Genomic DNA, 109,863 nt, shown 5'->3' with positions numbered 1-109,863 from the left:
GCCATATTGACTTGTGTCGACCGAGGTGCAGAATTTGGATTTTTACAGAAGATATCATTTCCTAGAAGCTGCCTCAAATTCAACCTTGCATGCAACCTCCTCCTTCAACAATGTCACTGCAAATTCCAAATACCATTTGTTTAAGAGAAAAGCCATATGTTTTTGAAGAAGCGAGTTTGTTCCCTTATGTTTGTCCAAGGATGATTGGGCAGGAGAGTGCTTGCAAGAGGAACTGGGTTGAGAGGTGGTTTTGGAGCTTTTGATTGTCTGTTTAAAATGAAGCTTATGGTGGGTGAAAAATGAAGCAGCGAGAATACTGCTATGTCTGGGACACAACCTGCACCGAAGCTGAGCAGTCCGTTCAACCAGGGTCTTCTGGTGCTGATCTTACACCACTGAGGGCAGTGGGAACTTAGCCACTCAACAGAGTTTGAGCCAGGTCAGGCACTGCAGAAAGTTGTGCAGAAAGTTATGGTAGACACGAGAAGCTGGAGTTTAAGAACCAAGTAGCAACAACTAGATGATAACTTGGGACTCTAACTGTCGGTGCGTGTTGTGAAACTCAGCGTTTAAGAGGAAGTAATCTGCAGCAGGAGGAGGAAAAAAACAGAAGAACCTGAAACAAATCTGCTGGTGAAAAGCATGTGCATTGCCTCTTGTAAGCAGAGTTGGGGGTAACATCAGCCTACAGCAGGACATCCACACAGCAGGAGGTTTTCCAGGATGGTAAGTACATTTGCCATCATCTTGAGAGTGCTGGGGGGTGGTCATGGGGAGATGAATGCATGTAGTTCATCTGAGGAACTTCAGTCTCCTGGGAGGATTTTGTATGCCAAAAGGTCTCATCCTTGCGTTTGAAATCCAAAACCTGAAGCAGTTTGATGCTGATAGAGAAAACAATTACCAAAAGTTATTTTGGGGGCAGGGAGAAAGCAGCCTTAATGTCATAAACAACAGTCTCCCGTGTGTACTCAGCAGATTGTGGTATTAGCTTGTGTTCCAGCCTGTGAAGCCACGCTAAGTAGCGCTTGTATTTATTGCTCTGGGATGAACTTTAGTCATAGGAATTGGCAGCTAGTAAAGCCCGGAAAGCTTAGAGGGAGCCACAGTTAATTACTGACCAGCTACAATGTTATTCTTAAGAATTCTGGTTGAGTCTGTCATGTTTTCTTTCTTGAAAATTAAACTGAGTATTTTAGTGCAGTTCTCGTGACTTCTGCATAGCAGCTGAGAATCTAACCCATCGCCGGTCAAAGATATCAAGAACGACTTTCAACCAAATGGTCAATGATTCTATTGTGGCACAGATTAGATCTGTTCACTCTCATATTTGAAGAGAAATGCTGCCTTTTGAAGACATTTTGTAACCGTTACTGAAAAAGAGAACTGAAACAAGTTGTTTCTCATAAGTTCGCTCCTCTTGAAGCCATCACACAGCTCTAAATGCACCTACAGCTGCAGTTCCTTACCAAGACTGCTTGAGTCACCGAATATATGTTGGGGAGCACTTTAGCTTTGGGGTCCGGAGGGACAAGACGACACCTCTCATGCTCTGGTCCAGTGATGAGAACCACCCGGGGCAGCCGAGGGGCTGTTTGTTACGGGATAGCCCAGCTGGGTGGGACAGCTGCTGCCAAAGTGGCAAGCTGTGGAGTGTGACCTGCAACCTCACACGGCTCTCCTGGCCCAGGCTGAAGGACTGCTGCTGCTGGTTTTAAATTGTCTTTCTCCTCCTCCTTTGAAAATCCCTTTGCCTCAGTTTCTTACCAAACTCCTTAGCCTCTTTCCTCCTGCTCTCTCTTCCTTTTCTTCCCACTAAAGTTTCTGGGTTGGCATTTAACTACTTTCTCTCCAGCTGGTGGAATGACATGTGTTGCTGTCACACAGCTTTCTCTGCGTGGTGTGTTACATCTCCTCCCTCTGCTTGGGCTGTAAGCTCTTTGGGGTAAGACACTGCGTCTTTGTACTGCGCTTAAAACACGAACTGGGATTTGAGGGACATTGGGGACCTGACAGTCACCAGGGAATGGCCAACCGTCTTTCACTGCTGGCAGCACCGCGGTTTCTCCAAGACTGGGAGAACGGGTGCCTGCCAGCATTCATAACTATTTCTAGTTTAAAAGCTTGAGCCTGGATCTGGGGGCAGCAAAAGGAAGTGCCAGTGAAAAGCGTGAGTAAAACTGCCTTGGAAAGCAGGCACGGCTGCACTGACTGCAGCTGACAATAACAACAAGCAGACCCTGACACGGACATTACCTTTCATCTCTGCAGCCCTAGCGCGCTTTTAAACATGACTGTTCCTACCTTTTCTTCTCTCTCCACCTTTCTCAATCTCCCTGGTCTGCTCTTTTGCCTTGGGTCCTCTCTTTTTACATCCCTCTCCGCGTTCCCCAAATCACTGTTTCAGACCCACTTGTCTTCAGACTCCCTTGTCTCCCAAGACATCCTCCACCTCTTTGGTTCAGCCCCATTAGTTCTTGTGAGTTGGGTCCCACCAGAAGCCTTTGGGATTATGTCCATGCTGCGTCCAACTCCTGCCTGTTCCATGCAGTCACAGAAACTGTACAGAAAGGTGGAGTGGGCAGGAATCGGATGCAGCATGGACATCTGTGGCCATGCTGCCTTACTGGTGTGGGAGGGCAGACACCATGAGCCCATCCAGTTCAGGTGACAATAGCTGTGAACATATGGCAAGATGGATGGGACAAGCCTGGCAGGATCCTTCCTACCTAAAACTTGTTTGAGTGTGGCCACCCACAGACTAACTGCATATCTGATACCATTACAGCACGTTCATCCTCAAGGCTACAAACGCCCTCTGGCTCAGGGATAGGAAGTGGTAGTTTGGGGACTGGACAGGTGGTGATATCATCTGGTAGCACTTTTTGAAATCTACCATACCCCAGGATGTGCTTCTCTTTTCTGGGCATGAAAAATGACAGCTGACTTCTATGGGGTAAATTCACCTCTGCCAGCGCAGGGATGATTCATGAGCCATTGGGCATGTGTGAAGTTTTTGGTTTGACCTTTTGAGAAGGCAAAATAGGCAAGTGGCCAACTGCCCCTGCCCTACCATCTGCTTTGAGTTTGGGCATATTTTGGTATTTGCCCTTGTGGTTGCCTCTGCTGGTGATAACAAAAGAGTAGGAGCGATACTGTGTGAGGAGGAAAAGAAGTTAATTTATTTCCCAGGGTCATGGTTGCAACAGGGGAGAAGAGAAGTTTAGATTTCAGCCTGGTCCGTGTTCCCTTAACAGAGTCCCTTCTGGAAGAGAAACTAGCATGGAAGACAACTCATATGCATAGGAAGAGAGCAGGAGCCCAATAGAGTCATAGACAGGATGGCACTGATGCTATACACTGTCACCCACAGCTTCTGAGCTTAATTATGAGCTTGTTGGCAAATGTGTTAGCTTGCAACAGGACAAAAGTGGGTGTTGAAGGATGACTTGAAGAGGCAGGGATGCAGTTGCTTACACATTAATTACTGCAGTGATTTTTGTGTGTAGACAGCGCCAGGGAAAAACTGCAGGGACCCATCTCTTACTTTGGAGACTGTTAATGTCACTCAAGACCCATAATACAGTGAGGATGTTGCGCAGATCCGCACTTAAATATCAGAGCATTATATAAAACAATGGCAGTAACCTGCACTTTTAGTCTGTAACTGGCTTTATACAAATGTTGCCCTAAAGCTTTATTATTCCCCTTGCATACATTTCTGTTTTTCAGATTGTGAAAAAAGCATTAACAACATCCCTGATGTTGAATGAGTCCTCCAACATGAAATTAAGCATGAACAATCAAAAAGACGTCAAAACGGTAATTATTGGGTTACACTACATTTGCTTACAAGAGCTGAGATCGCACTGACATTTTTGAAAAGAAATAAAAGATTAAGAAGAATGATTTTATTGCCTGTTTTAGAAATCCATGAAGGCTTCGATCCTATTTGTTAACAAGTGAGTGACAAAACCCTCATTGATTTATCCGGTAGGCTGATCAAACCTTGCCAAGAGGTAATCCTGCAGCCCTGGCTCAGGACAGTAAACCTGGGTCATACAAACAGCCTCACTTCCACCATTAGCACAGCATTTATTTATTTGTCCGGCGTGCCTAAAGCACCTGGACATCACAGTGTACATCAGGGTGACAGCCAAGATGTGACTTAATAAAAATAGATGTCTTCCCTTAGAAATGTCTTACAAAACCTGTGTGATATTTAAGTCTTGCCATCGCGTTCACAGGACGAAGTGCAGAACTGTTAAAAATTGGTGGGTTTTTTTTTTTTGCTGTCAATGAGAGGGAGAACAAGCCAGAGGGAAAAAAAATTAAGTAGACAGTCAGTTAAAAAAATTTATTCTCATTCAAATCACCGCCTGAAATTGATAGCAGCACTGTAGATCTTGAGAAAAGGAGAGAAAATGAAAAGCAAGAAACTTCATCCACATAGAAACTGAAATAGATACTTTCAGAGGCAACTAGTTTTTGCGCAATTTTCACATATACTCTTTTGGGAGCTCACATTTATAGCTACAGCTTCATGACCACTCCCAGACTCAGTTCTTCTTCCCTGGAGGTTCAAAAACTCAACTCTGAAGTGCACGTTGTCAATCACAGGGTGGTGGATGGTCCCAGTTCCCAAGAATTGCCATCGGGAGCCAGACAGGGTAATTGTTGGGGGGAAATGGAGATGCACTGGTGGCTGTCGTTTCCTCCTTAATATAGGGCGACACATAGAGCCTGGTGCTGAATGTTGCAGGATGCGAGTGGCTGGACTCCAGATCTGGATGTGCCAAGTGGCCAGGCTATTTTTTTTTTTTTTTCATATACGTTCAGGAAAAAAAAGGAAGTAGAAAAAAAGGGAAATGAATCTAACTCACCACACTAGAATGACAAGGAAATAATATTCACTCGCCACGTGGATAAATGAGATTTGTGTAGTTTCACTTAAGTGAGTTTTAACTTAGAAGGCAAAACCAGAACATGCTCGGAAACCATAAAGTCTCCTTCTGCTTCTAATGTTTCCAGAGTTGTTTTTTCTCCCCTGACTTCATGAACTTCCTCTTTTTGACAGTGCTGGGCTTGATTCCACAGCTGAGCTTGTGTTATGGATTTCCTTGTCTTGATTTTGGTAGAAATTTTGTTGAACACTCATTTGTCTTGTGCTACAATAAAGCTAATAAATGTCAGACTAATCATAAGGTTGGGGAAAAAACAGGTTTTTGATATGTTGGCACAGGAAAAATTAAAATAGAACTAAAATCATGGTCCGCACGTAAACCAACCCCTATACAGCTCGTGGTCCTCACTTTCAGTGATGTATCTAAGAATACGGTCTGCCAGTACCTGAAAGCAGAACTACTATTCAATGATTATGATTTACTAACCTGCAACAGGTAGTCATCCATTAGCTTGACTTGGTGATCGCTTTAATCTTCTCTTCTTTGGATTCTGTTCTAGTTTCAAATCTTAGGGGCAATTTTGATACTTGGTCTTGTTGTCCTGATGGCTGTTTACTTCATGAAAGTGGACAGCATTGTTGATCCCAACGGAGAAGAAGCAGTTGTTAGCATTTATGAAGGGGTAGAAGAGGAAGAAGGGCTTTACGGAGATCTCCCAGGAACCACAATAATTGAGGAGGACGCCAATAGGTCAAATGATTCCTGCAGGTAAGCTATGCCCAACGGCACACAGAGAAATAGTCACCAGTTGGAGAAATAGTTACAATGCTGACAATATCAGCATGGCTTTTGTTCTCTCCTCATTGTATAGTAAGTGATAAAGTACTGCTAATTTGGAAAAAGTGGGGGTGTTGTTTAAGCATTGGGTCATTAGTAGTTGCTTGTTACAAGGGGTGGTAGGGGCAGTATTGCAGCTCCACTGCTGATCCTGTGCTTGTACATTTAGCACAGCTCTGTTGCTGCTCCACCACCTCCAGCCATCCTCCCTTTGTGCCAGCGGTGGGAGGCAGCAGAGTGACCAGTGGGCAAAGCAGCCTCTGCTGAGCGCACCTTCTTTCAGAAGCTGGAGGCAGCAGTGGGGGCTTGTCCTGGCAGAGGGTGGAGAGGGTACCAAAGTGACATCGAGCCCCAGGGGGTTACTTTTCTCCTCTTTAGGATGGTAAAATAAAAAGCTCAGAACAGCTACTGAGAATCCATTCTGCTGGATTTGGGAGGACAATGTACGATATATGCTTGGTTATAAAAACTGGGTATGGACAGTACTCCCAACTTCTTTGTCCATCTCAGCTTGTTTGCTTTTGACGCTGACGTCCAAATGGTCAACTGTACAACCTGAAAGGTGTATGGTTTCTTGCTTGGGTCACAGCCACTTGCTTCACGATACACAATTGCCATTGCAGCTTTGAACTTGTGGAAAATGTTCCTTATGACTTGGCATTTGAGATAAATAGCACTGCAGCCAAACCCTTGTACCAAGCCTGGATGAGACTCCTTGATATAGCCCAGGAAAAAATTCATGTGGCTTCTTACTATTGGTCTCTCACTGGGAAGGATATCAATGTCAATGATTCATCTTCCAAGCAGGTATGAGAAAATCTATGACAAGCACATCAATGGTTGTATGTCTCGTGTACATCTGGCAGGTGGCAGATTGCCTGTGTGATCTGTCTCCCAGACACATTGCTTGGCTCTTCCTACAAACCCAGAAAGGTTTTCCACGCTGGTCTGAAGCAGCACACCAACTTTCCTCCTCCAGTCAAGTTAGACTCCATCCGGGCTCTGTCCGTGTCTCTGAATATTTCTATGCTGTATTTTAAGAGCAACAAGAGGTCAGCCTCAAAACTACGCTCGCTTACCCTGCAGACGGTCACCCTCTGGTAGGGGCAGCCAGTGGCATGGCTGAGGAGCCTACAGGATCCCAGATACACAAGTGAACATGCCAGTTCCCCCTGGCTAGCTGGAAGAGTCAGGAAGCAAAGCCTGCTGGACTTTTGACTGCTTCAGTGGCTGCTTCTCCTGTGTACAGACACAGTGTCTGCATTCACCCATTTTGCAGGTGTCCCTGAACCATGCCGTTGGACAACAGCTTAGGACATTCATTCTCCTTTGCAGGGCTGTCCTCCTGGGCACCCTGTGCAGCCAGGCTTCCTGCGGGGCCTCTCTGGCTCCACCACCAAAACTAAATAACAGAGGCCATGGCACAGGCTCATCTTGCGACCGTCCACCACATTTAATTGCCTCTTGGCTCCCATTTAGCCTGTGGCAGCTGGCACCCCCCCCAGGCAATCCTGAACAGGATCTGGGGGACTGTTCTGAAAAGCAGAAGGGCCAAGACCACCTTATGTCAGGCAGGTAAGGAGTTCAGTCGGGTGGCAGGAACCATGCTGTTTGCTGATAGACCAGACCCTGGCCTGTTGATTACTGTGGGCCAAGCCTCTGCCTCCCTCCTGTCACACCTCCCTCATTGTCCCCATGGGCTCCCTGGGACTGCTCTCCTTGTCTTCCTCCCCTGGTGGTTCTGGTGTTGTGAGATGACTCATTTCCTTCACAGATGTAAGGCTGAGCCCTGTCTCTGTTAAAGGGACAGCTCAGTGTAGGACAGTCTGTTACTTTTATCCTCAGGAAGAAATGCCGCTGTATATCTGTTGAGCATCAGCATCCAGCATTCATTGGGGTGTTCAGCTCTGAAGTCTGGGACATTTGTGGTCACACTTTTAAGCCTTTAATAGCATTAAACAATAGAGAATAAACTTTGATTCATACAGTGCATCAAAATCTTTTTCCCCTTTTTCTCTACTTGAAACACTCCTGAAAGAGGTAAAATTTCTGACCATCCTTGTGTTGGGGTTCTTCAAAGGAAGCATCCGTTGGTAACACTGTGCTTGCATACATCTTACTAAATGTTCTATAACAAAATATCAAAAATAACAAACAATGTACCATGTAGGGTGAAGATATTCTGAAGAGGTTTGAGAGATTACTTGCAGAGAACATCTCTCTGTACGTTGCAGCGAGTGTGCCAACTTTGGCTACAAATTCAACTGACCTTGAGCTTTTAGAAGAAAAAGGTAACTATCTCTCTTCAGTGATGTCCTCAGAACTTCTGTATTGCAAAAAGGCATCTGAGAGAAACTGTTGTCCGAGGCCTGTTTCTGGCATGGCGCTTACACGGGTTCACAGGACAAGCGCTACGTATTCACCAGTTCATGATTTCTGTGTATGTTGTCATGCCCTTAAGGATTTTTCTGAAAGTTCACATTTTGTATATATATGCAAGTTATTGTATTCCCAGGAATGAGCGCTTGTGAATTTTGGTAGTTGTTATCAGTTGCCGGGATTAGACATCCAGACATGTTCTGGCTGTCAGGGGAGCCGTGTAGATTACCGTCGCCATGCTGTATCTGAACTCTTTTTCCCCTCCCCATCTTTCTTCAGGGGCTCATGTAAAAAAGATCGATTTTGAACATTTGGCAGGAGGAGTGTTGCATAGCAAATTCTGGATTGTAGATATGAAACACATATATATTGGTAGTGCAAATATGGACTGGAGATCTTTATCTCAGGTAAGCTCTGCTGCTGCATATTCAAAAATCTGAGGGGAAATTCACGTCCTAGAACATAACAGAAGAAAATCATAACGATGTAAAATATTGACTGAGTGGGAGAAACAGCAAAGAAAGCCCTGGAGGTGGGGGTGGCTCTTCCTGGGGTTGTGACATAGCTTGGTGTCTTTGCAGGTGAAGGAGTTTGGTGCTGTGATATACAACTGCAGCTGCTTGGCCAAAGACCTCTGGAAAACATTTAGTACTTACTGGGATCTTGGACATGCTAATGCTACCATCCCATTCCCTTGGCCTCTTAATTATTCTACCCACATTAACAAGCATCGGCCTCTGGAAATAAAATTTAATGGAACCCTGACAAAAGCCTATTTTTCTGTAAGTATAGTTTAAAAGTAACAAGATAGACTGTAAACTATGTTTAAACGTTGGCCAGAACAGTTTATTTAGCGGTCCTCAGTTACTTGTGCTCCAGTTGGGTAATTCAACAGGTTTTTCTGGAACAACTCAAGGAAAAATGGTTGACCCAGCTTGGGCTATCAGGTAGGATGGCAAGGATGGGGTACAGGTCTCCTTTAATCACCTGTGGGCTCAATAAATTAATAAGTACCTGACCCATCAGGACATGGAAGGCATGAGGAACGATAGTGGTCCACCTCAAATACTTCATGCTATTGTAGTGAACACTGAACAGATCTGAATATAAATGAATCACAGTCTGACAGAAAAAGGATGAAATCACTGATGTGTTTTCTTCTTTACAGGCTTCTCCTGCAGCATTTTGTCCAGAAGGTCGCACCCATGACCTCTTTGCTATAATCAGTATTATCAATGAGGCACAGAAATTTGTCTATGTTTCTGTAATGGAATATTTCCCTACCAGCCGCTTCGTTCATCCAGAAAGGTACAATTTTAAACCTGAGCAAACCAGCTGACTGCACTATTTAAAGGCAAAATGTACTATTCCCCTCCTGCTGCAATGAAAATATTCAGTGGAGAGAACTGAGGCTTTGCTTTGCATTCGTGACTGTCTTGCGGACTGTGTAAATACTGATGCCACAGGAAGGGTGGGATCCAATACCTCCCGTGTGCCTTTCTCGTGTTTTAGAGCAGCCTCCTGTGCCCTTCACACAGCAAGAAAACTGTGAAGTGCCAAACGAGGGACAGTCAGGTACAGCTGCCTTCAAAAGGCAACAGAGCAGCTTTATGAATAGAGAGAGGAATGGGAACAGCAGAAATATATCCGACATCAGACTTTTCAAAGAAAATACTGTTTTGCTCCCTGCTTCTGCTCCTGATTCTCTCTTTCTATTCTTTACTTCTGAAGACTCTTGACTTCCACCTTTGTTGCCTGTTTGACCTACTTGACCCATAGTTTAGAGGCCGATTCTTAACTGTCCTTGCTGACCTCTGCAATCGTAGCTGAAACAGCCTCTAAAAGAAACTTCCGGGCTTTTATTTTCCTTTTTTTATAATTCCATCTAGGGGCATCCAAGTTCCTGAAAAATGCTGGGTGCGTGCTGCAGCAGCTCTCAAAGAGAAGGTGGTAGTGGTGATCCGGAGGGATCAAATTGTGTGTGGTGGACCACTGCCATGGTCCCAGTGGGCTGCCCAAGGTCACAGCAAAATTATGCAGACTCTGAACAACTCAAATCTGAGTAACGCAGAAAGTTAGTCATGGGGCAACAACTAAGACTCCAAATCCTCTTAGATACGCTTGAATTAGGATGTTTACATGCAACCAAGTGCTCTGAGTATTATCTGCTTATAACATTTCTGAGTTTTCCAATCATCTAAATAATCTGACTGAGAAAGAAGTTCAAGCAAAATAATTGTGTACAACGTGGCTTGTAAAGAATAGGGTGAGCTCTAGATTGCCATTTAGCCACAATTCCACCATGCATCATGTCCTCTGGCATGACTCTAAATCCTCTGTTGTTCAGCTGGGCATGTGTGTGTTAGCAGGAAGGGTGTAGGATAATAGACAGACGAAGGTAGTTCCACTGTCCTTGAAACAGAATCTCAAAGACTAGCTTCTACTTGGAGGATATTTTTTGTAAATCAAACAGCTTAAAGAATTTTCGGTTTCTATGTTGTACGGTTGAATCTCTGGATTTCTCATCTCCTGCTTTTAGCTAAGAATAGGTTCACAGAAAGTCTCTTTTTCCCCTTAGGAATGAGTCTGTTAATACTCCTCATTCTTCATCTGAAGCCTTAATCCACCATTTGTGACACCTAGGGCCTGATCTGAAGCAAACAAGAGTTTGAAAGGCCTAGGGAAAGCGGTGCGGGGCCTCGGGCTATCTCCACAGCAACCAGCTGTAGTGTAATGAATTGAGGCTGATTAGTTCAGGTTAGGTTCCTCCAGCAGCTGAGGCAGAGGGAACAAAGCTGCTGTCTTAATGCCTGAGTGTTAATCAACTAGAAACCAATATATTTTAAAAAATGAAAGCTGTTCAAATATAGCATTTCTAAATAACATGTTTTCCCAAGTTTTTCAGGATCTTTGAGTCAGCCTGAGCCTGAAAGCACACGTCCGGTCTGTCGATCTCGATGGAATGATGTGCAAGGGAGGATTTGAGAATTCAGGCCTTTGTACATAAGACCAAAATGAATAAGTTAGGCAAATTAATTCATCATTGCTCATGGGACTGTGAATGAGTGCCGGACCTCTCTCTGTATCAGTCCTCCAATCTGTAATAAAGATGCTTGTCTTCCTCCGTGCAGCATTCGTTAGGATCTACGGAATGAAAATGCTCCATGGGTGTCTGGAGCTGGGATGTACATTGTCCATTTCTTAGTGTTGTGTAGTTGGGTGAAGGATTAGGGAAAATTTTTTCCCTTAAGCTACTGCCAACATAAATGTCAGGAAAACAGACAGCCCCGTGTTCACGAGAGCACAATTGCGTTTGTTACCTCGGGGGCACACGGCACACTAAAGAGGACAAAGACCGATGGGGAAGGATAGAGCCTGTCCACGCTGGCTGATGGCACAGGACCGCTGCGGACACTAGAAACAGTCTCCAGGATCCTAAAATGGCCACAGTCTGCAAAATAGCTCTTAGGTTTTCCTGTATGATCTGGCTTTACATTGGGGTTGCTATTGTTATTTTCAGTTTCCTAAGGAATTAAGCATGATGGCACCATGCTGTGTGCGTATCTCTGTACATGCACTATACTCGGTTTTAAACTTTTTGATCAATTGCAAGCAAATTTGGCAGAGCTCAGAGGTCTCAAAGCAAACCGGGAAAAGAACTGGCTGGGTAGAAGGCAGAAATACTATTTATACCTCCAGTGAAGGTACAAGCGCTCCTCTTACTAGGCATCAGAGATCCCATCTGTGCACACCATCACTTGTGTTCTCAGTTTACTGCCATAGCTTTCTACTGAACTGTTTCAAAAATGCTCCTCTTTGTACCCACTTACTTGTCTCTAGGTACTGGCCAGCCATTGACAATGCTCTCAGACGTGCAGCTTTCAACTACAGAGTACAAATCCGGCTTCTGGTCAGCTGCTGGACCCACTCTGACCCAGCCATGCTCTACTATCTGAGGTCCTTGCGTGCTCTCAACAACCCACATGCCCACATCAGTGTTGACGTGGTATGATACGAAACTTGATTTTGGAAAGACAGCTTGAGAATATGGGTCCCTCACTGATTTTTGAGTCTAAGCATGTGCAAGCATCAGGTTTTAGGGAAGCAGATTGTCCATCGTTGCAGTGACCATTTCAGGTCCTTGAGAAAATAAGGCCTACGAGACAACCTTTGAGGAAGCAGCAATTGGAAGCTACTAGTGACACCAAGGGACATGCCTGGCTGCAGCACTTGCAACTTTATCCAGGCAGTGGCTTTTGCTGAGCACCATGACACTAACAGTTTGTATGACAACTTACTGCTCTTCTCATAGACCTCTTCCTATATGGAGTATCTTAAATGGGTCTAATTGCTATCAGTTTTTTACAATTGAGAGCTCTGCTGACTGCCTGTACAAATGGACCCATTTTTGAACACTAAATACTACATACACACAGGCCATAGGCACGAGGCTGGAACGCATCGAGTCGGGTGGGGGTGGTGTGGGAGATCCCCACGTAACGCAGTTACCATGACAGAGAGGAGTCACAGAAGTAAGTAGGAATGGTTTTAATAAAAAAAGAAAAACCCTCAAAGGAACAGAAATGCAGGTTTTAGTAAGAGTTAACAGCAAAAGTTAGGCGTTATTGTTGCCTGCAGTACCCCTCGTGTCTGTGATCAGCCCATTCTAGCACAAAATAAGAGCAGCAATCAGTGGTAAATGCAGATCTATTAAACAGCTGCCTAAAACTGCATTTAATTGTCTGCCCTATAATGATAATAGCTGTGCCACTAATGGAACATTGTGAAGCAAACATTATCCTTATCTGATCTCAATTGCTTATCCAATTTTATGTATACTGGAAGTACTATTTGTTAGTTTTCTTGGATAAGAGTAAAATCTCTTTTATGGTACATTTAATAACAGCGTGTGGAATACTCTCTTCTGTTCTTTCTGTACCCTTCTGTTCTTTGAAAATATAGTAAATCTGCATTGTCCAATTATTCAGTCTGTCCCTCACCCTGGTATTTCTATTTATGTTTTTAATTTCTCTCCCTCCAGAAACTCTTCATTGTTCCAGTTCTGAATCACACAAATATTCCTCATGGGAGAGTGAATCACAACAAATATATGGTCACTGATAAAGTAGCCTATATTGGTATGTATTCCATTATTCCAAACGCTTCCAGTATCTTCAGATCTATAGGACTGAGACTGAGATAGGATGGGCTGCAATATCAAAAAAAGACCTCATTTTGCCACGTGAAGCAGATAAACGTATCAAAGTACACGGCTTTATCAGAATGTCTGCCCTGGGTAAGGAATTAGAGACTTGAAGGGGAGAAAATAATGTGGGTCAAGTTCAGTAGGAGATTCTTTCATATGATTGTGAATCATTAAGAACGGAGCATGACAAGTCTGAGTGCACAGCCTGTGACAAGCACAGTAGGAATTTCACAGACTGTGCTCTCAGAATGATGCAGTGATAGCTGATGCTCTAGCATATAACATTATCGGGCTTTAATAAAAAGAAATTGCTGGGAGGAATTAATTCCACGCACTGCTTGTCGAACAGAACTCTAGGAAAGGAAATGAGAAAGCAGTAATGCCAATTGCTGCTCAATTCCTGAAAGTCAGGATGGGGTTTATTTTTCACTCTTTTATTAGGATCCCTCAACAAAGGGAATGTGAAAGGGCTCTGTCATTTCAGTCAGCTCATCCTCCAAGCAATGCAAACCAGCAAATAGCCCGATCTTCCCATGGGCTGAGGACTTGCAGCTCCAATTGCCTTTAATAGAACTTGTTTCTTCCTGAGGTGTCTTTTGAAGACAGATATGCAGATAATTTGTTTTCATGCCTAAGCACCTTCTGGAACTGACAGGTTTTTCTGGCCACGGCGAACACCAGGAGACGTGCTAAGTGACAAAATGTGTATTTTGTCACAGTGTTTGATTTTCTGAGTTGTGGCAGCTTTGGAGAGAGCCCTAGACAATGTCTACAGCTGGATTCCCAGCTTTGCCTGGGTTATAAGTGGGCATTGCATGCTGAGCTCAGAACAGCCCCTGAGGATTTCTTGATCAAGGGTCCAGTCTCTCCTTTTGTTTTCCTTTAACAAGTAAAGAGAATTAAGTCCATTAAGGACTTTTTTTTTTTCTTTAAACACAGTAAAACGTATCAAACGCTGGCTTTTATCCCTCTTAATACCCAAATGTTGCACTCTATTCCCATATTTGTAATGAGTGGATTCATGCATCTCCTTACAGCACAGGCTGTAAGGAGTCAGACTGTCATAAAGCTTCGGGGTTGCAGTTAATAGTGATTTTCTGAAAGCTGAGGTCTGGAATGAGAAGGAGGTGACCTGGTTTTTGCTGCTCCATTGGTCCTAATGAGATTTGCAGTTGTACGGCAAATCAGCAAAGCCAGGCAATGTGGACTTAACAAGTACAGAGATCAAACAGAACACTGGGAAATGAATGTTTTCTAATCAGCTACTTTTCCATTGCACAGGGACTTCCAATTGGTCAGAAGATTACTTCATTAATACAGCTGGCGTGGGACTAATTATCAAACAGAATTGGACCAACCTGCAAGGAAGGCAACTGCCTATCCAGGAACAATTAAAAAACCTTTTTGAGCGAGACTGGAATTCCCAATACGCAGTGAATTTGGAAGATGTGCAGGGACAGAAAGATTGCAACTGGAGGGGCGGACTCTGAAGTGAATTGAAATATACATTTTAGATACAAACAAAAATATATTTGAATCTCGTTCCCCGTGCAAAACAAGGAGCTTTCTTCTTTCTGTCTTTTTCAGAGAAATCGCTTCCTCGTGGCATCTACACTTTTTGATGACATGAGAACGTCTCATAGTTGAGTCTATCTGCAAAACCATTAGTCAGTGTGTGATATTTCCGTTTTTGCGTAATTACCTCATCCCAGAGTGAATGAAATGTATACAGTGTCAGATGACAAGCTGCCTGATATTAAAGCAAACATGGAAAATACAACCAGATCTTAATACATTAGAGATGCAGATCATTATTGCTGTGCTGTTTTATCTTAGGAAGCGATGCGTTTCTTCCTTAATGTTCCATTAACGGGTTTTGCTTACATGTGTTTAAGCTTTTTTTAATAAACTCTTAGCCACTTTAAGTTTGAGCCATGTAAGTAATCACCTACAGCAGTCAAGGCAGATTTTTAAAACCATTTAGGAATTCGAGGTACAGGGGGACACCTGTATTTAAGTGTTGAGGCAGTTGCCAGAGTTAAATGCCTGGGATTTCCATCCTGGGGCCAGCCTCCAGCTCAGCTGCCCTGGACCTCTGCATGTCTGAGGGTGTTTGGACGTCTGTGCGTTGGCTTCATGCAGCAAACAGGATGGGGGGAGCGGGGCGAAGCTGCTGTGCGAGCGCTGGTGTGGCAGAGGCATCGTACCCGCACTGTGGGCAGTTCCTGGAGAGCCTCTTTGCTCCTTTAGGGCTGTTCTGGTGCTGGGCCTGACCAGCGTTGTCTCTCTGGGCTGCCTTTTCTTCTGTAATCACACAGGGACCGTAAACCTGAGCCATCTGGTGCCTTATGTCCTTATCTGCCACTCTGCAGCAGCTCTCCCCTGGGTGGCTCTCAGAAGGGACAGAAAAGGAAAGCAGGGCACGTGCTCCAGTCGTGGAGGGGTGTGAGTGACACGGGGCTGGGGCTCTGTGACCCTTGCCAGTGCCAAACACCTTTGCCTGACACTGGAAAAGGAGTCGCAAAGTAGACTTTTTTGCTTTGGGACTGATGTACAGCAGAGGTGAAAGAGCCCAAGGTAAAAGCCCAGAGCACGGCTCCACGGACGGGTCGGGCAAACCCCCTGTCCTGGCGCTCTGGCTCTGAGCTGTGAAAGCGCAGTAGACCTCTCCAGCTTCGAAAGGCGTGTGGCAGCTCGTGACTTCACTCCCGTCCTGGCAGGGCCTCATTCCGTTGCATTTTGGCTCTGAGGTCATCTCTCTTGCCACGGGCACAGCCCTGGGTAGCAGGAGTACAGGCTTCCCCATCATGGTGCAATCTCCCCATCCTCCAGAGGAAGCTTTTTCCTGCTTTTGAATCCCTGCCCTGGCCTGAGAATGACAAAGGGACTTGATGTGATCATCTGTGTGTGGATCAATTTATATCTTTGTGAATACACACAAGTCCCAACACAAATAAGGCCCCTTCCCCATGAGGTCTTTTGGAGGTGATCTGAACAAATTTTCCTATTTTTGGTTTCCAGGCTGCTCCTTAGCTGTCTCTTCCAGCTTCCAAGCTTCTTTGGATTGTTTTATCCATCATTACAAATCAATGCTTGTTGTTATTAAGGCAGATTTTTAAGACATGTAGTTACATTTACAGAATCATAGAATCCCAGAATCATGGAATCATAGAATGGTAGAATGGTTTGAGCTGGAAGGGACATTTAAAGGTCATCTAGTCCAACATCCCTGCAATGTGCAGGGACATCTTCAACTACATCAGGTTGCTCAGAGCTGCGTCCAACCTGATCTTGAATGTTTCCAGGGATGGGGCAGATAACACTGAACTTCTGTGAGCATTCATAGATGTGCCAACATATTGAGGAAGATGCAGGTGCTTTTAGCACTCTCCTCCCCTATTTCCTTTCTAGAGGCTGCTTAATATTTTAAGATTTCCATTCACTAATTAAAATTTCTGGCAAAGTAGAACCTCCCCAGCTTGTTTTCACTACCTCCATTTCATGGGTTTATTATTCTGTACCAACAAATACATCTGACCATGCACTGTATTAATACTTGCATGCAAGAATGACATAGGACAGTTTTTCTCAGTGCAATGAGCACATGTGAATGGTGGGTCAGTTTGAAAATCTTTTCGAAAAGTTCCATCTTTAGCTGACAAAACTATTTCCTAGAGAGGAGTGTGCTCCTCTAGATGGCACTCGAAGCTATGTTTTCACTGTTTTGGGGGGGCTAGATATTGCAGGAATAAGAAAACTTCTTTTTCTACTTGTGAGCTCAAATCTGACAGTGCTGCGTAAGTTGTTCAGTGGCACAGAGTTTCTGGGCAAGTTGGGAGCCTTCTCTTCTGGTAATGTAAGACTTGTGTGGGGTAAGGTTCAGCTTATAATGGAAAAACTGATGCTTATGAGAGTGCTCTTTTATTTTCTTCACTGGCATCACGTGTGTTGGTTTTCCTCCACATATGAAGGAGGCATTTACAATTAAGACAACGAACTGGATCTGAGAGGAACTTGAGTTTATTTCCCTGGTTTCTTGTGAGACTTTTTAGGCCCTTTCATTTGTTTGTTCTCTGTTACAAAGGTGTAATATGGTGTAGATCATAACCAGACTTTGGCTCTCTTAGTACTTTTCCATTTATGAAACAGGATTAATAATAGTCCTTACCCACCCACTTGTTTCTTGTCTCTTTCATTTAAATTGTGATTTTTTCAAGTTAAGGACTGTACCAAATGTAAGCTGGGGCTTCCAGTACTATTCATTAGCATCTATTTATTACCCTGAGATGGATTTTCTAGTTTGGCTGCAGTCAGTTCAGATTTTTCTCAGTATTGGTTTATTCATGTCTAGAAGAAGTTGCTGGTTTGGATCTTGAGCCTGGATACTGTCCTCTGATCAGCTCATGTACCTGTGTTACATGGACTACAACTTCAGTGAACCGTTCCTGCTTTACCCGAGAGGCTTTCACGCAGAGCTGCTGCGCTGGTCTCCCAGCAGTCTCACTTCTGAGAGCGCTTGGTTTGATGCAGTGCCTTGTGGCTACAGTGCTGCTGACAGCAGTGCAGATGACAGCAAGACAGAACCTAGCTGGCTCCATAGGTTTATGAGCTCTGACAGGACTGCTAAGTCACCTGACTTCACACATCAGACACCAGCTTGCTCCAAAAGCTTTAGTATTATCTGTTTTCAATTTTTTCCCCCATTACTCAGGATTTTCCTTTCCCAGTTTTTCCAGAGAAATCATATCTTTGTTGCTTTCATCCAGGTACTGAGGAAACTTGTCATCTACCATTCATGCTGTATCAATGTACACTTAATTTTTTGGCAGTCATAAATATCTGCATAATCCCTGGAGGATATCTCTTCTGTCATGGGCACTGACTTCTGGACCTCTGCTTTCTGCAGTTTCCTGAGGAGGGGATGTGGAGAGGGGGGATGCTGATCTCTTCTGCCCGGTGTCCAGTGATAGGATGTGTGGGAACTGTTCAAAGCTGTGTCAGGGGAGGTTCAGACTTGACATTAGGAAATATTTATTTACCAAGAGGGTGGCCAAACACTGAAACAGGCTGCCTAGAGAGGCGGTCAATGCCCCAAGCCTGTCAGTGTTAAGGGGCATTTGGACAATGCCCTTAATAACATGCTTTAACTTTTGGTCAGCCCTGAAGTGGTCAAGCAGTTGGACTCGATGATTATTGCAGGTCCCTTCCAACTGAACTATTCCATTCCATTCCATTCCATTCCATTCCATTGTTCTTCATAGCTATTATTAATTTGGCTGTCTTGCCTTTGGAATATATGAGAGGTCCTGCTTCAAATATAACAAAATAACTGAGCAATAGAGATGTATTCATGTCTTAACAATGCAAGATATTACTGAGGTTTTTATTAAAAATAAATGCCTTTCTTTTTAATGCATTTGTACCTTCTTTCACATGTCAAATCACAGTTGTAGGTTGGTTTGGCTGGAGACTGCCCGTAAATGTTTAGCTGTTACGTTTTCAGATGTTAAGAAATAAGTAGCAGTAATCAAGGAAACTTACCACAGTTAAAAGAACAAAGTGAGCACCTCAGCCTAAGTATGCAGGTGGGGTCAGAACCACGGGAGCCTGTTGACAAAATATCTGCGTTCTGCAGGTTTGTGTCTGTGCTCCTTGCGCCCTTTTGAGCCCTGTCCTTAGCTATTCCTGCGGTCGAACCCTGGGTAATACCTTGCTAGCCTTGTGGCTTTTTCACTAACCTTCACCTTTCCTAAGACTGACAGTAGCCTTTTTGGAGGAAGATTTGATTGCTGCTTCTTTTCGCTATTGCTCTTCCCTTAACTGTTTCATTCATCTTTTAAAAGCATCATAGTGATTATTGCTCTGCGGTCGTTGCTCTCTCAGAGCTCAGTTTTGATTGACTTGATTCTGTCACCTTTGCAGCAGACTCCTACGTTCTCAGCGCTGCCTAGGTGGATTCCTATTTGTGGGCCTCAGTAAATGGACAGTACCTGAGAAAGACTTTATGTGAAGGCTGGTTTGCAGGCAGATGTGAGCTGCTGTCAGAATGGGATGTCCTTTATTACATTACCTTTTTCTGGACTTCATTTTTCTGTCTTGATCGCAAAGTTTTCCTCAGTCCTGGTATATGCCATTGCTGTCTGATGTGGTAATTTGGGGTCTATTGAACAATGACTTTTATACTTAGGGAAACTTCAGGGAAATGCTGCGTGATCCAAATAAATGATATACGTCTAACGCTTATGCAAACAGTCTCTTCAGAGATCATTAGAGTTCTTTTCAGAATAACTGCCAGCAGTTCTCCTTAGAATATTTAAGCCCACCACAAAGATATAGAAATGAAGAACATCTCAAGCTACAGATGGTTAGACAACCAAGTACATTTCCTTTACAACCCAATTTTTAAATGTTTTGCTGTGTCTGCCTCCCCTGTACTAAGCAGAATATGGAGAAAGAAAATACAGGATGAGAAAACACCGATAACGAAGCTTATCTGCACATGGAATTCTATAAAACTCAGGCTTGAAATGAGTGAAATTTCTCAGATTAGTTCGTAACCATTACCGCCGTATTTAGAAACGGTGCTGTCATTAAGCAGCCACTTCAGAAGATAGTGTGGTATATTCAAACCTTTTGCAAAGTTAAGCTGGGATTTTCCGAATCAAAAAATGCTAACAGCATTATCTAACTCACACTACTCCAGTTATTATTCATATGGTGAGTTTATTGTGAATGAAGAATACAGACAATGTTTTAATGATACACATGAAGGCTGTCACATATGCACTCTGGTTTCCATTGTGCACTTGAGAGAAGCATTAATATAAACAAAGAAGTTAATAATTATATACATCTCCTTTCCCAGAAAATCTCCGAAGCAATCCCACCAGTGTGGCAGATCATTCTGTGCATTTAACTATCCAGTAAATATATACAATAAAATTTTTTTATCATATTTATTCTTTATCAGCATGTTTTATTGTGGTATCTTAAAAATGTGAATTAGTTATATGTTTTTTGGTCTTGAATTTATTCTGTGGGGCTTTTAAAAATTCTTTTAAGGCTAAATATGACCCACCAGAATAATAAAAAAATGAGAAGAGAGGAAGGGGTAAAGCGTTAGTCTCTCTACACTAGTATTTCGCTTTTATTTTGCGTTGTAAAATGTTTGTGGAATATACATATCACCTTAGCTGAAATAAAGAAAAATATTTTAATAAGAAAATAAGCAAAAGTAGGTCAGAAAGGTCCAAAATCTAAACAGGTAAGTGTAGTTCTCATAGTACTAGTTTATACTCCATTCTGGAAATAATCTAGAATCTAAACATAAATGGTGTGGTTTTGAGAAGCCTGTTTAACAAGTCTTTTTGTTATCATTGAGCCTTTCAATAATTTACTTTCATGGTTCAGGTATCTTTTCAGACTTTGCTAAAACTATGGTCTCCTCTGTACCTGTAGAAATTGTTGCCTTTGAGGCAGACTTGAAGAAATCAGTATTTTTATAAGTGTACAGTACAGCACATCCCTGTACTTGAAAATTTAAATGTGGTAAATTGTGTTCAACTATTTTTATAAATTTCAGCTTTGGGTTGTGTTTAATTTTCAGTGACTAGAAAATTAAGAAAATGTTTTTTCTGTACGTGTAGATTATTTTGTTTTCATTGAAGGTTGAGAAAAGACAATCTTCATTTGGTTGTATCTCCAGGAATATTAGATTGACTATCTTTTTCTTCCTCCAACAAGATTAGTTCAGTTCTTGCTGAAGATGTCACAATAGTTCGAGAAACTGGAACATTAGATGAGGCCTCATCAATTTCAACTTTTTCATCCTCTGTTGTTTCTTTAGGTGATAAGGTTTCTTGCGCATCAAAAAATACATCAGGTTTATCTGATGGGCTATCTTCATCTGAGATTCTTCCCTCTTTATGACCTGCCTCTTCTTTGTCAACTGTCTTAGCCTTTTTGGAAGGAGATGTGAAACCAAGCTTGGGAAATCTAAACCATCCAGTTTTTTCAGTTTGCTTAGAAGAATCGTTATCTGATGTGTCAGCAGGTTTCACATCTGGAACTGATTTTTTTTCTTCTGGTTTTGGACCTGCGCTTGTTTCATCGCCAGAAGATGAAAAACCAATAGTTGGAAGCCAAAATTTGAATCTTCCAGGAGACCTTTTATTATCAGTCTTTTCCTTTTCATTGGTTATATCTTTTTCTTCATCTCCTAGTGCTTCAGCTACATCCTCATCTTTAGAGAGAAGACCTGCAGTTATTCCCTCTGGTGCCTTATCAGGATGACTCTCTTCAGGTTTACTGGAAGGCTTTACTTCAACAGCAAATGTTTTTACCTTTGGCAAACTTACTTCTCCACTAGATTCTTCAGTCTCACTGTGTGGTTTTTCAGGTAGTTTAAGCTCAGCACTGCCAGTCCTCTGTGCTGCTACTTCAAAGCCTTCATCAGCACATTTAGGCTTGCTCACTGATACATCTGTTGGAGACGGCTGCTGGACTAGCGCTTCTAAGTTGCTATGTGATTCAGGCAACTTCACCTTGAGCAATGAGAATCCCAAAGTAGCAGTTTTGACTTCTGATGAGAGAATCTCTGATTCTTTCAGTATTTCAGTACTGTAAATCTCACACCTTTCAATAGCAACGTGTTCAGGTTCTACTTTCTCACTCACTTCTTGGCCCTCGACATACGACCAATGAAGGTCTTGCCCTGCATTTGAAAGGGAGGACTCTACGGTAGTAGTCATCTGAGCTGTTTTAATGTCAGGTTCAGTCAGTGTTAGAATTTTGCCTTTTGCTTTTTGAATACTACCCTCTAGAGCCTCTGGTGTTTTTTCAGGGAGAGCAGGACTTGCTTGCAGTTGCACTACTTCAATGTCAGTGCTAGATCCCTTTGGATCTGTTAGCACTTTTGACACTAAAACATCAGCTTCAGTTGGGAGAGCTTTGAAAGTGAATCTCGGTATTTTTAGTTTGGGAATTTTTATATTTACTTCTGGGCCACATTGTGATTTGTCCACTGTTTCCATTGTTATTCTGGTAGATGCTTCCATATGATCTAGAGCTGAACTTTCCAGGCCGATGTATGCTTCTGATTTTTGAAACTGTGTTTCTGCTGTGCCTAATTCAGCTTTAGATACTGAATCAGCTTCTGACTTTGGCAAATTGCTATAATCTTCAAAACTCTTCACTTCTGAATGCAACAATCCGAACTTTGGAATCTTAAACTTGTATGTTTTAATTTTACTTGTTTCTGCTCTATCTTCTACTTGCACTTCCACCCCTGCAGACTCATCCTTTTCAACACTTTTCACTTGAAATTTCATTTCAGGATCTACTCTAGCAATTTTAACATCCATTTTCACTCCTGTAACCTTTAGATCTTCCAGCTTAGCTGTAACATAAGTACCATCTTCTGATCCCTTTGTTGTAGGCCATTCACACGTAGGCATTTTTAATTGGCTTCCTTCACTGTCTTTTTCTACAATTTTCATCTCACCCTTTATCTCTCCTTTTTTAATTACTGCCTCTTGGTTTTGAATATCTAACTCTTCCTTTGGAAGACTAACGTCTATTTTCTTCTGTGTTGCATCCAGAGTAATTTCAGCTGATGATGGTTTGCATCCTAATTCTACAGTCTCTAACTTAGTGGAACTTTCTACCTTTGGGACTGCTATATCCTGTGATTTGACTGTGTGCCCTTGAACAGTCAGAGCACATGTAGGAAACTTATTTGTTAAACTGTTGTCTTTGTCAGTTTCTGAAGCACTTAGGTATGTTTTAGACAATTCTGCTGAATACACTGTGAATTCGGAAGTATGCATTTTTTGTCCTTCAGCACCGCGCTTAACTATATCTGCATAAGTTTCAGTTTTTGGAATATTCACTCTGCTATCTGTTCTTTCTGTGGATAATGTACTATCTCCTTCCACCTTTGGCAAGCTAACATCCGAGCTCTTCACAGAATCTCCTAATTTTGGAATCCCTTCTTTTCCAATAGTAATTTCAGCGACTGCGGGTGGTAATGGGAAGGTATTTTCAGAAATACTTGTTTCAGTTTGTACTCTGTCAGAGGGAATGCTTGCCTGAGTTTTTTCCATACTTTCAATACCAGCATCACCTTTTTTTTCCTTTAAGGATGTCCTGCCAAATGCAGGTATTCTGAATTTTGGCATTTTAAACCATCCCTGATGTTCTTCAGTCTGAACTTCTTCAGCTTTTATTTCATGTTCTTTTAATTTGATTTCTTTCTCTTCAAGGCTCTCAAGTGCTCCTGTCGTTGTTTTAGACACTGACTGGTGACTTATGTCTACCTTTGGAGCTTCGATGCCAGCTGTTAGAACCTGAGGTGTTTTCATCTTACAAGCATAAACACCTACTTCAGGATCTGACGTATCAGATGTAAGTTCTGATGCTGGAACTCCTGCAGCAATGTCAGCAATTTCTTTTGTCATTTTTAGCTGGGGTAACTCAGTTTCTGGTTTTGGAGAGCTGATCTCTGTCTCTGGGCCTTTCTCTTTTGTTAAGGAGATTCCAAACTTTGGCTTCTGGAATTTGGGCATTTTAATCTTCCCTTCAGGACCTTCTGACTTCATCTTTCTTCCATCCCCAATGGACAACCTTTCTGTTACTATTTCAGGGCTCCTCAGTTCAGTTGAAGCTTCTCCTTTGGGGAACTTAATACCTGGTTTTTGAACAGTATCCTCATCGGTAGAACTTGATTTTAGAACAACCTGTTGAAAACTCCCCTCTAAGGGAGGCAGAGCAGCATCAATCTTTGCTGAGCTGACTCCTATGTCAGTTTGCAAGGCTCCAGTTTCCATTTTGGAAAACTCCAGAGGGGGGATATTAACATCAGCCAGTTTTACGCTTATTTGGGCCCCTTCTTCTGTCCTTTCTGAACGACTTCTTTCTATATTAGGTATCTCTATTGAACCGTCACCTCGTCTTTCTGTTTTAGGAATAGAAGCATCAACTTCAACTTTCGGTGAATGTGTCTGAGATTTGGAAACCTTGATCTTGGAGAGTGAAATTTTAGGCATGACAAATTGAGGCTTTTTAATTGGACTTTTTTGTTCAACTTTTTCTGCAGATATTTCCAGATCAAGGGCTGGCCCAGTACCTTGATCATCAGTTGCAGGTCCTCTCACTTCTGTGTCTATTCTGCCTGATGTTACAGCAAGTTTACGATCTTCCAAATCTGCTCCAGAATCTGCTTTCACACTTGCTTCCTTCTTTGGGGACCAACTGAAGGATGGCAGTTTGAATTTTGGCATTTTGAAATGTCCTTCTTTCTCTTCTCCATCTCCATCTTGCTTTATTTCCCCTTTGATTTTTAGTGTTGCATCTGAATCCTGAATATCACTGTCTGGTTTTGGAACAGAAATGTCAGCTGATGGGAGGTGAGCATCAGCCTCTGATTCCTTATGGTCAGCTTTGGTCATTTTGACTTTAGGGCTATAAGTTTCTATTCCTGTACTGCATTCTACCTCCAAATTTGGTGCTTCGACAGCAATGTCAGATATTTCTACAGTTGCTTTTAGTTGGGGAACCTTGATTTCTGGTTTGGATTGGCTGACCTCCTTTTCTGACCCTTTCCCTTTAGAATGTGTAATTCCAAACTTTGGCATTTGGAATTTAGACATTTTTGTTTTCCCTTCAGGACCTTCAATTTTTATTTCTACATCACCCACAGCAATTTCACTTGATGTTCTTTCAACACTTATATCAGGACTCTTCACCTCAAAGGAGCCTTCAGTTATCATCTTAGTATCTGAGGTGGAGAGGCTGGCATCAGCAGCAGCTGTCAATGTCAGGTCATCTTCTTCACATGTAGGAATTATGACTTCACCTGTAGGCATGCTAATGTCCATCTCTATTTTAGGAGCTTTGACTTCTGGTTTGGAAAATTCCAAAGTTGGGACTGTAACTTTTGGCACTATTCTGCCCATTTCTGCACCTTCCCCACTACTCCCTTTCTCAGATTTCTGTATTGAAACACCTTCTTTTTCTAGTTTGGGACCACAAACATCAGTTTCTAGTATGGGCAGAGAGACCTGGACTTTCTGACCCTTCATTTTAGGGAATGATATCTTTGGCATGATAAATTGGGACTTCTTGTTTCTGCCCTTTTCACCATCTTTTTCTGTTGATGTATCAAATTCCGCATGACTCTCAGAGGTAGGAAACGTTAATTCAGATTCTGTGCCTCCAGATAAGGGAGAAAAAGGGTGTTCTTCCAGATGTCCCTGAGCTTCAGAAGGAGCAATAGCTTCTTTCTTTGGTGACCAACTAAATGAAGGCAGTTTGAATTTTGATGTCTTAAATTTGTTTTCTTTCTCCTCAGTGTCCTTCTCTCCTGAAACTACTTCCTGTTCTACCTTGCAATCTAAATCTGGGCCATGGATTTCCACTTCTAATTTTGGCATGGTAACTTCCATTGATGGGAGACTGACATCCAACTGATGAATAACTTCAGGTGAAGGCTTGTGCATCTTTACACCTAATTCAACATCACGGATCTTAGTGGGTTTTTCAATATCAGTATCAGCCATATCAGATGTTATCCTCCCCTTGGAAATTTCAGATTCCGCTTTGGAAACAATGTCACTTCCTGATGGTTTTTCCTTAGACCAAGAAATACCAAATTTTGGTTTTCGGAATTTAGGAATTTTAACTATAAACTCTGTGTCACCAACAGATAAGTCAGCAGCTGGTGTTTTCCCTGCTGGTTTCAGACTTTCTTGCTCCAAAGAAATATCTTCATTCAAGATTTCAAAATCTGTATCTGAAATATTCTCATCAGTAAGAAATATTTTTGATTCAGATTCTGACAGATTCATTTGATATTTAGTAAGTGTAATATCCCCTTTTGGTAAAGGAGAATCCTGATCAATTTTAGAAGAACCAATATCAACTTTAGAGAAACCAAAGCTAGGGATCCTAAATTTAGCATTTCTAGAGCCACTATCTCCCTTAATGTCAGCAAGATCTTGAGATCCGACACTGCTGGAAAGAACAGCAGGAGTTTCCTCTGTAACTGAATAGCAAAGAGTTTCTGACACAGAAAATTCAACTGCTGACTTATTATGTGCCTGAGGTTTCGAACTCTTAGACAGGGAAACCTTAGGCATTCTAAATAGAGAACTTTTAGCTTTACCCATTTGACCCTCTTTCCCAGAGGAGTCATCTACAATAACTTCAAAAACAGGCGGGGGGATGTCGGCTGCGGGCAGGGTCACGTCGACTTCGGCGCTTCCCGAGGGCACCGTCACCTGGGGCTCCTTGAGGCTGACGTCCACATCCGCGGCCACGGTGCCCTTGGCCTCTCTGCTGCTGGACCAGCCGAAGGAAGGCATGCCGAACTTGGGCATCTTGAACTTGCCGTCCTTGGTCTTCGCGGCCTCCTTCTCTGGGGCTTTTGCTTCCCCTTCGAGGGCGAGGGACGCCTCGGGGGCCTGCAGGTCGACGCTGGCCTTTGGAAGGGTGACGTCGACGGACGGGAGGCTGATGTCCACCTTGGGAGCTTTGATGTCAGCTTTGGGCATTTTGAGGGAGGGCTTCTCCACCTTCCAGCCGGCCCCTTCAGTTCCGGCCCCGGGGACGTCGGCTTTGAGGCCCAGCGCGGGGCCCTCCCCTGCGGCCGTCACGGTGGCGGAGGGGAGGCCGACCTCGGCGGTGGGCAGGCTGACCTCGCCTTCGAGCCCTTCCGCCTTGGGGAGCGACACTGCAAATTTGGGCTTGTCGAATTTGGGCATCTTGAACTTCCCTTTCAGGCCCGCGGCTTCCAGCTCGGCTCCGTCAAGCGAGCCTTCGCCAGAGGGCACTTTGAGGTCTACCTCGGGCGCCTGCAGCTCGAGGGAGCCTTCGACGGAGGGCAGCTTGATGTCGGGGGCCGCGACGCTGACGGCGCCGGCGCTGGCCTTGAGGTCTGCCTCCGGGAGGCTGGCGTCGACTTTGTGCAGGCTGACGTCTGCGTCCAGTTTGGGAGCCTTGACGGTCGGCTTGGAGAAGACCACGCTGGGCACCTTGACTTTCGGCATGTGTATTTTCATGCCCGCACCCTCCACTTTGCCGGCAGCCGCCTCCAGGCCCCCTTCGGCGTCGGGGCCCTGCAGGCTGAGTTCGCCCTCCGGGACTTCGGCCTGGGCTTTGGGCAGCGAGCCCTCCGCCTTTGGCAGGCTGACCTGCACGTGGGGAGCTTTGACTTTGGGCAGCTTGACGCTGGGCATCTTGACGTCGGGCATCTTGAATCGACCTTTCTCGCCGTCTCCTCCGGCAGCCGTCTCGACGGTCACCTCCACGCTGGGCGCTTGGATGTCGGCCGCGGGCAGGGTCACGTCGACTTCGGCGCTTCCCGAGGGCACCGTCACCTGGGGCTCCTTGAGGCTGACGTCCACATCCGCGGCCACGGTGCCCTTGGCCTCTCTGCTGCTGGACCAGCCGAAGGAAGGCATGCCGAACTTGGGCATCTTGAACTTGCCGTCCTTGGTCTTCGCGGCCTCCTTCTCTGGGGCTTTTGCTTCCCCTTCGAGGGCGAGGGACGCCTCGGGGGCCTGCAGGTCGACGCTGGCCTTTGGAAGGGTGACGTCGACGGACGGGAGGCTGATGTCCACCTTGGGAGCTTTGATGTCAGCTTTGGGCATTTTGAGGGAGGGCTTCTCCACCTTCCAGCCGGCCCCTTCAGTTCCGGCCCCGGGGACGTCGGCTTTGAGGCCCAGCGCGGGGCCCTCCCCTGCGGCCGTCACGGTGGCGGAGGGGAGGCCGACCTCGGCGGTGGGCAGGCTGACCTCGCCTTCGAGCCCTTCCGCCTTGGGGAGCGACACTGCAAATTTGGGCTTGTCGAATTTGGGCATCTTGAACTTCCCTTTCAGGCCCGCGGCTTCCAGCTCGGCTCCGTCAAGCGAGCCTTCGCCAGAGGGCACTTTGAGGTCTACCTCGGGCGCCTGCAGCTCGAGGGAGCCTTCGACGGAGGGCAGCTTGATGTCGGGGGCCGCGACGCTGACGGCGCCGGCGCTGGCCTTGAGGTCTGCCTCCGGGAGGCTGGCGTCGACTTTGTGCAGGCTGACGTCTGCGTCCAGTTTGGGAGCCTTGACGGTCGGCTTGGAGAAGACCACGCTGGGCACCTTGACTTTCGGCATGTGTATTTTCATGCCCGCACCCTCCACTTTGCCGGCAGCCGCCTCCAGGCCCCCTTCGGCGTCGGGGCCCTGCAGGCTGAGTTCGCCCTCCGGGACTTCGGCCTGGGCTTTGGGCAGCGAGCCCTCCGCCTTTGGCAGGCTGACCTGCACGTGGGGAGCTTTGACTTTGGGCAGCTTGACGCTGGGCATCTTGACGTCGGGCATCTTGAATCGACCTTTCTCGCCGTCTCCTCCGGCAGCCGTCTCGACGGTCACCTCCACGCTGGGCGCTTGGATGTCGGCCGCGGGCAGGGTCACGTCGACTTCGGCGCTTCCCGAGGGCACCGTCACCTGGGGCTCCTTGAGGCTGACGTCCACATCCGCGGCCACGGTGCCCTTGGCCTCTCTGCTGCTGGACCAGCCGAAGGAAGGCATGCCGAACTTGGGCATCTTGAACTTGCCGTCCTTGGTCTTCGCGGCCTCCTTCTCTGGGGCTTTTGCTTCCCCTTCGAGGGCGAGGGACGCCTCGGGGGCCTGCAGGTCGACGCTGGCCTTTGGAAGGGTGACGTCGACGGACGGGAGGCTGATGTCCACCTTGGGAGCTTTGATGTCAGCTTTGGGCATTTTGAGGGAGGGCTTCTCCACCTTCCAGCCGGCCCCTTCAGTTCCGGCCCCGGGGACGTCGGCTTTGAGGCCCAGCGCGGGGCCCTCCCCTGCGGCCGTCACGGTGGCGGAGGGGAGGCCGACCTCGGCGGTGGGCAGGCTGACCTCGCCTTCGAGCCCTTCCGCCTTGGGGAGCGACACTGCAAATTTGGGCTTGTCGAATTTGGGCATCTTGAACTTCCCTTTCAGGCCCGCGGCTTCCAGCTCGGCTCCGTCAAGCGAGCCTTCGCCAGAGGGCACTTTGAGGTCTACCTCGGGCGCCTGCAGCTCGAGGGAGCCTTCGACGGAGGGCAGCTTGATGTCGGGGGCCGCGACGCTGACGGCGCCGGCGCTGGCCTTGAGGTCTGCCTCCGGGAGGCTGGCGTCGACTTTGTGCAGGCTGACGTCTGCGTCCAGTTTGGGAGCCTTGACGGTCGGCTTGGAGAAGACCACGCTGGGCACCTTGACTTTCGGCATGTGTATTTTCATGCCCGCACCCTCCACTTTGCCGGCAGCCGCCTCCAGGCCCCCTTCGGCGTCGGGGCCCTGCAGGCTGAGTTCGCCCTCCGGGACTTCGGCCTGGGCTTTGGGCAGCGAGCCCTCCGCCTTTGGCAGGCTGACCTGCACGTGGGGAGCTTTGACTTTGGGCAGCTTGACGCTGGGCATCTTGACGTCGGGCATCTTGAATCGACCTTTCTCGCCGTCTCCTCCGGCAGCCGTCTCGACGGTCACCTCCACGCTGGGCGCTTGGATGTCGGCCGCGGGCAGGGTCACGTCGACTTCGGCGCTTCCCGAGGGCACCGTCACCTGGGGCTCCTTGAGGCTGACGTCCACATCCGCGGCCACGGTGCCCTTGGCCTCTCTGCTGCTGGACCAGCCGAAGGAAGGCATGCCGAACTTGGGCATCTTGAACTTGCCGTCCTTGGTCTTCGCGGCCTCCTTCTCTGGGGCTTTTGCTTCCCCTTCGAGGGCGAGGGACGCCTCGGGGGCCTGCAGGTCGACGCTGGCCTTTGGAAGGGTGACGTCGACGGACGGGAGGCTGATGTCCACCTTGGGAGCTTTGATGTCAGCTTTGGGCATTTTGAGGGAGGGCTTCTCCACCTTCCAGCCGGCCCCTTCAGTTCCGGCCCCGGGGACGTCGGCTTTGAGGCCCAGCGCGGGGCCCTCCCCTGCGGCCGTCACGGTGGCGGAGGGGAGGCCGACCTCGGCGGTGGGCAGGCTGACCTCACCTTCGAGCCCTTCCGCCTTGGGGAGCGACACTGCAAATTTGGGCTTGTCGAATTTGGGCATCTTGAACTTCCCTTTCAGGCCCGCGGCTTCCAGCTCGGCTCCGTCAAGCGAGCCTTCGCCAGAGGGCACTTTGAGGTCTACCTCGGGCGCCTGCAGCTCGAGGGAGCCTTCGACGGAGGGCAGCTTGATGTCGGGGGCCGCGACGCTGATGGCGCCGGCGCTGGCCTTGAGGTCTGCCTCCGGGAGGCTGGCGTCGACTTTGTGCAGGCTGACGTCTGCGTCCAGTTTGGGAGCCTTGACGGTCGGCTTGGAGAAGACCACGCTGGGCACCTTGACTTTCGGCATGTGTATTTTCATGCCCGCACCCTCCACTTTGCCGGCAGCCGCCTCCAGGCCCCCTTCGGCGTCGGGGCCCTGCAGGCTGAGTTCGCCCTCCGGGACTTCGGCCTGGGCTTTGGGCAGCGAGCCCTCCGCCTTTGGCAGGCTGACCTGCACGTGGGGAGCTTTGACTTTGGGCAGCTTGACGCTGGGCATCTTGACGTCGGGCATCTTGAATCGACCTTTCTCGCCGTCTCCTCCGGCAGCCGTCTCGACGGTCACCTCCACGCTGGGCGCTTGGATGTCGGCCGCGGGCAGGGTCACGTCGACTTCGGCGCTTCCCGAGGGCACCGTCACCTGGGGCTCCTTGAGGCTGACGTCCACATCCGCGGCCACGGTGCCCTTGGCCTCTCTGCTGCTGGACCAGCCGAAGGAAGGCATGCCGAACTTGGGCATCTTGAACTTGCCGTCCTTGGTCTTCGCGGCCTCCTTCTCTGGGGCTTTTGCTTCCCCTTCGAGGGCGAGGGACGCCTCGGGGGCCTGCAGGTCGACGCTGGCCTTTGGAAGGGTGACGTCGACGGACGGGAGGCTGATGTCCACCTTGGGAGCTTTGATGTCAGCTTTGGGCATTTTGAGGGAGGGCTTCTCCACCTTCCAGCCGGCCCCTTCAGTTCCGGCCCCGGGGACGTCGGCTTTGAGGCCCAGCGCGGGGCCCTCCCCTGCGGCCGTCACGGTGGCGGAGGGGAGGCCGACCTCGGCGGTGGGCAGGCTGACCTCGCCTTCGAGCCCTTCCGCCTTGGGGAGCGACACTGCAAATTTGGGCTTGTCGAATTTGGGCATCTTGAACTTCCCTTTCAGGCCCGCGGCTTCCAGCTCGGCTCCGTCAAGCGAGCCTTCGCCAGAGGGCACTTTGAGGTCTACCTCGGGCGCCTGCAGCTCGAGGGAGCCTTCGACGGAGGGCAGCTTGATGTCGGGGGCCGCGACGCTGACGGCGCCGGCGCTGGCCTTGAGGTCTGCCTCCGGGAGGCTGGCGTCGACTTTGTGCAGGCTGACGTCTGCGTCCAGTTTGGGAGCCTTGACGGTCGGCTTGGAGAAGACCACGCTGGGCACCTTGACTTTCGGCATGTGTATTTTCATGCCCGCACCCTCCACTTTGCCGGCAGCCGCCTCCAGGCCCCCTTCGGCGTCGGGGCCCTGCAGGCTGAGTTCGCCCTCCGGGACTTCGGCCTGGGCTTTGGGCAGCGAGCCCTCCGCCTTTGGCAGGCTGACCTGCACGTGGGGAGCTTTGACTTTGGGCAGCTTGACGCTGGGCATCTTGACGTCGGGCATCTTGAATCGACCTTTCTCGCCGTCTCCTCCGGCAGCCGTCTCGACGGTCACCTCCACGCTGGGCGCTTGGATGTCGGCCGCGGGCAGGGTCACGTCGACTTCGGCGCTTCCCGAGGGCACCGTCACCTGGGGCTCCTTGAGGCTGACGTCCACATCCGCGGCCACGGTGCCCTTGGCCTCTCTGCTGCTGGACCAGCCGAAGGAAGGCATGCCGAACTTGGGCATCTTGAACTTGCCGTCCTTGGTCTTCGCGGCCTCCTTCTCTGGGGCTTTTGCTTCCCCTTCGAGGGCGAGGGACGCCTCGGGGGCCTGCAGGTCGACGCTGGCCTTTGGAAGGGTGACGTCGACGGACGGGAGGCTGATGTCCACCTTGGGAGCTTTGATGTCAGCTTTGGGCATTTTGAGGGAGGGCTTCTCCACCTTCCAGCCGGCCCCTTCAGTTCCGGCCCCGGGGACGTCGGCTTTGAGGCCCAGCGCGGGGCCCTCCCCTGCGGCCGTCACGGTGGCGGAGGGGAGGCCGACCTCGGCGGTGGGCAGGCTGACCTCACCTTCGAGCCCTTCCGCCTTGGGGAGCGACACTGCAAATTTGGGCTTGTCGAATTTGGGCATCTTGAACTTCCCTTTCAGGCCCGCGGCTTCCAGCTCGGCTCCGTCAAGCGAGCCTTCGCCAGAGGGCACTTTGAGGTCTACCTCGGGCGCCTGCAGCTCGAGGGAGCCTTCGACGGAGGGCAGCTTGATGTCGGGGGCCGCGACGCTGATGGCGCCGGCGCTGGCCTTGAGGTCTGCCTCCGGGAGGCTGGCGTCGACTTTGTGCAGGCTGACGTCTGCGTCCAGTTTGGGAGCCTTGACGGTCGGCTTGGAGAAGACCACGCTGGGCACCTTGACTTTCGGCATGTGTATTTTCATGCCCGCACCCTCCACTTTGCCGGCAGCCGCCTCCAGGCCCCCTTCGGCGTCGGGGCCCTGCAGGGTGAGTTCGCCCTCCGGGACTTCGGCCTGGGCTTTGGGCAGCGAGCCCTCCGCCTTTGGCAGGCTGACCTGCACGTGGGGAGCTTTGACTTTGGGCAGCTTGACGCTGGGCATCTTGACGTCGGGCATCTTGAATCGACCTTTCTCGCCGTCTCCTCCGGCAGCCGTCTCGACGGTCACCTCCACGCTGGGCGCTTGGATGTCGGCCGCGGGCAGGGTCACGTCGACTTCGGCGCTTCCCGAGGGCACCGTCACCTGGGGCTCCTTGAGGCTGACGTCCACATCCGCGGCCACGGTGCCCTTGGCCTCTCTGCTGCTGGACCAGCCGAAGGAAGGCATGCCGAACTTGGGCATCTTGAACTTGCCGTCCTTGGTCTTCGCGGCCTCCTTCTCTGGGGCTTTTGCTTCCCCTTCGAGGGCGAGGGACGCCTCGGGGGCCTGCAGGTCGACGCTGGCCTTTGGAAGGGTGACGTCGACGGACGGGAGGCTGATGTCCACCTTGGGAGCTTTGATGTCAGCTTTGGGCATTTTGAGGGAGGGCTTCTCCACCTTCCAGCCGGCCCCTTCAGTTCCGGCCCCGGGGACGTCGGCTTTGAGGCCCAGCGCGGGGCCCTCCCCTGCGGCCGTCACGGTGGCGGAGGGGAGGCCGACCTCGGCGGTGGGCAGGCTGACCTCGCCTTCGAGCCCTTCCGCCTTGGGGAGCGACACTGCAAATTTGGGCTTGTCGAATTTGGGCATCTTGAACTTCCCTTTCAGGCCCGCGGCTTCCAGCTCGGCTCCGTCAAGCGAGCCTTCGCCAGAGGGCACTTTGAGGTCTACCTCGGGCGCCTGCAGCTCGAGGGAGCCTTCGACGGAGGGCAGCTTGATGTCGGGGGCCGCGACGCTGACGGCGCCGGCGCTGGCCTTGAGGTCTGCCTCCGGGAGGCTGGCGTCGACTTTGTGCAGGCTGACGTCTGCGTCCAGTTTGGGAGCCTTGACGGTCGGCTTGGAGAAGACCACGCTGGGCACCTTGACTTTCGGCATGTGTATTTTCATGCCCGCACCCTCCACTTTGCCGGCAGCCGCCTCCAGGCCCCCTTCGGCGTCGGGGCCCTGCAGGCTGAGTTCGCCCTCCGGGACTTCGGCCTGGGCTTTGGGCAGCGAGCCCTCCGCCTTTGGCAGGCTGACCTGCACGTGGGGAGCTTTGACTTTGGGCAGCTTGACGCTGGGCATCTTGACGTCGGGCATCTTGAATCGACCTTTCTCGCCGTCTCCTCCGGCAGCCGTCTCGACGGTCACCTCCACGCTGGGCGCTTGGATGTCGGCCGCGGGCAGGGTCACGTCGACTTCGGCGCTTCCCGAGGGCACCGTCACCTGGGGCTCCTTGAGGCTGACGTCCACATCCGCGGCCACGGTGCCCTTGGCCTCTCTGCTGCTGGACCAGCCGAAGGAAGGCATGCCGAACTTGGGCATCTTGAACTTGCCGTCCTTGGTCTTCGCGGCCTCCTTCTCTGGGGCTTTTGCTTCCCCTTCGAGGGCGAGGGACGCCTCGGGGGCCTGCAGGTCGACGCTGGCCTTTGGAAGGGTGACGTCGACGGACGGGAGGCTGATGTCCACCTTGGGAGCTTTGATGTCAGCTTTGGGCATTTTGAGGGAGGGCTTCTCCACCTTCCAGCCGGCCCCTTCAGTTCCGGCCCCGGGGACGTCGGCTTTGAGGCCCAGCGCGGGGCCCTCCCCTGCGGCCGTCACGGTGGCGGAGGGGAGGCCGACCTCAGCGGTGGGCAGGCTGACCTCACCTTCGAGCCCTTCCGCCTTGGGGAGCGACACTGCAAATTTGGGCTTGTCGAATTTGGGCATCTTGAACTTCCCTTTCAGGCCCGCGGCTTCCAGCTCGGCTCCGTCAAGCGAGCCTTCGCCAGAGGGCACTTTGAGGTCTACCTCGGGCGCCTGCAGCTCGAGGGAGCCTTCGACGGAGGGCAGCTTGATGTCGGGGGCCGCGACGCTGACGGCGCCGGCGCTGGCCTTGAGGTCTGCCTCCGGGAGGCTGGCGTCGACTTTGTGCAGGCTGACGTCTGCGTCCAGTTTGGGAGCCTTGACGGTCGGCTTGGAGAAGACCACGCTGGGCACCTTGACTTTCGGCATGTGTATTTTCATGCCCGCACCCTCCACTTTGCCGGCAGCCGCCTCCAGGCCCCCTTCGGCGTCGGGGCCCTGCAGGCTGAGTTCGCCCTCCGGGACTTCGGCCTGGGCTTTGGGCAGCGAGCCCTCCGCCTTTGGCAGGCTGACCTGCACGTGGGGAGCTTTGACTTTGGGCAGCTTGACGCTGGGCATCTTGACGTCGGGCATCTTGAATCGACCTTTCTCGCCGTCTCCTCCGGCAGCCGTCTCGACGGTCACCTCCACGCTGGGCGCTTGGATGTCGGCCGCGGGCAGGGTCACGTCGACTTCGGCGCTTCCCGAGGGCACCGTCACCTGGGGCTCCTTGAGGCTGACGTCCACATCCGCGGCCACGGTGCCCTTGGCCTCTCTGCTGCTGGACCAGCCGAAGGAAGGCATGCCGAACTTGGGCATCTTGAACTTGCCGTCCTTGGTCTTCGCGGCCTCCTTCTCTGGGGCTTTTGCTTCCCCTTCGAGGGCGAGGGACGCCTCGGGGGCCTGCAGGTCGACGCTGGCCTTTGGAAGGGTGACGTCGACGGACGGGAGGCTGATGTCCACCTTGGGAGCTTTGATGTCAGCTTTGGGCATTTTGAGGGAGGGCTTCTCCACCTTCCAGCCGGCCCCTTCAGTTCCGGCCCCGGGGACGTCGGCTTTGAGGCCCAGCGCGGGGCCCTCCCCTGCGGCCGTCACGGTGGCGGAGGGGAGGCCGACCTCGGCGGTGGGCAGGCTGACCTCGCCTTCGAGCCCTTCCGCCTTGGGGAGCGACACTGCAAATTTGGGCTTGTCGAATTTGGGCATCTTGAACTTCCCTTTCAGGCCCGCGGCTTCCAGCTCGGCTCCGTCAAGTGAGCCTTCGCCAGAGGGCACTTTGAGGTCTACCTCGGGCGCCTGCAGCTCGAGGGAGCCTTCGACGGAGGGCAGCTTGATGTCGGGGGCCGCGACGCTGACGGCGCCGGCGCTGGCCTTGAGGTCTGCCTCCGGGAGGCTGGCGTCGACTTTGTGCAGGCTGACGTCTGCGTCCAGTTTGGGAGCCTTGACGGTCGGCTTGGAGAAGACCACGCTGGGCACCTTGACTTTCGGCATGTGTATTTTCATGCCCGCACCCTCCACTTTGCCGGCAGCCGCCTCCAGGCCCCCTTCGGCGTCGGGGCCCTGCAGGCTGAGTTCGCCCTCCGGGACTTCGGCCTGGGCTTTGGGCAGCGAGCCCTCCGCCTTTGGCAGGCTGACCTGCACGTGGGGAGCTTTGACTTTGGGCAGCTTGACGCTGGGCATCTTGACGTCGGGCATCTTGAATCGACCTTTCTCGCCGTCTCCTCCGGCAGCCGTCTCGACGGTCACCTCCACGCTGGGCGCTTGGATGTCGGCCGCGGGCAGGGTCACGTCGACTTCGGCGCTTCCCGAGGGCACCGTCACCTGGGGCTCCTTGAGGCTGACGTCCACATCCGCGGCCACGGTGCCCTTGGCCTCTCTGCTGCTGGACCAGCCGAAGGAAGGCATGCCGAACTTGGGCATCTTGAACTTGCCGTCCTTGGTCTTCGCGGCCTCCTTCTCTGGGGCTTTTGCTTCCCCTTCGAGGGCGAGGGACGCCTCGGGGGCCTGCAGGTCGACGCTGGCCTTTGGAAGGGTGACGTCGACGGACGGGAGGCTGATGTCCACCTTGGGAGCTTTGATGTCAGCTTTGGGCATTTTGAGGGAGGGCTTCTCCACCTTCCAGCCGGCCCCTTCAGTTCCGGCCCCGGGGACGTCGGCTTTGAGGCCCAGCGCGGGGCCCTCCCCTGCGGCCGTCACGGTGGCGGAGGGGAGGCCGACCTCGGCGGTGGGCAGGCTGACCTCGCCTTCGAGCCCTTCCGCCTTGGGGAGCGACACTGCAAATTTGGGCTTGTCGAATTTGGGCATCTTGAACTTCCCTTTCAGGCCCGCGGCTTCCAGCTCGGCTCCGTCAAGCGAGCCTTCGCCAGAGGGCACTTTGAGGTCTACCTCGGGCGCCTGCAGCTCGAGGGAGCCTTCGACGGAGGGCAGCTTGATGTCGGGGGCCGCGACGCTGACGGCGCCGGCGCTGGCCTTGAGGTCTGCCTCCGGGAGGCTGGCGTCGACTTTGTGCAGGCTGACGTCTGCGTCCAGTTTGGGAGCCTTGACGGTCGGCTTGGAGAAGACCACGCTGGGCACCTTGACTTTCGGCATGTGTATTTTCATGCCCGCACCCTCCACTTTGCCGGCAGCCGCCTCCAGGCCCCCTTCGGCGTCGGGGCCCTGCAGGCTGAGTTCGCCCTCCGGGACTTCGGCCTGGGCTTTGGGCAGCGAGCCCTCCGCCTTTGGCAGGCTGACCTGCACGTGGGGAGCTTTGACTTTGGGCAGCTTGACGCTGGGCATCTTGACGTCGGGCATCTTGAATCGACCTTTCTCGCCGTCTCCTCCGGCAGCCGTCTCGACGGTCACCTCCACGCTGGGCGCTTGGATGTCGGCCGCGGGCAGGGTCACGTCGACTTCGGCGCTTCCCGAGGGCACCGTCACCTGGGGCTCCTTGAGGCTGACGTCCACATCCGCGGCCACGGTGCCCTTGGCCTCTCTGCTGCTGGACCAGCCGAAGGAAGGCATGCCGAACTTGGGCATCTTGAACTTGCCGTCCTTGGTCTTCGCGGCCTCCTTCTCTGGGGCTTTTGCTTCCCCTTCGAGGGCGAGGGACGCCTCGGGGGCCTGCAGGTCGACGCTGGCCTTTGGAAGGGTGACGTCGACGGACGGGAGGCTGATGTCCACCTTGGGAGCTTTGATGTCAGCTTTGGGCATTTTGAGGGAGGGCTTCTCCACCTTCCAGCCGGCCCCTTCAGTTCCGGCCCCGGGGACGTCGGCTTTGAGGCCCAGCGCGGGGCCCTCCCCTGCGGCCGTCACGGTGGCGGAGGGGAGGCCGACCTCGGCGGTGGGCAGGCTGACCTCACCTTCGAGCCCTTCCGCCTTGGGGAGCGACACTGCAAATTTGGGCTTGTCGAATTTGGGCATCTTGAACTTCCCTTTCAGGCCCGCGGCTTCCAGCTCGGCTCCGTCAAGCGAGCCTTCGCCAGAGGGCACTTTGAGGTCTACCTCGGGCGCCTGCAGCTCGAGGGAGCCTTCGACGGAGGGCAGCTTGATGTCGGGGGCCGCGACGCTGACGGCGCCGGCGCTGGCCTTGAGGTCTGCCTCCGGGAGGCTGGCGTCGACTTTGTGCAGGCTGACGTCTGCGTCCAGTTTGGGAGCCTTGACGGGCGGCTTGGAGAAGACCACGCTGGGCACCTTGACTTTCGGCATGTGTATTTTCATGCCCGCACCCTCCACTTTGCCGGCAGCCGCCTCCAGGCCCCCTTCGGCGTCGGGGCCCTGCAGGCTGAGTTCGCCCTCCGGGACTTCGGCCTGGGCTTTGGGCAGCGAGCCCTCCGCCTTTGGCAGGCTGACCTGCACGTGGGGAGCTTTGACTTTGGGCAGCTTGACGCTGGGCATCTTGACGTCGGGCATCTTGAATCGACCTTTCTCGCCGTCTCCTCCGGCAGCCGTCTCGACGGTCACCTCCACGCTGGGCGCTTGGATGTCGGCCGCGGGCAGGGTCACGTCGACTTCGGCGCTTCCCGAGGGCACCGTCACCTGGGGCTCCTTGAGGCTGACGTCCACATCCGCGGCCACGGTGCCCTTGGCCTCTCTGCTGCTGGACCAGCCGAAGGAAGGCATGCCGAACTTGGGCATCTTGAACTTGCCGTCCTTGGTCTTCGCGGCCTCCTTCTCTGGGGCTTTTGCTTCCCCTTCGAGGGCGAGGGACGCCTCGGGGGCCTGCAGGTCGACGCTGGCCTTTGGAAGGGTGACGTCGACGGACGGGAGGCTGATGTCCACCTTGGGAGCTTTGATGTCAGCTTTGGGCATTTTGAGGGAGGGCTTCTCCACCTTCCAGCCGGCCCCTTCAGTTCCGGCCCCGGGGACGTCGGCTTTGAGGCCCAGCGCGGGGCCCTCCCCTGCGGCCGTCACGGTGGCGGAGGGGAGGCCGACCTCGGCGGTGGGCAGGCTGACCTCGCCTTCGAGCCCTTCCGCCTTGGGGAGCGACACTGCAAATTTGGGCTTGTCGAATTTGGGCATCTTGAACTTCCCTTTCAGGCCCGCGGCTTCCAGCTCGGCTCCGTCAAGCGAGCCTTCGCCAGAGGGCACTTTGAGGTCTACCTCGGGCGCCTGCAGCTCGAGGGAGCCTTCGACGGAGGGCAGCTTGATGTCGGGGGCCGCGACGCTGACGGCGCTGGCGCTGGCCTTGAGGTCTGCCTCCGGGAGGCTGGCGTCGACTTTGTGCAGGCTGACGTCTGCGTCCAGTTTGGGAGCCTTGACGGTCGGCTTGGAGAAGACCACGCTGGGCACCTTGACTTTCGGCATGTGTATTTTCATGCCCGCACCCTCCACTTTGCCGGCAGCCGCCTCCAGGCCCCCTTCGGCGTCGGGGCCCTGCAGGCTGAGTTCGCCCTCCGGGACTTCGGCCTGGGCTTTGGGCAGCGAGCCCTCCGCCTTTGGCAGGCTGACCTGCACGTGGGGAGCTTTGACTTTGGGCAGCTTGACGCTGGGCATCTTGACGTCGGGCATCTTGAATCGACCTTTCTCGCCGTCTCCTCCGGCAGCCGTCTCGACGGTCACCTCCACGCTGGGCGCTTGGATGTCGGCCGCGGGCAGGGTCACGTCGACTTCGGCGCTTCCCGAGGGCACCGTCACCTGGGGCTCCTTGAGGCTGACGTCCACATCCGCGGCCACGGTGCCCTTGGCCTCTCTGCTGCTGGACCAGCCGAAGGAAGGCATGCCGAACTTGGGCATCTTGAACTTGCCGTCCTTGGTCTTCGCGGCCTCCTTCTCTGGGGCTTTTGCTTCCCCTTCGAGGGCGAGGGACGCCTCGGGGGCCTGCAGGTCGACGCTGGCCTTTGGAAGGGTGACGTCGACGGACGGGAGGCTGATGTCCACCTTGGGAGCTTTGATGTCAGCTTTGGGCATTTTGAGGGAGGGCTTCTCCACCTTCCAGCCGGCCCCTTCAGTTCCGGCCCCGGGGACGTCGGCTTTGAGGCCCAGCGCGGGGCCCTCCCCTGCGGCCGTCACGGTGGCGGAGGGGAGGCCGACCTCGGCGGTGGGCAGGCTGACCTCGCCTTCGAGCCCTTCCGCCTTGGGGAGCGACACTGCAAATTTGGGCTTGTCGAATTTGGGCATCTTGAACTTCCCTTTCAGGCCCGCGGCTTCCAGCTCGGCTCCGTCAAGCGAGCCTTCGCCAGAGGGCACTTTGAGGTCTACCTCGGGCGCCTGCAGCTCGAGGGAGCCTTCGACGGAGGGCAGCTTGATGTCGGGGGCCGCGACGCTGACGGCGCCGGCGCTGGCCTTGAGGTCTGCCTCCGGGAGGCTGGCGTCGACTTTGTGCAGGCTGACGTCTGCGTCCAGTTTGGGAGCCTTGACGGTCGGCTTGGAGAAGACCACGCTGGGCACCTTGACTTTCGGCATGTGTATTTTCATGCCCGCACCCTCCACTTTGCCGGCAGCCGCCTCCAGGCCCCCTTCGGCGTCGGGGCCCTGCAGGCTGAGTTCGCCCTCCGGGACTTCGGCCTGGGCTTTGGGCAGCGAGCCCTCCGCCTTTGGCAGGCTGACCTGCACGTGGGGAGCTTTGACTTTGGGCAGCTTGACGCTGGGCATCTTGACGTCGGGCATCTTGAATCGACCTTTCTCGCCGTCTCCTCCGGCAGCCGTCTCGACGGTCACCTCCACGCTGGGCGCTTGGATGTCGGCCGCGGGCAGGGTCACGTCGACTTCGGCGCTTCCCGAGGGCACCGTCACCTGGGGCTCCTTGAGGCTGACGTCCACATCCGCGGCCACGGTGCCCTTGGCCTCTCTGCTGCTGGACCAGCCGAAGGAAGGCATGCCGAACTTGGGCATCTTGAACTTGCTGTCCTTGGTCTTCGCGGCCTCCTTCTCTGGGGCTTTTGCTTCCCCTTCGAGGGCGAGGGACGCCTCGGGGGCCTGCAGGTCGACGCTGGCCTTTGGAAGGGTGACGTCGACGGACGGGAGGCTGATGTCCACCTTGGGAGCTTTGATGTCAGCTTTGGGCATTTTGAGGGAGGGCTTCTCCACCTTCCAGCCGGCCCCTTCAGTTCCGGCCCCGGGGACGTCGGCTTTGAGGCCCAGCGCGGGGCCCTCCCCTGCGGCCGTCACGGTGGCGGAGGGGAGGCCGACCTCGGCGGTGGGCAGGCTGACCTCGCCTTCGAGCCCTTCCGCCTTGGGGAGCGACACTGCAAATTTGGGCTTGTCGAATTTGGGCATCTTGAACTTCCCTTTCAGGCCCGCGGCTTCCAGCTCGGCTCCGTCAAGCGAGCCTTCGCCAGAGGGCACTTTGAGGTCTACCTCGGGCGCCTGCAGCTCGAGGGAGCCTTCGACGGAGGGCAGCTTGATGTCGGGGGCCGCGACACTGACGGCGCCGGCGCTGGCCTTGAGGTCTGCCTCCGGGAGGCTGGCGTCGACTTTGTGCAGGCTGACGTCTGCGTCCAGTTTGGGAGCCTTGACGGTCGGCTTGGAGAAGACCACGCTGGGCACCTTGACTTTCGGCATGTGTATTTTCATGCCCGCACCCTCCACTTTGCCGGCAGCCGCCTCCAGGCCCCCTTCGGCGTCGGGGCCCTGCAGGGTGAGTTCGCCCTCCGGGACTTCGGCCTGGGCTTTGGGCAGCGAGCCCTCCGCCTTTGGCAGGCTGACCTGCACGTGGGGAGCTTTGACTTTGGGCAGCTTGACGCTGGGCATCTTGACGTCGGGCATCTTGAATCGACCTTTCTCGCCGTCTCCTCCGGCAGCCGTCTCGACGGTCACCTCCACGCTGGGCGCTTGGATGTCGGCCGCGGGCAGGGTCACGTCGACTTCGGCGCTTCCCGAGGGCACCGTCACCTGGGGCTCCTTGAGGCTGACGTCCACATCCGCGGCCACGGTGCCCTTGGCCTCTCTGCTGCTGGACCAGCCGAAGGAAGGCATGCCGAACTTGGGCATCTTGAACTTGCCGTCCTTGGTCTTCGCGGCCTCCTTCTCTGGGGCTTTTGCTTCCCCTTCGAGGGCGAGGGACGCCTCGGGGGCCTGCAGGTCGACGCTGGCCTTTGGAAGGGTGACGTCGACGGACGGGAGGCTGATGTCCACCTTGGGAGCTTTGATGTCAGCTTTGGGCATTTTGAGGGAGGGCTTCTCCACCTTCCAGCCGGCCCCTTCAGTTCCGGCCCCGGGGACGTCGGCTTTGAGGCCCAGCGCGGGGCCCTCCCCTGCGGCCGTCACGGTGGCGGAGGGGAGGCCGACCTCGGCGGTGGGCAGGCTGACCTCGCCTTCGAGCCCTTCCGCCTTGGGGAGCGACACTGCAAATTTGGGCTTGTCGAATTTGGGCATCTTGAACTTCCCTTTCAGGCCCGCGGCTTCCAGCTCGGCTCCGTCAAGCGAGCCTTCGCCAGAGGGCACTTTGAGGTCTACCTCGGGCGCCTGCAGCTCGAGGGAGACTTCGACGGAGGGCAGCTTGATGTCGGGGGCCGCGACGCTGACGGCGCCGGCGCTGGCCTTGAGGTCTGCCTCCGGGAGGCTGGCGTCGACTTTGTGCAGGCTGACGTCTGCGTCCAGTTTGGGAGCCTTGACGGTCGGCTTGGAGAAGACCACGCTGGGCACCTTGACTTTCGGCATGTGTATTTTCATGCCCGCACCCTCCACTTTGCCGGCAGCCGCCTCCAGGCCCCCTTCGGCGTCGGGGCCCTGCAGGCTGAGTTCGCCCTCCGGGACTTCGGCCTGGGCTTTGGGCAGCGAGCCCTCCGCCTTTGGCAGGCTGACCTGCACGTGGGGAGCTTTGACTTTGGGCAGCTTGACGCTGGGCATCTTGACGTCGGGCATCTTGAATCGACCTTTCTCGCCGTCTCCTCCGGCAGCCGTCTCGACGGTCACCTCCACGCTGGGCGCTTGGATGTCGGCCGCGGGCAGGGTCACGTCGACTTCGGCGCTTCCCGAGGGCACCGTCACCTGGGGCTCCTTGAGGCTGACGTCCACATCCGCGGCCACGGTGCCCTTGGCCTCTCTGCTGCTGGACCAGCCGAAGGAAGGCATGCCGAACTTGGGCATCTTGAACTTGCCGTCCTTGGTCTTCGCGGCCTCCTTCTCTGGGGCTTTTGCTTCCCCTTCGAGGGCGAGGGACGCCTCGGGGGCCTGCAGGTCGACGCTGGCCTTTGGAAGGGTGACGTCGACGGACGGGAGGCTGATGTCCACCTTGGGAGCTTTGATGTCAGCTTTGGGCATTTTGAGGGAGGGCTTCTCCACCTTCCAGCCGGCCCCTTCAGTTCCGGCCCCGGGGACGTCGGCTTTGAGGCCCAGCATGGCATCCTCACCAGCATTCGTCACTTTTTCAGAGATTTCCTCTATTTTCTTTGATGATACACAGACTTCACTGGGTTTTATTTCGGTATCAGCTTTCGTAATCAATATTTTTCTTTCTGTTTCTTTTAAATTATTCTCTTTTGAAGAAGCTTTTACAGTTAGATTATTTAGATCCTGCATCTGTCCTTCCAACAGTTGTTTTATATCCTTTTCATTTTTTTTTTCTTTGGAGATCTCGATTTCCATTTCTGTACTTGGAATCTTCATTTCTTCTGCTGATACTCTTATTTCTCTTATTGTGCCTGCTTCCAGGGATTTTCCTTCCTGTGCCACTTCTCCCTGTCTGTCGCTTACCTTACTCTCAGTTTGCTCTGTTTCCTCCTTTGTATTTGCCCACGTAAATGTAGGTAATTTAAGCTTAGGCAGCCTGAATTTGCTTTCTTTTCCCTCTATATCCTTTTCTTCTATCTTTATGCCAATATTCATCTTTTTATCACTGCTGGGCATGCCATCTTCTGTCTGTATTTTTTTTACAGTATCTACTGATTCAACTATCCTTTCTTCACTTGATATTTTCAAGTCAGCTTTAGGAGGTTTGGCCATTTTGAATGATGGCATTTGTATTTTCCAAGTAGATATTTCTGACTCTGCATCAGGCATGTGATGTTTCACATCCACAATTGTTAGTATTTGTGTGTCGTCTTCTGCTTGTTTTTCTCCTCTTTCCACTGTGTCAGGTGCTGTGTGTAACTCTGCTTTAGCAGTGCCTATTTCTAGGCCTTTTACTTTTATAGAGCTTTGTGCTGTCTGACCTGTCATGCCTACTTTAATTCCACTTTCTCCTTCTGCTTTATCTGCTGTTCCTTTCTGTTTCTTTTTTCGGGATTTTGATGAGGCTTGTGGTGTTTCTTTAGTTGGGCTTTCTTTCAGATCAGGTGTTTCTAAACTGGGATTTGGTATCTGCGTTGTTATAGCTGGTACTTCAAGTGCAGTAAATTTTGTTGTTGATTCCTTCTCTTTTTCTTTTTTAGTGCTTATTTCAACTTCAGGGCATTTTTTCGTATGCGATGGAATGCCATTTTTCATATCTTTTATGTCTTTTGTTACAGTTTCGTGTGCCTCGCCGTTTTTAATTTCATAAGTAGGAGATGTGGTATATTCCACAGTTAGTATTTCAGGGTTTTCCAGGCTGATGTCTTCTTTATGGCTTTTTTCTCTTTCAGATAACAGTGTAGTTTTTATTTCTTTTTTTTGCTTGTCTTGTGTTTCTGGCTTGGATCTGTGCATTTTGAATCCAATGCTAGGGAACTTCAGTTTCTTTTGGCTTCCTTTTTTTTCTTTGATATGTATTTCCTGTTGAAATTGAGACTCTGTGTCTGTGCTTGTAGGGGAAACATCCTGTATAGCAGGCTCATACGCATCGGATGTACTATGAGATCTTCTGTGCCCCAGTATCTTTTTATTTTTAATTGACTGGAATTTCGGCCATGATAATCTATCTTTTTTAGGTCTCTTGCTTCTTCCTACCCTTTGGTTTGCAATTAATGTTTCTCTGTCTTCTTCTGAAATGTCTTTTCCTGAAACATGCAGTGTTTCTTCAGGAATGCTCTCACTGAGTTCTTTTTCCTGAAAGAACAAATAGTAGTCAGAAGATTAAAAGTAAACTAAATATAATTGCAACACAAAATAAAATATATAAAATATATAGAAAAATGTGCTTTTTATTCACAATATCTACATCTAATATAAAAGAAATCCTAAAAATGGTGTATATTATTCAGGCCAAAATTACATAAACCAGATGGATTTTATGACTGTAATATGTGGATTTCTGAAGATTTATGTTCTCTGCAAAACATTGCAGTAAACACAGGTTTCTATATGTATCTCTACCTATATGTCTGTACAAATAGATATATGTAATATTTATATATATGTATATGAAGAGGAAAATAATTTTGAATGTGATGGAGACCTATGAGCAGATCATGTCTATGGAGACATCAGTGATTAAACACATAATTTTAAGAGAAAATTTCATTGATGAGCTTTTGAGAAAAATATTTACTGACATATTACATTTTGGAAAATAATATTGAATAGAGCTTATATGGGCCTGTTCTTTTAGTAGACACTTAACAACAACAACAAAAAATCTGGCTCGCTAGAGAAGAATGCTTTTCTCCTTAACGCAAGATTGTGGCTTTATCTAAAATGTATAATCTTGCCCAGGGTATTTGTGAAGCTGCAAATGTTGTTTGGGAGTTTTTCCTTCTTGCGAATATTCATGCTAGTAAGTTTAAACACATGCCTAAGTCTTAAGAAGACATGTGTGTATTTTCTGGTCTGTTTCCATACAGCACATTACTACAGTGTTATCCAAACTTTGTAAATTAATCAGATAACTACCTGGCTTAATTTTTCCTTTTTGTACTGGGCTGTAGAGTGAATGTGTGCTAGCTCTTCTTTCCCAGCAATTTTTCTTTTGAGGCTGAATTGGACTCTGTATGGCTCGGAATATTGGAGAATCTTGAGTGCATCTTCGTATTTGATATTATCAAAAAATATTGTAGCACTTAGAAGCTGATCACCTGCAAGTGGAGTCAGACATCATTTTAATTAGTTTGTGATTTCTTGCAGTTTTTCAAATTCTGTTGAATTAATGCTCGTTAAATAAAAATTATTATCACATCCCATTTATTTAAAATATAAATTGATGTTCACCTAATAAAAGCACAGGAGAGTTAAGGCTGGAAAAGATTTCTGGAGATCATCTAGTCCAACTGCCCTGCTCAGGGGATGGCCAGTTACGGCCAGTTGTTCAGGTCTATGTGCAGCCACGTTTTGAATATTTCCAAGGATGGTGACTCCACAACCTCTCTGGAAAACCTGTTCCAGTGTATGACCACCCTGACAGTGACAAAGCTTTTTTTTTTTTATATTTTTCAGTATTTAGACTCTGGACTTTTCTTCTTGTTTAAATCATTATTTATTGTAATTTTGTGGCATACTATTTTATGAAAGAATCAAAGCAGGTTTTTCATTATTGTTATGAGTTGGGTATTTTTTCATTTTAGTTGTGTATACAGTACTTTCTATGTAACTTTTTCACTGTTCCAATCAAAATTAGATAATTTTTTTTGGTATCCAAAAAAAATATCACATTTCATTATTGTTTAAGAAACTTATCTTTGAAATTATTAATATGGAAAGGTTAAGCTCACACATAATACTACTTGGTTTGGGATCTACTATTTCTATTACCTAAAGAGATGACAGATGAGGCAGGTATCTATATGCACGCACAGCTACACACCTGATTATTTTAAGATATATTAAAAAAAAAAAAACCAACAGAGAATCGGACCGTACCTTCTCTCAGACTAAATATTTTTGAAGCGGGAGATTCTTTAAGTACTTTTTTAATAAATATTCCTTCATTTCCTCCACCCATCACACTAAAACCACTAGCACCAGCTTCCACTTCTGTTTTCAGGGTCACTTCCATTGTCTCCTAGATATAGAAAAAGGTGTGAATTTATAATTCTTGTTCATTTGTACCAAAGTTTTCTACATTATTCTACAATAAAAAATGGAGTCTCCTCAGGTTTATTTTCAGTAGCTCAAGAAAGATTATCTAAAATAGAGAATGTACTTGTTCAGTGTGGGTTTGATTCTCTTCTAAATCAGAATTAAGCACATGTGTTAGGGCTACACTGAATCGAGGTCATAGGGAAAATAGGTTATGATTTTAAAATGTGAAATATATGAAATCTTTTAGGGCTGAAATACTGTATTTTATGTGAAGATGTTAAGCACCTGAATTAGCATAAATAGGCCAGAAAAGTCAGATGAATCGCTAATGCTGTATTGTAATGCAGCCAGAGAAGGCTCAAGAATGCTAAAAAGAATTATGGAAGGACCCCAAATAGGACAAGTAAGTGTTCATGCCTGTGCCACAACTAGGCAATTTGTGAAGTTCCTGATAAAAACAAGTCTAAAGTGATTCTTTGCCCATTTGTCCTTCCCTCTGTCCACCCATCCACGTCTGTGTATTGCAATCGACTTTACTATTTTGCAAGCCATGTGCCTAAAACTGTGGAGTGCTTTTAGACTGACCTGTGGATGACTCTGTTTTGATTTGTCTGTAGGATATTTTTTATTTTCTTCTTGAAGCTGAAAAATAATTTGCAATTATTTAGTGTTCAGAAGTCATGCTGTAGTAAAGTACAACAAAATTCCTACATTGGTTAAAATCTCTGGTTTAGACCAAGAACTGAGGCTAACTTTAATGACAACAGAGCAAAATTGGGATCTACAAGTGTAATCTACAATGTGAATAATTTAACTATATTATTCCCAGTAGTAAGTTAGATGTCAAGGCCTCCCTGCATTGTACCAAAATTTGCATGAAATTAGTACTAGAAACCAATTACAATATTACAACACTGGGAGCTTTTCTGTGTGTTACTCATGTAGCACACTTCTCATCTTTTCATCTTTGTGGAAATACATTTTTTTCATTTATTTGACTTCAGCATGAATGTCAAACTGTTGCCTACTTATCTTAACATGACTGTACTAATTAAATCTTTAACTTTGAATAACCAAGAGGTACAGGTAATTTTTTAAATACATATTAGTTACATTCAAGCCAGTTAAATATTCTAATAGGAAAAACATTGTGATTTCTTGACACTCTCTGGCCCAGGCCCTTTAAGGAATGAAGTCAAATGCATTTTTTGCCAAGAAACAAGAATATGGCCAACAACAAGCACAGTACCATATAAAACCATCAATGAATAGGGCCCTGATTTTGGTGGGGACAGGAAGACAAGATGGCTGCAACAACATCCTGTTACATATGAATCTTAGCTAGTTGTAGGAGCTAAAGCCTCTTGGTAAAGCCATGTCTGCATGAAAACTCAGCGTCTTGCCTTTAAATATTCTTCTTCTATGGAATATTCATAAACTGGAGAGGATCCTTGTGGCCTTGGACGGATGTCTTCTACAGCCACTTCATTAACCTGTGGAAAAGAAATGAGTGGTGGAACATCCACCATTAAACAGTGACCCATTTTTTTAGGAGAGTTTTTCTATTTAGGCATAGTCATCTTCTGTGTACAAATGTTTCATTAGTAATCGTGGATGTAGAATAACCAATAGCTCTTTCCTTAGGTCAAGAACAAATACAATTCTCATTTAAGGATGTTACTCAAGAGCACAAGGGACAGACTCCTGAGAGACAAAAACAATAGTATGCTGATTTTGGTTCTCTTTATGAGTTATATGCATCTATGGGCTGAACAGACTGAAAATACTGAGAGATCAATTAGTAATAATTGAAAAAGGCAATAAAAATTTACGCCTTATTTGCGTACCTAACCTTTGTGTCCTCTGCTTTCAAACTTTATTGCCCTCTATAATCAAGCAAATCATGGAAGAATCCCAGCAGGAATTTCTGCTGACAAACCTTGGCCTGCTTCCTTGTGGAGTCAAATGATAGGGAACCAAACCCAGCTAAATCTTTAAATAAAAGTTACTGTAGTCAACAGCCATGTAATAGTTTGCTAAGTCTTGGTATTAAACTTATGCTGGTGAATCACAGCAAAGAGGAGATCACTTTACATTGAAGTATCATTCTGGCTTTTGAGCTGGCAGGAGGGTCCCAAGCAAAAATACAACATTTTGATGGGGAAAAAATAATACCAGCAAGACTCAGCTATAAAGAAAATATTTAACATCCTGTTTTAACAAGGTAACCGCCAAACGCCCGGCACCCCCAAAAAACCCCAAGTCTATAAAAACTCACAGAATCTTCCTCCTCTGCATCCGCATCAGCATCAGCATCTCCTGGAGGCTCGGGCGGTCTCAGCTGTTGTCCAGAACCTGAAAGCATCAGACAGGTTGTTGGTATCTGCGGGAGCCAGGCTGAGCACAGAGTAGCCAGCTTGCAAGCTGGAGCCCTCCGGAGCAGCACGCCCGGGGGCCGGGGGCCGTGCAGGGCCAGCTGTAGAAAGGCCTGCTTTCATTCAGATTCCTTATCTGAGATCTCATCGGGCCAATCTTTCCAAAGATACCAGAAATATTCGTATGCAGAAATGTAAAGGCTTTTGTAAAGGAATAAAATCCTCAGATTGGAGAAAATGTAGAACTAGAAGTTGGTCAGATTATTATTATTTCTTTAATAACCAAGGGGGAGTTGAGGTGTGTATTGGGCAGAACTGGCAGAATTTTGCCAGTGGTGTGGCTGTGGGGTGGTCGCTGTGGGAGGACGTCATGGACGACCCTGTGTTGGATGCAGCTGCTTGCAGCCAGCTCCACCTGCAATGCTGAACCGATCCCAGGAGTTTCTGGCACCTTTGTGAAGAGGTGCTTAAGAAAGGGTGGTAAATGCTGAGAAACAACACCACTAGAGGAGGAGGAGAAAGACAGAGAAAACCACGCCAGAGCAGGAGGAGAGAGGAGATTTGGCAGAGCAGGAGAAATGCTGGAGCAAAATAGGATCTTGAGAAGGGGCTGGAGGCAGAAGAGCTACCTCAGCAAGGGCAGAGAAGAGGAGGCTTGACTCTGACGGGTCAGCATCTGGTGGAGGAACCCACTCTGGGGCAACTGAGTACGAAGCAAAGAGTGGAAAAAGAAAAGCAGCCACCGTCTGCTCATCCCTGTGTTCTGCACCAGCCCTCACCTCCCCAAAAGGGCTGAGCGTAGCCCACAGAAAGGGGATTGGAGACCAGAAAGAGGGGAGAAGAGGTTTACAGAGCTGAGCTGAGGTGTTTTTCTCTAAGTGGCTTTATTTAAAAAAAAAATACCAGAATCACTAATTAGAAATTCAGTAACTGGCAATAAATAAAATCGGTTGACATTTGCCATCTCAAAACTCTTCCTTGCCTTTGACAGAGGTCTTAGGACAAGATCCAGAGAGTAAACATCATGAAGCTTTGATAGTCATAAAGACTCTGATTTCTTGGTTTTTAAAAGTATTCAGGGTGGAGATAGATGAGGTGAAGGAAATGGGCTGTTTGAAACGATGATTCTGTTGAAATTCCTTAAATTGGGCACCGAAGAATGAAAACAGCATGAATACATCATTGTTTTCAGAGATCCAGGCTTAGCCAGTAGAGGACAGTGTGACTGAATTACACATTCCCTGATGCACAGGCTATTCTGACACATGCACAAGTCCTTGTCCTGATAACTATGTCTCTTTCCCTTCTCCATGCTACGTTTTTTTCAAGCCATCAGGCTGTCTCGCGCTCTCACGCCCAATTCTGCAACTGCCATTAGTATACATAGTTTTGGCTCTCCTAAACAGATCCTCTGGCTTAAAAATATGCTTGAACACTACAGAACAAAACCGCAAGCAGAACTGTGCAACTCATTCATTGTCTACTTTAAATGAAGAATCCTTGGGCTGGAATACAACATTTCTGGATGTGGATAGTACATGCTGTGTGTGCAGACAAACTGGCACGACTTATGCATGTATGCAATCACTCTAACTTACACAAGTTGCCAAACTCTTGTTAAAATGGCTGTGCTTTTGCTAGCTTTTCTTCATGGTTTTCTGACCTCCTACATTTATTTTTCCCTTGACTTATTTGAAGACGAAATTATTTAGTACAGGCAGGGTCTTGAAAGAGTTATGCCAGGTGGCCAGTGATGGACCACTTTGTTAAGACGGATGGAAACATTGTGCTTCCAGCGGGAATATTCCATGTCAGTCTGTGGGCCAAACTTCCAAACCTGATAGAATAGAAGACATCCTCATTAGCCATATGTACATCATCTTAATCATCTCTCCTGTGGTATTTTAGCTCCAGAGAACTAGGACCAAGTCAGAGCACATCAGGTCTGCCAGGCGGTGCCTCCTTTAGCCTTCATGGGACTAGTCCTGTTGCCTACGATGGACAATTCTAGAAAAAGCTCTTAATACAGACCCTAATTCAGATTAAAGACCTGCATAAATTGGCTTGATTTTTTTTTTTTTTCAAAAACTCTAGCATTTGCAATTTTCATAAGCTCAAGAAAATCGGAAAATGAGCATAACCTTTTAAAAAATTTAGATGTGGATTTATGAACCTGATTTTATGCATTTCTGCTTGAAAATTCTGGAATCCATTCATGAAGCTCTTCACCACATGTATTTTAATAAGCATCATATGAGGAGAAGAGCAGCAGGACTGAGGCTTGATTGTTTAACTGGCTTAGTGCTTCTAAAGATTCAGGTGCCAACAGCGAATTTTATGGCTGTTACTAAAATTCCAAGAAATAATAAGGACTTAGTCTTGTGGCATTGCCGTATTTTTCACTTGGGAGAATCCCACCCACAAGCCCTGCAGTCCAGTCAAATGACTTAACAGAATATTGCTTGGGTTGCTAGAGCATTTGCTCTTCAGTGCAGCACTTGAAGGCTAATTACAGCATTGATCCCTGGTGGCTGCCAATAATTTCGCTACTGGAAAAGAAAAAGGAAAGAATTATCCAGAATTCTTGGGCTGGTTCACTGCTGTTTCTCTTGTTTTACTCTTGTGTAACTTCAGTGGTATTTTAGTTGTCTAGAACTGGAGCAACGCATGTAGACGATGCTCCGTTCTCAGGACTGGAATGGTCCTGTATAGTTTGTGCCGTGGGTTTTTTCACCATCCAGTGGGGCACATCCTTTGAGTCTAGGGTACTGCAGCTATCCTACGGGTTCTAACAGCGGCGAAACTTTTTAAACAAAGGATTCTTAGAATGATTAGGTGACCAACACCTTCAAAACCTTCCTGTTGCTAAGACCAATCTACTCATAAAATCCACGAGAATTAGATCACTTCCCGCAGTGAGACCTGAACACTTATTTCCCATCGGGATGCCGTTTTAAAGCAACAAATGGCACTGCTAATTCTTGTTCAGTGTGGGTGTAGATAGAGCCGGCCTGGGTGACATCTTGTCTGGGCCTGGACCAGGAAAGAAGTTTCTTGTTTTTCACCAGCCGTCGATCAAGCAAAGCAGTGGTGTATGAGGCACAAGGGTGGCTTCACATGCTTGGCCAAGCATTGGCAAGCGATTCCTCTCCTTGTCCTCGCTAGAGGGGCTGCGGATTAAGGTTTGCCAAAATGTTGCCTGAAAAATCCCCTGCTGTTAAAAGGAAAATCTGTCAGCATAAAAGGCCTTTTTCACCTACCTCACGATGGGTAGGAAGGGACAGACTTCTCCTGTGAAAGCCTTCAGTAAACTGTTACCTTTCCTAAATGGTGATAGTGGGACTCTTTCCTACAAACTGAAGCAACGGATTCCTGTCTCTCAGGCTAACAGAGATGTGGGTGGGATTGCATGGACAGACATCAGCTACACAAATGACCTTCCCTACCAAAGCTTCACATGGAGGTCTTTCCATCCACCCTGACTTCCCCAAACTCTGCCTACTCTGCCCCTCTACCATAGCTAACCCGCGTCATAAAAGACTTCTTGTGCCCCTGACTCCTACTGGAGACTAAGATTTGCTTCAGATTTTTTTCCTATTTGGAATACTTTAAAAACAAATCTATAAAAGAGGGGAATTACAGTACATCGATGAATTCCATTTTCAGCAGAGCCTTCTTTCTGTGTATAAAAGACTGTGCCAATAAACTATGATTTATATGCGTGTCATTCTCATGCCCCAAATAGTAGTGATGCCAACATTTTATAGGTTTTAACTTTTTTTATAAACTCTGGACAATCAATGCTTTGTTTGAAATGTTTTCATAAACAAGATGGAATTTACATCAGTGACTACTGATAGCCACTGAACTGACTTCAGAACAAGGGAATTTTTTGAAAGTAGGCAGTAGGAGTTATATAGGCTGGAACACTTTCATATCCTAAGACTGAAAATTTTATTTGCTTTTTAAAATGCAATTAAAAAAAAATAATAATTTATCTTTAATATAGGAACTCAGCTGCACTGTTTTGGGTGAAATCACAAAAACAGAAAACCAGGTTATTTTTTTGGTGTTCACATTTGGTGGGTAACAGTCTCCAAAACCACGTTTGAGACATTATAATAAATTTAAAGTATGACAGTGTCATTGAATTCAAGTCAATTGTGTTTTAATGTATTGTATAAACTGAATAAAAACCTAGCTTTAATTGGGACATCGGCATATAAAATTACCACAATCAGTATACTTTAAAATCAAATAAAACAGTAAATGAGAATACCGGAGATGTTAAAAAAAAAAAAGATAACATCCTTTGCTGATCATCCTGGCTTCCTTGCTTACAAATTATATCCCTTTCTCTGCAATTCTGAGATTTGAGCTTTCCGCCTTTTAAGATTTTATACTAAAGTTTGCATATGAATGTAGTGAATTTAAGTAATCTGCTCTTATCTTTAAGCATATAACTTTTCCTTGCATCAGCTTCTTAGGCATTACCTTTCCTGCTAAAAGTGGCTTTGTTTTGTTTTATTTTATTTTTGTGTTGCTGTTGTGTTATTTTCCCTGGGGTTTTAATGTAGATCAGTTAAAATGGACAAGAGTAGCAATGGCTGCAGAGCACATATTTTTTACAAAGATGCAAGTTAACTGTTCCTCGTTCTCAGGTAGTATCCTCACCAGGAGTAGAGGTTCCTTCTTGCCATGTGCTGACTGGCAGGAATCATCTAACTTCACTTCAACAACCAGCTTCTCTTAACAGGCGGAAGCCGAAGCTGTGCCAAACATCTGTCCACGGGTGACAACTTGTTTGCTTTGCTCACTCTTTTATTATTATTTGTTAATATATGAAGGTCACAACCTGTGCCTTTTCTTTACTAGGACTTTGGTGTTTGCTAGTTAGCGTTTCTTAGCTATGATAAGAAACAACCAGTCCTGTTTGTGCAGTGTTGTGGAAATGAATAGCTTTGGGTCCATTGCCAGTTAGAAGACTCACGCCTTAACATGTGGGCAAGGCTGGGACTTCTTTTGCTCAGGTCTTTTCTGACAATGTGAAGCACATTCTGGGCACATAACCTGATTCATATAATTAACAAGGAGAAGAAGGAGTGAATAATTGCAAGACAAACAACAACAATAATAATTTAATGTCATTGTCACTGTTGGCGCTGTGTTTGACCCAGTAAAGAATTCCTACATGTAGGTCAGCAGTTTTCACAGCGCTCCCTCCCTCAGGTGCTTATGTCTCATTGTAAATAAGGTTGTGCATCGCTGCTGTCACAGAGGGCTTCAGCTGGCTCCTGTATCAGACCCCTCTTCCCACAGCCATCGGTCCCTGTGCTTGTGGGTCTGCCTTGTCCCTGTGCCCTCAGGAACCCTGTCATGGGCCTGTTACTTCTCATGCACGCATGGCTAGTCACTGCTAATGCACTACTCCAGAATTCATCCTGTTTTTTAAATGAAATCCCTAATTTTAAAATTAAGTCCACCTTTTTTTTTTTTTTTAAGTTAATGCCTGATTTTTAAATTAAATCCCTTTCTCAAAATGGGTAGTACGCCGGATTTTTTTCCCCACAGCTTGTTCTCCCTCTCTTGCAGGTATCGCAATTACTGGGATTCCTTTTCTTCCCTCAGAGCTCTCACAGCCGCCTGAGCAGTGCTGCTGTGAAGCCCTGCAGCCCCTTCTGATTCACTTCTTATATTTGAAATAGGGAATATTTAAAATAGTTCGAATATTTAAAATCATAGGTCCCAGTTCAGGAAAGCACTTTGATAACAGGAACGCTATGCACATGCTTGGCATTCATCTTGGCCTCTCAAGAGCAATTTTTCAGATAGGTAAGTTCACCTGACATTAGTTTACCAAGAGAAATGTTTCACTTCAAGGTTATGGGCAAAAAGGCAGCAACTCAAAGATTTTAGTTTTTCTTTGGCAACCTCAGCATTTCTGTTTTCATGTCTGCTTCTTTCTTATACCCATCCCAATCCACTGTCTCTATTATTTTTATGAGTTATTAAATTAATGCACCTTGCAGTGGCTTCTTTGGGTTTCCCAGGATATGCCAGAAGACTAGAGACTGATGAATTAATGGATATCAATCAGCTAATTAAAAAGTCACTTCAGCTAGGCAGTGTCATCAAGCATATAAGCTATTACGTTCTTGGTTTGGTTTCCTTAAAGCTCCCATGACTGAAAAATGGCCTAAATCAGCTTTTATTTAAAAACCCCTCACAGACAAAGTTACAGTGACAGCAAAAGGACCAACTTTTCCATCTCAGCTACCACTTTCTGGATACAAATATGAATTTTTGACACTTAAAGAACTATTGTTCACCACTTTCCAAAATCAGCCGTGCTAAAGATCTGTGAATGCACAAGCAGATCTTTGTCTTCTGTTAACTGCATCAATTGGCTTGACGAGACAGGATTTTCCAATCCCTGCGCTAAAAATGTTGTGCAAATGGTATGTACAAGCACAAAAATAGTTACTCAGTATCAGCAGTGCCCTGAAATGTTTCACTATTTCTCTTTATTTCCCCCAGAGTTTTTTAATTCAGCTCGAGTTACAAATGGAAGCGGTGACCTAATGCTACATTAAAGAAGACAAAAGCCTTGCGATTTTGTAATGCTTCAAGGTCTATTGTGAAAAAGAAACAAACCATGGCAGATTCGTTGTCCAGAACTGCTGTCTGGAGGCTACATGGTAAAGAGCATCTGCTCGAACACCGTATACCTTGGGTTCCCCTGTGAATCTCTTTCAGTGTAAATGGCAAGGTTAAGTGTAAAGACCATGAATAAAACCAACGTGGAGCACCGGAGTGTAGCAGGGCAGCTCAGTGTGAGCGGCTCGGCTCTGGCAATTCAGAGCAATCAATCATCCCCACCACCCAAATCCTCCTGGGCAGTTTGGTGGAGCAGTCACGTCCTTCCAAGCAAGCTGGCTGTGAGGGAAACCATCCCGCAAGCATCAGTTGGCAAAGATAAGAATCTGAAAGTGTCTGCAAATAAACTCTTTTATGCACACACTGTGTTCCTTGAGGAAGCTGCCACAAGGTTTAAAGCACAGTCCATGGCACAGGCTCTCGCACGGTCTATGTAGGCTTGGCCATGAGCTCCAGCAAGCCCATGGCATCCCCAGTAAGCAGCTCCAACTACACTGGGGAAAACCATCAGTGAAAGACCAAGACGTTCATCTTCTACAGAGAGTTCCTAGCACATTCCACAGACCTGGATTCATTCCATTGTCCTGCAAGATCCCACAGGCTGAGTTACAGCAACTGCAGGGCAGGGCTCTGGGGCACGGCAGGACTGCGGCGGGAATGCTGCGGCTGTCACTCTATCCGGGCAGGATACATGGCACTGGGGAGATGCGGGCGCAATGTCACGGAGAAGGCTGCCGCTCCCAGCCCTCCAGTGCAGGAATGTAATGTTACTTCACTTGACCCGCCGCCAGCGAGAGAGCGGGGGCACCCAGTAGCTCCACCTAGATGAACCAGCTTGTCAGCTCTGAAATGATTGCCACGGCGGAAAAAGCAGCCGTTCTGCCTCAGAAAAAGTAATAGTGAGGAATAGCACCTCCCTTCTGCCCTGTGCTGGGAGTAGCACCCTCCCCACCAAGCCCTGAAATTCTGTTCTCCCTAACTTTCTGTGGGATGAAGACAAAAGGACTAGTCTGTGGAAGGAAGATAAAGATTTTGCTGCCAAAGGGGTTTAACAAGCCTTATTATCTGCAGGATGCAATCAGAACCAGCTAGGCCTGTGTTCAAGCTATACTCCCGCCTTTGTTTTGCGTTGGGTTTGGTAATGCCCCCTGGCCGCGCTCTGTCACTGAGCTGCATTCTTGTGCTGTGATGAATGTAGCTCAGACTTTGGAGCCCAAAGCGGGGGCTTGTAGCACAGCAAAGCTGAAGGAGCAGCTACTCCCAAATAACCAACGTGTGAATAGTTTCCTTCCATTCAAGGCATGAACAAGATGTTTTGATTCAATGCCTTGGTATGTTAAGCTGCCCTTGTCGGCAGTTAGAGTACTTCATTAAAAGCCTTCAAATCATCTCATCTCAAAACCTTCCGAAAACAGAAAATATACGTAAGTTATAATCATCCGCCTCCTCGCCCGACCGGAGTCTTGTTCATGAAGTTAGCTCCCACTTTTATCAAAAGGAATGGTCCTCTGCTCTGCAAAGTACATCCAAGTAGAGAAAAGTCTAGGGAATTAAGGTTTATTACAGACCGTGCTGAGCTCTGTAGGATTTTATAGAGCATTTTCTACAGGGAAGATGTGGAAGAGCACTGGCAACTGAGAACAGATATAAACACTACCATAAAAAGAGAAACTAACAGCCCCCAGATGAAAAGGAGAGTGAATGGCTTTCCCATGAGCGTGTGTTTATTGATAAGCTCTGCCCACAGATTTAAAACCGTTAAAAGTATGCTTGCTCACACTTCTCAACAGGAGCACAACCTTTCATAAGACTGATCAGAAAGGGGCTCTTTATTTTACAGTGGTCCATCTTTCCTTTGATGGTAAAGATAAAACTAATAGAATCCACAGGACATTTCAGAGAATAAATCACTCTGGTGGGGCTTTGCATGGACTTTCTCGGCTTGAGTCATATTTAAACATGAAAAGCACAGGCGACTATTTTTTTTCCCAAACCTTTTTTTTTTTTTTTTTCCAGTTGTCAAATTGAAATTTCCCAGATCCTGGGTTAATGAGTTTCATCCAGCTAACACCAGTTTTTGGTTACTTGGCTAGATAGGAAATGTAATTTGGCCAGAGGCACACGAGTCTTCTGGTACAAGAATAAAATATTTACTAGACTATTTTATTAGTCTGATATTTCACCTATTAGTAAAAAAGAATAATGTTTCACAGGAGTGACACAGTGTTTGAAAATAAGCTCTCAACCGAAGTTTGTTGTGAGAACATGATTAGAATGATGGACAAAAGAGACAGCAAAAGCAGGTGGCAATGGTTGATACCTGAATTTGTCTCTCCTGGTCCATCCTTCCTCTTGCGAGCTAAAATACAGCTGCAAGTGGCAGATTGAAAAAGGCAGCTGGAGAAATGCTCATGGCACCAACCAGGTGACCAGCGGTTCAGAGCTGTTCTCCCCGACCTGATGGTTCTGACGCAAAGTACAAATTCTGCATCATCTCTGTAGTTTTAGTCTGACAATTGCCTGGAGGGAAGGTGTAATCGCCTGCCCTGTGTCTGTCTGTTTGCTTGTCTTAGGCAGGAATTTTTCTCTCTCAGGTTTTACGTGACAGAATGGGCATACAATGTGAGTTTTACTTCCTGCATGCATTCCCACGGTGTTCTGGTGTATAATTATCAGTGATGATGGTGTGACATTAGGACCCTCTCTGATAATTATCAATCATGATCTTTTTCCACAACTGCAGGGCCTCTATTCTCACAGTCAGTAAGAAAAGGGAATGACTATTTAGAAATTTTTGTTATGTATGTTCTAGCCTCGAGACTGAACCAAAATTGCTTACCACCCTTTTGGACAGGGCAAAAGCGAGTTAGAGATTCATAGCCAAATAAAGCAATAAAGACTGGTCTAATCCACTGTGATCCTCAACAGTTTTATCTCCTGGGACTCTCAACAATTTTTATCTCTTTAGATATACTGTTTTCACTTGCGATTGAGTCTCTACCAGTGCTGTAAATAGTTGCACAGACACCCAGCTAAAGTCTCCCAGGGTGTCACTGTCCATCTGCATGGTCTGGGTTTTGAGAAGGGCTTCAGGGCTGCGTTGCAAGTGAAGCACTATCACTTGCTTACCAGCTTCAGAAACCCCGTAGGAACTACTCTGTAGCTATTTGGTCATCCAATATATTGATTAGGCATACTGCAGGTTTTTTCACTCAAAAGAAACCCGTTCATCTATAAAACAAACTAGTCTCGGAAAGCGAACGCAAAGCTGTGTTCCTCTTGGAGTGAGGGACAGTTGATTCCCGCTGTCCTCCCTGTTAGATAGCTGTGAACTCAGCTTATATCATGACGTGCCTGGAAGCGGAGGCAGGTGGGTGCCTATTGCAGATAAGGCCCGTAAAGCTCACGCAAATTAACTTTCCCACATTCCTTCTCCTCGATGATTCACCCCCCTAAGAATCCAGGCTTCTCCCAGAGCAGATTGCCTGTTCCACTGCCAAAGCACAGCCCTGCTCAGATGTAGAAATGAATCAAAGGAATACATTTATTACAAATGATTGTTCTGTCCGTGTAGGCTTGACTGGCAGCCCTGGAGATTCGGTTTCTCTGGCTGCAGAGGAAGTACTGCTTGAGAAGTAGCAGCCGTAACACCAACCGGTGTTTAAGGTAGCCCAGTACTGACCGGGACAGGTAGCAGGGTGAGTTGACTACTCCTTGTCCTCTCTCTGCCACACTAGAGGAGGATGCTAATTCTTGCTGCTGTTGGTAGAGAGCACATTTACCCCCTAAGAAAGAGGTCTTAAGATAAGAACAAGAACAGAGGATCTACGAACATTATGCAAAAAGCCCAAAGCAGGCTTTATATAAATGACACTTACCACTCCAAATTAGAAATAGATTTTTTCAGCCCTCACTGCTCTGCAAAAGCACTGCTTAAAAAACATCCTTATCAGAATCAATGCACTGTAAAAAAAATTGTATTTTTATATAACAGTAAACATATATACGTACAGACATATATATATATAATTTTTTCACATTAAAGATCTTCATGGCGTAGGAAGATTTTTCATTTCTCTTTACCCCACTGATAAAATTCAGCGCAGAATTAAGTGTCCAGATGTAGCAATATTAATGGAGTGATGTTACTTTGCACGTCTCTCTGGTATGCTGGGCATAGCCCCTCTCAAAAGAGGAATGCAGCAAAAACCTTGCAGCTTTTCCACAACCTTTTATGGGGGCTTTTATATAAATATCTGCCCGTGGAAACAGGTTTTCAGTTTGAGAGAAAGTTTCCCTGGGCAACTTGTTTGGATGTAAATCACTATGGAAGAAAATATCCTTTAAGCTTTTAAATTCCTTAATGTATATGTAATACAAGAGATATGGGATAAAGGTGACAGAAAATTGTTATGGGAAAATATTTTACATCAAAGATAAAGTTAGCAGTTCCCTCACTTTGTTAAGATAAAAATCTTTTCTGTCAATAAACAGTGATGGTAGCAAAATACTATTTGGCACAGCTCACTTTCTCTTGTTTTTATGTGGAGTAGGACAGTCACTTTAAAAATAAGAATTTCTGGATGCAGATTGTTGGTCTACAAAAGCATCGAAGGTCATTTACAGATAAATTAATCCATTGAGTCAAATTAATTAATTAGTATACTTCTTTTCACATCAATGCAATTAAAATCTGAATAAATTGACTATAAACTTGCTTTTCAGTCCAGAAAAGGTCAGATTTCAAAAGAATTCAACAGGTGACCTACCAAATTCTTTTAAAAAATGTTGTCTCCTTATTTCAGTTCATTGGTTTTCTCCTCTTTTTTGAAAGTGTTTCCCTAGCAGATGTATAACTTGCCCCAGCATTTTCTAAACTCGCCATTTGATAATTGTCTTCTTTTAGAAATTAATTTTGTGAACTTAATCTTTATTGTTTGAACTTTGAAATAATCAGATATGTGAGACTGAAAAACATTGGAATTTTAAGTGCATGTTAAGTTACAGAAAGAAAAACTGAAGGTGACAAACTTTCTTTGCATTATATTTTTGCAAAAAAATTATTTGAATCTTTGTGTGTGGTTTTTAAATAATTCAGTGCTCATTTTCCCCTTCCGCACCATCTAGCCAGTCTGAGGCACCCAAAAATAACAAACCATCATGCTTGCCTAATAGATTAGAGGAAAACACAGTTTAGTTCAGGAAATAGATTTCAGTTTTATGTTTCACAGAGGCTAGTATAAATGATAGGGACAAACCATTTTTTTAAAGACTCATTACTGCTGTTCTGGATTTCTTTTTGATTAAAGACTCAAATAGCAAGAGAGTAACTACACTGCAGTTTGTCCATGTAGTAACTGGTGAATGAATAGAGATGGGTGGAGTTGTTTGAAAACACTGAGAGGACTATTTCTTGGATTTGATTATCAACCCTAAGGCTGATTCATAACAGTTCCAAACATTCAAAGCCTCTCTGGAATAAGAAAATAATGATATCTTCTGGAAATGACTAACTGTTTCTTTATCATAATGGTCTATCCACACACAGGTTAAATATTTTTTAACTCAGTTAAAACAGGATGCATTTTTTTTTGAAGGCACATGGTAACATTTTTCTCCAGGAACAGCTGTGCTAGATTCAGACTAATGTATAAGAGAGAATAAATTACATTTTGCCCTTTAGCTAGTTCAAGGGCTCTACTGAAATCAACAGCCTTGTACCAATACAAAGCTAGTATAAAGAAAAGGAAGACCCCGGGGCTTCATTTACAGTCTTTGAGATCTACTGCAAGCAGGTGGATCTGATTCTTCTCTCAGATGGCTTCATCAGAGTCATTTACATCTGTGCCGCAGGAGGACGACACAGTGGCTCGTCCCCACTTTGCAGAATGGCAATGACTATCTTGATTTGCGGAGCTGTGGAGAGTTTGAGTGCAAGAGGATAGAATGGGAGGCACCTGGAGATGCCCTTCAGTCCATCTGTAGGTTTTTCGGCAAATCCTTGCAAACAGTATTTTAAAATCAATGGCGTTTTACTGCCTATGCTCTCTTGCACCCTGTCTCATCCGACAGCCCCAGTGAGGACTCTCTGCTTTCTGTTTGTGAGCTGTGGTTCATCATGCACAGCAGAGAGACTATTGCTCTCTCCTAAGGATGGTGCGTTTGCGTTCCTTGCCTCACCACCACACACAGTTTACAGTCAATAAAGCCAGAAAAGGGGAATGACTGCTACCGTGAAATTATCCTGTCTACTGTTTACAAGGAGCAATAATCTTCATTGTACCATCAACAAACAATAAGCTCCACCGCCATCTTATTGCGATATTTTTAAATATTGCAGTCCCAAAGTCCTCCATGAACTGGGATGTCAATAACGTTTTAGCAATGACTGAAACATTCGCTTTATATAGTGCTGTTGGGGTCAGCTTTGACAGCATTCTGCGACTACACTGAGAGCAGAATTTCTTTTTGCTTCATTACAAATACTTTGAACACTACTTAATCACACTTTGAACACTCTTATGGGGAAACCAAAACCATTGAACCAAAAGACAGTAAAAGAAATAGACAAGCGCTGGGCTGACGTTTGAAGAAGACAAGCAGCCAGAGCTCTCCTGTTTTCAGAGAAATCGAGTGTTTGACATCTTTCAGTGCAGGGCTTGATGCAATTGGGCACAGGGCAAAGGCAACCCAGGCGTAGCCCTGAGTAAGTCCTACTTCAGGGGCTGCTAACTGAAAAACAGGTCCTTTTATACTTCTACACCTGTTAAGTCTACCATTATTATCTGAAAGCTTTTGAACAGACACCAGGACCAGGGTCTCAACTACGTAGGACCCAGAACCAACACCACCAAGCAAAGCACAGTGAACAGGGCCAGGACTAAAATGTAGGATCTCTTGGGACATGTTCTTCTGCTTATGAGTTTGGTTAGGGGGAAGAATTCTTTGTTTTTGGAACATAGCTTGCCCAACACTTGGTGCTAGATCTTGTTCTTGATCCCTGGACTTCAAAGGCTCATTCTCAGAGGGCTTCTGCGTGCATGTGCAAACTACATGTTGCTGCAGGATTATCCTCTGCAGCTGGAACCACTGGCCCAGTTAAAAACTTCTGGACTGGTTATTAGCATCCGTAGGTGCAAGAAGGCTCTGGAGGTTTTTTTTCCTCTTGTCACTTGGACATACGTGGAAGAAGGTCACAACCACTTCACAGCTATATGTCTGAAGATAGGGATCTGAAAATGAAGCTGAACAATTTCTAGGGAGCTTAAGCTCTCCTTGCTGAGCAGTGCCAGCTCAGGGATACTGGAAAACACATTTTTCATGCATGTGTTTTTTATTAAATACAGCTGTCAAAAAAGAGGAGGGCTCATGTTCCTGAAAAGGTGCAGCGAAGAGAAGACAAATGGTTGGAATAAAGCATTAACGGGAACGTGCCTACTCTGCCTAGGCAAAAATCACCACTTCTGTAAGAGCCTTCAGGGCAACCTTTAAACTAGCTGGCTAAGGGACTAGTAGCTGTCTAGCTGTGGGATTTCAGTGAATGCTGTACAAACCCAGCCAGCTCCCCAGGGAAGCCAGTACTTGCTGCACAAGCCACTCCTCCCCGTCCCCAGCCCGGCTGGATAGACACTGGCTCTGCACGAACTGCACCTTCCCAGTGCTGCACAGGCACATCTGGAGAGAGACTATCTTTAACTAAGCCTCGCTCTCCCTGCCATGCTGCAGATGCTTTCCAAGCGTGTTGGCAATGAACTTAAACCATTTACCGCAATCTGATAGTGCCTACCTCTAATCACTTCGCTGCAGTAAAATTATGGAGGTGAAAACAGCAAAGGCGAAGCCAGTGTTTATTTGCTCGCTGATAATTTTCCTCTTATTCAATAGATATAGAATCAGTTTTTGTACTCTGATGTGAATGCATATAAGGAGTTCAGCTGGATTTATACCAGTACAATAACAGAATTTGGCTTGTGATCTTCAGATGACAACATCAGTTAACAGACTTGCTTATTTCTCTGGGTTTTCTATGAAGTTCCTATTCAACAAGCATAATAGTCTAACTACGATGTAGTTCTGTGGCAACAGTGTACCACATAAATTAAGCTAACTCTGGGTAATATCACGAAAAAAAAATGTGTTTATAGCTTCATGCCAGTTTCTGACTAATGCTTTTGTTTGTTGCTATAGCAAACCACACATGAATCTGATAGCCAAAAGCATGTTTATGACTAACCTTAGCTCTCTGGGGATTGAAAATATGGAATAATAAAAAAAAAAACAACAAACCAACCACAACACACAATGTGAAGAGAACATGATAGGAAACACCTTTTTTGGCATGAGTTACTGAGTATTAAAAGCGAAGAACATCATGAGTGGAAAACATTAGGAAATGGGAAGTGTGGGAATAACTGGCTTTAACCCACAATGATTCAAATCCAGCTTTTATTTCACATCACAAAGTTGTCTGCGCAGGACTAGAGTACATTGCAGGAAGTCCTGGCTGCATGTTAAGGGACAGATTTAAGCCTCTGAAGTCTGGAGAAGCTTTGGATTACACTTTAAAACATTCAGACCGCTTTACTCAAGATCATTTTTACACTCTGCCCCGACACCTAGGACATTGGTATTCACTTAATTAATTTGTATTACAATTTGTATTTTGGTAGTTTCCCAGAGCCTGTCCAAGACAACTCGTTATGCTGTACAAATACACAGCGGAGAACAATGCCAGCCCCAAAGAGCTTTCTGTCAAACTGCTGGGGAGAGCCAAAGGGAGAGGAGGATGGACAGAGAGAGAGCGGGAGGCAGAGGCAGAGCGGCAATGTGACCACACCACGCACCAAATCAGAGGTTGAACCCGGGTGTCTCACACCCCAGTTCAGTCGACTGATTCAGGTTGCCAAATAAGTTACTGTGGGAAGCAGAATACATTATGTACCCTGCAGAGGAGCAAAAATCAATACAGCTAAAATGATTCCTAAACTAGGATAGCTTACAACAAAGCTACATTATGTCAGGGAAAATTTATACTAGTTGCACCCTGTTATTCTTAATAACCTCTTTCCCTCATGGGTGAAAAAAAGGGGAGTATTGCTGTGTAGTGGATAGATACAAATCAGGTTCTATCAATGTTTTCTATTGATATTAATTACTTTGGCTCTAGACTGCAAATTACAGAATCACAGAATCACAGAATTTTCAGAGTTGGAAGGGACCTCTAGAGATCATCTAGTCCAACTCCCCTGCTAAAGCAGGATTGCCTAGAGCACATTACTCAGGACTGCATCCAGGCGGGGCTTGAAAATCTCCAGAGAAGGGGACTCCACAACCTCCCTGGGCAGCCTGTGCCAGTGCTCTGTCACCCTCACCATAAAGAAGTTTTTCCGTGTATTTGAACAGAACTTCCTGTGTTCTAACTTGTGCCCATTACCCCTCGTCCTGTCACTTGGAACCATTGAAAAGAGCCTGGCTCCATCCTCCTTCAACCCACCCTTTAGATACTTGTACGCCATAATAAGGTCTCCCCTCAGCCTTCTCTTCTCCAGGCTAAAGAGTCCCAGCTCTCTCAGCCTTTCCTCATAAGGGAGATGCTCCAAGCCCTTAATCATCTTAGTTGCCCTAATTGCATCGTTATTCGCAGATTTGTACTGTGCATAAAGGCACATGATTATCACAGTTCATGGCAAGTTCTTCCATCATCTATCCTAACACTTAGCAGAGAGCCTTGAGACCAGTGTTATGGAGAGGGAAGTCTGACCAGCCGGTAGTGTTCCAGGTATTCCCATGGGAGAGTGTTCATGAAAGACATCTTGACCCATCAGCAGGTTAAACAGGACAGTGTCATAACTGGAAACTCACAAAAACATGTAGGACTCAGATGATACCTGCTGGTCATTTAGTGCCACAGGATCAAATCTTGAAGTATTGAGATTTCATTCTGTGCCTGCTCAAGGAAGACATCTATTGGCCTCAATGAAACTGATATATGGCATGTTACATCGCATTCTTCTTGTAATTCAGACTGTGATATGGGCTGAGATCAGCTTGGATTCTGCCTTGTAAAATCCAGCAGAGCACACAGCATTGCTCACAGTAATCATGCCTGCATCCTTGTAAGACTAAATACTTTTTAGAAAAAAATGCAAGCATTTGGTAGATTAGCCATGAACTAAATTGATGTATACAGCAAGTAGCGTTAAGACATCAGTGTTATATAAAGTGAAAACCAAAGGCAAATAAGGTATAGGCAGAAGTTTTCCAGCTATAGCCCAAATATCCCTTCTGAACTACAGAGCAATTGCTGGTGACATGCAGAAGGCCATATATGACTCTCTTTGCTTTCACATGCTTTTTCAGTTCTTCACATTTGGCAGAAAATGCATCTTACAGAAAAGAAAAAAAAATAAAAATGCCAGGCTTCTTTCCTCCACATTGAGAACCTGAAAACAGCTTTGGGTACTGGAAGCACCATACAGAGACTATTTCAAAATAGCGACCTCATTCCCTGTGACTGACCCCAAAAGCAGCTGCTCTTCCCTGGGAGTGGTGTAGTAAATGAAATAAGAGTTCATAGGTATAGGTGAAAGAGGTTGCCAGCCCACCTCCTGCTCTGAATGACTTTCTGATCCGTAGTAGCAGAAGACACTGGTTACTCGTGCTTACGGATACGGATTTATGCAGGTGCAGTGCTACTTCATGAGCATCCTTCTCTTTGAGCTCTCAAAGGCTATAGCTGCCCCTTGCACCCTCTGGGGCATTGATCACCCAGAAAACATTGCCTGGTGCATATGAACATGCCAGCTTGGCAACTGCAGCGTTCAGTCACGGTCACCGAGAAAGTCCCTGCACCTGCCCAGAGCAGCACGTGAAAGCAGGCGAGCTCTCGCTGCCTCACAGGCAGCAAGGTAGCAAAGCAACAAACCGACTTGCTCGGAGTCACAAAGCAAGTTGGCAGCAGAGCCAGCAATAAATACAACCCAGATGTCCTGGATTCCACCTCCTCCCCGCACCATGCTGCCTCTCTTAGCTCAATGCTGGAAGGAAATGTTTTACATTTACTCATCCCTCCTTTTCCTTTGTCAATAGAAATTAAAGCAGGCATCTGACTGCCTAAGCCTTGAATACTCCGATGGTTTCCAAGGCTCGCAGTGAAGTCAGCCAACATTTCTATTGAATCCAGCCCTAATGGACAACTAAAAGTGACTTCTTTGCCAAACAGAATATCAGTGCAAAACTCATCTAAGCACATATTACTTTTATATAGATATGCATTGTATATATGTATTTCATGACTCTGCAAAGAACCACTAATTACAAAAATACTATTGTTGCAACTCAGCCAGTGAACAGACTGATCTACTACCATTAAAAAAATTAAAATACCGCATCATGATTTTTGTAAGTATAAATTTAAAACAAGCCTCTGTATATTTTTACTGTGTTGAAAGGCAGGAAGGCCTGTCAGGATGGTTCTTGCATTGAATTTACGCAGATTTGCTTAAGGACTGATGTATAACTAGCATTAATTTTCCATTAATTTATTTCATGAACAAAATGTCTAAATATTTAAGATTTGCTCATTAAGCTATCTGCGGTGTCTGTAGGGAGAGCCACTTCCATGTATCTTCCAAAAGCGATGTAAATCTCATTTCTACGGGAATACACCATGTCCTGTCAGCAAAATATCTTTACTGCTGTCAGCCCGAAGTGAGTCCAGGTCTCTGCGCAGTTGAACACACTCTTGCTTGCCTTTTTTTTTTCACCCTCAAGGTGAATGCCACTCCATTTTTCCTGCCTCTCATCATAAAAAATCCAGCTGGGAGTTGTAGGTGTTGTGCTGCCGTTGCTGTAACTCCACGGCCAATGTGTGGCTCCAGCTACTGAAGGGTACTTTGGGGGAGCTGGACAGAAGTTAAAAAGACATGCAGCATTGCACGTTGTATCCTTCTCTCCCTCAAACACCTCAGGGGCATAACAGTGGGAACAAAAACTTTAGCAGCTGCAGGTTGCCTAAAATACTTAAGTCCTCTTTGCAGAACTCCCTGATTTTTCTTGACTAGAAAACAAATGTATGCAAGATTTTGCATTCAGGTCTCCAAGCAGAGGTCTCTGCCCCTCTGCAGGACAGCAGCAGGAGATCCCACACGCAGCAAGATCACAGTGCTCGCGCTCAGTCGTACCATGCGCCTCCACCACGAGCACTTCACAGGAACCCACATGCTGGATAACTGCATCCGCAGCTTTGCTCCAGCCAACAGGGATTTATTATGACTGAGAATTTCTGAGATCTTCTAGACAATGAAACAAACCAAAACGCAGCCTAAAAAAGCTTTCCTTCTTTCTCTGTAAAACCGTTTCCACTATTTCCTCATTACTGCCACCTCCGTTTTGCTCGACTTGCTTAACACAAAGCTTGTAAGTCCTCCATGGCACATCCGGGTAGGTGGCTATATATCACTTAACACGGTGGGGACCTTAACCTGCCATCAGATTGCAGCAGCAACAAATGGCAAGAGTAAGTCTTGACAAACATGGCTGGGTTGTGCCATTTTTTTGCAACAATAGTAAGTTTGACAGATTTGAGTCTGCCTGCACGCCACAGACGCTGCCTTCTGCAAAGCCCCTGCAAAGCAGGAAACTCTCACTCCTTCTCCTCAAAGCTATTGCGGGCAGGCTAAGGACTTTGCGCCTCGCTGTAATTTGTCAGTGCCAACTTAGCGAGTCCCAGCTCCCTTCCCCGGAGCGTGCAGGCTCTGGCTGGCCTCGCCTGTGGTTCCAAGTGTGTCCGAGAGCCAAAACCTTATCGCAGTCCATCTCTGTCTCCTTGCAAGAACAGGGTTAGCGGAGGAGTTAGAGTGGGCTGTTTGTGCCGGTGTGACAGCCGGCTCCTGTTTTGGATTAGAGGATGGTGGTTTTCCCTCCCTCTCCATCCCTTATTGGGCATTTAAAAGAGAAGGATTCGTGGGAAGGAGAAAACGCTCGTGCCTTTTTATACCTCTTTTGTGCTCCCTTTGCACTGGTGCAAACGAAAGCCCCAGGCCCAGGCTCCTGGGCTGCATGTGTGCGTGCTGCCCAGGGGCCTGACCCCTGCCAGCCCAGGCCATGAAATGACAGCGTGAGCATGCAGAGGTGTCACCTGCAGCTCCCCTCTACAGAGGACTGCTGGCAGAAGACCAGCTTTCGATGCGTGTCACAACTTGGGAGAGCATTGCAGAAGCACTGCTTCCCCGTCACACGGCGGGGTGGAGACCGGCTGACACCGATCCCCGTTGTTCAAAGCGGGGCTGAGACTGAACGTGAACCAGCGATGAGCCCCATACACGAAGGAGTGCGAATAAATTAAGAAAACACAGCTGAGAACGGCGGGGGCAGCGGTCAGCAGGAGCACCCCAAACACCCTGACCGCTGCGAGGACTGCTGCGTGTCTCACTGCTGACGTGCCACTACAGCTCCACGGCACCTGGGTCTGACGCAACACCTACAAGGTGTTTCCCCGGGGCTGGAAAGGCTGTGGTTGCCCACAGGAGCAAGGAGGGGGTTTTGCTGCATGGGGTTGTCTCACCCACGCTGGTTTTCACTGGTTTGTGGCTGGACGTGTGTGTGTGTGTGGCCTTGCTGGCTGCTCTCTCGGTGCCCTTGAGAAATAATCCAAAATCATTTGGTGTTTTTTTCCCTGCCATTTGTTTCTGTCCCTGCTCCGGGGTCGTCTTTGACTCCATCACTGCATCACGAGGCTTTGCAGGCACCTTCAGGCAGTCTTGCTGAGGCAGCGGGCTGTGGCAGTGGGGCGTGCTGTGGGATCCCCTGCTCCCAAACCTGTCGTTTTGCCAGGGTATCTTCTCTCAACGCTACCTCTGCCTCTGCAGCCTGCCTCTGCCACTCACCCCAGAGATACCAGCCCACAAAGGACTTCAAGGTGGGCCCGTCACAAGCTTCCTTCATGGGTGCTGTATGAATTTAAACTTTTCTTCAGAAAAAAACTCTAGAAACTGAAAATAGGAAATAGGAAATCAGATTTTTTCCACAGGTTTTCCTACCCAAGCCTTGCCATCAACTATGGTCCACATCCAGCAAGTTAATCCAACGCAGTTACTTCAACCCCTCTGTTTCAGAGCACCTTGCGTCCTTCCAGTGGTGAGTGCCCTGAATGCCCCTGCCACCATCGCGCTGCCAGGCTGAAGCCCCATTTGCCTGCATGCAATCACCCCACCTGCTCAACCGTCAACCCATCTGCTCTGCCGTCTGCCCTGCCATCTGCCCACCGCAGCCTTCCCTGCTGCTGTGCCATGCAGTTGTCTCCTGGGCAAGCCATGGCCCTATGCTGAAAGAGAGGGATTGCATCATTTTTTACATCGAGAGAGAGACATTTCTGCATTTGTACGGCAACGTGCTCCAGAGCCCGCAGGTTGACTGGGACGTCATCTTGCCAGGCACTGACTGGATGTAGGGTAAATGCTGCTTACACATGTAGCTATGTGTGCTGGCCCCCAAAATGACAAAACACTGCTGCCCTCCAAACAACATTTGTGCTACCAGGTTCCCCCAACCTACAGCTGCTGAGATCCTGCCACTCTCGGACATATTTTCCAATACTCTCTGAGCAGCCTGGCGGCTGAATAGGCGTACCCCATCCATCCTCCGCACACCCGCCAATGCTCCCAGTCCTGCTGTGCTCATCAGTAACAGAAGAGGAACGATGCTCCAGGTCTCTGGGATGAGCCCCATGGACAAGGGCTGGCCACGTGGTTGGGATGTGAGAGGTTCTGCAGGACCGGGACTCTGTATCCACGGTAGAAAAGCAGAAAAAGGGAGAAAGGGAGAGAAGGAGAGGGAAGCATGGGGCAGAGCTCCCAAGGAAGATGTTCTCTGGACAGTGTGCTTCAGCTCCTCAGAGACTCCTGACGGCTGCTCTGATCTCCTTACCATGAGACCCAGGGATGATTTGCTGTCACATGCACTGAGCACCCTATTTTCCTTCTAAGAAATAAGCTGGTATATTTAGGAGAGATATTTAGGAGAGATTGCATTCATTCTTGAGCTTATCTGCAAGTGCTAGGCTTATTCTCTGGGATTTACGGTTTATTTAGAATAAATAAGGTTTATGTATTTGGTTGGTGAAGCATGTGATGTATACATTGTAATTATGTAATTAATGCCCAAATCTCTGCGATGAGCTTTCCTGGCATAACCCAGCACAGTTATCCAAAAGCTTCTTTTTAATCTCTGAGGAAGGATAATTTTAACAAGAAAATATGATTTCTCCTGCTATGTCTATCCAAACCATTTCATTCACAGATTCCTCTTGGACTGACTGAAGCAGTTGTTAAATTCACTGTGGACATATAATCCAAATACAGATGTAAGATCACAGTGCCATTACTGACTGTATTCCTTTCATAACAGTTCTGTGGGGGTCCTGCCTCCGTCCAGCTCTGTAAATCACTGAAATATCCCCTTATAAGTAGCTGTGTGTGAAATAAGTTTCAAAAGTTTTACAGCACTTACACAGTCAACAATTTTCTAGTCCAACACATGCCACAAAAGAAGTGATAGCAGAGCCCAGGAATGTATTACCCTTCACGATCACTCTAGCACTGTCTCTTCATAGGAAGCCTGATTAATAAGTCAGCATCACAACTGCACACATCATTGCCTTTGTAACCATTTATCATCATGCATACAAATGCTGTATGTAGTCATTCTCATGTGAAAATGCCCAGTTTGCCTCCAAATGGGCTCTGACTAACTGGTTACTTTAATTAGGCACTGAGTTGTCCAAGCTACTTGTTGCGCAAATAATTTTTTTCTCATAATCAAGCCCATTATGTGAAAAAGTCAACCTTAAGGAGTGTGAGGACACAGTCCATATAAAAATCAATGCAACCTTTCACTAAGGCATAAATCAGATCCGTTCTGACATATATGAAAATATTTGGGGAATGCTTAATGACATTTTTGTGTTCTTGTAAATTATTTGCTTTTGGCTGATTTTAGAATCCGGAATAGGGAAAGCTCAGCTCACACCATGAAATATCAGCAATCGAAACCACTAGCTTTCTCGTGACAGTTTCACAGATCTTCAGCTCATTTACCTTCCAATAAACCCGCACACATTTCAGACAAAAAAATCAAGCCAAACTTTTGGATACTTATCTGATCTGAGGGAGAGCTGCTAACCTCTTTGAGGTTCACAAAAAGCTGATTCTAACTACTTTTCAAAATAATGATGCCTAATCCCACTTAGATACTTTTCCCCTTCAGAATATAATGCAAACATCAGTTAAAGCGATTCTTGCTGTGTAGAAAAATTATTATCCCGTTCAGTAGCAAACTCTAATTCTTGCTCCTGCATGCATGTCCTTTGAGTTTCTTCCTCATGCTAAAATTTCCATTTTGGAATTTACTCCTCCATGTAATTCTGCTAGGGCTGGTTCTTTGGATTAAAACGAGAATGACATGAGGCAAGGAGAAGAAAATCTCTTGCATGGATTTATTTTGAGGGAAAAGTAGAGCATTGTGCCTGGCTGACAATCAATGGGCTGGGTGCTGGGGCAAACCGCGCAGCAAGTGAAAAAAAAAAAAAAAAGTAAAAAAGTAAAAGAAAAAGAGGTGATGTGGAAAGCTGAATGACATTAGCTCTCTAGGGCTGGTACAGAGTATGGGGTACTTAGGAAAACCAGGGATGGCTGGACTAATAAAATGTGTGAGCTTCCAGGACTCACAGAAAGGTGGGAGTTTTTATATCTATCGAAGTTTATTAGACTATTTATCTAGGACTTGTAGAGATGGGGAGAAATAAATGCAGCTTGAAACCTTTGCTTTTCCGTGCTGGCTGACTGAGGCCACAAACACACTGCTCCTCAAGGGGGGAGAGCTGAGAGGTCGGCGGGCAGGTAGAAAGGTATTTGAAATCAGACGGCTGCATGGGTAACAGCTGCTCCCCTGACTCTGCGAACGTCAGGCACAGCCCACCGCTATCAAAATCAAGTGGTGTTTGTTCTCTTAACTACAGAGAAAAAACAACATTTGCACAGCAGTGAAGAACGGTTACTGTGTCTTTGGAGTCTCGAGCATTTATCAGCAGGCTTGGAAATCATATAAACCTTATCTCCTTGTTTGTGTTTTTGAAAAACAGATAACTTTGCCCTCTGAAGACACTGCTATCTTTATGGGGCAGATGAAGTGGGCTCAGTGCCTGCTCTTCTTCAGGCGCTCACATTCCTGCTCCGTGGAATTTTGCTGGGATTTGGGCTGTTACTGTGGCCTGGGTCTCGCTCCCTGTGCCATGGGAGCAGATGGGTCCCCTATCAGTTACCTAGGTTTATTTATTACTAGCATGCCATAATCAACTTAAAATATTTTTACTTGTTCCGGTCACTCTGGACAACATGTTTGGTCAGATTTGGATGGTGAACCCATGGGTTCCTCTTCTTTGATAGAACACTGTAGACCCATTCTCTGCAATAAGTCAGCAGTTACCTCCAGGTATTTGGCTACCTACAGCCTCCTTTCAGGAAGTAAACATGTTGGTAGGAAGTATTTAGTATGTGAAAGGTCCTCTTCTAGCCTGAAGCTTTGTTTTCCAATATAAAATAATGAAATCCAGCCTTGACTTTAAAATCTGGAGTGAGATGAGCGAACATATGGATTTAGCAAGGTTCCCTAGGTGCAGCTGTAATCCTCCCACACCGGGGTTAGGCACAGCTCTGGGTCATCCGAAGGATCTTTCTTGCCACAAGAGTGTTGTCTTAATTTCTGTCACATGTGGAGAGATGGCAACCTAGTCTTGGCAAGGTTTAATCTTTGCTCCGTCAGAAGCTGAATCCCCTACATCGCTGGCCGCTGCTCCACCACTTGGCTTTGGAGGGAAAAGCCTGCTAGGCAGATTGGAAGTTACAGCTAAGGGAAACAGGAAAGGCAGTAGCAGTTAGATGATGTTGTCAGGAAAACAGTTTTTGAGCGCGCTAGGGCTCAGGGACGTGGCAAACTGCCTGAAAGCAAAAGCTCTCTCTTGCTCGATCTGCCTATGCCGGTGCAGAGGGCCAGGTCCCCTCCTCGCGCCGAGCTGGGCTAATGTTGAGGTCTTTCGCAACCCTACTGGTTTGAACCTGCAACATGGAGCCCAGAAACACAGTGATACGTTTTTCCAGAGGTGGAAACCTTGATTTTTCCAGTGCATGTTTTGCTGCTCCCTGATGTGAGGGACATTATGGAATGCAAAAATAGCTACATGTAAAAAATAGACTGAATCTATTTACTCAACTATTTACTCAGAATATAAGCCAGTAACTCTCACACCTTTCAAATACACTGCCTTATATTCTGATTATTTAGGTCTCCTGATGTGAGGAATCCTGGAAAAAGTCTTACTTAAATCCCTCACTTGCATACGATGAACTGACTTCTTTGCCCCAGTAGAAAACTTAAGGAAAAAAAAAAAACAACAAACCTCTATGCATCCTTAGAGGTTCAAACCAAGGGAACATACATTCCTGTGGCTTCATAGAAGACATGATACTTCAGTAAGATCCCAATGCTGTATGCTTTACTCCTTCCACTCACAGTGACAACGCTAAGTAAAGCGGCTGTGAAGTTCCTGGTGTGGCTTCCCGGCGCAGGGCGCTCCGAGCGCGGCCTCTTCACACCGAGCACAGGACACTGAACCCACTGAAGTCAACAGGAGGTTAACTCAGACCATAGCTCTTCCCCTGACCATGACAGACTGTTGGATTTTCTTTCAGTGATGAGCTTCAAGCACAGCCAAAAGTGAACGGAGGCACGTTGACCTCGTAGTTGTGAATACAGATTGAGTGTCCAAGACAATTAAAAGTAGAAAATACGCGCCATCTCCAAACCCCTGGCGAATCAGTGCTAGAAGTTTCCGCTGCCCCGTCTGACTGAAAAGTCGTTAACACCCACTGCAGAGGAGCTTGGAAGGCAGCCATCCTCGATGGATTGCTTATGAGCGCTGACTAGAGTCAAACCGACTTCAGTCGGAGATTTACACAAGCCTCGTAATCTAATAGTAGAGTTTACTTTACGAGAGTGCCACACCAAAGATAGTAAAATGCAATTTTAGCTAACAAATCTACATGCTTCCACAGAAAAGCTACAGCCGTCATGGAACGTGTCAGCACTGCAGAGCGCCTCGCGCAGATTTATAGTGTTCAGTTTATTGCTGAAGAGTTATTGTTAACTCCATTGTTATAAAGTTACTGCAATTAAAAGTTCCAGTCACACTTATCATTTTTAAACATAGCTAATAAAACCCAATAAATTCTGAGAGGTGATATGTTTTCCTGCGCTGTTAAACATCTGAAACTTTTTCATGCTGGACTTTTGACCTATGTCAGGATAGATTTTGGAAATAAATTGGCTGTTGTAAGCTGCTCTTCCTCTAATTTGCTTGGATCTGCAAAATTCCTTATAGTTTTTCTTTATTATAGTAAGAGAGATAGCAAGGCAATACTTAAAACTTTTCCCTCATACATGCAACAGGTGATTGTAAGCTAAGTACTGTATCTCTTAATAGTCACCTTTCAACTTTCCGTGTTTCTTCTTTCATAAATTGTAAAGAAGAAAGGCCATTTTTGTTGTAGAGGGGCAGACTTTTTGGTGTTTTCTCATGTAAGTAATGTTTTTTCTCCTTTCTATCAAAGCTTTAAGCAAATGTACTTTTCATCCTTTCTACAGGTGGCTACAGATACAAATCCTGCTTCTGATCATCTGTATTCATGTGTTCAGAAACATATGAAGATATGTGGATGGGGCAAAGAGCCTAGACAGGTGGACAGAAAGATCTCCTAGCATTTTGTGAACTAGCCTCAGCAGCCTTGCAGTGAACACATACAGGATCCCACTTCTGACAGGGTTACGGACCCGTTTTTTAAATGCTTCAGGGTTAATCTTAGTCTCAAATACCACTAACATGCAGGGATCCTAGTGTCAAGTCAGTATATTATGGTAGATATATATATTGCAAATGGTATCTATTGAGATAGAATATCAACATAAATAGAGTTCCTCTTGTAGAAGCACAGATACTATAAAAATCCAAACATACCTGTTGGGAAAATAAATAGCAGAAAACTCATATTCATCACAAACCAACTTCACTGTAAGTAAACTGCAATTTGCACCTTGCGATTCATTGCAGCAACTGAGACTACGTCTCTTTGTACTACAAAAGAGAGTTTCACTATCTTTGAGATAGTACGATGGGTTAAGTATACAGACAGAGGAAGCAGGAAAAACAACGTGCATGATCTGGAATAGAGATTACTGAATGGAGGGGTGTGTACAGCACGGAGCACCAACATCCCTCGGAAAGCTTTGGGAGGTTTAGTGCACGAGTTTGAAAGCCCTGCATTAAAAACATAGATCAGAAACTTTTTAGCAAGCTGAACCCCTTCCTTCATCCCTGATCTCACTTCTTCCCACATGCGAGAAAGAGACAAAGCTTTACGCCAGGTGGGATGCACCTTGGCTGAAGTTCTGGCCATACTTTGCCCCAGCGGTATTGCTTAACACACAGCGTCTTCAGGTTTCGCTTATCAAGTACAGCAGCTGGGAACATTATGTCTTTATAATCAGAATGTCCAGTTTCTGTATCAAAGGACGCGAAATACACACGCCCACATCTCTCTGCAATTTAAAAAGCCCATCATCTACTGCAAACTTGAGCAATCTGCATCACAGGTTAAAAAGAAAGAAAGAGAGAGAGAGGGGTTTGTTTAAAAAAAGAAAAAAAGCACTTACCAAAAATAACTGAAGTTCTCTAAAGTTGCCCCGAAGTTGAAATAGCCCAGAACACCAGTGCAGAGCCTGCCTTAAACTCTCTCTCTTTCACACTCCCCCTCTCTCTCCAGCAATTGGAAGGAGGGCTGTGCAGAAATTCAGCAAACAATTTTCCTTCTATGTCGACCGGGGCGTTCCTCTACGGGCAGAAAGGGGATGGCTAAGCCTGGGTGAGGCTTGTTGCTATCCCCAAGCCAAAGAGCGCTGTCGCAGATTACACAGCCTGTGAAATCCAATCCCTTTCTCTACTAAGGCAACAGCTGTACGGCTTCAGCTGAGGCAGGAGCAGCGGATAAACCCTGGGCTCGTTGCTGGTCAGGCTTTCCATGCGGGGGGACGCAGAGGAACGGGGGTACACGGGTTTCCGTAAGCTCCGTGTCTTCTCCCTGCTTACTGCCTACAGCTACAGGCACGAGCGCACGCAGGGTGGAGATACGGGACAACTTCCTCGGGACTGAAAGTAGATGGGATGTGGGCACCCACGCAAAACAAACATCTCTTTTCCTGAAATTCATTCCCAGCCTTGCTTCAGGACAGAAGTGGGTAATTAACATTATATGTATTAGTAAATTCTCCTGCACGTGCATGCACACACACAGGACGCAGTCTGTCGCAACAGCGTGGTTCAAACGGGTTTCAAGGCTGTTCTAGTGCCCTCTTTAAGTTCATCTTTCCTTGTCATTTTTAGTCAGCCGTTTTATTCTCTCTGAAAGAAACCTGAACACTGAGCGGATGGACCTTACAGCAAACGAAGCGTTATCATGGCTCGCGGCGTGGGAGCGCCGCACCGCGCAGTGCTGCCTTGGCAGTGTGTCCTGATACTAACACGTGAAGAAAGCTGCTTAGCTCCAGCAGAAATGGATTTATTAAAATTCCCAGCCCCTCCTCTCACCTGTTTCTATTTGTCCACCCCCTGCAAAGGAAGGAAATTTGTAATACCGCTGATTCCTCCCTCTCAGAGCAATTCCACTGATCCTCTGATTCCTCCTCCCTGAAGCTTTAAAAAAATCACAGCCACAGATTTCAGTCGGGGCTTCCTTGTTTCACAGAAGTATTTGGCTGCTCGTTTGCATGCTGTCAAATAGGTGCGAGGGGAGAGAGGGTGCAAAATGCAAACAACACATAGGCAGCCCTGGGAGTGTCCTGCAATCGCTCTGACTGCTTTGCCAATGCGCCAAAGCAGAATGCAAACAGGTAAGAAACACACCAGCTGAAGGAAAACCCCGGTGTTTACAGAGCAGCCTCATTTTTTGTCGGGGCAGGCGTTGTGCTGGGGATCTTTATGCTGTTGGCTCTGAATAAGTTTCAGTACCTGAGATTCTGTAGATGTCGGATTTCTGGACCCAGCTTTGGAATGGGCACGCACCATTTCTACAGAGGGTGTGTGGAAATCTGACAGTGAAAACTGAGCTTATAGCTCTACTTCCATCCCCTGTGGATACTCAACACAGGCAATTGTGAAAGCTGGGTCTCAACAGAACTCAGTATTTATATTAAACCCAATTCCGTAATTATTTTTGTGTAATTAATGCATACTATTATGCCTAATAATAGACTATATATTAATTATGTAAGATGACCTATATAGCATAATTTAGAAATACTATATGCAATTTTATCTAATTAATACACACCGTTTGACTGCATATGAACTGAATAGTGGCTCATAAAATGTGCACTTTTATTATATCATTATATTGTGTAGATATATAAAATATATATAATGTATAATTATATATTATTATACATAATTAATATAAATCTCATGTGAGGCAATATGGAGTTCATACGCAACCTCTGTCTTCTTGTGAGTGTGGCATCCACATCAAGAAAGAAAAACATAGGTTGGCTGTAGTGAACCCATAGGGGTACGGCAGCAATGGAGGGAGAGGAGGTGTTGGGACTGTGCCAGCACAGGGGATGTGAGACTCTTCAAGGTGACATGTTTCAAGGAAGACCTGCCACAGCTGCCGCAAGGATGGAGGCGACCAGAAGCCATAAAGGCCTCCTGAGGTGTGGTCAGCAGCAGGAAAGGCAGTAAATAGTCCTTGGGACTATACCAAGGTCCAGCCTTTCTGAACCATCTTTCAACATCATCCTGACAAACAGCATATATTTTTAGAAACAGACATGCAAAACAAGAAGCCCAACCTGACACCGTGGTGTGATGCAGAGATGGCTCATTTGGATGCCAAAATCTGGCTCCCACCTCCAGAGCAGCAGCACTTCAGCAGGGCACAGGCCGTGGTGTAACAGCAGCAGTGTGCTCGATCCCCATTCAGTACTTTATTTCATCTCTCTCTACTGAATATACTGATGGGCGTTGTTTCGATCTTTTAAGAATTTTTAAAGCCCACATGAGACAAAACCCTGGCTAAGTTGAGAGAAGCCAACTGTTTTTCCATAAACCTGGAAGAAATGACAATATTCTTTTTCAAGGTATTGGGAAATCTACGTTCATCGTCGGTGGCTTTTTTCCAGTTTCATCTCGGAACTGAACGTATAAGCCCGAGCGTCTGAGCAGTGTCCTGCTGCCATAATTCCTGAATGCAATTCCTATGCTGGAGATTTATCCCCCCACAACTTCAAACCTAAAATCTTCCCTCCTGTCAGGCAATACGGTGGAGCTCCGTGACTATGAAATTATTTTAACATTACTTGACTGCCATGAATGCATAATGCTCACTTGGTTTATTTTTAAATATTTATCAAATCAACTGCTTGTCTACTGAGCTATTAAAAAAATGCTACCAAGCTGATAATTTCCAATTCTCCAAATGATTCCAGCACAACAGTGATGACTTATTCAGCGGGCACACTCCAAATAGCCCTTGCATTTACTCTTCTTGATAGAGATCTAAATATTAAAAGAGAAACTCTTTGAATTATGCTGAGGCAATATTGAAAGTTCCTCTCTGCTCTGTTGCCTTGCCAGAGTACCGCTGTAGCTCATATTTCTCTATCCCACCTCCAACCCCCTTTCCCACCTCCCTGTATTACAACTTTGTTTTCTTTCCTCGGTTCACAGGTAAGGCTGAGAACACACAATCAAATGACGCAAGCTTTCTTTTATTAGTGTTATTCCCACCGTGACCCGTGAACGGACTGATGTTAGGCCTGCGCATAAGGGTGTGCTGCTTTACTAGTAATTGAGAAATGAGATGAAAAACAATGGGGATTTTCTTGTGTTTTCTTTGGTCCAAAGACAGAGAGACAAAACGTTCACTGAGATTATACTAAAGCATGCTCTGAAACACAAATTCCTGTAGTTCATTATAGAGGATGCTAGGGTGATCGTTTCTATTCGTTTTCCTTCTTAGCAATTATGAATCTTTAGACATTTGGGGGAAAAAATATAAGGCCATGAACTTCCACCTGGAGACAAGACTGGGTAGCAGAGAAGATCAGCTACAGAAAGCGAATTTGTCAGCACAATTGAGAAAGGAGTTAAAAAACAGAGAACCTCCAGCTTAAAGAGAAATGGGCTGCCAGGAGAAGGAAGCACAGAAGAAAGGAAAAGGAAGGGAAAGCCAAGATCAGTATGAACAGAAGATGTAGAGGAGCAGCTGGAGCTGATTGTTGGACTAGCAACAAGGCGACTGAATAGAAGGCTGTGGAGGGATCTGACCCCCAACTCTCAGCTCGAGCCTAGAGGAAGATAGATGTAACGTTAATCACTGATTTACAGACATCTCCTGTGCTTTCTCTCCCATTACTCCATATTTTGTTAAGACACGGAAATGTATATATTTACATATTTTGCAATCATTTAGGTTGAACTAAAAAGGTATGTCAGCCAACCACATAAACTTCCTCTGAATTTCTTCTCTTTTGCAATACATAAACCATTAATTTGATTGATTTGCTTCAATATTTTTTTTTGCATGAAACTCTTCCAGCTGCAGGTAGGTGTATAACCTCATAAACAGAAAGAGAGCCAGGTATGGAAATGAGGTTTCATCACTACCTCTTTTAAGAAGCCTCGGAGTTGGACTCAAAGACCTCATTCTGAAGTTAGTTGATTCAGATGAAATCCTCCCCTGAAAAAGTGAATGGGTGTCTTTCACGTATCTTGTAAGCTAACCGGAACGTGTCCTCCAAATAGATTAGTCTTGTGTTCTTTATAACTGTTTCATCTGACAATTTACTCAAAAGAGGCTCCAGTGTCTACCTGCTCTTGGTAAGTTCTACCAACACCGCTTGCATGCTGCACTGACAGCAAGCCGCAACTGCTAATATTCCATGTTGAAATAGTTTTCTCCTTTGTGAAGATAAACAAATGTCAACTCCACAGGATCCAGGGATGGAGTAGTAAAAGCCAAACTCAAGAGAAAATAGCCCAAACAAACCCAGGGAAGACTTGTATATTTTCAGAAAGTCAAATATTCTCTTCTGGGATTCCCAAACACATATTTTTTCACTTTAGTGGTTAATATTCTTGCTGTTTGGGGGGGGGGGGGGGGGGAAGGAAGCTAAAAATGCTGATCTGCAACGAGCATAAATAAAAAACCCCACCAATAACAGAGAAAGCATTATTTAGAAATGAAACAAAATGAGACATTTCCAAAACCAATCCTTTCACTAACAGGAGGAGAAGAAAAAGGAAACTAATTCGCTCTGGACAGTTTCTTTTACTTTGTCCTGGGGCATATGCTCCATCTCCTTTTGTCCCTCAAACGCATTTCCACTAGCCCTGACAGTGCTGGCATTGACTTTCTGCCACCAAAATAGCCCGGACAGAATGAACCAGAAAAAAGGAGCCAGCCACACCAAGGGGCAATGCAGCCATGGCCATGGACCTGGGGGAAAACTGCTATAATTAGCAAGGCCCGTACAGGATTTGCAGAAAAACACGGTCCTCGTGGAGTTGCTGCCTTCCTGCCCCGTCAGCTGCGTATTATCATTTAGAGCAGAGCGGAGCAGAGCCATCGTCTGCAGAGCTCCTCACACACCCTGCCCTGATGGGTCACCTAACCACCAACGTCCTCCTCCTCCGTCAGCAGAGATCCCTCTCCGGACTGCGTGCTGTGGAGGGCTTTAATTAAAAGTTAATATTTACTCCATGTTCCCCCCAACAATCTCATTCCCTTCTCTCTGCTGTTTTTAATTCCCTGCTCGACCGGAGTCAGAACTGGCTGACCCTGGACCTTTATTATTTTACTATTTCAAAAGCTGTGATATTGGACAGAAAACAGAACCATACTCCTCCCTGAAAAGTGAATTCTAGTGAGAAACAGCTGACACTGTGAGAACAAAAGCATCTTTTCAAGCTGGAAAGATAGGTGTTAATTACCCAACAATAACCTGATTGTTCGTGCTCAAGTGTTCGAAAAATTAATGATTTGAACCAAATTATTTCTTTTTCTCAATGACATTATGCTGCCTTAAACTCTTCTCTTGCCACAGTTTTAGTACTCCTAGTTATCACCCAATCGGTCATTATTCTTCAGTTTGAAAATCATGGGAAATGAAATCTGCCCACCTGTGAATAAAACATTTTCAAGCTCTGTATTTTTGGGCGACTGCCTACTGAGTTGGATATTTCTGAAGAGAAAGGTTCTTTTAAAAAACTTTGTTGGTCATTTGTTGCAATTGATCAAGACACTTTTTTCTATCAAATTGAAAGCTGAAGGATGTTGCCACTGAGATTTCTAGATCTCACATAAAAAAAAAGACACTGATAAAAGGAAAGTATAAGCATTTCATGTAGTAGCTCAGATGCCATTGGAAAAAGCAAAAGCTTTTACTTGTTATAACAAAACACATTTTAGTTGCTTCACTATGTTTTTTGGGGGCTCTTTTGCTTTTTACCAGTGACGGTATGGAGGGGTATAAACTCTTGCTTTTTGTGGGGGCTTGTATGGTCAGGGCTTACGACAAAGTCTATTTCCAGCTGTGGAAATGATTCTCAGCGAACCCTCCCTTGTATTGTTTGGTTTTTGGTTGGTTTTTTTTTTTTTTTTTTTTTTCTTCCCCAAAGCCTTAAAAACAGTTCTTGAACAAAAATCTTAATATAAAAAAAGTACTGGCAGATGATGTCACTATGTGCCCTGGGGTTTCCATGGCATTTAGTGAACGAGCACTGATTAGTACGTTTGCTGAAGTGGAGCAGATAAAGGAGCAACTGGGAACTGCACTGAAATAATCCCTTTCCTCTAGCTCCAGGGTCCCAGTGAAACACGCCCTCGGTGGTGGAAGGGGTGTAAATACTCACATGGGGACCCAGCTCTACCCGTGCAGTCTCGTTCAGAAAAGGGCTGTTTGCCAGCAGTGCTTCTGGGCATGGAGGTACACTTCTTATATTTACTCCTTTTTGAGACTACTTTAACCTAGTTAAAATACACATCTTGACTACCATGTTATTGGATTACTTGGGGCCGATGCCGTGCCCTGCTCGGCGGGCAGGAACTGGCAGACGCTGCTGTCGAGCACAAGCAAGAAGCCCAGGTGAACAGGAAAACCAGGAAGAACTCCTTCAAACTGGGAACAACCAAGCATCAGCTCCCATCTTGCTAATAAAATAAACTGTCTAGCTCCAGAATGATCACGAATGATCACCCTGGTTGGCCCTTCCATTGCCGGGGCACGCAGGGAGCCTGGGGATTAAACGAGGGTATTTCACACGCATGGGGGTTTGCTGCGTGCCCGTGGCTGGCACACACCAACATGGAAAAACATGGTCAGTGCTGCAGCTGCGCCCGGTGTGCATCTTTGGGATGTGTGGGCTGGGACAGAAAGGACTCAGCAGATGACAATGGGGCTCACTGTTTGCTGTCGGAGGTCGGCAACACAGCAGGGTTTATTTCTTAATGAAGTGAGTCACTTGATCAGTATCAAGTATCTGTTAAGTCAAGTGATGGGGTGGATCCAAACGCTAGAGGACCTTGCGTTAAATATACCCTTCACTGCTCTGGACTGGCTTGCGCTGCGTAAACAACATCCATGAGAGATGGAAATACATTTTGGTTAATTCCATCTGGGGCTGCAAGGTCTCCTACTTCCTTACAGACCTGAGACTGATTTTCCAATGACAAGAGATTCACCTCAAAGCCCTGCATCCTATTACACGTAAGCCTTCCCTTGGAAGGGGAAAAGCCAGAAGTACGGGATAAATAAAATCAGATAATCCGTGCAGTTATCTGACTTCTGCACTTCAGTTTAGTCAGCTGAACTGGCTCACTGGTGCCCCTGATGGGGAACCTGTGGGAAATCGCAGCCAAGAAGGAGTAAGAAAAAGACTGCTCCTTCCACAATGCATTTGTGGTCCAATGTTGGCCTCATCCTGTGCAGTTCTCAGCATCCTCAAAGTTGCAATGAAATCTTTGGGCATTAAGCATTTTGGCACATGCACCTTAGCACCTCCGCCGTCACTGAAATCTGCTGGAGTTTTGCCTTCAACGTTAACAGGAGCAAGGTTGAGACCTTTAATGCTTCGTTCCCGACCTTGTCCCTTTGAACAGGAGAGCAACAACAGGAACCAGCCTCAGCCAGGGTTGAGACATGCTTCATGCTGCCTTTCAGCAGGCTGGTGCCGGAGAAAAGTATTCCTGGTTAGCACTGAAACTGCCCAACTCCTCCATACACATCCAGAAAATTAATCTAAACTGCATTTGATGCTGCTGGCAGAGAAAATCAGCTTGATCAGTATGAATGGGATTTCTCCAGGTCCTGATGAGGTACTAAGTAGCAAGGTAGCATTTGTGTGTGAAGCGGAGAGCAGGAGCAAGCCCTGCTACTGGTGACATACTGAAAAAAACCTTTCCCCATCACTGTGCTAATGTCTTTGAGTTCAGCTGCCAACCACTTGTTTAAACGAACAAACCCAATGTGTAATAATTAATTCCTCCTATTTGACGATGATGCTAATGGTAAGCAAAGGTGCTGTTCAGTCTTGCGCAGCACACGGTGCTATGTTGGTTCTGGCTGCCTTTGCCCATAGATAGGAATCAATGAAATGAGAGCAAATAACTCTATTTTTTTCAAAGGAGACATTCTATATATTGTGGAGCTTTGACAGCAGACATGCTCTCAGTTTCTGATGCAAAGTCCGTGAACGCAGGCTGAAAAGAAAATGTGCAGAGGGTGAAAAGATGAGGGGGTCGGGAGCAGGGAAGAGCACTTTCTCTGGAAGCACAGCAAACAGAACACTGTGAGCGCTGAGTCCCGTTCTTCCGTAATCTGTTACTTCACGAGCGCTTGTGCTTTCAGTCTTTCTTTGCTTGTAAAGAAAAATATTTTAGTTTTCCTTTTCCTAGAAAAAGGGGGGGTTGAAAGCTTACTTACTTATATGTTAGATTTGTTTAAAAACCTTTCTTTGTAAAAAAAAAAAAAAAAAAAAAAAAAAGTGTGCCCTTAAAAGTTTCTTATTTAAAATGAGTATCCCTATGGGTAAATGAGTAAGATGGAAGTTACTGAGGAATTTTTTAAATGTATTTTTTAGCCGCTGCTAAGTTCTTGCTCAAGGAACTAAAATCGATGCCTGTAGTGCTCCTTATGGCATCACTTGGGCGATCCTTCCTGCTCACATGGTCCTGAGCTCCCTCCAAGCCCCACTGGAAGTTGCAGAATCCTGCATGGACCAGGCTCCTGCCCACGCAGACCCACATGCCGCATCCCAGCCGATGTTTCTGAGTAATCTAAGTGACTCAAGCAAAAAATGCATGTGACAACTCACAAGCAGGTCTGTGAAGGCTTCCCATTTCACACTGAATAGACACATGATTCATTACCTTCTCCTGCTGACTCTATCCTATGTTATTCAGTGATTCAGCTACGCAGCACTGACCGTGCAGATTTCCAAACTCAAAATCCTGGTTTCAGGAAACTATTCCTTTTCCAAATATGCAACAAATACTTGACAGAGGAAAAGATGTGATAAGGAAATAGAAGAGCAGAACTGCAATTAGCAGCTGTCACGTGCTTAAGTCTGATCTGTTAGTCCTTAATGAAGGTCTTTGGATGCGTGAAGAGAAGCATGTTATCCTTAACGCAGTATCCGTGAAAGATAAGGATGCTGAATGTGCCGCTAGCCAGCACAGGTCCTGCAGCGCCATGGGAGAACAGACGGGCTCAGTCCTCAGGGCTGCCACTGCCTTTGTGCAACGACCCACTGGAGCCATCACAGCTACGTGCAGCGGGAGCAGGCTCAGCCCCTAACGCAACAGAATAAAGCTCGATTACACAGCCTTATTCAGCTGGATTCAAAGAAAGTTTACCCAGGCATTTATTTACAGCAATAGAAGGGTTCAGCGTGTCTTCCGATAAACTACTGCCTGAAGCCCATTTCCATCTGCAATTGTTAGCACAGCTGATTATTGTCCCTGGGTTAAAGGAATCGCCTGTTATTCTGGGCTCCACTTCATGACTCAGCTCCCGAGAGCTATTTCGAGTGGCAGAGGAGAGAAGCTGCCAGGCTGGCATCCCCTTCGGTTTTCTTTGTGGAAATAGGTTGTGGCTTTGCACGACAGGCGTTCGTGCTCTGCGAACTGTCTGACGGGATTACACGGACTGAAGCCATAATCGTATGCTCTGATATTGTTGATGTATTATAAATGGCCCATTATTCATCCGCATGAAGAAAGCCAGAGGAATGGAAAATTAAAATGCGAAACTAGTGAGCACCGAAAACGAGCAAGTGATTCATGCCGTGTGGAAAAGGGGCCTCACTGGGTGTAGGTCTGTAGTTCCATAGGATTACGTTACAACTACAGTGGCTAATAATTTAACTCATTAACAACAATATTTGTCTTTTTCTCAGCCCTTTTCAGGGTTACAATGGCACGTGCACCCTGGGTAAGACTTCGTTCACCACTTGTGTCTCCCCAGGTGCTTTTCAGCTCTCGCTGATGGCAGAGGGAGGTGCACAAACACGGGGACAAGATGGCAGAGCAGATTTTGCCTAGCACGTAAAAACAACAGCGTAACAACAATTAACCAGGTTTGAGCTGACTGTCTCGTGCCCCCTGCCCCTCTCATCCTCAGTTTCGCTGGGTTCAGAGGGTTTATCATTCCCTCTCTTTTCTGAGCCCTTCTCATTGGAGGGGTTCAGTGAGAAACATGGATATCACCGCTTTGCCTCCCGCTGAGCTGCAGGAGGGAGCTGGAGGGACCGAGCACCTCGCATCGGGTGCTCAGCATTCCCAGCACAACCCTCTCAGAGACAGCTTTCTGCTCGCCTTGCTTGCAGCATTTTCAGCTCCGAGACTAATTCTGGAAAAACATCCCTAATGCTGTGGCCTAGGACTATTCTTTCCCTGCTTTAGACTATTTCTAAAGTCCTTTTTGCCAAGGAATCACAGCAAAAAGGCTGCCGAGTCTCTTTCCCAAGTACCCTCTCACTCCTTGCTGAAAAGGCCCTCTCCTGAACAGCAAAATTTCAACAGGGAAAAGCAAATGAAACATAGTTTATAGTCACATATAAAATTCTCACTCAAGGAGAAATGGATTTTTTTTCTCTGGGGAAAATAATGAATTTGGTCTCCTGGATTTTGAACTTTATTCCTTCCTTAAAGATCCTTCAGAGAGAAATGAAGGACCCATTAACCATCGCCATCTCCAAACTGATCGTGCACCGCAGAAAACCAGAAGCCCTTGGAGGTAATGGGAAGTCCCAAAGCAGCAAACCGTAACTTTAAGACTGGCAAAGGAATGAAGGAGTGAAACATCCCAAATGCCCAATTAGCCAGTTTTATTATCATATCATGTGTGGTCTCTGTGAAAATCTAGCCACATCTCACAAACTCTGAGACCATCAAAAAGATGTTGTACGTGCACACCCCATAATAAAGTTATTAGAAACCCACGAGGAGGTTTCTAATGTGAGTCATGCTATCCAGGAAGAGATGAGACAGGGCAGTCGACTCACTTTCAAACAGCAGTGTGAGCCTAGTGCACAATCAGCAAATCCAGACGACCATGGATATCAGAGACAAGTTTGAGCAATGTTTTATTTACAGCCTCAGAAATGCCTAAATCTGAACCAATCTGCAAATCTAACTCCCTGCACTGACTTGGAGGAAGGAGGGAGAGTGCAGATGCCAGCAACAGCTTTGAAGATTTATTTGCACTCTGTAGCACTCACCTAACTTTCCAGTAAACTTGGAGAGAGGAGGACCAAGGGTTGTGAGACAGAGGAGCAAGGGCATGGGTGAATTGGTCCTGGGTAACTGCAGGGAAGAGTAGCCTTAGTGAGATCTTAAAAGACAGCTTGGGAAAGAGAATAGTTTCAGATACGGCATTCATCTTTCATTTTCTTAGTTTACACATTTTTAATCTGGGGGAGCTTTTAACTGTTAAGAAGGGAACAAGTTATAACAGAGCAGCACTGCGGTACAGCCCTTGGGGTGCTTATGAACCAGAACAGGTTTGGGAATCAGCAGCTCAAGGCCCACAGTCATCATCCAGTGATCTGCAAAAACTAAAAAGTCATCCTGCCAGATGTTACCTAGAACCTTACCAGGAAGGCCACCCATGAATTTTAAGAAACGGTCATTTTATGAAGACCAGACTGACCAAGCAATAGGCAGAGCAGAACAGTGCCAGAGACAGGATGGTGAGACCATTGGGTGTACGCTCCTGAAAAAGGCAACACGAGACAGACAGGAGCCCGAAACAGCCCTTCCTTCCCAACCACTGAAAGATTTTCTTAGCTACCTAACTTAGTTCAGTGGCCCTGTTTGTTCACCCTTAAAACTTCTCTTTCTGGACAGAACATGTCCCTACTGGGAACACCCATCTCCTGGGTCAGGAGGGATTGGCGGCATATCAGCCCCTGCTTAGAACCAATCCTGTGGATTGTAGATCTAGAGAGAGCAGCAAAAACTATGGCAGGCATTACTGCAATACCTGCTGGAGGGATTAGGCTCAGGTACAGGTTGGACCTAGTCAAGGCTTGGTCAAGGAGAGCACATCTTGACCTGGACTGAACAAGCAGCCTGGTGGAAACCTCCTGAGCTCTTGGAGGCAGATGCCAGCAGCCCAGAAGAAGCTGGAATTTACTGTGCGGAGCAAGGAGGAAGGGAGCCTTGGAGAGATGGGCCTGGTGGGAAACAGTCCTCTCAGGTGCGTAGCTAGGATTTGCCCTTCACGTGTTTTCTGCCCATCACAACTGCATTTCACAAATCCTCTGGCACACAAATTCATAGGGAGGAGCCTAGAGGAAGACTTTAAGCATGTATTAATAGTAGATGTAGAAATTGGACAGTAAGATTTCTCTAGCCAAGGTTTCTCCAGTGATGCCCAAACAACACAATTCACATATTAGACTCCAAATGCTCATAGCAAAAGTTAAGAAAGACCAATATACAGAGGACTTACAGCTGTAGATTTCAAAACTATTGTTATTTCCCTGGAAAGCCTGGAAATCTCTGGCTGCACAGCAAATGATTTTCAGTCATGAAAGATTTAAGCTTTTAAGTGGCACCTTGCCAGCAGAAAGAAAGGTGGTGCACGTCAAAAATATTGTTTTTAATTTTAACTGTACCTGTTGACCCTGACCTGGTGGCAGATGGAACACGTCAAACGTTTCATAACATAAATACTGCTCCACTCCACACAGGACAGACTTGGGATTTCCCATAGCATGATACAATGAAAGTCAACCCTTCCTCCTATCCCTACTGGCATCCAGCAAGGCAGCTGAAAGCTGATTTCAAAGCCGCTGTTCCTTCCTGGGTGTCTCACAGCCTTCGTATTCTTTTGCCTTTAATTTCAGTCAGCGCTATTCTCTATTTAATATGAAAATAGGGACATCCCCCAGGTTTAGGCACATCCAGGAATCTGCACATATCACTGATCACAAACAATGAAGGACAAGAACAGTTGGTAGAAAAAAGGTTGTATAGTTACCGGCTTTTGCACCAAGCCACACCTTCCCCCTCGCCTCTAGGCTGAGAAATCTGTGCAAGATACAAGTCTTGAAGGGTGTCAGACAGTGTTTACTGAGAGGCAGCATGGGTAGATGCCTGGTTTAGGACTTTTCCATGATCCTTTGAAGTATCCGTACAAGATAGAGCAGCAAGAACTACTAGAGAATTGACACCCTCAAGCAAAGACAGACTTTTATTCTGAAAAAACTACTTAAATCCAATCTGCTGCTGTGTAATGTATATGCCAAAGGGACAAAATATGGTGTAAAATAAGATCTCAGCAAGCTGAGATCCAGCTTACATATTTGGCCTGTTTAATCCAAGGATGAAAATAATTACACAAAGTCAGTCTAAGCAATCCCAGAAGGATTTGAACATATGAAATACAGTCATTGCAAGAAGCGGAAGGAAAGGAGAGCTACACCAGTTTCAGTTCCCCTTGGCTTTCTTAGACTTGTGTATGAATTTGGCCCAGAAAACTGTCTGGCATTGGGGATGGTGATCATTCATGCCTTCTATTTGCACAGGAATGTGGGAAGGGCTTAGAAAAAGCTCCTCTTCTCCCATCTGGGGGCCTGGGTGGGTGCCAGTTAAGTTCAATGATTCATAACCATTTCAAGAAGCTCCTTGCCAGTCTCAATTTTGCAGGCATTTGTAAAGAAAGCAAATGTACATGCTGCAGCAGCAGATAGGTTGCTCTGTCAGGACAGGGGGTATCCTACTTTCCTCTGTTTGTCATGACAGCAATACCAGGAGAAGGGAAATAAAACCAGTTTATCACCTTAGCACACATCCAGCAAGATTTTCAAACCCCAGTAGCTGGGGAAATGAGAGAAAAGACCTGACACACAGGTAGAAGCTCTTGATGTGGTACGTGCTCAGAGAAGCAAGAAACTGAGGGCACCAGGAGCCTCTCCTCCCATACGTCTGCAGCAGTGACTGCAAGGCAGCACGAGGCAAGGCAACGAGAGAGGTGCTGCAAGAAGCAAGCTCCTACCTGGAAGTCGTGGGCAGGTCTCGGTCTCAGTCTCGGTCTCCTGGCCGACAGCTGTCCCTGCTGTGATGAATGAGGTGCTTCGGGTCATTCATGGGCCCAGGTCCCAGGGTGGGGCAGATGGGGCGGCTTTGGCTCCAAACCCCGCCTCACATCATGTGAGCCCTTCACGGCGAGGTCTTCCCAAAGGCAACTCCCTTCACCCATGTTTCTGTAAGCCTTCGTGAGCTTCTCTGCGTGTTGAGCGGAAAATTGCAGCCAGACTGCCTTGCCTTTGAATGCTCACCAAGACTTTGTTTGTTTTCTCTTCTGTTTCAAACATTCTTTGTTTCTTTCTGGCTCAGTTAATTAGCTACAATACTCAGCTTCTCCAGTTTTTAAGTGCTGCCCAAAAAATAGCTGATCATACGTAGAGTGACTTTAAATCCTAGGCTGTAGCTATGCTGAAAAATGAAGGTGCTATTCTGCCTATGGCAGATTCATCCAGCTGATGCACATAAGAACATCAGACAAGACATGGTGGCTTAGGGTTAATGACCATAATAGGGTTTGTGGGGTCTGGTCTAGTGGGAGATGTCCCTACCTATGGCAGAGGGTTGGAACTAGGTCCCTTTTAACCTAAACCATTCTATGATTCTATGATAATTAACAACACCTGCAGTGACAGGATGACACTGCAAACTCATTGGCTGCACAGGAACATCTCCAGGGGGTTCTCAGCAGTCAGAAAGGGTGAGAAGCTTAAGAAAGAGGCACCTGGGAGGAACTGCTCTGAGACTGCTCAGGAGAAGAGGTGAGGAGAAAGTCAGAAAGGCCATGCACAGCCAAGAAGATCAGGAAGAAAAGTGGCCTCAGATATTTGGAGTGGTTCTATCAGACGGACCCTCAAATGGTATTTAGAGGTTTATCTGAGCTGGGCTATTCTTACAACCCCATGTTGTTGCTTTTCTTTACCTATCACAAGGCAGTCTGTCCAGGGGTTAAAACTGCAGTTTTCAGCCATGTGGCAGGCTGTTGTAATCCATCTCTATTACATAACCCAGCAAATATTTTGCTAAAGTTCAGTTAAATTGCAGGATTGATGGTGGTGAGGAGCATATTCTCCTCTATGAATTTTTTCTCTTTGGAAATCAGGACAGCTTTTCCTCTTCTTGCCTAATTCAGTGGCCGAGCAAAGGCACTGTGCTCCCTCTCATACCAGTCATGTTCTGCTTATCAAGGAAAAGGTTAACATTTCTCCTTTCCCTGCTCCTGCTGTGGCACAGGACAGAGTTCAGAGTGTAAGAGACAAGCATGGCACAAGTCAAGCAAAGAACTGGAAACAGGGTAGGAAGGACGTAAGTTATCCTTAGATGGAATTAAGTGGAGCCCAACAAATCTTATGCTGTTTTGCTAAGGTCACTCTGGATTAAGAGAGGACACAGAGGGGAAGGGAGGGAGACAAGAAGAGTCTCATTATTTAGCTTCTCCCTGAGACTGTTTATAGGTTCCGTGACATAATTTCATGATCATTCATGGCAAAGCTTTCCTAGGCTGTTTTCTTCCTCCTCCCTTTAATGCTACTGCTGCCTTTCTGGTGATGCGGGATCTGCATGGCTCTCCAAGTCTCATATTTTCTCCTGCTCCTCCTCATCTGCGTAGGGACCAGAGCCCAACATGGCTTCTCTCTTCTCATCAGGTGGTTGGCCCTTCTATGTAATACAGAGAACAGCTGTTGAAGGCTCAGAAATTCTGACTGTTGGGCCAGATCACTGATTGCTCTATACTTCACAACAGCTTGAGATCCAGCTCCTTCACAGTTTGCTGCTGAGACTCACCTTTTTCATCTTTTTCCATCCCTTCTGTTGTAACTCTTTTTGTTTTTCTAATCATTGCTTTAACCCCCATTTAATAAAGCTTTTTGTGGTTCAACTACCTCTTCCAGTTACACTACTGTGAATCCAGAGTAAATATGCTGGAGTAATTTGGATTATAAGATATGAGATGACTACGTTCCATCAGCTAGAGCCAAAACCAATGTCACCATCGTCAGCATCTTTCTCACTGTTGTTCCCAATATCAAAGAGAGAATGCAGTCTGGGAATGGTGATACTAATCATCAGTCTTGGAGTTAAGTTGCATAATTTGCCTACTTTAACCTTCTCCAGATGCTTTTCAGCCATTAATTAAATATAGGAGCCCAATAAATACACGGGTAATAATTTTCAGGGTGAGGCAGCAGTGTTCTCAAAGACACATATCAAGCGTCCAGCCTGGCTTTGTGGTGAAATCCCCCATTGATTTTCTTAGGTCACAGTCAGCAATAGGATTCAACAGAAGAGTCCCCATCACTTGTCCCTGTCCTACCAGAACGTTGATCCCAGTGGGAAAATGGGTGCCACAGAAGTGCTGAGTCTTTTCCATGGCACGGTTGTATTGAATTTGGGGTTGGTGGAAGAATCCTTTCTTGATGTTTCGGTAAACAGTGGCAGAGAAAACTTGAATATGAATGTCTGGGACAAACCATCCCATATAGCATTGGCTTTACTGGGGGCTATCGCATTTCCTCTTCCAGCCCATGGCAGCAGGCTTCCTCGGGAGTCTGGGGTGGATTTACCCCTTTTATGCTACTGCTGAGTCCCAAAGGGATTTACTGATGTTGATCATCAGTCCAAGCTGAGCACTGCTTTGGTACTGTCAGACCTCGAAAACAAAAGCGTGGAGAACCTGATCTGTTCAGTATTCATCCACACTCACAACACCTCTCCTGAACAACGTGTGATGCCACAGTAGCTGAAAGTGTTCTGCTTCCTGCTGTGTGTCATGAACTTTAAAAAAAATAGAGACCGAGTCTGGAAAACTTCCCAGATTATGCAGTGCATCTGCCTTCTGTGCTCTAAGAAAAGGGTGAAGGTGATAGGGCTGTTTCCTCTTCTCTCCTTGGTGCATAGGTGTGCATCATACTCTCGCACTGGGCTAATCTGCCGGTCCATCCCAACTGTGTGTTTCATTAGAAAAAGTTTGTGTTGAGGTGAGCTGGAAAGCCTTGTGGCAGTGAAGGATGGATCAGGCAGTTTTGTTTGTTGTCTCCTATGTATTCTATGAATGCAGCATTAAACGCAGGTAAAAGAGTGCGTGCTATAATTTACAATTAATTTACCGGCATAAATTTACTAATGTTTCTCCCACAGTGATTTTAACAACTGGACAGATTTTTTCAGCCTCTTCTGACAGAGGAACTCAGACTGATAGAAATCTAATGGTGCAATCGTGCTAAAGAAAACCCTGCAAGCACAGCCAGGACTAATTACTCTACCCTCAGATCTGGCTGCTATCCGCACGGCGAGGCTCTGGGCAGGCACATGAGCTAGCAGGGTTAGTAGAGGAACAAACTAATGGAGAAACAGGAATGAAAGGTTACACTTGTGCAACCCTTATGGCCCCAAAGATACTTTGACACAAAATGAAGATGTTACGCCAGTAAGTTTTGGTACAGAGATACTACTGTTTAGTAGTAGTATCTACTACTAGTAAGCACGTAGGGTCAAGCCCAGAAAAATCAGGATCTTGTAGGCATTTTCAAACTCATCTGTGTCTCACAAGTGAATACAATGCTGTAATTGTCTGTGTTGGCGTAAAGGCAGGGATGTGTCCTTGAGAGACAGTTATTCCTTTGGTGTTTGGGCAGAGCATGGGTGGGCCAGGCTGGTGGAAGCACGAGGGCTCCATGAAGGCTCCATGTGCCTTTTCTTTGACAGCAATACTGGCCTTAGGAGCTCCTCATTGTCCTCTCTGCTGTACCTCCTCACTGCCAGTGATGTGGCAGTGCCAATGAGCACCCCAAAGATGCACTCTAGGTCAGACCATGGTGAAAATAACCCTCCTGAAACCTCACTGCCAACCAAAAACCCATGGGGACATCCCACTGCTAAATAACGCAGCCTCGAGCACCCCATGGGTTCAGGTTACCCATGGTGGCCATGCTGGCAGACACTATGGGAAAGACATACCGGGGATGGGGCTGTGATCGGGACAAGTGTACATGGCACGGTGCTCCCAGGAAATACAAGGTCCACCTGCATGGGACACTGGCACTGGGTGACCATGTGTGCTGCAAGCTCAGATCTGGGCTTATTTTGCAGCCGCTCCTCTGTATGGACAAGCCCAGCTTGGCTGTTTGTTTGACTGTTTGTCTTGGCAGTGAGTCCCCGCGTCAAACCGAGGGTGTCATTTATCTCCGGCGGCAGCAGCCCTCACCAGAGCGAGTAGCAATAGCAGCAGCCCCGGAGGCCCTCGCTGGCGGGGGCTCTCCCTGGCCTTTGTTTCACGTTCCTCCACCTCTCGCCCAGTAACAAGGGCCCTGAAAAAGAGGTTGTTACAGCCAGAGTGGCTTGGACAGAAACAGACGTCTCACGAACCACTGGGCAAACGCATCACAAGTCCCAATTGCTCAGGGAGGAGCGCTCTACCAAAGCTAACTTGAGCTCCCTGTTAATTCTTCCTCCTCCTTGAAGTTTTGAAATGCAGCAGTAAAGAAAAATCAACATTTTTCAGCTGGTTTTGGTTTGCTCCTAGGGTATGTCCGTTCCTCGCATGAATCAGAAACTGTGGCAAACACAATGTGCCGTGCCTCTAACGGGTACATACTATCCTCATTTCTTGCAGTTAGATGGAGAACAGCAATACACTATTGCACAGCGGATGGACAAAGAAAGCCTTGTTGCCTGTGGGACTCTGTCACGCTGATGTTTCTTTTCCACTTGGTGCTCATATGTCACCAAAGGGCCCGTGCGTACCCATTGGAAATAGAAGTGTGAAACTAATAACCAAAAATAAAAACTCTGGAGGGAGGGAGATGACTCCGGAGGGAGGGAGAACAGAGAGAAGCCAGAGGGATGCAATTTACTGAGCCTGATTCATGGTGCTGGCAGGGACCTCTCTGCCAGAGCCAGATGAATCAGATTCCCTTTCAGTCTGTGCTGGCACCACAGTTATTTTGGTGTCACCATGGGAAGAAGGAGCATATATTTGGGAAGCATTACTGGACAGTGAGTTTGACACCCTGACGTGTCTGCTGAAACCGAAACGGCTTGTGTCATTTTAACGTTATACTCACTAAAAGGAGTAAAAGGAAGGAAAACGAAATATGCTGGTATGTCAGGTCAGAGCCTCTCCTGAGAGTTGGGGAGGGTGTTCCTCATCCGAGCTGGGAGTCTGGCTTATACAGGTTTTGTTTATCTCTGTCTCGGAATGGGTCTGAAATAGATGCTGTTGGAGCTTGTAGACAAACATCTTGAGAAAATATTTCTGAGGAAAAATGCAGCTCGGCTGGTGTTTTGTTTTAGATCCTCAAAATTTGTAGGCCTTATTCAGCAGCTCGTAAGACAGAATGTACACCCAGCCCTCGCCGTGCCTTTGGTGTCGCAGATAAGAACAGAGGAGAAGGGATGTCACTGTGCTTTTAGCGTTTTTTGGATGTCACACCCTGCAATGGAATCCTGCCCACGGACTTTCACAGCTCTGGCTGATCTCAGGAACCCACTTGTGTGCTGTCCTCACACAGGGCAAAGATGAAGCCGCCACCTGAGAAGCAGCAACGTTGCAGTTCAGGTGCCCATTCAGTAAAGTCCTAAACCACATTTTGCTTTGACCCTGTGCTGCAATCCTGTGGCAACCAGGAGGCCATACAAACTTGCTCAAGTGTCTTTTAGAGACCCATTAATTTTTGGGGGTTTAGATTGCTCCCCAAACAAGGTAAAGAATAAGTTTAGAAAACATTTGTGCTAGAAAGACCTCTATATTTTGGGATTTGACCAGTTGCCACAGTTTGCTGATGCAGATGTTCTCTTCTGCTTATTTGTTGTTCTGACTCAAAAATCATCCATGAAAAACACTGTCTCGGTGTTCGTCAACAACTGCAAAATGCTCCTGGCATCCTCCAGATGTCAGATCTGAGTGCATGCTTGTGCTTGCCTGGCTAATAAAGAAACCTGGCAAATTTTTGTTTATCTGTTTCTCACCTATGTCATCATGACAGTCAGCTAAAGCAAGGGCAGATGAATATAGCCAGCAGAGACAGCAGCTTACGAAACGAGCCTATTTTTAACAACCCTTCCTTCCATGCTGTGGAGGAAACAAGGGATTTAATATGCGCTGCTTGATGTGGGATCCGTCGTGTGGTTTCCCCACCCTTGTTCAGATGAGCCTGCCTCATCACCATGCTGATATTCCTTCTCTCTGTCTCCTGCGCTTGGCAGGCTTTCTCAAACACATATCGCATGCCCCGGGCAGCCATCCAGCCTACCTGTCTGAGGAAAACAGACCTGCTTTTCCCTGCCGCACCCTGACCTCTGAGGATGATAACCCGTTGTCAAGAAACATCAGCAATAACTGCTTGGAAAACAGACGCCCGTCGAGTTTCACATGCAACTGGCTTTCCCTGCCACGTCCTTTCCCAGCATGGACCTTGTTGTCCATGCCGTGGCCCCACGCCTGCTCTGTGCCCCCCAGACCAGGCACCGGGGTCCGGTTGGTGCTGTGGCGTGACCCGGTACGGGAGTTGCTCCCCTGGAGCATGACGTACCACAGCATCCTTTCGCACCACCAGAAAACTGGTACCGGAGAGATAACAACCCGTGTTTGTGACATAGGACAATTTTGTTTCCTTAGGAAAAAAAAGCACCCAAACCTTTTTGCTAACCAGTGGGGAAAGCCTGGAGGGTGGAGCGCTCTGTTAGTGCTTTGGTTTTATTTGTTTCTATTAGGTAGCACCTAGAAGTCCCATCAATGTCTCTGATGTGGTAAATCGTAAGAGCCACAAAACTAGTTTGTTTGCAAAATAAGTAAATCTGTGCAGGCAGACAAACATTACGAAAATGATACTACTGAAAAAGTCACATTTCTAAAAGAAAATCTTTCCTCCAAAATTTATACCAAGTGTGTTTTGAGTAAATCATATTAAATTACTGTCTGGGTGTAGTGCTAAAATATTTGCCGTAACCTTATACCAATTCAGTTACTTAATCTAAACACCAGGTAACGAGCAGAGGGTTGGACTGTATCTTTTCGTTGGGTGGAGAGAAGTGACTTATTCCTTGAGTCACCTTCTGGATTTCAACAAGGCAACTTAAGCAATAAGGATGCTACTTTGTATGACTGGGAGTCTGACAAGCAATTTCTGACTTTCCATTGTTGTGAAAAATATAATCCTAAACTATTTACAAAAGAAAAGCAGAAATAACCAGGCATATTTAAAATAATAATAATAATAAAAAAGAAACTCTACTTTTAGGCTATCAAAATGTTTACAGACTGTGTTTTGTTGATTATAACTTCTTCTACCAGAATAAATAGTGAGGAAATTTATTGCAGAATGTAGATAAACACAGATTTTGTATATTTTAGGGAAAAAGATTCTGTAGAAATTTCAGATTCTTGGCATTTTTGTAGACACAACCTTAAGACTACTAGCTGCTTATTTTAAACCAGATTAATCTATGCATAAACTAAAGAGCAGATCTGTAATTTATTGATACGCTTCTGCCAGCTAAGAACTGGTTTTCATTACTCTTTTGACTCATTCCTCCAATCGTCACTGTTCTGCTCCAGCAATATTTTATATTAAAATGTGTGTATTTTCCCCTTTAAAGAAAAAAGAGGTTAAATTGCTAATTTCCTTCTGCTCTGCAGTGGGGAAACACAGGGGAAAAAAGCCCTTCTTCCAGAGTGCTGTATTGTTCAGCCAACAGATTGAATACAGAGCATCAGACGCGTTGAATTTGCAAACATACACTACACAGCGCAGCTTTTAGCCATTGTAAATGCCAGGTAGACTGTATCATGCACCGTATCCTGCTAGTCGCTTCCTGATCGCTATGAGAAATGAAGGGCAAGCATGTGAATTAAGGCATGCAACCCGAAACAGTTAATTTAGGCACGACTGAATTTCATTTGTTTACAAAGCCAAAGGCTCCCATAAGCTTAGCTTCAACATAACGCAGGCACCGAGGAAAGTTTAGAGGAGGTAAGGACAGGCTTTTCTTAACTCTATTTTTCCTTATCTGATTCATGCAGCATCAGAGAAAGCCACACCCTGGAAGCTGCAGGGTTTGCCTCGGAGGTGGAATCGCAGCTAGCAGAGCACAGAAAAGCAGAAGCAGAATACAGAAAAGTATAGAAAATGTAAGCCCACCACTGGCTGGAGATCCTGGCCAGTTAGGAAGAACTAGATGAAAGCAGTCACACATCTTGGTAGGTTATGGTGGTACAGCAATAACAAGAGAGGAAAACTTTGTCTTTTCAGAGGATCCCAGTGCAGAATCAGTCCCAATCCAGAGGAGGAGACGGAGACTTTGTGATTCTGTGCTGCAGGAAAAGTGCAGCTAGACTGAAACTAAATGCTGACACACTCCTTAGCCTCTCGGTGAATATACATCCTTGGATGCCAACCAGATTATTCCGGGCTGCCCTGCATTGCATTATGCCTGACTGATCACTGCTTGCAGAGCTGGAGCTTCAGGTCATTGCAGAGAGAGAACAGGAGTGATGTGGATGTTCCTAGCAGAGCCCGAAGACACTTAGGGAGATTGATGAAGGATACCCGGGCTGCCTGGCTGCCCGATTGGCTGCTGCGCTCCCAAAGCTCCAGTTGAGAGGGCAAGCTGACACGGAGAGCGCAGCAGCCTCCCAGTGATGGAGAGAGCCAGGAGAGCCCCGGCGGGAAGGGGACCGAGAAATGGCAAGGCAGGTTTCTAAATGCTTCCCTGGGAGAACGCAGGGAGGCGTGCAAGAAGGGGGAGCTGACCCGGGGATTTTCCCTTCCCCGCGAGGCAGGGCCTGATCCAAACCTCCCCTGAAGCCAGCAGAAGGGATACCACTCATCTGCCGACGCTTAAAAATCACATACTTAAACCCGGGTCACCTGGCAAAGGAAGGGGCTTGGGACACATTCTGAGAATGAACTTCAATTCATGGCCACCATCTAGGATGAGAAAGAGCAAATATAAATTATGTGTAGATCTTCAGTTTTGTGCTTATGATAATGCTCAGACAGTTACGCAATGCGCATCAGACAAAGAAATCCCAAAGCCCCTCTATGCCTTTCATTAGTAATATTTACAAAACGTGGAAATCATGCTGCCTGTTCCACATGCAACCAGCCTGGGGCCAAAACCAGCTGCTGTGCAAGAATGCACATTACGTCCGTTCCAGTGCCCACTGAGATCAATGAGACCAGTTTCCCTGATCCTAGTGGGAGTTGAGGAAGGAACGAGAGCAATCAGTGCGAGCCAGGAGGTGAGTGCTGCTAAAGGCAGGGAGTTTGCCCGTACTGTCACCCCCATTTTCTGATTGTGAGTATTGCAGTGGTGTTGGTAAGGACCACAGGGTAGGAAGCACTTCAAGACTTCATACTAGAGTTGGCTTCCTTGGCTTTTATGGCAAAGAAGGCAACATGTGTGGCTGTACTGCTTCTGGCACCCAGCTTCGATCATATGTAGCCCTTATTTTGCCTTAATGAGCATAACCCCCATTACACCAGTTAGCTAGGCCCAGCCAAGACTGCGGGGATTTGGAGAGCCGACTCCCACCAGAAGTAGGGTCTGTGGGCTTCTAAGGGTACAGTTCAGCTCCCATGGCTTCAGAATAACAGCTTACACTCACTGTAGCCAAAGGACTACAGTCATCCAACCATATGTGGCTGTTAAGAAACTGTGCTCTTGACTTCACTTTCTGCATGGACCATGCAACCTACAGTCTTGACTCCATGCCTGTAGACCCTTGACCCCTTGAACTGCTCTGGGAGCCCAGATACCAAGCTTAGGTGTAGACACCTACACTTCAGTTGCTTATAGTTAGGTGAAAGGAATGCCACCTCAGGTGTCTGTGGGACTGTAGATGCCTGGGATGAGGTGAACTACTGCAGAGGATCGAGATGAGACTGAAGTTTGTGTTAAATACACCAGTCCATATTAACCAACTGCCACAATGCTGGGCCAGTGCCTGCGACAGACACAGCCTTCACTGTAGGATGGCAATGTAAGGTCACAACTGCTGTGCTTGTGTGAATCCCTTATCACCCACATGGACCTCAACAGGGCTCGAAAAGAGGATTTTCACCATCTCAGTACAGTCTATTGAGGCACCACTTGGGTAGGAGCCGTAGTGGCGGTTGATATATATTTTGCTAGAGCATTATATTCCTAAGCTTTATATTCCGCTACCTATGCCTGGTGGCATAAATCCGTGAACAGCAGAGCCAGTTCAGGGTCCCCAGCTTGTCACTGCTTGAACATGGCGGAGATGAATCAGAAGATAGAGAGGTGACTCAGGGATTCTCTGTGCGCATAGGATGTGGTTTCTCTCTCTTTGCAGAACCAGCTGATCAGGAGAGCGGTGTGGCATCTGACAAGCGAATTATTCTTAGCTCAGCAGAGGAATAAAAACTCATGTGTTGTTTCCTACTGTTGACAGCCCTTTAAAAATTATGCTTTTGAACATAGTAAAATATTTATTGAAGATGACAACAGTTCAAGTAAAAATGCAGATGCAAGCACACACACAGACAGACACAGGAGAACAGCTCAGCTGGAAGATTCCCCTTATTTATTCATTTCAGCCATGTGTTTGCACCTACAAAGCCAAAATGCTTCTGATATCTGTAGTGAATTCCTGTAGAAAGCAGAAAATGTGCAGGATAAGGAATGCACTGATATGTCACCATCCAGCACAGGAAGCAGCAGGGCAGGACCTGGAAGAGATCCATAGTTGGGGACTAGATTCAAATGAGGTTTCAGAGCTTGAAGCATGACGTGTGCAGAAATTAGTCCAGCACTGTGCTGCCAAGCGCCCCAGCTCTCTGCTTGGGCTGCTGTCTAATGCCGAACACAAATACATTCCGGAGGTACCTCATTTCTATTGCCCAAGAGATTGGATCTGCTCCCACATGTGCCCACAGCTGTTGTGTGGGAGAAGTTCAGTCCACCTGGACTCCTGAGCCCGCTGAGCCACTGGATCTCCAGAGATGTTTTCTTAGGTGTCTTTGGAGCATACTTTATCCACACTAGCAGGTTTGGGTTTCCCCACCTGCAGTGGTTTAGGGCGGTACCCACTTTTATCATAACACTCCAGTCCAAGGAGCACTCTCCTGGCATGCTGGTGGTCCAGGTTCAGTTCTCAGTCTGTTTTGCGAGGGTGAGGGTTTGGATCCACATCTTCCTTATCTCAGAAGAACAAGAGACATGAATAAAGAGCAGCGTTGGGTCTGGAAAGCATTTTCTCTTGAGGCCATTATGAAAGCTCTGTGCCTCTTGCTTGCTGAACACACTCCATCAGACAGAGTCTGAATGCAGATGGAGAGCCACAGCCCCTTCACAAAAGAAATGGTGAGAAATCAGCATCTTTGGAGGTGCTGATGGAAGGGATCAAGACTTGGAAATAGCACAGCACACACACAGCTGCAATTAGTGGTCTCCAGCACATTTCGTTTGCACACGACAGCTACGTGGCGCCAGGCTGCTGGTTTGCTGTAGCTGCACAACCATACTGAGAGACCTGCTGGCCAACCTCTGCAGGGCCAAGGCTGTCGTCCCTGGGCTCTTCCCAGCCTTCCTGCTGCTCTCTGCAAGCATTTTCGACCTGTGAATAGAGATAATGCTACAGTTTTCTGCGCACACTCTTTCTCTGTAAAATCCAAATGTCTCATCCTCTGAAAACATCCTCTATCCATTGCTCATTACGTTTAGCCAGGTGGAGATGCCCTCAGGGCTGGCAGCTGGGTCTGATGGCCTCAGGGCAAGTGTGTCATGGAAACATTGACAGATGACAGAAGAATAGGCAAACACAATTGCAATGTGCTAACGCTCAGGGACTGCGAACAAGAATGAGATAAAAAAAGATAATACCAGACCTTTCTTGTGACATTTCATACCCCAGAAGGGTTGTGGTGAGGGAAGAGCAGCCTATGGTGCAAGTGCCCCTGTGGGTTGTGGTTTGGGAAAACTGCTTGTCTGGGGGCCTTTTTCCATCTGCTGCGCAGCCATGCTGCTCTGTATCCCTTCTCTGCTTGTCATGACTTTAGTCCCCTAGACCAGGCTGAGTTGGCCACAGTATGGCAGAGCTGCAAGTCATAGAATCATAGAATCATAGAATCAGTGAGGTTGGAAGGGACCTTTAAGATCATCAAGTCCAACCATTAACCTACCCTGATAAAAACACCACCACTCCTAAACCATGTCCCTAAGCACCTCATCTACCCTTTTCTTAAACACCTCCAGGGATGGTGAATCCACCACCTCTCTGGGCAGCTTATTCCAATGTTTAATAACCCTTTCAGTGAAAAAATGCTTCCTAACATCTAATCTAAACCTGCCCTGACATAACTTGAACCCATTTCCTCTTGTCCTATCACTTGTCGCCAGGGAGAAGAGGTCAGCTCCCATCTCTCTAAAACCTCCTTTCAGGTAGTTGTAGAGGGTGATAAGGTCTCCCCTCAGCCTCCTCTTCTCCAGGCTAAACAACCCCAGATCCCTCAGTCGTTCCTCATAAGGTTTGTCCTCCAGACCCCTCACCAGCTTTGTAGCCCTTCTCTGGACACGCTCCAACACCTCAATGTCCTTCTTGTAGTGAGGGGCCCAAAACTGAACACAGTACTCGAGGTGAGGCCTCACCAGTGCCGAGTACAGGGGGATGATTACTTCCCTAGTCCGGCTCACCACACTATTCCTGATGCAGGCCAGGATGGTGTTGGCCTTCTTGGCTGCCTGGGCACACTGCTGGCTCATGCTCAGCCGGCTGTCCACCAACACCCCCAGGTCCTTTTCTGCCAGGCAGCTTTCGAGCCACTCCGCCCCCAGTCTGTAGCGCTGCATGGGGTTGTTGTGACCCAAGTGCAGGACCCGACACTTGGCCTTGTTGAACCTCATACCATTGGCCTCAGCCCATCTGTCCAGCCTGTCCAGAAGTCTGCTCCAGAAGTCCTGACCAGGCCACCAACTAAGCAATGTCCCAAAGTGAGGAAAAGTCATTATCTAGCAGAAAGAGGTTGGCGGTGTGATATTTCAGTACCCTTTGTTTCCCTCTAAGTCTACAAAGACCCAAAAGTGAGGTATTGGGAGGGAGTACATTTATGTGACTAAGGAAGGGAATAACTGAAGTGGTTTTAGTTTTCTAAGAGGGACATGTACAGTGTAAATTAATTTCCAAGGGTCTTTTTACAGTGCTTGGAAAGAGAAATGCACCTCCAAGGGAGATTCCTCCCCCATCTCCAACACCAGTGTTGAAGACACACACACCCCTCTCCGTTACATCACAGGGAACCTGGAGGATGGGTTCAGTCCAGTTTCTCCATTTCCTTGAATGTTGACGGGTGCATAGGGCCCATCCAGCCACCTTAGGGCTCCTAGACATCTGCATGGGGCTGGCAGATCCACCACAGGACCCGGGATAAACCTGTCCCCTTCCAGAGCGGCCAGCCAAGGCAAGGCAGGATACCCTAGTCATCTCAGAGAGAACCACTTGCCTACATTTGGGCAACTGAACCTAGCCAAGGAGGTCTCACTTTTACATTGTTAAAGCTGGGTCAACACATTTGTTCTAGACCTTGACAATTCAAATAATGGGTAGATTGGATTTGTTCTGAGCTGCATATTTATTTTTCTACATTCATTCCTACTCCTTTTGTTTGATTCCCTCTTTCCCTTGCAGTTCAATTTTTCCAAACACTGAAGCACCTTCTAAGACAGCTCCTCAAGGGAGCTTGTGTTTCCGTTCTCTCTGTGTGTGCTTACTGGATAACAACAGTAATGGGGCTTCTTGTTAGGAACTTCCTTCTCTGGACGTGTGGTCTAGTTTGTTTCACAGGTAAGGCTGTTCCAGTGGGATTTACGGCTCTTGCCCGGCACACCACGTTCCCTCCGCGTTGTTGGAGGCGGGCAGCCTGCGCAGGAGCACAGTGGCAGGGCGAGAGCAGGGCACAGCCTGGCCGTGGCTGGTGTTGGCTGGGGCACACCTGATCTCCTTCCCCAGCCTGTCAGTTTGCTCAATAACACCATATTCTTGCCAAAAATATAAATACTATCAGAGAGTAGGGGCTAGAAATCTACTTCCTGGAGGTATCCCGAGTAATTTCTCCAAGTGTCAGCTGGGTCAGCCCTCACCATGTCTCCACACACCAGTGCATTCAGATGACTTTGCCATAGGTCAGCAACAGTGTTTACGGCAGGAAGAATTCCAGCTGTCCTCTTGCTTTGCAGCTTTCATACCACTGAAAGGTTAATGGGGCTGAATGCCTCCCTGATCCTCAAATACATGGGCAAAACACAGGGAACATAGCTACTGCCTTTGAAACTTAGAGCTGGAGGAAGGCCGATCAGCCACCGGCATCTGTTCTTGGGGGGCCCGGCTGCTTGAGACTTGCAGTGTCTTCTCTGGCCCTCCAGCTGCTCTGCAACGGTACATTTCTGAAGTGGGAGAAGCTCCTGCATTTCCACAGGACCAGGTGTCACTGTCACTCTGCATTTGAACTTGCCAGGTTGCACAGCTATGTCCCAGCCTCAATTCCTACATTCCTCGCCGCTTTTGCACTCTAGCAGCCAAATTAATACCCGTGCTCTTGTAAAGGCCCTCATCCCTCTCTCCTTATTCCCTTCTTCCTTGTTCTCAAAGCAGAGATCCCTCTATTCTTTACCATTGATCCACAGTTGCTGATTACCGGTCAGATGGTGCTGCCACTGCATGGGCAAATATAGAAAATGTGTGGCGGGAGATTTTTCCACTGAGGTCTATTGGAGCTAGCAGGGAGCTGCATTGTCCTGGGAAACATATTCACACTGCCATGTCCAACAGGAGGTCCAACTAGATCCTTCCCAGCCTCTTCCCTCCCCTTCCATGGCCTCCTGAAGTGTGCCCATTCTTATTTGCTAGATGTCTTCTGCTTAGATGTATGCTCTGGCCAGTTCAGCTATTTGAGATCTTACAAGATCCTGCAACTTCTTCTGAATTACCTATTGTCTTATTAGTTATATCTGCCTCTGTGCTTTTTTTTTCTGGGATGTTTTACTTAACTTTCTAGATGATCAGGTGTTTTAGTCTACATGCCATGGACTATTTCCAGTGACTTTTCCCACCTGACTTTTGTGATTTGGTATCTGCTGAGTTATACAATCTGCCCTACTGGTATCATCCAGCTAGTCACTTCCCCTGGTAAAAATCTGCTTAGGGAGCTGCTCGCATCTCAGATGCACAAACCTTTTCTGGCACAAACACAAGGTGAAAGTAAGGCAACAAAGTTCACTGGAGCCAAATGCGTGTCATTCCTTTCTGCCACATCTTGCTGCTTTAAGCAATACTGCAAGAACAGAACTTCAAAGCGAGTTTAGAGGATGCCTGAAACTGTTCCTACCGGCAAGCAAAGCTAATAATTGTGCATGGAAAAAATAGATACAGCACATTAAAATATTTTTCCTGAAATAAACCAAGACCTTCTCAACTTCCTCTTTCCTGCCCCATCCCTCCTTTTTAGATATGTCTGTGATTTGTTCAGCTGCTGGAGCTGTGCACATGCAGTATCCAAAGCGAACATGTGAGATACCTCATGGTTTCTGCTGCAGCCCCTCTGATGCTGAAGGAGCCCAGGTGCAGTGGCCTTTAACCTGCACAATCCAGATGCATGAAAAAAATAGACCTTTTCTAAGAAAATTTGGGCCAGCTGTTTACACTGCAGTTCTCTCTCTAGCCTGAGATCTTTTCCAGGCCTTAGTTACTTGGGGCCACACCACTTTCCTGGACTGAGCAAAGACTCCAGAATATGGGTCCTGATTTTCAAGGATCTTGCTATTTGGTTTGTTGTTTTGTTTTGTTTTGTTTTGTTTTTCCCGTGTATGTATTTGGTGCGTGCATATGAGCATGTATTGGCACATCCATGGGCCAAGGGAGGAGGAAAACATGCAACATCCAGTAAGTCTCTGTAGGGTCAGGCTTTGATGTCCTGGCTTGGCCATTTTTTAGGCCAAGCTCCACTGACCAGCTCTTCAAAGCCATTTAGATACTGGGACAATATAGTTCAGCATCTGACTCAGGCTGACAGGACTGGGCAAGACCTGTAGAGACTGACCCCTTCCACGGTTATTATTTTGTAAAGACATTGGCTTTTGCTGCTGATATAACTGCGGCTTTTGTGCCTCAACGTATTTTTGGGGGAGAATTTCTGCTATTGCTCTTCGTGCCTTTTACGAGAGTCCCCTCTCTGTTTTAGCCTCCTCCTGATAGGCCTTTTGGCAGAGATGAAGGCATGGGCAGAAGAGATTTCACTGCTGTAAACCACAGAAAAAAACTTAGGCCAGGTTTAGTCTCCTGCGCTGTTGTTGAACTGTAGTAATGCAAAAGCACAGTACAGATATTCCTAGTAAAATGTATTAGCTTTCAGGCTTCTTTTTTGAGACAATCAGGTATAACATCTCAATGTTTTACCCAGAAGAACTCTTTTAGTTAGTATCCTATTAAAAAAAAACTTTGAAAGCTTCATTAAAATGTATCTGAATGTTTCTGAGTGAAATACAGCAACCTCAACTATATCGAAGTTTTCATTTTTATAAGAAACTACCTGCATGCTCTGACTTGTCCAGTTATGAGGATAGTTCATTTTTCTCCTTGTGTCTCAGCCATTTGCGTTCCAGAAAATCAATTACAGAAATTTCTTCCTTTTCACAAGGACACATTTTTTCATTGTTATTTTCCTTGGGCTGTGAAGAGGTACTGTGAGCTTGGAAAAATGCCCATTGGTTATCTAAAACCTGATAATTTTCTGTATCTCTGTTTCCCAATCTCCTCTTCCCAGCTGAAGGGGAAATATCAGTGCAGAAAGACCTCTCCTTCCAAAGTGGTCAGATCAGTGCTCCTCCATTAACCAGCCAAAAAGTAACGATCTATTAGCTACCTGGGTGACATGCATTACCCAGATAGATATAGAGGTAGGACTGTAAAAGGACTCAGATGCTGCTGGGCTGAGGATTTCATGGATTTACCTCATATGTTTCCCTATCCAGCTCTGATTTAAGTCCTGTGCAGATCCTGGGGGAGCTGGACGTGTATGAGTGGTATTCATCAAAGCCAACAAGGAGCAACCACCTAATCACCTAGCCTGCAGAAAATGGCAAGGAGAGTGGCAGGGACCTGCAAAGATATGTAGGCACTTAGTTCTGAGCTGTAGAGGTACCTGCTCATACCTTGGCTTTGCAACCATGGACTCTTTCCTGGAGATCATGTCCAAGCCACCCTTTTGTCACAGCTGGGGAGATGCCTGTCTCCTTTTGCATGCAATAGCTCAGTGTTCAGAGGACTCTTCTGGTAGGTGAGAAGCTGAAGAGCAATTTCCTCCATTTCCTGGAGAAGGGTGCCTGAAGGTGACCTCTCTCTGCACAAGAGTCTTTTGTGAGCGTTGGCTACACCATGGAGAACCACTGCAGTAAAAAAGAGGCATTGTGCCCTGCACAAAAACATCCCTCAATCCAGCAGGGAGTGTTTGAACTGGGCTCTTGTATGTCTGGGAAAACACTTTGGCTGGTGGGCACCTCTTCTTCTTTCTGTGTTGCCAGAGGCCCTGTTTGACAATTCGTTGACTTGGAGGGTGCTTGATTTGTAAAGCTCATCCATGACTCATGTCTGCAACCTCCCACATGAAAAAGGCCTTTTAACCCCAGGGCTTCATGTGTTGCCTCAGTGCTGAAATCCACCCAGTCCATCTTTGCTAATAGGTCTTCTCTATCTATTGTAGACTTATCATAGAATCATAGAATTGTCTAGGTTGGAAGGGACCTTTAAGATCATCAAGTCCAACCATCAGCCTAACACTGCCAAAACCACCACTAAACCATGTCCCTAAGCACCACTAAGCACCGTCTTTTAAATACCTCCAGGGACAGTGACTCCACCACTTGTGTAATGCTTGCCACTCCATTAGCCCTTGTTGCATCTGTTCTCTCTTTCTCTCAGCTTCATCCATGCCAAGATCATTTCCCTGATTTCTCAAGGCTGGTTTTGTAAAGAAAAATCCTTTACTTTTACAGAGATGAGTTCATAACAAGTGGATCACCATTCTTCTGGCCACCTCGCTTCCCCATCAGTGGGATTCTGAAAGGGACCACTCAGGAGGTGACGATGCATTAAGGCCACACTCTTGTGCTGGCTCCCTGCATACACAGTTTGGGCAGCCACAGTAATTCCCCCGTGGCCAGGCAGGGGAGGCTGATGGGTTTGTTTTGCCGTGTGCCCTTTATGGTCAGCTTGTGCCTATCAGGTGGCAAGAAGCACCCAGTAAGCCAGAAGAAAAGTGCACTAATGAACAAAAAGTTGATGAAAGTTAACATCTGAGTTGATCAGAAGACATCCTCAGTGACTGGGGATTATGGAAATATCTGCAACACCTCAGTAAATCTTTGTTGCAGCTTAAGCCAGCGGCTTCCAGGCCGAGTGCTAATGTAGAATAAAACTGTCTAATGGTTAAGGTCTTGGGAAGAAAATTCATTCCTGCTCAGGACTCCTCTGCTGTGGTGACAAGAGCTCTCAGCATCGGGACCTCGATGGATACAAACCTGGGGTCAGTCTTTCCCACTGGGGATCACTGAACACACCACATCACAGCCGTGGTGTCCCTCTGTGACTCCATGGGGGTGGCTCATGGTGTTGATACCACATCCCCTCTGGTGGCCAGGCTGGGATGGGACCCCCGGCAGGGCTGGGAGTGGCAGGGGGCAGGGGGCTGCTCTGCCCCGTGGCCAGCTCCAGGATGCTGCTGCCTCTGTGGCAGCCGCCGGCTGGTGCATGATGCTCACCCAGCGAGACCCCACACGTGGTGTGGGGTTAGGAGCTGCTCGTGATTTCCACGCTTTGCCTTTTCCTCTGGAAGGGGGTCTCACAGCTCTCCAAATGGCGCTGCTTCATAAACAAAAGCATTCGCTCAGTTCCTTTATCATTTCCTGATCGGGTGCATTCGTCTCCGTCCTACTTGTGGCTGGCAGCCAGCGCCTGGATCTATGCAGGAAATCTGCCTTGAACAACATGTGAGCGCTGCCAAGAAATGCACTGCTGGTCCCCACAGGCACCAGCAGACAACATTATAATTACTTATCCTCGGGAGATCGAGTTGTGCGTGGAGTTCTCCCCGAAAAACCTGAGCACTTTCATATCGCACAGTAGCTCTGCATGGGGACAGGGGAGGGAGAGTGCCTGGGGCCGTTATTAGA

General features: G+C 47.0%; 2 protein-coding genes across 2 annotated transcripts; one reads left to right on the top strand and one right to left on the bottom strand.

Moving 5' to 3' along the window:
• Positions 1-3,762: 3,762 nt before the first annotated feature.
• On the top strand, positions 3,763-14,816 carry PLD4 (phospholipase D family member 4; the record flags this gene model as incomplete). Its single annotated transcript, XM_082486018.1, has 10 exons — positions 3,763-3,822; positions 5,464-5,672; positions 6,365-6,548; positions 7,912-8,032; positions 8,400-8,527; positions 8,702-8,902; positions 9,289-9,428; positions 11,961-12,126; positions 13,162-13,258; positions 14,608-14,816. The coding sequence occupies 10 exons, from the start codon at positions 3,763-3,765 to the stop codon at positions 14,814-14,816; spliced, it is 1,515 nt and encodes a 504-aa protein (XP_082342144.1).
• Positions 14,817-20,035: 5,219 nt separating this feature from the next.
• AHNAK2 (AHNAK nucleoprotein 2) lies at positions 20,036-77,045 on the bottom strand. Its single transcript, XM_082484772.1, has 7 exons — positions 76,751-77,045; positions 49,237-49,313; positions 48,362-48,451; positions 47,544-47,600; positions 46,797-46,938; positions 45,834-46,015; positions 20,036-45,050 (listed from the first exon to the last, which is right to left on the bottom strand). The coding sequence occupies exons 5-7, from the start codon at positions 46,930-46,932 to the stop codon at positions 21,012-21,014; spliced, it is 24,357 nt and encodes an 8,118-aa protein (XP_082340898.1). The 5' UTR covers positions 46,933-46,938; positions 47,544-47,600; positions 48,362-48,451; positions 49,237-49,313; positions 76,751-77,045; the 3' UTR covers positions 20,036-21,011.
• Positions 77,046-109,863: the final 32,818 nt, after the last annotated feature.

This window comes from Vanellus vanellus (genome assembly GCF_965231255.1).
Source record: "Vanellus vanellus genome assembly, chromosome: 6".
In the NCBI taxonomy this organism is placed as follows: Eukaryota; Metazoa; Chordata; class Aves; order Charadriiformes; family Charadriidae; genus Vanellus; species Vanellus vanellus.
Note: the sequence above shows the minus strand (reverse complement) of the source record. Positions and strands in the feature narration are given on the sequence as shown.

Excerpts from the sequence above, each read along its gene's own strand:
- AHNAK2 (XM_082484772.1), bottom strand. The coding sequence starts at position 46,932 with ATGGAAGTGACCCTGAAAACAGAAGTGGAAGCTGGTGCTAGTGGTTTT. Across the intron at positions 46,016-46,796 it reads AATATTTAGTCTGAGAGAAG|GTGATCAGCTTCTAAGTGCT; the intron begins GTACGGTCCGAT and ends CTCCACTTGCAG. Across the intron at positions 45,051-45,833 it reads AAAAGGAAAAATTAAGCCAG|GAAAAAGAACTCAGTGAGAG; the intron begins GTAGTTATCTGA and ends TTGTTCTTTCAG.